This window comes from Prosopis cineraria, unplaced genomic scaffold (assembly GCF_029017545.1).
Source record: "Prosopis cineraria cultivar Desert tree isolate PC_DT_omini unplaced genomic scaffold, ASM2901754v1 PC2, whole genome shotgun sequence".
NCBI classification, from domain to species: Eukaryota; Viridiplantae; Streptophyta; class Magnoliopsida; order Fabales; family Fabaceae; genus Prosopis; species Prosopis cineraria.
This window is the reverse complement of record NW_026555333.1, coordinates 47,647,511-47,782,026: the sequence shown is the minus strand read 5'-3', so window position 1 is coordinate 47,782,026 and position 134,516 is coordinate 47,647,511. Positions and strand designations below refer to the sequence as shown.

The 134,516-nt window shown below is 32.9% G+C and overlaps 10 protein-coding genes and 2 pseudogenes across 29 annotated transcripts; 6 read left to right on the top strand and 6 right to left on the bottom strand.

The window, feature by feature from the left end:
* Nucleotides 1-1,348: 1,348 nt before the first annotated feature.
* LOC129302332 (molybdopterin biosynthesis protein CNX1-like) lies at nucleotides 1,349-13,771 on the top strand. Of its 2 annotated transcripts, none has more exons than XM_054941130.1 (13): nucleotides 1,349-1,803; nucleotides 2,163-2,289; nucleotides 3,553-3,656; nucleotides 5,650-5,751; nucleotides 5,968-6,051; nucleotides 8,821-9,048; nucleotides 9,225-9,403; nucleotides 9,503-9,607; nucleotides 9,846-10,154; nucleotides 11,121-11,278; nucleotides 11,402-11,508; nucleotides 12,692-12,748; nucleotides 13,237-13,771. In XM_054941130.1, the coding sequence occupies exons 1-13, from the start codon at nucleotides 1,651-1,653 to the stop codon at nucleotides 13,453-13,455; spliced, it is 1,932 nt and encodes a 643-aa protein (XP_054797105.1). In that variant the 5' UTR covers nucleotides 1,349-1,650; the 3' UTR covers nucleotides 13,456-13,771. The 2 variants fall into 2 exon arrangements, with proteins under 2 accessions (XP_054797105.1, XP_054797104.1); XM_054941129.1 differs by having other exon boundaries at nucleotides 1,351-1,803; nucleotides 3,526-3,656.
* A 691-nt stretch (nucleotides 13,772-14,462) lies between these two features.
* LOC129304169 (serine carboxypeptidase 1-like) lies at nucleotides 14,463-17,277 on the bottom strand. The gene is made up of 8 exons (XM_054943855.1): nucleotides 16,911-17,277; nucleotides 16,393-16,500; nucleotides 15,986-16,260; nucleotides 15,630-15,881; nucleotides 15,438-15,544; nucleotides 15,245-15,331; nucleotides 14,960-15,065; nucleotides 14,463-14,772 (listed from the first exon to the last, which is right to left on the bottom strand). Exons 1-8 carry the CDS (start codon nucleotides 17,275-17,277, stop codon nucleotides 14,620-14,622), a joined length of 1,455 nt encoding a protein of 484 aa, XP_054799830.1. The 3' UTR covers nucleotides 14,463-14,619.
* Nucleotides 17,278-24,641: 7,364 nt separating this feature from the next.
* Nucleotides 24,642-28,323, bottom strand: LOC129303926 (serine carboxypeptidase 1-like). Its single transcript, XM_054943514.1, has 8 exons — nucleotides 27,942-28,323; nucleotides 26,864-26,971; nucleotides 26,334-26,608; nucleotides 25,967-26,227; nucleotides 25,779-25,885; nucleotides 25,545-25,634; nucleotides 25,000-25,105; nucleotides 24,642-24,876 (listed from the first exon to the last, which is right to left on the bottom strand). Exons 1-8 carry the CDS (start codon nucleotides 28,321-28,323, stop codon nucleotides 24,724-24,726), a joined length of 1,482 nt encoding a protein of 493 aa, XP_054799489.1. The 3' UTR covers nucleotides 24,642-24,723.
* A 15,231-nt stretch (nucleotides 28,324-43,554) lies between these two features.
* Nucleotides 43,555-46,895, bottom strand: LOC129303925 (serine carboxypeptidase 1-like). The gene is made up of 8 exons (XM_054943513.1): nucleotides 46,514-46,895; nucleotides 45,564-45,671; nucleotides 45,188-45,462; nucleotides 44,552-44,806; nucleotides 44,342-44,448; nucleotides 44,055-44,141; nucleotides 43,839-43,944; nucleotides 43,555-43,730 (listed from the first exon to the last, which is right to left on the bottom strand). Exons 1-8 carry the CDS (start codon nucleotides 46,893-46,895, stop codon nucleotides 43,578-43,580), a joined length of 1,473 nt encoding a protein of 490 aa, XP_054799488.1. The 3' UTR covers nucleotides 43,555-43,577.
* Nucleotides 46,896-51,056: 4,161 nt separating this feature from the next.
* LOC129303933 (uncharacterized) lies at nucleotides 51,057-54,027 on the bottom strand. Of its 3 annotated transcripts, none has more exons than XM_054943526.1 (3): nucleotides 53,634-54,027; nucleotides 52,457-53,264; nucleotides 51,057-52,346 (listed from the first exon to the last, which is right to left on the bottom strand). In XM_054943526.1, exons 2-3 carry the CDS (start codon nucleotides 52,490-52,492, stop codon nucleotides 51,237-51,239), a joined length of 1,146 nt encoding a protein of 381 aa, XP_054799501.1. In that variant the 5' UTR covers nucleotides 52,493-53,264; nucleotides 53,634-54,027; the 3' UTR covers nucleotides 51,057-51,236. The 3 variants fall into 3 exon arrangements, with proteins under 3 accessions (XP_054799501.1, XP_054799500.1, XP_054799499.1); XM_054943525.1 differs by having other exon boundaries at nucleotides 51,057-52,791; nucleotides 52,874-53,264; XM_054943524.1 differs by having other exon boundaries at nucleotides 51,057-53,212.
* Nucleotides 54,028-57,377: 3,350 nt separating this feature from the next.
* LOC129302282 (uncharacterized) lies at nucleotides 57,378-61,309 on the bottom strand. Of its 5 annotated transcripts, none has more exons than XR_008591235.1 (3): nucleotides 60,037-61,309; nucleotides 59,777-59,910; nucleotides 57,378-59,080 (listed from the first exon to the last, which is right to left on the bottom strand). XR_008591235.1 is itself a non-coding variant. In XM_054941050.1 (3 exons), the coding sequence occupies exons 1-3, from the start codon at nucleotides 61,034-61,036 to the stop codon at nucleotides 58,070-58,072; spliced, it is 348 nt and encodes a 115-aa protein (XP_054797025.1). In that variant the 5' UTR covers nucleotides 61,037-61,309; the 3' UTR covers nucleotides 57,378-58,069. The 5 variants fall into 5 exon arrangements, 3 of the variants coding, with proteins under 3 accessions (XP_054797025.1, XP_054797026.1, XP_054797027.1); XR_008591236.1 differs by having other exon boundaries at nucleotides 61,016-61,309; XM_054941050.1 differs by lacking the exon at nucleotides 59,777-59,910 and having other exon boundaries at nucleotides 57,378-58,137; nucleotides 58,822-59,080; nucleotides 61,016-61,309.
* A 10,892-nt stretch (nucleotides 61,310-72,201) lies between these two features.
* LOC129303411 (5-methyltetrahydropteroyltriglutamate--homocysteine methyltransferase-like) lies at nucleotides 72,202-78,039 on the top strand. Its single transcript, XM_054942700.1, has 12 exons — nucleotides 72,202-72,357; nucleotides 73,365-73,718; nucleotides 74,144-74,231; nucleotides 74,845-74,972; nucleotides 75,060-75,451; nucleotides 75,528-75,691; nucleotides 75,929-76,009; nucleotides 76,106-76,272; nucleotides 76,367-76,472; nucleotides 76,571-76,821; nucleotides 76,904-77,105; nucleotides 77,414-78,039. The coding sequence occupies exons 1-12, from the start codon at nucleotides 72,245-72,247 to the stop codon at nucleotides 77,780-77,782; spliced, it is 2,415 nt and encodes an 804-aa protein (XP_054798675.1). The 5' UTR covers nucleotides 72,202-72,244; the 3' UTR covers nucleotides 77,783-78,039.
* A 2,831-nt stretch (nucleotides 78,040-80,870) lies between these two features.
* LOC129302401 (lysM domain receptor-like kinase 3) lies at nucleotides 80,871-88,439 on the top strand (annotated as a pseudogene).
* A 4,876-nt stretch (nucleotides 88,440-93,315) lies between these two features.
* Nucleotides 93,316-96,491, top strand: LOC129302837 (uncharacterized; annotated as a pseudogene).
* A 7,677-nt stretch (nucleotides 96,492-104,168) lies between these two features.
* LOC129302361 (uncharacterized) lies at nucleotides 104,169-109,137 on the top strand. The gene is made up of 3 exons (XM_054941182.1): nucleotides 104,169-104,562; nucleotides 105,706-107,007; nucleotides 108,347-109,137. The coding sequence occupies exons 1-3, from the start codon at nucleotides 104,380-104,382 to the stop codon at nucleotides 108,572-108,574; spliced, it is 1,713 nt and encodes a 570-aa protein (XP_054797157.1). The 5' UTR covers nucleotides 104,169-104,379; the 3' UTR covers nucleotides 108,575-109,137.
* Nucleotides 109,138-111,197: 2,060 nt separating this feature from the next.
* Nucleotides 111,198-122,091, top strand: LOC129302188 (CSC1-like protein At3g21620). Of its 3 annotated transcripts, none has more exons than XM_054940887.1 (12): nucleotides 111,199-111,523; nucleotides 112,108-112,435; nucleotides 112,737-112,883; nucleotides 113,246-113,381; nucleotides 115,814-115,915; nucleotides 116,569-116,688; nucleotides 116,833-116,913; nucleotides 117,348-117,688; nucleotides 118,282-118,527; nucleotides 118,877-119,201; nucleotides 120,926-121,159; nucleotides 121,864-122,091. In XM_054940887.1, the coding sequence occupies exons 2-12, from the start codon at nucleotides 112,122-112,124 to the stop codon at nucleotides 122,089-122,091; spliced, it is 2,274 nt and encodes a 757-aa protein (XP_054796862.1). In that variant the 5' UTR covers nucleotides 111,199-111,523; nucleotides 112,108-112,121. The 3 variants fall into 3 exon arrangements, with proteins under 3 accessions (XP_054796863.1, XP_054796862.1, XP_054796861.1); XM_054940886.1 differs by having other exon boundaries at nucleotides 112,087-112,435; XM_054940888.1 differs by lacking the exon at nucleotides 112,737-112,883 and having other exon boundaries at nucleotides 111,198-111,523; nucleotides 112,087-112,435.
* Nucleotides 113,408-128,289, bottom strand: LOC129302189 (ubiquitin C-terminal hydrolase 13-like). 11 transcript variants are annotated; one of them, XR_008591199.1, is made up of 8 exons: nucleotides 128,097-128,289; nucleotides 127,459-127,536; nucleotides 127,281-127,379; nucleotides 127,078-127,186; nucleotides 125,702-125,893; nucleotides 124,163-124,231; nucleotides 120,894-121,137; nucleotides 119,501-120,007 (listed from the first exon to the last, which is right to left on the bottom strand). XR_008591199.1 is itself a non-coding variant. In XM_054940890.1 (6 exons), the coding sequence occupies exons 3-6, from the start codon at nucleotides 127,325-127,327 to the stop codon at nucleotides 113,724-113,726; spliced, it is 339 nt and encodes a 112-aa protein (XP_054796865.1). In that variant the 5' UTR covers nucleotides 127,328-127,379; nucleotides 127,459-127,536; nucleotides 128,097-128,289; the 3' UTR covers nucleotides 113,408-113,723. The 11 variants fall into 11 exon arrangements, 2 of the variants coding, with proteins under 2 accessions (XP_054796865.1, XP_054796864.1); XR_008591200.1 differs by having other exon boundaries at nucleotides 120,894-121,133; XR_008591194.1 differs by having other exon boundaries at nucleotides 120,894-124,231.
* Between the last annotated feature and the right edge of the window lie 6,227 nt (nucleotides 128,290-134,516).

Below are 134,516 nucleotides of genomic sequence, written 5' to 3'. Positions count from 1 at the left end.
AAAATTCATTTCTTAAAAAAAAAATCAGTAAATCTCACATACAGCATACTTATCGCTAATAAACAAAAATGTAAAACATATTACTACCAAATACTTCTTCCGTCAAAATAATTTAATATCTCAAAATATATGATAGCTTAACAACAATAAAATTTTATTAAATATACTTTCCTAATATTTATCTTACCTTCTTTTTATAGTACTCTCTCTTTGAGGTTATTAAATGAAATATATTTTTAAATTTATATTTTTATTTTAAAAAATATTATTGTAACGTGTATTTAATAATTTTTAATGATATACGTAATTTTATTTAAAATTATCTTATAAACTGACAAAAAAGAAATATTAGAATAAATGTGTAAATTAAAAATCTCAATTCAATCGTATACGTGTAAATCTTGATTGCATGTGCATCACAAAAGATTTGTGCTAATTTTATTCTAAATGGGAATGACGCCTGTCTCTTCTCATACCGAGAGGTGACTTGTTTTTTTTTTTTTTTAATGCAAAGTCAAATATGTAAGATGTATTTAAAAATTTTTTGTTACTCTTCTGCGTTATTTTATTTAAAATGCCTGATAAATTGACGGAGGAGTATTAACTTGGAACAATTTCAGTTAAAGATTTTGAAAAAAATTTGAAATTACCGGTTGATTGAAAAAAAATTTCAAATTTCATTTTAATTCAGAAAAAAAGTCAAACTAATTTTAATAATAAAAAAAATTAAAATACTTTTTATTTGTTATATAGAATTATTAATTATTAACTTTCTTATTTCATTTATTAATTTATTAATATTACTTATAAATTATACTCATTTGTTAGACAATCAATAATATTAGTCATTAATTTGCTAACTTAATTTCTTAATTTATTAATATCAATTATAAATTATAAGATCTATAAGTAATTTACAATTAATGTTAATAAATTACAAAATCTGTCAGTAATTTATAAGTAAAGTCAGCAAATTAATAACTGATATTATTATTTATGATTGAATAATTGATGTCAAGTCTTATATAATTATTGATATGTTAACTCATATAATTTATAATTCATATTAAATTAATAAAAAAAATAAAAAAATTAATAATTAGTGATTTTACATAACAAGTAAAAAATATTTTAATGATTTCATCGTTAGAATTAGTTTGATTTTTTTTCTTTTAAAATAAACTAAATTTTTAGAATTTTTTTGAATCCACCAATAATTAAGTCTTTGCTGTGGTGTTTAACTGAAATCCTCCCAAATTAACTATAACTTCTAGTATATGGAGCAAAGATGTAAGCAATTACGCATGGCAAGAGAGTGAAAGGCTGAGAGCGCTAGAAGTAGCAGAAACAAAGGTGAGGATCGCACCGTAACGATATGGAAGGAAAGATATAAAAGGGAGTCAATATCCGTCCCGAAGACACCATCCCGAGGGAGTTTGGATTCGAAAAACTTCGTTTGGTCAATAGCACATTGTTCCAGGATCTGGAGTGACTAGTGTGTGCCAGTTTGATATACGTATATCCAGAAAAAGAAGAAATACGAAAATCCCTCGCCGCAACGGTGATTTTAAAACCCCACCGTTCATTTCTAATCACCAATAGAACAATATCACTATTCACAGTCACTGTCACTTGCCTGTGCCTACGACGATGATCTCGGTGAACGACGCTCGTCAAACAGTTCTAAGTGCAGCTAAGCGTCTTCCTGCGGTCAGTGTACCTCTACTTGACGCCTTGGGCAAGGTTTTGGCCGAGGATGTTCGCGCTCCAGACCCATTGCCTCCTTACCCCGCTTCAGTGAAGGTCAACTTCATTCTTACCTGATTTTTTTCCCAGTTCATCTGATTTTTCAGTTTTCTATTTATTATTTGTTAAATCAGCAATTGGGTACTTGTTATATTATGCCTCCAAGTGTTGCTTTAGAGCTTTCTGATATGATGAATGTATGAACTTTGTTCGTTTTTGTTTCCTCAAGTTGCAACGTTTCTTTAGCAATTGGATGAACTTGAAGTTGGATGCTTTTCATATTTCGGATAAAATGTTTAATTGAGTGCTTTTCGCCTTTTCTTAATTTATTAACGAGAGAATTGTTATGCAATCTGAGAAGGGTTGGTTCCTTGGTTTCATGACTTAATCATGGTCAATAATCAAAACTTCTGCAGGATGGTTATGCAGTTGTTGCTGCTGATGGACCGGGGGAGTATACGGTAATTACTGAATCAAGAGCTGGGAACGATGGAGTTGGTGTTACTGTGACTCCTGGCACTGTGGCTTATGTAACAACTGGAGGTGTGTTGGTGCTAATGTTCATTGTGTTACAGTGCATGCTTCAACCTCTTCACATCACAAATTCCGAATGGGAAAAATATATTAATAATTTTATTCATGGGTAGTATATGATACACAAAACAACCCCTGGTACACTAATGAGTTATAGCGCTGCGGTAGCAATTATTTGATTGTTAGTTTTCTCTTTCCTAGACCAAGATATTATGGTTTTTCTTAATATCAATGTTGGGGTGGATGGAATTTAGTTAATGGCCTTCCAATGCATCATAATTGTAGGCTGCTTATTCTGGTGAGATCAAATAAAATTTTGGGTACTTTCTTTACAATTTTATATGGGGAATATTTTTGAAAGAGAAGCCAGGAAAACTTTTGGGTAACTCAAAGTTGATGGCTGTGTGCGTGTTGTCTTGGAAAAGAGTTTGCTGTTACGTTTTCTAGTCATATATATATTACCGAGGCTGCATATGTAAAACTGAGTTACTTGTGAGGAGAGAAGGGTAGAAGTTAGGGAATTAACACACGATTATGGTTTTTTGATTCAAGTGTGATTCACAACGTGCCTTGAACTTGGAAATAGAAGGTGGACTGATGGATGTAGCGGGAGAGAAGAAATGGGAGAATGTTTTTAAAATTGTCTAAGAAGTGTATATGAGCAATAGAAAACTAATAGAATGCAGATTAACATTCTATCCTGATTTTTATGAGAGTGTGGGTGATTATCCGCTACTGTGTTCCTGGCAAGGGATTGTGTGAATAACCCTTGAATTTTCAAAAACTAAACTATTAAAATGATAAAAAGATAATAGCATGAAGACTAACAAAATTCTAACCTCGCTTGTATGAGAGCGAGGGTAATTATCAACACCCATATCTCTGGCCAGGGATTGTGTAAATTACCTTCCTGAATCTTCTAAAATTAAACTAAAAAAGGATGGACATATATAAACATACATTATCGTAAATTTCCTTATAGAAGTGGTTTTTTCCCCTTGGTACATACATTATTTCGTGAGTGTGTAAGATCCACCAATTATAGAGGAAAGAGCATTGCTGACCTTTATGAGCTGCATATATGCTGTTGATTCATCACTGGGAAATCATTTTCTAGGCTCAAGCTTTAAAATCTGGGTCAGGCCTGGGCTGCTTGTTGGTAGACTATATGATTCTATCTTTCTCTGTTAAGGTGATATCCTTTTGTTTGTTATTATTTTTTTAACGTTTCTTCTCTTGACTCAGGTCCAATACCTGATGGTGCTGATGCAGTTGTTCAGGTTGAGGATACTGAAAAAGTTGAGAATGCTTTTGATGAGCCAAAGCGTGTGAGAATATTGGCAAAAATCACCAGGGGAAATGATATACGTCCAGTGGTATTTGTGGATTGTGAATCCCTTTTTCTTATTGGATTTACTTATCACTTTATGGTCTTACATTCCGGTCATATTAGATGTTTACAACAACAACAACAACAACAACAAGCCTTTATCCCACTAGGTGGGGTCGGCTACATGGATTGCAAGACGCCATTGTGTTCTATCATTTATTAAGCTTTTAGAAATATTATTAATTAAGAGATCATGTTCAACAACTTCCAAGAGTGTTCTCTTAGGCCTTCCTCCACCTCTCTTAATCGGACTTAAAGTTATATGTTCCACTCTTTTCACTGGTGCCTCCCTTGGTCTTCTTTGTACATGCCCAAACCATCTCAACCGATTTTCTACCATTTTTTCCTCAATAGGTGCCACCCTCACTTTTTCACGTATGTGCTCATTTCGAATTTTATCTTTACGTGTATGCGCTAACAATATTAACAGTCTCACGTCCAATTATATTTTTAAAGAAATAATTCTGTCTCCAATTCTGCTAACTTCTACAACGTTCTTCTTCCACTCCTTATCTATAATGATGCCTACTCCATTGCGTGCACTTACTTTTCCTGTATACCAAAGTTTGAAACCTTGAATATCCTTAGCTCCTTCTCCACGCCATTTTGTTTCTTGCAAGCAAAGGATATTGATTTTCCTTTGAATCATAACCCCTACAACCTCTACAGATTTACAATTTAATGTCCCAACATTTCAAGTACCAAATCTAATTTTGCTCTTATGGACTAACTTCTTTAGCCGCGTGCGTCCAGAATGACACGGTAGCCCTTGCTCATTTAACACTACATCCGGGCGCCGATGCAGCGGCTCTAACTCACTTATCACTGTACTCGAGCCATGCAGCGCGTTACTTACGGGCAACGACCTAGCATTAACATTATAACGTCTATTGTCCATGTTCATGATAGATTCAACAAATTTTTACATTGGTTGTTGATGACCTAACACAACCCTCCTCCTTTACCCGGGCTTGGGACCGGCTATAAACATAGGCGGGGTTTCATATTAGATGTTTATTTTTCTCTAATTTAAGCTGAACATCTCAAAAGTTGTTGACTGTCTTGTGGCTCCATTCATGGTCCTGACAATATTCAAAACTCTTCCTGCAAGTCCCAACAGTGAACTTGTAGAGTCACACATTTCATTATTTCTAGTGAAAATATAAGGTATAATTACACTAACCAGCATCATATAAGTACTTTCCCACCAATTGTCTGCAGAAACATAATTGCATACTTGACCGGCAACTTGTTGGTTTTTCCTTTAAAGTGGTTGTTTTATGTTAATGACTTGACATCAAAATGCATAATCTGTTGTTCAGGCTTGATTGGTTGTCTGATTTATTTCATTTCTCATGCTCTTATGAAATTCTGTTTTTTTAGCCAATTTATTGTATATGATGCTTGCCTGAACTAATTGATATAAAGATTTTGATTTTGTTTCTTCACTTTCCATTTGCCTTTATCATAAGGAAAAAAGATATTTAAATTATTTTTGGATAAAGAAATAGCAATATTATTGTGAAGTAAGAGATTTACAGAAGAGGAGAATGGGCGTCCAAACATAAATATTGCTCTCTTTATCCAGAATGGGCTTCCAAAAGAACCTCAAAAATAAAGAATAACTCGAGGAACTAAAACATCTTTATAGCAAAGCTGCTAAATCTATCTAATCTTGTTTTTATTTTCTGTCATCAGCTGTTAGCTTTTTGTTTATGATTTTTTATAAATATGTCTGAGATACATTCTTTGTTGAGTGGGCTGATGTATGCAAATGATTGCTATGTGCATGAAAAATTAACTGTGATTTCTGAAAATGATAAAATCATATTGAGCACGTTGAATGCATAAGTACTAATGTTGTAAAACCCATCCATCGGTTACAATTTTTAAGTTTGTTCTTTTATCATGTTGCGTTATTAGATGATTTATCTTTTAGTTTATTGAATTCTTAAGCCTGTCTAGTAATTTGTTGGCAGGGTGTTGATATTCAGAAAGACACTATGGTCTTAACATCTGGAGAGAGATTAGGTGCTTCTGAGATTGGCCTGCTTGCTACAGTTGGTGTGACAATGGTGAAGGTATCTTAAAACTTCTCTTCAGTTTGGTATTAAGAAACTTGTGATTTTCTTTTGGACAGTTCCTGGATGCTGTAACTAAATAAGCGACTTTTGCATAAATGCATGTAGTTTGGTTTCAATCATTGGCTGGGGATAGTTTGAATTGTCCTGTCATCTGTTCATGTTCTAATACTAGGAACAGATGATGGGATGATAAGTGACAGTGGCTTTTTGCAGGTGTATCCTACTCCAACAGTTGCTGTGCTTTCTACAGGAGATGAGCTTGTAGAGCCAACTACTGGGAATCTGAGCCGTGGTCAGGTACTTTTGTGGAGGAGCAACACTTGCATAATATATGATTTCTTGGCAAAAGATTTAGAATATCTCTCTTAATTTATGCTACATGGACCCCTGAGGAGGCCAATAGTTCTCAAGTATAGGTGACAATGAGGTTCTAAGATTAGTCCTTGTGGCCTTTTCACTTGTGCTATACTAAGGGTAAATACACATTTGACACAAATTTAGCAGATAAGATTACTTTCTTTATGTTTGAAAGGTATCATTTTTAATGTGTGTGCATTTTCTCTTTGAATGTGTAAGTGTGAACAAAACCACTGAATTCAAAGCAAGCTACTTCATGTTCAGACTTTAGTATGCTCTTTCATATGGCGATTTTATTTTATTTGTCGTGCATGCGTGCGCGCACAACAGGGCAAAACACAAGAAAACAACTAGCTGCCTCTCAAGAAAAAAAAAACCATATTTCATATATTCTTCTCTAAACAAAGCCCTACACCATCTGGTATATTGGATAACAAATGATGCAATTAATGTTTTTAATAAAGTGTTAAAGAGCAAAAATGCCCTGGAGCTATTTTCCCCCGGGGGGTATTCTAAACTTTTTTTTTTTTGGGTGCAATGTTGTCCTAAAACTTTAAAAAAGAGTGTAATTTTACTCCATCGTTAAGCGTTCACCCATATCCATATTGACTGTTAAATATTTGTGTTGACCTAGAAATTTACATGTGTCAAGCTGTTCTTCTCCCTGAGTTTTTCTTCCTCAGCATGTTCTGACTTCTTCCCCTCTCTCTCTTCTTCCTCTCCCCCTCCTCTTTCTTGCCCTTTGTAGTCGGCTAGTCACACCTCCACCACCTTTTCGGCCCCTAGCTTCAGCATCACTCTTTTGGCTCCGGTCTCATTTGTTTCTTATTTGAAATCCATCATTGGACTCTACTAGTCTTGATATTTTTCTTTTTTTGTCCTCTGAATTGAGATGGTTTGGACATGTACAAAAAAGACCATGGAAGACACTTGTGAGGGGAGTGGAACAGATGACTTTGAGCCCTGTTAAGAAGGGTAGGGGAAGACTGAAAAGAACACTTTGGAGGTTATTGAGCGAGACCTTTTAATTAACAATATTTCTAAAAATTTAATAAATGATAGAGTACAATGGCGTCATATAATTCATATAGTTGACCCCACCTATTAAGATAAGGCTTCTTGTTGTTGTCATCGTCGTCGTCCTCTGAATTGAGCTTTGTTGTAATTTATTTTCTGTTAGAAGTGGGAATTATGTTGAATAAATGGAAATTTTGGATTCTACTTTGTGATTAGGGTTGATGGCTGGACTTGAAAACAGCTTTGGGTTCTCCTCGGGGAAGATGAGGTTTTCTTTGTTCAATTGTTCACTAACAATGAACTCAAACTCACCCCCAACAAAATTGTTTCAGAAACCCTGTCTTAAACCTGCTCTTGATTGTTCTGGATCTGGAAACAAATTTTACGATTCCATGGAATCAGTGAAGTCTGCAGGAAATTCTCTGAAAGGGAATGTGAAAAAACTTTGTAGTTTCTTTGAATCTAGGAAAGATACATCAAAAACCTACGGTGAAGCTTCTCTTCCATCACCCAGTAAACTAAAGTCCACAAAATCAATTGATTCCGATTCTGGGGTTTCTTCAAGTTTCAGCAATAGCTCTTGTATTAGACTGCTTGGCACCAGTGGAAATGACGTCACTTGGTTTGCAAGGAAGTTGAGAGAAAATCAATGTTTAGGTCGTTAAACATCTGGCAAAGGACTGGAGAATTGGGGAGTTCTTTGCAAATGTGGGTGAACATTCTTCAATGTTTTGGCTCACACACCTTGATTTGTTGTTTCTTTTCTCTTTGTTATTTTCCAGATATATGTATTTCTGTGAAATTAAAATTATTCAAGCAATATATATATATATTGTGAAAAACAACTAGCTAGCTGCTGGGATTTATGGCTTATTTAAATATGGTTTTGTATATTTGTTTTATGGCTGCATCGGACAAAGAAGAGCACTGTTAGAGAAGTTGGTTGACGGAGTTTGAGAATTTGCTGGAGGAGAGAGAAGCGACAAGAGTCAAGGAGAAGATTGGCTTTAGAGGTGACATGTGTAAAGTTGGGTCAAAATGACAGGTTTAATAATCAAACGTTAGTATAAGTTAATGGTGGCCGGCGTAGCAATTTTGCACCTTTTTGAAAAGTTTCAGGGCAACTTTGCTTGAAAAAAAAAAAGTTCAGTATATCAGTCACCCCTCACGAAAAGTTTCAGGACATTTTTGCCCTTTAATCCTTTAATAAGCAATGGCTGAATGCAGAACAAGATACTCCTTGTCCAACATGTGTGCTTCTGTGTGCGTAGAGAATACCTTTGAACCACTCCACATTTAGTAAAGGATTGGGGGCCTTTTAGCTGGATCAGGGACATTTGACGTGCAACTGAACTACTCACAAAACGTTTGATATGTTAGACAATGTTGGTTTAATTATCCATGTACAATTTATAGCAGACTATTAGCAAATACGTGTATTGCATGTCAAAGTTTCTCAAATCATTCCGGGGTGAGTTTTTTGAGGCTAAAATCTGTTCTGTAAGTAGTTTGGCTATTAAACCTCAACACTAATTTATCAATTGAATTTTTTGGTACCCTTTATTATGTCCGTTGGCTAATCACCTTGTTTTTGTTTATCCATTTTTGGGCTCTGTTTGGACTTACAGCATATTTCTGAAAGTTTCTTGGTGATTTTAATGCTGAATGTAAGCTGATATAGAAGTTATGCAGATTAGGGACTCTAATCGTGCCATGTTACTGGCAGCTGCAATACAGCTTCAGTGCAAAGTCCTAGACCTTGGTATTGCTAAGGATGATGAAGAAGGTCTGGAAAGAATCTTGGATGATGCTTTTGCTTCTGGAATTAATATTCTTCTAACTTCAGGAGGTGTGTCCATGGGAGACAAAGATTTTATCAAGCCCTTGCTGGAGAAGCGGGGAAAAGTACATTTCAATAAGGTTGTGTCATGCTTTTATTTGAGGTTATCCATACGAAAGATACTAATGTCACGTAATCTGGGTCATGAATGCAATCCTTATGCAACAGTTGGCAGGAATAACAGAATATTAAGATTTCTCTATCTAATATTTTTGTAATTAAGAGTTTGTAATCTTAGTTTTTATCACACTTTCAGGTGTGTCTTAAACCAGGGAAACCACTGACATTTGCAGAAATTGCCTTTGAGTCAACTGAAAATAAAATTCTAGCTTTTGGGTTACCTGGAAATCCTGTCAGCTCTTTAGTGTGTTTTCATCTCTTTGTGGTCCCTGTAATACGCAACCTTGCAGGGTGGACTAACCCTCATCATCTGAGGTCACATACCCCCAAAACTTCTGTTGGCATTTATGTGTGACATTGGGATAGTGGCCTGTTTCTTTCCTCTCTGATTTATTCAATTTCATTTTTGTACAGTATACAAGCTCGGCTTTGTCAGCCAATAAAGACAGACCCAGCTCGACCAGAATATCATCGAGCTATTGTTTCATGGACTGACAATGATGGGACTGGCAATCCTGGGTAAGTTAGGACTTAGGAGTGAATCTCTTTTCCTCAGTCTGCTACAATCTACATACAGATCATATCTTTCCATTGGGTATGTTGTGGGAGTGGTGTTGTGATGGGGTAGGACAATCACTTGTGTTGGTACCTACAATTTAAGGAAGATGCATGTGATGAAATTTCCTTTATATGATAACAGTGTATAATAAATGCATTAATAAAATATTGAAATGCTCTCTCTGCTCTTGAATTTCAGCTTTGTTGCTGAGAGTACTGGTCATCAGATGAGCAGTCGACTACTAAGTATGAAGTCAGCTAATGCCTTGTTGGAGTTGCCAGCAACAGGCAGTATAATTTCAGCTGGGACCCTTGTATCAGCCATCATAATTTCTGACCTAAAATCTATGGCTCTTGGCGGGAATAATATGCTATCAAATTCAACCTTTGCTTTGTCTGGAAATAAATCACATAAAATTACTGTGGATAGGCCAAGTGATGCTGAATTTAGAGTTGCTATTCTTACAGTAAGTGACACAGTTGCAATGGGGGCTGGACCTGATAGAAGGTACTGTTCGTTTTATTTATATTTTATGCGGGTGTATACAGTGGTACACATAGTAGGAGATCAGGACCAAAGACTTTTTCATAGCCTTCTTCAACATGCTTTGAAAAATAGGCTGAGCAGTTCAATTTATTTTGTCTTTGCGGCTTTGACTTAATGTTCAACTACTCCTTTAGAGTATGGAAGGCATTCTTTCCCCTAATCTTGTCAGATGAAGTGAAGCCTTAATTCTTGTAGATGCCTTGAGTAAACACTCTGCTAACAACACATAAATAGAATTTATTTTTGAAACCGCTATATGATGATAAGGAAAGTTATTTTTAATTTGATTTTGCTGTTGCATACTATCAGCCTTAGTCACCAGAAGTTTATAAAACCGTCCAGAGTCTGAACAGTTTTGTACTTTATTGAACGAAGTGCATTAGAAATGCAGGTATTTACGTTGAGTGCATCTATTGCACTTCGTGAGCCAATTGGAGATTTTTTTTTCCTTTTCCTTTTTTGTTGATATAAAAATAAAGGAGGGATTTATTACGGTTTAACCCAGTGGTCCTCCCACACTAGTTTGAAGCTTGATAGCATCAGGATACACCTCTTTGAATCATTATTTCAAAGAGGTCACGATGTTGATGCCAAAGTGAAGGGCAAACTTGATATTAGCCAATGTCAAAGTGGATGTTGGAAGCACTGAGTGTTTTGCTACAGTGTCAAAGGAAAAATTCCTGAAGTCAAGGAATTCAGTTCAGTTTCTTTCTGTTGTGCAGTTATTTTCTGTCATTAGTTAGATGTTTTTCCTTCTCAGGGCTGGTCTGTGTAAGTTTTAATGCAATGTATTCGATAATATTCATGAGTTCTTTACTGGCTTTTTCAAGATATCACTAAATTTTCAAAGGTGACTGGAGAAGACATATAGAGGCATATTGGTTTTTGTAAACTTCAACGCCTACTAATTCCTATGTATTTATACAGTGGTCCCAGGGCAGTTTCTGTTATTAATTCCTCTTCAGAAAAGTTAGGGGGAGCGAGAGTGGTAGAAACAGCTGTTGTCCCAGATGAAGTGGCAAAAATCCAGAACATTCTGAGGAGATGGAGCGATATTGAACTAATGGATCTCGTAATTACACTTGGTATTGATCTACATTGTTAATCAATGAGTCAGTTTCTTTGATAAATACAGAACACCTAATTTTGTTGAGTTGACTTCCTTCTTCTACTACTTTTTCTTTTTTAATATTTTCTTTCCAATCAAGGTGGTACCGGTTTTACCATGCGAGATGTAACACCAGAAGCTACAAAACTGTTGATTGAGAAAGAAACACCTGGTCTTTTGCATGTAATGATGCAAGAGAGTTTAAAGGTACAACTATGGATATGTTGATTAGAAATTTAATTATTTTTGTTTCTTGTGTGGATCTGTTTTTTCTTTCCTTGTTACTAGAAGGGTCCTAAGTATTTTACAGAATTTGAGCATCTAAAGGGTTGTTTAGTGGGCTGGAATTTTAACATTGGTATGCTAGATTCCTTGGTAACCTGGGTGCCTATGTTTGGCATGCAAATGGTGTAATGCCAGCCAACATTGTTGCTAACCAACCAGCAGAAATGTCCATGACTAGAGTTACTTTATAATCTTACTTAAACCAACCGAGAACTCAAGGTTTCCTAGGTCCCTATTTCATGGAAGGAGGAAATAGCGTTCCATTTGACATACCATAGTTGAGATGGAGGTATTTGTATTCAAATTTTCCTTGAAAATATTCAAGAAAACCCACAAGCCCAATCAGTAAAATTTTAAAATTTGCTTCCTTAATCCAGTATATTCTGAACAGAAACAACCCACAATGAGCAAACTTCATATGTGAAGGGCTGATCTGTTTCAATCATCTAACATGCTTAAGTGATGAATAATCATTATTATTGAATGGAAAGGTGTGGGGGGCACTTAGTTTCAGTTCCATTTACACTGAACTGTAACTTTAATCGTATAGTTATAGTAGTTTTAGTTTCATCAATCAAAGCTACATCAGTGAAGATGCAAATTGCTTCAAAAGTTGTTGATTATTCTTTTTGTATTCATAATTTGAGATTTATTTTCCCCCCTCAAATTTATTGAACCATCTCACTTTGGCCACCAGCCTTATAGCTCAAATACCAGGGAACAGAAGACCTCCTCTTGTTAATTCGACCTGCAGAAATGAGAGAGACATCTATAATTAAAATTCTGGCTCTTAATCCTGTGAAAGACTAGTTACTGAATGATAATATAGTATTAGAGCCTGAATGCATTTCGTCTGTTATCACTCTGAATTGCTGTTTCTCTTTTTCACGTCGGTTCAATTTCAGAGTAGTAGTTTAAGACATGCTTCTGCTTGTTGATTCTATTTGTATTATTGGGCATGCTTCTCAGTTTTCAAAGATTTTGGATCAATATCCAGTTATTTTTCTATTCCCTTTTTGGTTTATGTCACTTGAGTTGTTGCTGATGAAACATAACTGTTAAGTGTTAAGCATCTTTTTTCGTTGGTCGCTTTATTTGTAAATAGGTGACCCCATTTGCAATGCTATCACGCTCTGCGGCTGGAATCAGAGGCTCGACATTGGTAAGAAAAGCAATAAAATTATATTGTGCTTGTTTGCAAAGGATAACAGTGTATGGAAGAAAAGAATCTTGAAGCCCGTGCTGTTATGAACATATTTCCTTTCTCATTTTGATTGTTTCGCTTTAGTGCTTCACAAGTGTTGTTATTTATGTATCATCTTTGCAATGTTTTTTCACCGGATGATGAAGTATTTCATGGCGATTTCATATTGAATAATGTAAATGTCAATTAAACATCTTGCCCCTCTTGCCCTTGCACAATCATCATTGTTCATATTAACATGCTGTTACAATCTCCAGCTATTTATTCCTTGTATATACATGTTCTATTCTCTTAAGTTCTTCCTCATTACTTTTATGTTGTATCTACTTAAGCAATCGGTATAGCATTGAAGTTGAGATATCAGCTTTTCTGATTCAGACATAATTGTCCAGTCTTAAGAAGTTGGTATTTACATGCTAAATTATGGTCCTTGATTTGTAATGCAGATCATTAACATGCCTGGCAATCCAAATGCTGTTGCTGAGTGTATGGAAGCTTTATTGCCAGCACTTAAGCATGCTTTAAAGCAGATTAGGGGAGACAAGAGAGAGAAACATCCTCGTCACCTTCCACATGCTGATGCTGCTCCTAAAGATACTTGGGAACGAAGTTATAACTTGGCCACTGAAGGAGGCTCTGGATCATCCTGTTCCTGCTGTAAATAAAATAAAATCTGTACTGTCTCTTTATCTTCCCTCCCTTTCCTCGTTTCCTTGTATTCTTGTTCCCTCATGGGGTTGGAGATGAATGGGGTTTAAATCTCTTTTGTAACGTGTCGAAATAATCAAGCTTTCTTATGTCGCTGCTGCAGCATTGGCTGTCTTTTCTTCTTATTTTTTGGGCCTTCCCTTGCATACACTTGACTTGAGGACTGTGAAGCAAGTGGCTAATATGGCTGCAGTAAATTTCTACTGTAAACAATTTCTAATTTGGAAATTACCACACAAGAATTTTTATAGGATCCGTGAAAGATGTTAAAGATGTCATGTTTCTCAGTCTGTTACTTTTTACATCGAAGCTATTGTAATATGTTTTGTTTCTAAACTAGGTGTTACATAACCTTATCAGCAACACAAAATTTGGCGCTCTGCTAGAATCACCTTTTGTAAGTCAGAATATATGTGCTAATAATACCAGGTAAATCAGGTTACCCACAAGTAGTATGACAGAAACTAATATAGTCACTTTAAAGTTCTTTAAAAATGCATTTGTTAATCGTAAAATAGGTAGGTCCTCTTGAGTTCAGATTTTTTTTCCCTGGAGGTCGTAGTTATTATTAGCTCTTGAATTTTCATATTCTAGAACGCCAACATGGCTGCCCATTCTCTCGAGAAAAGGAAAAGTACTCACTGAAAAGTGCTTTGATCCTCTAGTTAATGTTTGGTTGTTTTCAATGTTGACTTGGCTTTTGCCTTGTCATGACAGTTAGCACCTGAGATGGCTCAAATCTAGTTATGCTTGAGTGTTTATTCTCTTTATGATATATTAATTCTATAAATTATTAGATCTGGTTAAATTTTCAACTTGATGGGTCTGAGGGGAAAATAAAGTGTTTTCATTTTTTACATCACAAAAGAAACTTGCATAAGGGATCATATGCCAGGTTTCTGACACATTTTTATGACAGCGAACGAAATAAGCTTAACAATTGAGGAATCAGATACCATCAAAATATAAATGGCGCTGCTGCACTATGACCATATGGCAATGAGCATTTGAGCATGATTCTGGGTCAAGATACTTTAGTTTGTAGTCTTTTATTGAGGAAAATAAGAACTAGAAAAGACATGTAGATAAGTTGCGTTAAGCAGACGGAGCTAGAGTTCTGGCTATGGCCATGGTGAAGCCGGAGGCGCAGAGCGCTTGAGGAATGAAGTAATGAGGATGAGGGCCCTTGCTGGTTGCCAACTGGGAACAGTGTGGCCAGCTCCTCTCACTGTCACAATCGTTAATCCTTTGTATTGCTCCACATATCCTCCTACCTGTAAACCAAGATTGTTAACCAAGATCAATGCATCAAAAAAATAGCAAGACCAAATCACAAGTAAACAGAAGGTTCATGCACCTGTTAGAAACAAGTTTCAAAGCATTCTCAAAATTCATTTTAGTGGTGCTAAGGGACTAGACAAAAGGGTTAAGATGATATGAAAAAAAGGTTCATCTCAATACCTCATTTCCTGAGTACCATGGTCGCCATGGAACCTCAACAGGAAAGTTGAGACGGTTGATTGAGTACTTAGACGATGTGACTGGTACCCGTCCATCTGTGTCCCCGCTGCACAGATAATTACAATCATCAGTGTATTTCTGTGTGTAGGATTTCTGATAGCTTTTTTCCCCAAACGTGCAAAGCACAATTTTGTGAGGTTGGATCTTCAGTAATTTCTCTTGATTATTGGGACTTGAACTGATGTAGCATTGCATAATACTTATTGTAATGAAAATGGGACTTGCCTGTAAATCCACACTTTAATGCCAAATCTGATGAGATCCTTGATGGTGGGAAGGATCGTACTTGGGCTGTCTGTCCAGTTATAATCTCTGCAAATTGGCGCATATCAAATTAATACATGCATGCATGCTTGTTCATTTAACTCGTGAAACATAATTTTTTTTAATAAAAAATAATCATATTATATTATTATACTTGCAATGAGTCCAGTTTGTGGGAAGAGCATGGAGAGCTAGCTGGACGTCTGGGTTATTCATATAGGCTTCCACGTAGTAATCAGAGCATGGATCATAATTGTACACCTGAAATTATCAATACATTAATTGAAAAGACAGTCTCATCAGATTGAGAAGATATTGCTAACAAAATGACTGCAAGAAGACTTACAGAACCAGGCGGACCATTTCTGAGTGAAGTGTCACGGCAGAGTGGAGCGTAAATGTTGTACCAATCTATCTTCCCTTTCTCCTGAAGGGCCTTTCTCGTTGCACTGACACACACGTCTGAAACATTATCAGTGGCAAAGTCACAGTACTTATCAATACTTGAATGGGTTTCATCTGAGATTAGAGCATGTGTCCATAAGTAATCGAATATTCCCTCTGAACTTGTTTCATCATCGATCCAAGCATTCCCTATCTGAGATTTCATCACAAATTTGTCAAATTGTATGAAATTTGATAGTAATTAAGTGTGTTGCAGCAAGCAAATTAAAGGGCATTGTTGTTAAAGGATGGACGTACAGCAATGCCTTTGAGGTTGATAATGGTTTGTCCAGAGAAAATATTTTGGACCAAAATGTTGTAAGCAAGTTGAGGCACATAATGACCAGCGTAGCTCTCTCCAGTGATGAAGAAATCTCTGGATTTGTATTGTGGAAATCTCTCAAGCCAATTGATGAGGAACACATAGGCATCTCTTGCTGTAAACTTATCTCCTGCTTGATCATAATCAGACGAAGTGTTTGAGTAGGAAAAGCCCACTCCAGCTGGTGATTCCAAGAACAACACATTTGCCACTGCATGAATTCATCAACACCAGAATATGCATACATGTAATTAATTTGAAGATAATGAAGTATTTGAGTCTTTAAAATGATCAAAAGCATCAACTTAATTACTCTAAAACAAATAATTAACTCATATCTCACCATTGTTCCAAGCATACTCGTTAAGAAATAGACTTTTTCCATTAGAGTTGACTCTGAAGGGTCCCAATTCCTGAAACGCCCCATAGCCAAATGAAGAACATCCTGGCCCTGTGAATTGCAACCATCCAATGAGCACAAAGGCAAGTAAGACTGTATTACACAAAGTATGCTACATGTCTGAAAAATAATGAGCTTTAGTTTAGTGATACCGAAAGCATTTTTGAGAGATGTATTCAAGTTCAAATCAGAACCAAAATGTTAAAATAGCCTTCAATATATAGCAAAATTTAGCAAGCTGCAAAATTTCCAAGCCACGAATAGTATTGCGACTTATTTAAGGCATTGTTTGGAATGTGAAGAAAATAGGGAGGAGAGATAACTATAGGAGAAAGCTGTGCTAGAGGAAAATTTTCACACAATGCCCAGGAAAATGTGTTAAGTGATGATGGTAAATAGATAAAGCCAATAGGCATTGATAACAACTTAAGGCAAATTAATTTTGAAGGAATTCTTATTACCTCCATTGAGCCACAACACTAGTGGTTTGGTAGAAGGATTATATGGAGACTCTACAAAGTAATAGAAAAGGGCTCTTCCAGCATTTGGATCAACTGTAACATAACCAGAGTATTGATTAAAATTGACTCCATAAGGCTGTCCAGGAAATGCACTAATCTTATCACTCTGCATTAGCCCTTCTTGGGATGACACATAATATTGCTGTTTGGACACATCTTTCTCTTCCCAAGAACTTGTCAGAAGCTTGTTCTTTAATCTCTTGGATAGAATCAGCTCTTCCAGTTGATCTTCCTGATTGGCTTTGCTTGTAGCAGAAAGCAAAGCAAACAGGGTCACACAAGCATAAATAACAACTCCGATCTTCATCTTGCTGTGTTTTCTTTCTTCATCTTGCTTTGCTTCTTCTTCTTGTTGCCCCAACTGGTTTATATAAGGCGGGAAATTGCATTTTAAGATCAACTACTTGATGTTTAAAAGTCAACAAACAATTCATGAATTATATTCTTTGAATTCTTTTAACACTGGTCCGTTTCTTTTTATATGACGTCTAAGATTTTTGCAGGGAGATTAAGGAAAGTAATTAATATGTTAATAATCTCACTTAGTTGTCAGATATGCCCCTGTTAATATATGAATGTATTGGAAAGTAGTGGTTAATATTATCTTCAAATTGTAAAATAACACAGATAGAAACAATTTTTTATGATCACATGCTTGTGTAGTTAATTCAAATATTGATGTTTTCAATATATATTGTCCAATTATAATAGGAGTTTGTAACATTTTAAAATTAATGTGTTAATTTTGTTCCTAAAAAGTAAAAACTAATTTCTTTTAAATGTAATACTGAATTAATGTTTGTTATTGATAGAGCTCACTAACATAATATGATCTATGTAGTCGATCTATTTAGTAAAATAAGACTTGTATTATTATTGTTGTTGTCGTCCTTGTTGTACTAGAATGTTAGCAAGCTTTTTTTTTTACTTTGGTTTTATGTAGTTGGAGGGCTCTGAAAAAAACAATTGACACCTTACAATACCAATGATTTTTTTCTTTTGGTTTTTTATGTTTGGAGGGCATTGAAAAAACAAATTGACACCTTACAATACCAATGATGATTCATGACCAGCCGGCTGATTATTTTGCATGTGGTTCATGTCAGAATGGAAGTATGTGTATATATATATATATATAAATCATCAGATCTTTGTAAATTCCAACATAATTAAATATTGTTTAGGACCGAGTCTTTATTCTTATAGTAACTGATTAAGGTCCCTCTAATCTCTATTTATGATTAGTACTAGTGTTATTGAGCATTAAAAGTTTAGTAGATGACAGATAAGAATGCAACATGCTGTGATTGGACAATTGATTAATTGGAACAAGGTTATTTGTTTTGGTGAATTTCTTGATTTGAACACAAACAACTTGCTTTTGACGAAACCAGATGGTTAGATTAATTTACAATGTGCACAATAATTTACCCAAGTGTTTTGTTTTCTTTTTTTATGAAAAATTTTAATTTATAAAAATTGTTACGCTATTCTAGTATAAGTGAACTTGGGCCATTAGATAAAATTAACTTTGATAACTATTAAGTAATATATACTAAATGATAAATACTTATAAATTTTGTCTTTGAGATGTTGAGTTAAGATTTGATGTACTTCTACTATTAAAAATTCTTGTAACTAATTTGATTCAAGCTGTGCCTGAATACATTATCTTTAAAAAATATTTCACCATTACAAGTTGACAACAGCAACTCCACGGAAACAAAAGAACTCAAAAGATGGAAAAGGAATGCTGGAAAATAGTGTATTTTGAACACTCTACAAACATGCCTTATGTAGGTGTAGTTGTACATGAATGTTAGGCACCATAACACTATTAAAACCTTTTATAGTTTCTAAGGATTTGAGTATTGAATCTAAATTAAAAAACTCATCATTAGACATTGTAGATTTTGAAATTTTGATTATTGAACAAGTCAATCATTACTGACAACAAATTTCTAGAAGATAAATCACTAATTTCCATATTGCATTAAAAAATTCTAAGGATTTAAACATTGAATTGGTTCATTTAAAATATTTTTAAAATCTGCAAAATATTTTTGGCAAAAGAGCTCAGTATCACATCTTACTCACGTACAATGTATGTGTACATTTACTTCTATTCTTGATTTATCTCACTTACCCAAATTCTCATGTGAGCATTTATATACTAAAGCTTTCTCAATTTTAGGAAATGTGATGCTTCTTCACACGCACACACTAAATTACGACATCCATGATTAGCTCTAATTATAATAGGATTTGTGTGAGCCGCACTATTTAAAATTCAAAAACTAGAACCAATGTATTTTTTGTCAAATTCCTTTTCTTTTTTAACTAAATATTTTTAATTGCAATATCTCTTTTTTAATTTCATTTTTTTTTCAAATTAAATTTTTAGATATTTCCGCGGTATCTTATTTGTTTTTAAAAGAAGATCCTATGCATAATTCAGCCAAAAAGATGAACTTTCCAATAAATTTTCTTTGGGGTCAAGTCCATTATGGTTTAGAAAGAATATCCCATGCACAATTCACTCAATTATTCATTTTCTGCAAGAAAATATTGAGGTCATTTTCAAACCTAGAATCTTTCACTTACATGCATTGCAATGTTGTTTAATTTCGTCATTTTTCATATATTTTTTATATAAAGTCAAAATATTATTAAAAACAAAAAGATTACAACTATATGAAAATTTAATTAATTAGAGCAATGTAAAAATAAGCTTTTGCCCACTATTATAACAACTTTCATGAATAAGTTTTTCTCAACTTTAATATCTTATTGACTAAATTACGATTTTCAATTATAATATTTTATATTTTTTAAAATACAAATTATAATGTTCAAAAATTAAAATAAATAATAAAAATTCTATTTTTAAAGTATAAATATATAATCTAAAGTTTAAACTTAATTTAAAAATTTAAAATATTTTATTTTTTAGGGGTAAAATATAAAAGGGCCTAAACAGGCTACTCAATTCTGAGCCTCTTTTTTTAAGATTTATGATAGCTGGGTTTCAAAGGTCAATTTTTTTTTAAAAAAACTATTTTTCAAGTCTGAATTCTTATAAAAACAAATTTAAATAGGTAGCTTGTCAAGTTTGACCCTCATTTCTAACTTTAGTTAAAATTTATTGCCAAAAAATCCCTTGCATATTTCAACAAGAAAGAGGAGGCTACTTTTTGTTGGAGAAAATTCTAGTCTAGACCTCTTGACAGAGTTTCTTAAAGCCTAAAATTTCATTGTAGACTAAGGGTAATGAAATAAAATTAAAATGCATACTGAAATTACCTCATTATCCCTAATAGCTTAAGCTTGATACAAGACATTTGCAAATTTTTCATATTAAAGTTGTTCATTTTCTACATTGAAGTGGTTAATTTTTTTATCGGAAATGTTTGTGCACATGGTTAGTTTTGCACTAGAGACAATAAGGTAATTTTAGTTTGCATTTTAATTTTATTTTAGGGTTAAGATCCAACTTTATCTTTATACTTATTTTTTAGGAGCAATAGGCACCTTATATTCTTAAGTAGTGCAATTTTATTCCTGAATTATTTTTCATAAGAAGCAAAAAATCCCTTCTATTAGTCAATATTAATTTTTTCATTTTTTGCTGATGTGGCATGTGCATGAAGCTCACACATAGTGACATACAAGATTATGATAATGTCTTTTGATGTTAATTTGTCCCTAAATTTTTGCTAAAATAAAATTTAATATATATTGTCAAAATATTAAGTATTTTAATATTTAATAATTTTAATATTATTATTTAAAACATTAGACCACCCAATTTAATATTTTAATATTTTTAATAATTTTTAGTTTTGTATTAAAAATAAAGAGAATGAACTTCCAAATTAATAAAGGAATTTTTTCTTTTCATCTCTCCATTGTTCTCTTGCTAAGTAACTTTTTTATAACATATTAATGGAATAAGTAATATCTTTCAAATAAGCACTTTTGTTAGCATATTATTGATCTTGATTTGTTATGTTTCTAATTTTACTCATAATACTATAACGCACAGAAAGTAATAAATTTGAATAGTGCAATATTTTTAAAAAAGATCATTAGTTGATCAAAAAAATTATAGAAAATGACATAAAAATTTTAGGAACTTAAACAAAGACAATGTGTAATGATTTGAGTACTGTAAAAGATCGAATATCGATATATAAAAAAAAGAAATTATTCATAAATTTATAAAATACTAGTTTGAATTGTTAATATTATAAATAATAATAATTTTTAAATGTGAAAATAAATAATAATTTTTGATCAAATTTTTATAAATAATAATTTTTAAATTATTAAATATGAAAATATTTAACATTTAGACAATATTTATTAAGTTTTATTTTAATAAAATTTCAAAACACCTAATACTCTTAGAAAAAGGCTTTAAGATGCCCAGGCAATTAGCACTAAAAGACATAATCAAAATTTTACCTATTATATTGTGCCTTACACATATGCCACATTAGTAAAAAACGGCAAAGTTTATGTCCTCCTAATCGAAGACTGTTTTTGGACCTTGAAAAAATACTTCATGGAGAAAATTACCTCACTTAAAAGTATAAGGCATCCAATGCTCCTAAAGAATAAGTGTATAGGTAAAATTGAGCCTTAATACTTTATTTTACCGCCATTGGTCTATAGTGAAATTTCAAACTTTAAGAGCTCTTTTTTTTATTATTATTATACTTGGTTAAGGGGTTTAGATTAACATTGCTCCCTTTTTTCCCCCCCTGAAAGAGACGAGCCACTTTAAATTAAGGAGAGTGACATAGAAAAACCATAAAAGGAATTTAATCATTTTAAAGGACCAAGAAGTTTTACCATGTTTTTTTTTTGTTTAACATTTTCAAAAATAGACTAACATTAAAATGAAGAAGTAAATAGATAAAAATGTCCTGACACAATTGACGCACAACTCAATTACAAACCTTAGAAAATGAGATGCAAATAACATAAATTTAGTTGTAAAATTTAGAAGACCAATTGCAAATGAATCATAAATTGTGGAATTGTAAATTTTGAAAATTCAGTTACAAATGTTGAAAAAAAATTGCAAATTAGTATGAGTTTTACAAACTCCGAAAGTTTTTATTAAAAAAAATATTAAATTCTACAAGTCAGAAGATTATCAATTGGCTAAATTTTTTAATTGGTTATATTAGATTTAAAATTTACAAATGATTTATAAATATTTTTTAGGGTAAAAAAGAAAATTAAAGCCTAAACTATAGGCGCAAAAATATATGGGATCTTAAACTCATTTTTAATACATTTTTCATCTTTAACTTTTAAAAATAGTATATATGATCCTTACCGTTAATAAAAGTTAACTTAGAACATTAATTGACTAAAAATGAATGAAAAATATTTTTAAAATTATAGAGAAAGATCAAGAAAGATTTATCAGTCATTTCTTTAATTTTTGAGGTCTTTTTTATTATTTTTTAATTAACTAATGATTAAAATTAAATTGTGTTAATGATAAAAGCTAGATTGTGCCTTTTTTATAATTTGAAGAAAAACATTGCATTAAAAATGAATTTAAGATCCTAGAGTCTCAAATATTCCTAAATTTATAATTTAAGAGTCAATTTGCTTTTCTATCCTTTTTTTAATTATTATTTACAATTTTTGGACAAGTTACAACTCATTTGTAGCTGATTTTTTTTTTAAAAAAGCTCACAACTCATTTTGTTGCGATTTGCATTTGAACTGTTAATTGCATAAGATTATCTTTGTCCATCTAATTTTTCAAAACCTGCCCTTCTATGTCATTTAAAAAATTCTTAATCCTTTAGAATGATTAATTTACTTCCATGATTCTTGTGCGTGTCTTTCTCCCATAAACGTAAACACAAATGTAGAAAGCTGGTGCATTACCTTCAAAACGCTTGAATATAACCCTTTTGAATTCTGAAATGCAATAAAATTTTAGATCTCCCTATAATTAACATTCAAGCTGAAGTCCACCTCACAACTTGCAAGAAAAATAAAAGGTTAAAATATGAATTTGACCCCTATATTTTCTCAGAAATACAATTAATATTCTAAAATATTTAAAGGTCACCTCCATATTTTTCAAAATGAAACAATTTTGTCCACGGTTGTTAGGAAGACTTACGTTGACCGTTCTCTTTCAACCTTCGTGTCACATCACTTGTCTCGTAAGACGAGGAAGATAGGGATCCAACAATGGCGGCACTGGAGGAGAGAGGAATTGGGGGGCTAGGAAGATGAGGCTGAGGAAGATGGGGAGAATCATCTGGAAGAGCTTGTGAAGCTCCTTCTTCTGGATTATGGTGCGCTTCTTCTTCCGAGTCTTCTCAAAGTAAAGCTGCATTATGGTGTCTAGGGCTTGCAATGTCATCTCCTTCTGGCAATGGTGGTCGTCGATCGTCATAGTCTTCCATGGAAGAAAGAACGAAGGATCCACAACCGCAAACAAAGCAGAAGAACCTTGGGGATTTTTGGATATAGAGCTGTAAATGAATTAAACAAAAATGGCATACTAGGTTTTGGTTTTGGCCCACAAAAAAAAAAAAGGTATAATAGGACAAGTAGAGGCACTGTATATAATCAGGCTCATTCCGCATCCATAAAATTCTCATGGGATTCCATGAATTTAATCCCCACAAAAGACAAGCATTAGTCATTAATTATATTCCTAATTTAGGATTTAGGATGCATCTTATAGGCAAGTGATGTGGCATGTCAAGGTTGAAGGATACAGTCAAATAGCTAAAGATAATAGTCAATCTATTTTGAAAAACAGTGCAGTATTGTATTTTTAAAGATTTTAAAACATTCATAATTGTGCCTGAGAAAATATATGATAATTTTATATCAAATATTGATTATATTGATTTGATATTTCCATTATGTTCCAAAATCTAGAGTTAATTAGTTCTATACCACTATTTTTAAACAATGTGTTAATATTCCAATTAGTTTTATCTCATAAAAATAAAATATTGTTGCTTTTTATCAGAGTTATTCCTTAAGTTAAAAAATGTAATGCATTTTTTAAGGAGTTGAATATTGAAAAATATAAAATATTTTTAATCTTTGGAGGTGTAATCATTGTATTTTTTTAAAAAGTGCTCCTATTAATAATGACTTTATATTTATTGTAAGGTATTTAATAGAAGTAAATATGAAAAGATATAATTAGTTTGAAAGTAAGAAACTATTTTATCAGAGAGTGAGATTAAATTAAAAATGTCTTATATTTTTTAACAATAGAAGTAAGTGGTTGCTATTTCCCTAGTTTTTCATGCTTGGAATGGAATGATTAGAAAGATTTTTTTTTTTTTGAAAAAAAAAATTCAACATTTCGATCCTTTCCCCACCTAACTAATTTCGGTATAAAATATAATTTCACTGCATAGTTAAGTACCAGTTAGAGGCTCTAACAAAATGATCATATACATGAGATCTAATAATTTTTCTACAAAAGTATTGACAAGGAAATATTTTTGTATTTTACTTAGTTATATATAGAACACACACATATATATATATAATGAATCAGTAATAATTCATATCTCGGTGACATTTGCTGCCTGTATGGCAATGAACATTAATATATAGAGTGAGTTCTGAGGCATAGAAGATACAGGCATGCACAATGTTTTGTTCTAGAAAACAGGTAGAACACTATCCGAATAATCAGGCGGGTCGGTTCTCGGGTTGAGAAGTTGGAGCCGGACGGCCATGCTTATGAGGGCGGAGAAGGAAGAGGGAGGGTGTGGTTGAGGAAAGAAGTGAAGAGAGTGAGAGCCCTTGCAGGTTGCCAACTCGGAACTTCATGCCCTGACCCTCTCACAGTCACAAAGCTCACTCCCTCGTAATGCTCCACATATCCTCCTACCTGTAGTATATATGTATTTAATTTCTCTAATTAACCGTCATTCATATATACATGCATGTTTCATATTGATTAATTAATTTATGATCATTAACAAGACAAGAATGTGCGCGCGCGCGCGCGTACCTCATTTCCGGAATACCATGGACGCCATGAAACCTGGATGGTAAGGTTGAGGCGGTTGATGGAGTACCTAGACGACGTCACTGGCACATTTCCATCTGTGTCCCCACTGTACACTTCAACGCAACATATCATCATGACACACACACACACAACATACGTAACATATAACTCTTTCTAATAATAGGTGCAAACAAACTAAGCAAGTAGACAACAAGAGAAGAGAATTCATCAGTGTGAACTGTTGGTTTTGGCTTTAACTTATGTTGTCATATATGCAAGAAGTGTTTTGATCACAATGTGGTTGTTTAGAATTTTTGAAAGGAAAATATATCTTGATAACTTTCAAATATTGGTAAAATCCAATAGTTATAATTGAGACACTTACTGAGTGTGTGCATTCAGCCGAATCACTAGATTCAAATCTCAACTTTTTGTTACATTCATGCATGCATATGCCTCATATTATGTTGTCCTTATTACATTGCTGTTCTATATATATTTTTCTCACTTGTTCACTTTGCTTAATGAAAAAAACATAGACTTGCCTGTAAATCCAGAATCTAATGCCACTCGCAATGAGATACTTGATTGTGGGCAGGCTGTTACTTGGGCTGTCTGTCCAGTTATAATAATTTCTGCAAGTTCATCAATTGCTACAATTAGTACGTGCATGCTTGTTGATTTTCTGAACATATGTTCATGAAACAGCTAGTGTTTTATACTCACACACAGATAGAGGCGTTAATATTCATTCAGTATTATTAATATATATAACAGACCTGCAATGAGTCCAATTGGTGGGAAGTGCATGGAGAGCTCGCTGGACCTCTGGGTTATTCATGTAGACTTGCACGTAAGTCTCAGAGCATGGATCATAATTATATACCTGAAATAATATAATCATGCGAGATTATTAAACAAATCATAGCTACACACACAGGCAGATGAATTAATGAAGAAGACTTACAGAACCAGGTGAAGCATTATTTCTGATTGAAGTGTCGTGACAGATGGGTGAATAAATGTTATACTGATTTATGTTCCCTAGCTCCTGGTATGCTTTGTTCGTGGAGCTCTCACACTCGTCTGAAACACTTTCAGAAGCAAAATCACAGTACTTACCAATAGCTTCATGGGTTTCGTCTGACATCACAGCATGCGTCCAAAAGTAATCATACACTCCCTTTTCACTCGTTTCATCATCAACCCAGCTCCAAGGATTCCCTATCTGAAATTTTCCAATATTAGTTAAGATATTCTCAAGAATATTTGCGTGAAACAAGAGAAAAGGTTATTTTTTAGTTGTAGTTAAACGAATGAGTTAACTAACTTACAGCAATGCCTTTGAGGTTAATAATGGTTTTGGGATCGTGTTTATTGTGGACCAAAATGGTGTGAGCAAGCTGAGGCACGTAGTGACCAGCATAGCTCTCTCCTGTGATGAAGAAATCTCTTGATTTGTACTGTGGAAACCTCTCAAGCCAGTTGACGAGGAACACATATGCATCTCTTGTTGTAAACTTATCGCCTGCTACATCATAATCAGATGAAGTGTTTGAGTAGGAAAACCCTACTCCGGCTGGTGACTCCAAGAACAACACATTTGCCACTACATGAAAATATATACATGTAATTAATTTGAAGATAATGAAGGAGTCAAATCATAAAAATGATCAAAAGCATTAGGGACTAAAACCAAGACAAGTTAAAAGCTGAGTATAAGGACTAAAAGTTATATTTTTTCAAAGTATTAACTTAATTACTCCCAAGCATGCAATAACAAAACTGTAATGTTGGGGTATATGTGTTACATACACATACATACATACATACATACATACATATATATATATACAAATCTCACCTTTGTTCCACGCATATTCATTAACAAACAATGTTTTTCCGTTAGAATTGACTCTGAAAGGTCCCAATTCCTGCATCGCACCATAGCCCAATGAGGAACAACCTGGTCCTGTGAATTTCAATCATTTCAAAAAGCATGAAACTTGGTGGTATCCTGTGTAAAATGGCATAAGAAAAATGCATTTTTATGATTGATTAATGAATTATTGAGCCTAATAATTTAATAACACTGAAAGATTTTTCTTTTCTGGAACTAAATGTGTTGTTATCTATTTAGACAATAGCTGCAGAGTTATAACAAAATAATGAAACAATTATCAAATGAATGGTAGACAAAATATTTGAAATCAGATCACATCTCAAGATTAATTTAGTTAGTTTAAGAAATAATTGTGATTACCTCCACGAGCCACAAAGCACGTGGTTTAGTGTAGGGTTATATGGAGACTCCACAAAATAATAGAAAAGAGCTCTAGATTCCAGCTTTAGGATCAACAGTGACATGACCTGAGTATTGATCGAAATTCGCCCCATAATAAGGCTGTCCAGGCAATGACCTAATCTTATCAGCCTTCCTTAATCCCTCTTGTTCTGAAACATAGGACTTGTGTTTGGACAAATCTTCATCGTCCCACCAAAACTTTATCAGATAATTAACTTATCAATGAATAAAATATTTCATTGAACCTGTCAAGACACTAATTCAATAGTTTAACTAGTTGGGTTAACCCAGTTTTTAATACTGTGATTCAAATACCAACTGTTTTGCTTTGATTGTTTAATGTGTGAATTCTTTCAACAAAGAGTCACAATTTATTTAGCTGGGTATGATTTGACTAGTGTTGTACAAGTATGTGCGTCAACCTGTTTCAACTTATTTCAATATTATCAGAAAATTACTTGATATTTTTCTTGTAGGTTGAGCCACTTCACGGTAGAATTGAAAAATGACTAAATTTTTGTTGTCTCCTCTATCTAAACAGTTTCAGAGTTATGAAACAATAGTGGAACAAATAAAATGAGATCACATAAAGAGATTTATAGTATAGTTGAAGAGAGAATTTAACAATTCTAAATACCTCCATTGAGCCACAAAACAAGTGGTTTAGTGGAAGGCTTATATGGAGACTCCACAAAATAATAGAAAAGGGCTCTTCCAGCTTTTGGATCAACAGTGACATAACCAGAATATTGATCAAAATTGACCCCATAAGGCTGTCCAGGCAATGACCTGATCTTATCAGCCTTCCTTAATCCCTCTTGTTCTGAAACATAGTACTTTTGTTTGGACAAATCTTCATCGTCCCACCAAGAATTTATCAGATGATCAACTTTATTATTCTTTGACGATCTCTTTGATACAATAAATTGTTGAAGCCTTTCTGCCTGCTGATTCGCTTTGCTTGAAACACAGAGCAAAGCAAACAGACTCACACAAGCATGAAGAGCAAATACCTTCATCATCTTCATCTCTCTCCTTGATTTACTTCTCTCCATCTCAACAAGTACGTACGTTATATGTATATCTATATCCATAAATGTATGGAAAATTACATTTTTCTCCTTCAACTAAAACGCAAATAAAGAACTTTCTTAGAATTACGTTATATGTATATCTATATTCCTAAATGTATGGAAAATTACGTACGATATATGTATATCCATATATGAACTTTCTTAAAACGCAAATAAAGAAATCTTCCCAGCAATTTTGTAAAAGTATGTAGAATGCAAGTGATGACGCGTACAGTTGGAATCGGGTAGTTATTATCGAATTAATGAGTAATAATTTGGTATATTCTGGTTTAATGAAGTTTGACCAGAATTAAAAAGTAATTCCCGATTGAATCTATTTTGGGAAGTTTTATCTCTGCATTAATTTTGAACATTTTATTGTAATTATTCTCTCCATTATTATGAGAAGGATTTATGATGACTGGATTTCCTGTTCAGCCTCCTACATTATAAATAAAAATAGGCTAAAATATATATTTAATATTTTAATTTTATACAAGGTTTCATTTTAGTCCCTTAATTTTATAAATTATCTTTTTAGTCATATAACTCTAATACCATTAGTTTTCTCCCAACAAATTTTTACATTAAACTTTTAAATATGGACAAAAAATTATCAAATATTGATTTATTAAGTTTAATTTTTTCAAAATAATAATGATTGACACACAAAATAATCATTTGAAACTAACAGTATTAGCATTAAAGGATTAAAAATACTTTATAAAATTAAGACATTAAATTAAAACTTTATATAAAATTAGAAGATTAAAAGTATACTTTAGCCATAAAAATAAAAGATAGTTGGCTGGAGATCAGAAAACCACCCCAGAGTAAATATCTTCTCATACCACTCCTCTTTCTTCTTTTTTTCCCTCTCTCTTGAGGTGCATCTATTGTACATCTTAGATAAGATTCTTGTAATCCAATCTTTATATAGATAAACGAGTTGCTGAGCAGTCTGCACCTGGATAACTGGATTTGGCATAACTCTAACCCAAATTTCGTTTATTTTTAGAACATTCATTTATTTGTTTAAATCCTTCATTCATTATATGGGTTGGGAGCCTCTAATGTGCCCATTCTCTAATGCTCATTGTAATATCACAAGTTCCCAATTTTATTTTTTATTTTTTAGATCATTGGATTCTACTTAAAATAAGAGATATTTGGATATCTTGAAGTGCCAAAATGGTGAAGATTTTATTTTTTACAATTTTTTAAAGAATATTAAAATTATACCCTTTTATTTTTTAAAAATCATAAAAAATACAAGTTTTTATCATTTTAAAACTTCAAGATATCCAGATGTCTTTTATTTTAAGTAGAATCCAGTGATTCAAACAAAAATGAAAAAAATTAATTGATAGTTATCCATTTTTAATGCGTTACATATTGAGTTTTAATTTGGTAGTGATTGAATAATATTTCCCCCCTAATTTTGTGATATTTGTCGTTGTGTCATTTTTAGTTAGAGGTTTCAATAAGATCCTATATATGTGTGTGTGTGTGTGTAAATTTTGTTGGGTTCAATATATCAGATATGGTTCTTTTTGGGGGGTGTAAAAAGTTATCTGGTCCAGAGGTATAAAATATAAAGCAATCGCGTTGTGATTATTAAAAATTTAGAAGAAATTAATTGAATCACAAATTGGCACTTTCATCAGCTTCTTGGAAGAGTAGTATTGTAGTTTATTAATTATATCTGTGATCGACTTGATTCAATTCGCTGAATGAAGAGTGATGATTTTCTAATTCCAGGGAAAGGACGCAGAAGTTTAAGTTCAAAAGTTACGTTTGGTTCTCGACCCAAAAAAAAAAAAAAAAAGTTGCGTTTGGTTCATCATGATGCTTGTCTTTAATAAAATATGGATTACGTACATGTATTTATAAATGAAAAGTTATTGTCTTTATATTCATCAAATGAATGAACAACTTGAATAACGGTTCATCAATGAGGAAAGAATTAATTAATTAAAAACACTTTGCAAACAACACGGAGATTTAAGATTCTCCTCTATTAGTATTAAAGGATTAACATATCACGATGGCTTTATGGGGTATGATTAAGATTGATCATATAAATTATTTTCAAACTTTACTGAGTTTAGGGGCTAATTATGAAATTCACAGAAGCTTCACGGAACAAAGTCATAAGAAACTTGGGTAAAATATATTGAGTGGCAAATGGAGAATCTAACTTTGCTATGGAGTTTTATTACACAACAATTTCCTCCGCAAAAGATATTATTTAGAATCCGTTATATTTCAATTCAAGCCTATCTAAAATCATTTCACTTACATTCACTTAAGGGGAAATCATAAATAAAGGAATATCGAAAATAACTAATTAGGACCACAAAATTATGAAATTGAATTTTAGGATCATAATCCTTTTTTGTAGTTTAAAAATCATAATCTGACTAAAATGCCCTTGTCTGTTAGCCAAGTTGCAAATCTAGGAGTAAAAAATTTTATAACTCAAATAAAGTGATTTCATGACCCCCTCAAATAATTTTTTAACCTGATTAAAGTAATTTCAACACGAGCAAATGTTAATTCAGCCAATTGTAAATCTAGAAGTAAGAATGTTTTCAACTTGAATAAAGTGATTTTATAACTCCCTTCAACTAAATTTTCAAATATAATTGATTTCAGCATGAACGAATTTAAAGTTGGCATTTCAAACAGGGACGCTTTAGTCAAAGTATTGTTTTTAAAACTACAAAAAAGAACGATGGTCCTAAAATTTAATTTTTATAATTTCATACTCCTAATTGATTACTTGCGATCATATTCAGAGGACTTTATTTATAATTTTTCTTTTATTTAAAGGCTGTTCTAATATTTATTTTAATCTGCTTTTAGTGAAATTTTCAAGCTTAGGATCTATTCTTCACCTTTAAACATATAAGCATATTGAGAAATTCTTGGATGGACTCAATGCACTATATCATTCATTATCCATCCAATAAAAATATGATATTTAGTTGGTATTAAATATAAATTAATTCTAACATGAATAATATAGAGAGAAAGACAAGAAATTAAATAGGCATTATATTGTAAAAATAATTATACATAAGATTTTATTTAACTGTTTTAGTGAAATTTTGTTGGGTGAACCATGGATGATATGGTAGATCAAGTTAGGTAAGAATTTTTCTAAAGGTATTATTTTTCTCACTTCAACTCAAATCTACTTATACTTGGATATAATAAAATGTAAACAAACAACCTTTAAAAACTTTAGATTAAAATAAAAACATTAAATCTTCCATAAAAATAAACTGCAAGGGACTAGCAAAATGAGATTTTGATACCATGTATAGATTGGCAATAAAGCAGGAAAGTACGCAGAAGTTTATTCAGAAAGTTGCGTTGTTGGTTCATATCTCTTAATTAATAAAACGGATCGCATATATTTGCATTCATAATGAAAAGGTGACTCTATTCATATTCAATTCATCCAACAAACGAACAACTTAAATGGAGGTTCAATGAAGAAAGAATTATTAAGTATACTCTTTAATGTCTGGGATAAACAAAAGATTTAATATATAATAATATTCTCCTCTTGTGGTATAAAAAGTTGGATGACTTTGAGGTTTGATTAAGGATAATGATTTACACCACACAAATTAAGTATTTCCAAACTTTACCGAGCACTATTTCTAATCCAGAAATTCACGGAAGCTTCATTTGGGAATTGAAGATATCGTTATCAATTCATTAATTAGAAACTAACAGCATGCGTGCATGTATTTTATTATTAGCTTATTACAAATTAAAACGACTCGGTCAAAGATAATGACTACTTTGTGCTCATTTTATTTCAAATGGAATCTAATGTTAGTGCGAAAGTCCAAAGAAATTATAGTGGGAAAAACATAATCTTTAACCCCTAAAATTTTATTTTGTTTTATTTTTATTCCCTGTAACTTTTTTTTTAATGTTTTCACTTTTTATAGAGACTAAAACTATTAAAAAAATAAAAATTATAGAGACTTAAAAAACAAAAGCTATTTAATCTTTTTAAAATTGTAGAGACTAAAAATATTAAAAAAAACTACAATAACTAAAAACAAAACTAGATGAAACTATAAATATAAAAAATTATGTTTTTCCATTATATTATATGCTTTAAATTGCATGTGTGTGTGTGTGCGCACGCACCAAACACACTATAGCAAAATATATTTTTTAAACCCACGTATTTAAACCAAGTCAAGCGCAAATAATTTAGAAAAAGAAAGCAGTAGCATTATTGTAAATAAGTGGAAGGTTGAAGTAATCTCTAAACCAACTCTCAAGGGAACCAATTTAGATTATGATATCTAAATTGGTTACACATTATAACCGATTTAGATATTAATTAAATTTTATTATTATTATGAAATAACATATAAACCAGTTATAATGTGTAACTAATTCTAAATATAAATTATAATTTTTGAAGGAAAAAATTTGGCACATCTAAACAGGTTATATTTAATAACCGGTTTAGTTTTTTAAACATATCTAAACCAATTATAATTAATAGTTATTGTTCTGTAATTCATAAAATAGTGTCTCCTTCATTCTTCATTGTATGTTATGTAACTAACAGCATGCGTGCATGTATGTTATTATTAGTTTATTACAAATTGAAACGACTTAGTCATAAAGCAACCGATATATCAGTCAAAGATAATGACTACTTTGTGCTCATTTTATTTCAAATGGAATCTAATGTTAGTGAGAAAGTCCAAAGAAATTGTAGTGGGAAAAACATAATCTTTAACCCCCAAAGTTTTATTTTGTTTTATTTTTAGTCCCTATAACTTTTTTTTAATGTTTTCACTCTTTATAGAGACTAAAACTATTAAAAAAATAAAAATTATAGAGACTTAAAAAACAAAAGCTATTTAATCTTTTTAAAATTGTAGAGACTGAAAATATTAAAAAAAATTACAATAATTAAAAACAAAACTAAATGAAACTATAAATATAAAAAATTGTGTTTTTCCATTATATTATATGTTTTAAATTGCATATGTGTGCGTGCGCGCGCACGCACCAAACACACTATAACAAAATATATTTTTTAAACTCAATTATCTAAACCAGGTCAAGCGCAAACAATTTAGAAAAAGAAAGCAGTATCATTATTGTAAATAAGTGGAAGGTTGAAGTGATCTCTAAACCAACTCTCAAGGGAACCAATTTAGATTATGATATCTAAACTGGTTACACATTATAACCGATTTAGATATTAATTAAATTTTTTTATTATTATGAAATAACATATAAACCAGTTATAATGTGTAACTAATTTAGATATAAATTATAATTTTTGGAGGAAAAAAATTTGGCACATCTAAACAGGTTACATTTAATAATCGGTTTAGTTTTTTTAAACATATCTAAACCGATTATAATTAATAGTTATTGTTCTGTAATTCATAAAATAGAGTCTCCTTCATTCTTCATTGCATGAAGCCTTGAAATTCAAACCCTTGAACCTAGAATCACCCATAATCAAAGTCAAAATCTTGAAACCCAGATTTTTGGATCAAATTTGAACTCTAAATTCTATTCTCGTGCTGTTGAATACTCGTTCTTCTGTGATTTATTCGTCCATTTGGTTTGTGTTCTTCATTCATGGCTTCAATCTGAGTTTCACACAATCACTGAGCTTCTTTACCTTTACTGAACTTCTTGTTTGTTTCTCATACTTCAATCTTTTGCGTTAGGCTATGCTTCAACCTAGGTATGTTATTTAATTCCTATGAAGCATATGAAATTCCAATATCTAAGTTTCATCATATATGTGGCTTTGAGGTTCAATTAGCTAATTAATTTTCACGAGCTTCTATCCATGAATCTGATTATGTGACTATGAGTTTGATATTGGTTTTAAATTGAAGGAAACATAGCTTGATATTAGCTTTTGCTCATTGTGTTTGAGTTGCGTATATGAGGTGTTTGTTGAAATGCCTCTTAAAATTGTTCTTTATTATATCCCTTCATGTTGAACTTGTGGAGTTAAGTTTCTTAGCTTAATTGTATATGAAATGTTGGATGAACTTTTGTTCTACTCTAAACTCAAATTATTAATCTCCATAATTCAATAGTATTATTGCTTTTTTCATGCCAAACAATGTTTTAATTCATAGTTTGAAGCAAATTAAAGGCAAGATATAGTACTTCTAAGCAATAAAAGATATTATTAGCCTCTTACAAAAACAGTGTATGATGTTATTTTTCCTCATACAATTTTTTTTGGCCAAATTCCTCATACAAATTAATACTAAATAAATGTGAATATATGATGTTATTTCTTGTAATGTGGCAAGTCCAACTCTTAGAACATGCTTGATTAATTTTACAATTTTGAAATCCAATTTGGCATTCATTCTTCCTATTTTTTAATATTAAATTATTGTGATTGCATGATTGATTTAGTTTCTATACGTTGGTAGAGTGTTGGTAGAGGAGGGCTGAGGCCTTTAGGCATTGTATGTGACTTTATTTTACTTAAATAGTATTATTTTCTCCTTATACTATTATTGGGAATCTAACTTTAAAGAAAGACTCTGCCTATATTTTTTAAAAAACTTACTATTTGGCCTTAAATTTGTATTTGGATTGTTAGCTTAGTTTAGGTATTCTTGTTGGCTAGAATGTGATTCATTGAAATATGCTATTATATTTTCAATTGTAAGATTATTGGGAAGTCTAACTTTTAGAGAAGATTCTATTGAAATTTTTTTAAAAACTTATTTTTTAGCCCCTTTCTTAATATGAAAAGGGTCAAAAAAATATAGAGTTGGCTTCCCTCCTACCTATTAGATAAGAAGGAAGCCAATAAAGAATAATTTTTTCTAAAGAGCTTGCTTCCTATTTTTTTTAGAACTTGTTATTTGGCTCTATTCCAATGAATTTAGTAATAATCCATGAACTCTTTCGTGTTTTAAGATGTTAAATTAAACATGGATTATAGTTGGATAGATACTAAATGAACAAATACAAAATACGTTAACAGGGTTTAGAGACTTTTGGAATTTGCTCAAAGCAATGTTGAAAATGATAGTAGGAGGTTTTCTTATTCTTGTAGGGATTGTTTGAATGAGAGGTGGCTAAGTACAAATGAGATAGATGAACACTTAATTTGTGAGGGATTTCTCAAAAGTTATAGAGTATGAGTATGGCATGGTGAAAGATTAAACATGATGATGCCAAGTGCATCTCAATCTTGAGATGCTGATGATGATTATGATGATGATGATATGACTGATCGATTAGAGAACATGATTTATGATGTGGGTAAAGAGGCTTTTGAGAAATCTTAAGCATGTAATAATATGTACAGTGATGCAGAGACACCTTTGTACTCAGGTTGTGAAGAATATAGTCTATTGAAAGTAGTGTTGGAATTAGTAAACTTGAAAGCTAAATTCAAGTGGAGTGATAAGAGTTTCATAGAAATGCTCAGTTGTTCAAATTAATGCTTCCAAAAGAAAATGTGTTACCACATCGTAAACTCAATCCGGCGATAAAAAAGTCTTGTGAGTAATGTTCTTGTGAGTAGTGTTGGAATTGGCAATTGATAGTGTTTTCGATGAAGAGCAACTCTATCCTATTTTTATGTTCTCTGCATTGTAAATTCAATCCGACAATGAAGAAGTCCTATGAGCGATAACTGTGTTCCTGTAATACATTATTCTATATAATTAAGTTACTAACTATGTAATGTTGATGATAAAGCTATAAGGATTGGCCAATTAGTCTAGTTGGACAAGGCCCCATATGATGTCAAGGATCCCACATGAATAATGCTAAAGGTAATTAATATATGTCATTGTAATTTTAATTAAAAAACTTTCTTTGAATTTAATTTTGACAATGTAGTGTTTATTACAGAGCCACCGTCAACCCCCTACGAACTTGTGCGACTTTTATATGTTGAGACACATGTACAATATCATAACAGCTAGCTTGACAAAGTTTACTAAAGAGGTAGATCTAATTTTAGTCATCTGATATATCATTTGTTTGCTTGGCATTGCTAAGTTAAATTCCTTGTCCCTAATTTTTTTTAGATGTTTAGTGATTCGTCTCCATTTTTACAATTAGGAATCCAAAAAATTAGAAGACATTAAGGACTATTTATGTTAAAGCTTCACAATAATAATCCACTAAATGAGTGAGTTCAGGATAGGTGTAGTTGAATTAGAAAAATTTATTGAACTCATTTAGATACTAAATATTAAATGAAATCATAAATATGTTTAAATTAATTTTATTGAATTGAACTGTATTTTGACTGGCTGAATGTATATATTGCTTTTAATTTACAGGTTTGTAGCCCATCATAGTTGGATTAAGTGTAAAAATTGAATGATTTTTTTTAATAAAACAAAGTTTTTAAAATGATTATAACCATAACTAATTTAGATATCATTAACATCTAAATTAGTTATGACCACAACCGGTTTAAATGTCTAAACTGGTTGTAATTATAATCAGTTTAGATATTCATTAGATATCAAAATGGGTCTTATTTAAACCTGTTATAAAATCAGTTTAAATGATTAATTTTAACCTATTTAGATAAGAATTTTTACACTAATGATAATGTTAATTAGGTTGCCTTAACGCAGAAGTACAAGGTAATATATTGTTGTGCTTTATTTATTTTTTTCAGTGTTTGTTTATTCTTGAAACGCTTTTGATTCAAATTAACCTCACAGTTTATATACTAGACTAGCCTGTTGGTTTTAAATTTTTTACATTTAAAAAAAATTAGATGAGCTAAATTATGAAAACTCACCAAAATCATAATATCCTTTCAAGTTCAAAAATGTTTATAAAAGTATTACAAATTATTCACCTTTACAAGATCCTCATATCAGAGAGCAGCATGTGTTGGTTTTGACACACACCCGTGCATTGATTATTGGAAGTAATTGAAATTACTTGTATATTCTCTATTGACATGATGCCTTTGTAAGTCAGCTTTGTGATTAACTTTTAAAGCTTTTATTATTAAAATAGTTAGTCCGAGTCTTCATGTTTCAATCTATAATATTTGTGATGCTAGGCTCTGTTTATTTATGAACTTAAAAAAATAGTGATTTTTAGATTATTTAAAAAAGTTATGGTTCTCTTACACATGTGCTGTTCAGCCTAATACTAAAGTAGGCCGAAGTCCAAATGGAGACACGGACCGGCTGAACACATAGATCGAGCCCAAAGCAAAAAAAAAAAAAAAGAAGAACAAAGAAGTCCCACTTTGGCAGGCCTTGTGAAGTGCCCAAGTCACTCAGCCAACACGTCCATTTGTTAATCTTCAAACTAGTTTTTATTATTGAAGTTGTTATTTGAATAAAAATAATGACAATAACAATTGGCCCTCCTCTATGTTTGGACGTTATTGGCCATTATTATTACTCTTGAACAAAATCCCATATAACGACAAAATGCTGATTGGTGGCTTCTAGTTTGATCTGTTTTATAACTAGATGTTGGCTTGGCTTGACATGACGGAGAGCACTTGTGCATTAACCTAATCAAGCTTATGGATAAGTAAACGTTGATTATCCATGAGAATTTGACACCTCAACTTCTCTGTCTCATTGCTCACGTGGCCAACACATTTATATGACATCAAGTGAAATAAGCTTAACTGACAATGATAATTCAGGAATGTAACCGCATGGTCTGGCCGTAACCCATATGTGAAAGAGCATTTGGGTATAATTTTGAGACAAAGAAAGCAACAGGGACTGAAAAAGATATCCAAATAATTAAAAACAAGCCGGGTCGGGTTAAGTCAAGCATGTGGAGCTATGGGTATGGTGAAGCAGGAGGCAAAGAAAGTGAAGTGTGTTTGCTGGTTGCCAACTGGGAACAGAATGCTAGCTCCTCCCATTGCCACAAATGCTACCCCTTTGTATTGCTCCATTTATCATCCTACCTGTAATATTATTTCATAGATTACTGTCCATGCTTTAGAAATTTACCTCTCTGATAAAAATATCAAATTAAGCAAATGCCCCCAGTCCCTCATTTCCATAGTACCATGGTCTGTCATGGAACCTCAACAGGAAGGTTGAGATGATGTGACTGCACGCGCCCATATATGTCCCCGCTGCATGGATAAATGCAAGAAAGAATGACAAGTAAGAATCCCATAAAACATTATTGTTAAATTAAGATATTTCAATACTAACATTTTCAAATTCAATACTCATTTTTTTATGTTTCAATGCCAGAATTCTTACTTTAGTATTAACATTCTTAGAAAGTTTTTACTTTTCATTCTCCCTGAACATAGAGTTAGAAAAACGGGCTCAACCCGTTTAACCTTGATAATTGCTAAGGCCAAACTTGAGCTTTAGAGTTTTAAAATAAAACACGGATTTATAAGGGCTAGCCTTAATGGACTGAGAGCCTAAACAGGCTAGTCCTATAGGGTTGAGGGCCAGTCCGTTTAGGCTCATTTATTTATTTATTTATATGTTAAAATATTATTTATTATGATAATATTATTAATATTCTTGATAATATTTCAAATATTTAGTTGTTATAGTAGTTTTTTTATAATTAAAATTTACATACTACCGTGGATTGTTTAATATTTTTTTGGATAAAATTTGGTTTGTTTAAATTTAGACAATAATTTGTTTGGACAAAAAAGTAATTATTTTATCTATTTTATATTCTAGACAATAATGTGATTCATGTTACATATGTGTTAATATTTCTAAATTATATTTTTTAATAATAGAGTATTTTTAAATTTGTTTAATTTTGTATTGTATGATTTGAATTAGGAATTTATAAATTTTAATGTTTTATTATTTGAAATAAGAAAATTTTTGCATAACCAAGATAATGTTGATATTAAGGATTAAAATGTTGTCTATGAGATTTGATATTGAAGTAAGGTTTTATGTTGTAGTGGAATGAATGAATTATTTTTAATCTTAAAAAAATAAAAAAAGTAAAAGGGTTCGAAGCCCCCAGGGTTGGCCCTAAACCTGTTATACATAGGGTCGGATTTCAGATATAAGTCTCTTAAATAAAACTCAAGTTTAAATGGGCTTGCTCTTTTAAGCTCGAGTTTATTAAAGGATTGAGCCAATTTATTTTTCTAGCTCTACTTAAATATAATGATCCACACACACGCGTTATGAAATTATGGAAAACGGCTTAGCCCTATTCTAATGGGCTAAGCTCTTAGGGGAAGTGCATGAAGAGCTAGCTAGACCTTTAGGTTATTCAAATAGGCTTCCACGTAGTAATTAGAGTATGGATCAAAATTGCACGCCTGAAATCATCAATAGATTTTATATTGGAAACATTTCTCAAGTCTCATCACATTGAGAAGATGATGGTAGCAATCACACCATACATACAATTGCAATACAGAAATCTTAATATGATCGAGGTGAATTAATGTATAGGAAGACTAATAGAACTAGGTGGACCATTTTTGAGTGAAGTGTCATGACAGATAGGACTATAAATGTTATACCAATCAATCCTGCCTTTCTCCTGAAGGGCCTTTTTCATTAAACTGTAACATGTATCTGAAACGTTATCAGTACTAAAGTCACAGTGCTTTCAATAGCTGCATGGGTTTTATCTAAGATTAGTGCATGCATGAGTCCATAAGTAATCAAATATATTCCCTTTCCATCTGTTTCATCATTAATCCAAGCATTCCCTATATAAATCTGACAGCAACTGATGAGTGTGTTATGCAAGAGATTTAGTGGTTAAAGTAGCGAGCAAACAGCAATGCCTTTGAGGTTAATAGTAGATTATCTGTAATATTTGTTTTGGACCAAAATGGTGTGAGCGAGTTGAGGAACATAATGACCAGCATAGCCATCTCCAATGATGAAGTCGTCTCTGGATTTGTATTACGGAAACCTCTCGAGCCAATTCATGAGGAAGGTGTATGTATCTTTTGCTATAAGCTTATCACTTACTTGAACTATGTTTGAAGAAGTGTGAGTAAAAAAACCTTAGTCCAGCATGTGATTCCAAAAACAACACGTTTGCCACTGCATATTCATCAATACACATGTAATTAATGACTTGAAGATAATGTATCCAAGTCTTGAAAATGAATTAAAGCACTATAATTTGTAATGAGTTTATATGTGTGTGTGGAGAGGAGTGTATGTGTATATCTAACCATTGGTTCAAGCATAATTGTGAAGGAATAGAATTTTTTCACTGATTCTAAAGGATACAATTTCCTCGAAGGTCCAGAAGCCCAATAAAAGACAAAGATGGCCCTGTGAATTGCAATCGTGGTAATGCATTAGATTATCGCATAAAATAGTATGCTGAATGTTTGAAAAATAATAAACCTTGGGTTATTGAGGTTGAAAGCGTATGTGAGACGACAAGAAGGATTTGAAATATATTCATCAAGTTCTAATCAGAGCCAAAATTAATTTAATAAATTAAACCTAGCTGTTTTTATGAAGAGACATGAATTATTTTTGTGTTCTCATCATCATGATCCCCATCACCCAGGATCATATCATCATGCTGCTCTTATGTATGCAAACAATAATAGGAACATCCACATATGATTTTTCACGAATAATTTTCAAGTATTAATAAAATCCAATAACTGTAACTGAAACACACATTAAATGAGTGAATTTAGATCACTTGCTGAATTCAAATCTTAAGAACATGGGCTTTGGTAGTTGTAATTTAAATTCAAAGTTAACAATTTTGAGATCGTGACTCCAGTTCGTATATATGGTCCTGTAATTATTTTATTGATTATCTTAGCATAAATTCTGTCACATTTATAACTGAAAATTTGAAAGGTTTGTATATACATTTAGCTTTTCAACTCTCGCGGAGATTATGACGGTCACTATACATTTTATTTTTCATACTATACTTATATCGCTTGCCATTATTATTTACGGGTTTTTTTTATCCATCATATTAGACGTTTTTTAATATTAAATTTTGTAGGTTATCTTTTTTCATACTATAAATTCTTATTATTAATATTATTAATATATTAAAATTCACATATCTTGATTTAATTAGATAAAAGTATATTAAGTATATAAGTCTTGCCCTTTCTCTTGTCTCACATCTCTTTAACTTTCAATTGCTTGCTTGGATAGTTTTATAATCATTGTGTCAATTTTGTAATTAAATTTATATCTGCAAAATATTAAAAGGCATACTACCATTCTTGATTAACGTTTATATTGATATCATTTTTACCGTTACAAACTCATTGTTCAATTGTTATAATCAAATTATACTTAAAATAAGTTAATTTAAAACAACTAAGCAATTTCGTTAATTTTTGAAAAAATGCTAAAGTCATCGTTTTATCAATGCATAACGAAATGTTGTTTGAGGACAATTATATAACTCCTTTAATCTATATTTCCAAAAGATCAACGAGTTGTTAAGACATTTAATTTATTAATTTTTCTTAATTATAAATTTACGCAATGCACAAGACTAAATATACTTTAACTTAAAAAAACGTAATTTATTTTAAATGTAATGCTGCAATGGCAGCGTTTTTTGTCTCTCTGGTTTTATGTGTTTGGAGGGCTTTGAAAACAACAAGGGAGACCTTAAAGATCATCAATATTCATAGAGTTTGGCCAGCCGGCTGATTCGTTATTTGGTTAATTCTTTCGGAAATCAGAATTTTTGTAAGTCCCAATGTTTGATTGAGTAGTTTTGGACTGTATCTAGTGGCTAATACATAAATCTACATAGACACCAAACCTACTAGTGCCTTTTATCCCTATTTAAGACTATTAATTAATAATATTGTTACTTAAAAATTTAATTAGGTCAATTAATTCGAATAATGTCACGTTTTTCTTTTTTCTTTTTTTTTCCCGTGCATTTCTTAATTCTAACACAAAAACAGCTTGCTTTTGACGAAGTCGGAGGGTTAGATTAATTAGAAGGTTTGGATAAATAAGTTGGCACAGGTTGTTCAAGTATCCTTTTTTTTTCTATTTTTTTATTAATAAAAATAGAATTAAAATGAAAAATGGCATGGATTTATTTTAGTTCAATTTTATGGAAAATTTCTTAAATAAAGTTTTCAATTGCCATAGCTCTATTTTTTTCGTATTTTTCCAACGAAGATCCTTTATATACTTTCAAATAAACTTTGCTTGTGGTTAAGTTAATTATGGCTCTATTTGATGTGTAGTGCTTCGTCAGTCCATAATGCATGCCTTCTAATTAAGCAAGCAGCTTATTAAAAATTAAGAAGAAATCATCAAATTGACATTTTAATTATTTAGCCTTTTAATTTGATGATTTTTTTGACTTCATCACATGTTCCAAAAGTACACTGTTGGACTTTGTTACATCTGTGATTGACTCCATTCAATGATTATTCCAACAAAAAAAAAAAACTCACATTTAAGGACCTGTAAAATAAATTATTTATGAACAAAAATCAATAACAAATCATCATTAAAAATAAAAAAAGTTAACATTTTTATTTGAACAACAATCCATTTTATATTGATGTTTATCTCTAAATAACTTTTTTTATAAGTCTTTGGATGTAGTTTTCATGTTTAATACTGTCTAAAGATCATATTCAAAGATATGCCACATGTCAGCATTTTGTAGGCTTCAATTTTCATGTTTAACACTGTCTAAAGATCCCTTATTTGATCATCAGGTTGAACCGTTTTTGAGACATTAGAAGGACAATGCTCCTTTTGACATTTAGAATACTAGATATATATGATCTTAGCAGAGAATATTTCAAGCACAAAAATACCTTTAAACCTTATATATATATATATATATATATATTACATATCTGAAGTGTACTTTCCATGTATACTTTAATCTCACTTGTATTCTTTATTTCGTTTTCCTTAGTTTTTCTTGCTGCCCTTGCCAACAAATTATGACGTAAACCTGAGTAGTGATTCCTAATCTTGTACATAAATTTTGAGACAAGAAGTAAAGTCCTTTACTTAGTTTGTTCAAGAACCAGCAGTAACAAAAATATGTAAATGAGTTGGTATGTTATTGATCAGATTGTGTAAAGTAGACGGAGGTAATTAACATAATCTACCTTTTATTTAAGAACTGACTAGAACTTGCAAAAATTAAAATATCTGAGACAATGCAGGTTAAGCCGAGCAGAAGGGACTAAAAAGTCAGAACTATGAAGATGGAGAATGAGGAGGGAGAGTGTGGTTGAGGAAAGAAGTGAAAAGAGTAAGAGCCCTTGCAGGTTTCCAACTAGGAACTTCATGCCCAGCTCCTCTCACTGTCACAAAGCTTAGTCCCTCGTATTGCTCCACGTATCCTCCTACCTGTAGATATATGTATTTCTCTTACACAATTATATACTTCTCCGATGATAATCTTGAACAAGCATACATATTTATATATATATACGCGCGCGCACAGAGAGTACACACCTCATTTCCAGAGTACCATGGACGCCAAGAAACCTGGACAGGAAGGTTGAGGCGCTTGATAGAGTACCTAGTCGATATGGTTGGCACAATTCCATCTGTGTCTCCACTGTACACTTCAACACAATCATTACTATATATGATTTGGGTTAACTCTTTCTGATAAACCAGATCATTAGAATATAAGACGGGATCACTGTGTGCTGAAAATCAACTTACCTGTAAATCCAGAATCTGATATGACTTGCAATTAGATGCTTGGTGGTGGGTAGGATGCCACTTGGTCTGTCTGTCCACTTGTACTTTCTGCAATCCAATTATACTCTTATTAAAAATGAAGAAAATGATGAGTCACCTAGTTATATGTGCAATGCTTTCTCAAGTAAGGGTAATAAAATGGGAAGATAATTTCAATTTTTTGCTCAATGCCTTATAACAAGGACCGCTTTTTGTATTTGCAGAAAACCTTATAAATAGGACTAGATGGAATATTTTTGCAATGATACCTGCAATGAGTCCAATTTGTGGGAACTGCATGGAGAGCTTGTTGTACCTTTAGGTTATTCAGATAGGCTTTCACGTAGTTCTCAGAGCAGGGATCGAAATTATTTACCTGAACTCAAGATTTTGTTAATTAGCTGATACTGTATTAGAAAGTAAGTGCACACTCTTTTTATCAATACACACAGGTGAATTAAAGCAGGAAGAGTACTTACAGAACCGGGTTGGCCATTTCTGAGTGAAGTGTTGTGACAGATAGGAGCATAAATATTATACTGATCTATGTTGCCTATCTCCTGGTATGCTTTATTTATGGAGTTGACACATTCTTCTGAAATATGGGAACCAAAGTCACAGTGCTTATCAATAGCTTCATGGGTTTCATCTGAGTTCAAGGCATGTGTCCAAAAGTAATCATACACTCCCTTTAAGCTTGTATCATCATCAACCCAACTCCAAGGATTCCCTATCTGAAAATTTCATGAATTTCACATACATACATGCATGTATCAACTTAAGATATACATAACTAAGGCAGAACCAGGATTTAACTATGAAGGGACCAAAATTAAAAAGTATATATACTATAAAACTTTCATAAATTTTGTGATTATCAATCAGCTTATTTTAATATTTTGATTTCGAGTTCTAAGATATGTAATTTCATTAAATAAATATAACAAAGACATCCCCGAGTTATCCATGAGATTATCATTGATGACAGTCCCATATAGTGGGGGTTCGAATTAATATGAGCAGGTAGTGGTAATACTTCCAAGTTTTTCTAAGATACAAGACGAAGGAATAAAAAAAAAGTTTAATTGCAGGGTTAAAGGAGTGAATGAACGTACAGCAATGCCTTTGAGGTTAATAATGGTTTTGGGTTTGTGCTTATTGTGAACTAAAATGGTGTAAGCAAGCTGAGGCACGTAGTGACCAGCATAGCTCTCTCCTGTGATGAAGAAATCTCTGGATTTGTACTGTGGAAACCTCTCAAGCCAATTGATGAGGAACACGTAAGCATCTTTTGCTGTAAACTTGTCGCCTGCTTCATCATAATTGGATGATGTGTTTGAATAGGAAAATCCTACTCCAGCAGGTGATTCCAAAAATAGCATGTTTGCCACTGCATGAATATATGTGAATGTAATTTGAAAATGATCAAAAGCAATAACTTAATTACTTAAAAAACAAGAAATGAAATCAACGAGTGTGTGTATGTCTCACCATTGTTCCAAGAATATTCATTGAGGAATAGTGTTTTTCCATTAGAGTTGACTCGAAAGGGTCCCAATTCTTGCATGGCCCCATAACCCAATGACGAACAACCTGGTCCTGCAAATTTCAACCATTTCAAAAAGCATTTAAATCATTTATATATAAGATAATATAAAATATGCAATTTTTATGTTTATGACCGATGAATTAACTAATTTTAGTTCTGTAAGATACTAAATGCAAATTTTTTGAAACGAGCAATTCGAATAATATCAAGTTTTAACCAAAACCATAAATGGTTGAAAAGGAAAGCAATTTTCTAAACAAATCAACATGCTCTTATATGTATATGCAAAAAAGAAAAAAGAAAAAAGAAAAAGAAAACAATGCATCATATGATGATTTTTTACATGTCTTAATTCAAATTAAGGTATTGAAAATCAAAATTTAATCAGTCAAGATACTAGTTTAAGGATTATTTGTTAAAGTCGTAATCAAAACAGTCATAAACAAAATATTTCGTTAAACTAATCAAAATATTAATTCAAAACAGTTCACTAGTTCAAATTGGATAGGTTGACCCGATTTTCAATATTATGATCCAAATATGAACAGCTTTAATTTGATTGTTTAATGTATAAATTCTTTTAACAAAAATTCAAAATTTAATAATTTGGTATGATTTGACCAGGGTGGTACATAGGTATATGCTTCAACTCGCTTCAACTTATTTCAATATTATCAGAAAAATAATTTATAATTTTTTGTAGGTTGAGCCACTTCAGTGTAGAATTGAAAAATGGCTAAATTTTTGTCATCTTCTCTATCTAAACAATTTCAGAGTTATAAAACAGTAATGGAACAAATAAATGAATCACATCAAGAGATTTATATTATAGTTGAAGAAACAATAGTTGGCAAAAAAAGAGAGAGAAGAAATAATAATTCTAATTAATTACCTCCATTGAGCCACAAGACAAGTGGTTTAGCGGAAGGGTTATATGGAGATTCCACAAAATAATAGAAAAGAGCTCTTCCAGCTTTTGGATTAACAGTGACATAACCTGAGTATTGATCAAAATTGACCCTCTTAGGCTGTCCAGGTAATGACCTAATCTTATCAGCCTTCCTTAATCCCTCTTGTTCTGAAACACAGTACTTTTGTTTGGACAAATCTTCCTCGTCCCACCAAGAATTTATCAGATGATCGACTTCATTATTCTTTGACGATCTCTTTGATACAATCAATTCTTGAAGCCTTTCTGCCTGCTGGTTCGCTTTGCTAGTAACACACAGCAAAGCAAACAGACTCACACAAGCATAAAGAGCAAATACCTTCATCTTCTTCATATCTTTTCTTGAACTATGGTCTAATTACAATAAAATAAGTACATGAACCTTTTTTGTTGGCCATGGTATATAGATATACATGCTATAAAATGCAATACCAAACAAATATCTTAACTTAGGAGAAAAAGAAAACATTAAATGTATTATCTATATATAAAAACAACCTGCAAAAGCTAAGCATTCCTCCCAGCAATTACTGTGAAAATATAAGTAGAATGGGACTAACACGTTTTAAAGGTGGTGGATAATATAAGGAGGATTATTGTTTGTACTCAAACTTTTGTAACCCCTTTGAATTGTTTTGATTAACATAATGGTTAGTATTACATTCATATATGCATGTGTGTTATTTAATTTCTTCATAAAGCATTGGTCTTGAGAATATATTTATAGAAGAACTAGAAAGAATCTGATGTCACATTATGTAACATCCTGATTTTTATATAAAAAAATTGTGGAATTTAGGTTTTGAGGAAAAAAATGATAATAATGGGAATTTATATTATTTGAGGTTATTTAGAAATAATATTATGATTAGGTATTTAATTATGAATTTAAAAATTTAAATTTAAAACCACATAAGCAATATTTAGTTAAGATATAATACATAAATAATTTTTTTTATGTGTGTTAAAAAAAAAGAGAGAGAAGGTAGAAAGAACAAATAAAAGGGGGGTGGAAGGTTATTGTTTCTAAATCCCACATTGGTTAGATGAAGGAAGAGAAGAGGTGCCTTCATGTATAAAAAGGAGGGGGTGTGTGCATTAGGAAGTATGAGAGGCTAAGATGCAATTTAGAAAAAATTGTAACTTTTGGCCCAAAGGTTTGAATAATTAAATTCAAACCTACAGTTTTTTTTTAATATAATTTTGGGACTCACAATCCCATTTTTATATTATTTTTCTCTCTTCCTCTCACGTTGCTCGGCGTTTTCTCGCAAGGGGGGATTATTTTATTTTTCTTCAGGTATGTTCTAACTTTCCTGTTTAGATTAGCATTTTAAAAATTTATTTAATTACAAAATTAATTTTATAGTTATTTTCTAAATAATATTAGCTTTCTAGTGATATGATTATTTTGTAGGATAGAGTAAATATTTTAATTAGGATTTTTCTATAGGGTAGTTAATCTGATGATATGATGGATTAAAAATATAGGTTAAAACTCTTAGGGATATAATAAATATTATAGAATATTTTCTTGAGGTTGAAACTCATGTTTAAGAATTTTTGAGTTAAAATCTAAATCTATATGGTTGAATTTATGTGGAATCTAAGATGTAGAGATAAACCTATGATTATTAAATATTTATTTAAGTATGAATAGGTATTTTTGAGGTTATAGAAAGGTGATTTGAGGCTTCAGGATAATTTTAAAATTTAATTTATTTTTGAACGAATTTTTAGAATATAGAAGGATGAAATTGTGATACTAGAAGTGATTTGAGGATAAAAAAAATAGTTTATTAGGGTACGAGAATTTTAGAAAAGAATTTGGGAAGTTAAATGAGGTATAAATCTTAAATTAGTGTTAATATGGATTATAGATCTAAGACTTTCTAACTATTTAAATTAGAGTTATTTATTTTAATGTAAAATTAATATATAGTATTATGAAATAATTATGTAGATTATATTGACAAAGATAGTGGTGAAAAAGGAGTTGTGAAGGGGAACTTGTTATTCAAGACACAAGGTAACCATTATTAATGTGTTGTGATGGGTGTGTTTGTGAATGATTATGTGTTGTTTTATTGTTTGGAAAAATTATGAATTATTGAAAATAAATACTGTATATACTTGTTTGAAATTATTGCCAAGTGGGTCAAAAATTTATTTTTATTTATCATGATGAGATATTATTATTCGGATATATTCCTGTTTGAATATTTGAATGATGCATGACTTGTCAGGGTATTTTAATGTATGGTGTTAATGAGAATTTCTGTTCGGTTAATTATTACCACGTGGTAAGCCCTTCATCGCATGGACCCAATTTAAACTCTTTTAAGTCTCATTCCCCTTTTACAGGAGCGAGTTCGGCTGAGAAAGCACCAGAGGTGTAACTATGGTGTATGAAACACCATCTTTTACGTTGCCTCTTATTTTGGATTATACAATGTATCTTGTGCCAACTTAGGACATATCTTCTTTGTGAAGTATGTAAACTCTAATCCTTTTTATTAAAAGTATTTATTTGACCAAGAGGATTATGTTTGTCTCTCTTGATTCATGACCTAATTTAAATATCATGCCATGGGGATCCTGACTGTCCCTCATGGTTCTAATTGCTTTTTTAAAATATTTTAAGACCTGTGGTATATTGTCTTGGATGTATCATGGTAAGAAAATTTTCTACCATGATAATGGTTTTAATAATTTGTGAAAAATTGGTTTATATTTTTGAGGGTGTTACACATTAAACCATGCAACAAACAGTAGATTACTTCATGTCAGAAATAGTCTATTGTTTGCGGCACCGCTGCCCCTGCAGCGGTCCTTATTATTCCAAAAAAAAAACATTTAAGTCTCACTCAAAAATTGAGGGTGCGAGAGGCTAGCTAGTGAGATTTTGATACAACGTATAGATTGCCAAAGAAGGCGAAACTACGAGTAAGTTTATCTTCAAAAATTTGTTAAGGTGGTTCCTCATTTAATAAAATGGATTACATTCATATACATGTATTTATAAATATATGGTGGTTATATTTATATCCATCGAATGAGCGAACAAACTTGAATCGCGGTTCATGCATCAATGAAAGAATTAAATACACTTTCATGTCTGCAATAAACAAAAGATATATTCAAGACTCTGCTCTATTATCATCATGCTTTTATGAGGCTATATATGATTGAGAATGGTGATTTATACAAACATATAAAATGTAAATTTCCAAACTTTACTGAAGTTTAGAGGCTAATATAATCAAGAAATTCATATAAGCTTCACTGTATATATTGGGAAAAAATTGTTGCCTATTCATTTTTATTATTTTTCTCCAATATCTCATATCTTTGACCTTTTAAAAATTTAAATTCAAGATCTCTAATTAAATTAAATCAATCCGTAGTCAATTGATCCAAACACCCGGTCACTAACTAGAAACTAAGCGCAGGGATGTGAGTGTGTGTGTATCTAACGAAATGAGCTGGCAAACAATGCATACACACACACATATTTCGTCATGAAATGCCTAGTAATACTGCTGCACTTTTCCCAGTGTTTGTTTACTCTTGGAAGGCTAGCTATTGAAAGAAAACTGGTCATTCTTATACACCGGCCAGCTGGTTTTCAATTTAATTATATAGCTCATCATTGATCATTACTTTAGAAGGAATTGAAATGGCTTATATATATTCTCTATTGATGGATTAATACCTTCATAAGCCAGCTTTCTGATTAATTACTTTCAAAGGCTTATTTATTTATTTATTTATTAAAAGGAATACGTGAATTTAATTTTCAGCATACTTCTTAATTTATGGCAATTGATAGAGAGATGATAAACCCAAAAAAAAAAAATTAATAATAACACGTTATAATTCACTATCTAAAGTAACTTATGTCTAAAAGTTAAAGATGACATTGTTAAAAGTAACTGATGTCTAAAAGTAAGATAACATTGTTATGCACTTTAGCCGTAAACCAATGAGCATTTGAGTATAATTGAGGCAAGAGCGTCTCGTGCTTAGCTTCTCTACAAAACAAATTTTTGCACATTAGAGAGTGTAGGGGGAAAGTGACATTCAAATTGTAAACCTACAGTAAAAGAACTCTTCATTTATATTTAAAAGCTATGGTCCCTGCTAAGGACAAGGATTTTTTACTCCGCCAATTAAACAAGCCACCCTAATAAATCCTAAACAACAGAGAAGATAGCAGATACCAGATATAGACTTTTTTCCCCGGGGGGGGTCCTTAATGGGTAGAGATCAGATTGTGAAATAACTAAGGCAGAAAATGGAGGGATTTGTTTCAGAGCAACCATAATCACAGATGAAAACTTCAGTAGCATAATTCAAAGCTTGGAGCTCATCAAGCATGATGAACTGCGCGCAAAATTCAATTGTTGCGTCAGCCTCGTTAACTTCAACAATTAACATCTATATATATGTGACATGCCAAAGAGGAAAAAGATAAATCAATTCCTGAAAGCAAAGTTGCTGCATAACTTTCTATTCAATTTTACAAGAATCCGGATTTGTCATTGTTTGATTCCCACATACTTCTGCATCATTTTGACTCCATGAGTTTGATTAAGTAAACAATTAGAGAAACTCAGACGGCTATGGGAAAAGTATACAGGAAGCCGCCTGCTAGAAATACCTACTATGCACTAAACAATAACCTTCCTAGGCCTTTTTTTAGTACAGGGGAAAGTGTAGAACACTTGGTCAAAACATCAATTGAGTGAATCACGCCTTTGTGGACAAGTGCCTGCAAAGCTGATGACACGCCTTTAATTATAATATCTCTATGTTCCACATCATAATTGTCCACAAGATGTAACAAGAATTCAACAAGAGTGTGAGTCATGTCAATGTATTTGGGAATAGAGTGCACTATCAATAACATTGCAGGTTCTATGTTCATGATGTTATCCACACTTTCATTGAAAAAGAGCCAATCATAGAACAAGGCCAGTTTTACATTGGCCTCAACATAGCTTTTCCTGCAAGATTTCAGAAGCCAACCAATAACAGCCCATCTTGGAACAATATCTGACTGAATGATCTCATTTGGTGGATGGTGTGCACAACATATAAATCGAACTAAATCAACTATAACAGTCTCTCTACTTGGCTCATTGAGAAACTTCCTTGTAAACCACATCTGGTGGCGCTTTTGCTGTCCCAACTTCACATGCGTTAGCAGAAACCGTAGATAGGACTCCATTTCAGGAGTGATCCGAAGTAAAAAATACCTACTTGAAGTCCTTATGAAGTAAAGCTGTGAAATATCTGTAAATGCTGGTGTCTTGAACTCAGATGGATTCATTACCAAATCCTTCCATATAGCTCTAAACTCAGGGACATGGAACAAACTTTGTAGTAACCAGACGATATCCCTCCCAATCTTCAAACATAAACAGAATTCTTCCCTCACAATTTTGACGCATAAATCAATCTCTAATCGCTTTAGACTCTCTAACTTTTCATTATTTGTTGACCTATAATGATCAGCTAATAGGCGAAGATACACATACAAAGCACTTGACAAAAGTAGTGGTTCTTCATCTAATATGCAATTCCACTTATCAAGAAAGAAGCTGGCAAGCTCAAAACACAACCACAAATTTCCATCACTAAAATCTCCTTCAACAATTTGCCTCAAAAGGGACACCAACAAACAATCAAAACCTACTGCCAGCACATCAAACATTTCCTTGGTAACCCAAATCAACTGATTTTTCACTGACACAAGAAGCTTTGGGTACAACTGGTGAACAATTTTGACAAGCAAATCAACAAAAAATGCGTACCCATCAGAAACAATAGCATGCAAGTGCTTGATATGGATTTTGGCAAAATGGGGTTCGCACAAAATACCGCAGAGGATTGCCCGATTAAGCTCCAAGTATTCATCAGTATTCGGGATTGTTAAGGAGAATGGGGGCCTTAACTTTGGCTCAAGACATTCAAACGCTTGTCTAAGGGAAAGCTCAATATGATTTTCGGCTTCATGAGATGCCCCCCGTGTGAACCTTGAAACCATGACAGATTCCTCCGACAAAAGGAGAGAAAAATCGCAGATTGTCAGCCAAGAAACTGAAAAGAACAATAGTGGGAATTGTCACCTGCTTCACCAAATTTTTATCCAAAGGAGATCTCGATTAATGGCTTTGTCTTTCTTTGCCATGCATGAGAGGTGGTGGTGGCTAATTCTGAGGATCCATAAGGATGTACTAGTGAGGGTTAAGTTAAACTGACAGAAAGACGGAATAGTCAATAGTCAATAGTCACCACCGACATATCGATGAGAGCGGAGGTACAAACGACAGCAAATTGCAAGAAGCCTGCGACGACGAGATGGTCGGCAAGCAACGCAGAAGCCAATACCCCTGCACGTCCACTTCAACAAAACGATGCTGTTTGGTATAAATCTGAGCACAATAAGACCATCCACATTTGAACAACGAAAAGTTAAAGCAGACGGAGAACTACAACACTGAAAACCAATGAATACTAAAACTTAAATCAAATCAAAGTCTAATAAGCAGTTCATTTGCCTTATTAGGAGATCGGGTAACTCAGGACTTGGATTCCTCCTCCCTCCTTTCCCTCCTCTTGCCCTCTTGCCTGGCACTGAAAATCCGGTCACGGTCAATGTAGTGGTTTAAGGGGTAGAGGTTCTGGTCTGCAGTCGGCAATAATATAATTTAATTAAAATGTATAAAATTAATCTTATTTGACTATGAAAAAAGAAATATTTGCGCAAAATAAAATAATTTCAAGTTTCAAGACAAATCAAGCATACAAAAGCATTTTGTAAGGTCCTAAAGCTAATATATCTATGTTCAAACATAAAATTGCAGGGAATAAAATTTTTATAACAGCTAAGAGCCAGCTTACAGACAGAAATTCAACAATATAATGGAATTACTAGTATCGAAATAGCAATCAGGCAGAGTAAAATTATTATCATCGAAGAGTAATTTGCAGCAGAAATGATCAGCAAAATGTGGGAGAGCGAGTGGGTGGGGGGGTGGGGAGGGAGAGAGCAAACCAGATGAAGTTGAGCTCTAAAAGAATCTTGAAGAGCACGAAGGAGCTAAACTCTGAAGATGAAGCTTGAAGCCAATGAACGAGGGACTTGGCCGAGAACAAGAACGACAATGAAGGTTGTGGATTCCAGCGAGGAGACAAGAACGACACCACCTGCAGCAGCGAAGACAAGAGATTTTGGCCAATAACAACAACGAACTTGAAGCTTGAAGCCACGACAACGAAGCAGCAAACACCCACAATGACGACGGACACAAGAGAAGAACAGGATTCCGGCAAGGTCACACTCACGACACAGACACGAGCAGAGGCGAATGAAAGAATTTGCGGGTTCTAGGGCAGAAACACAGGAAAAACCAGAGCGGCGTCTAGTCGAGAGTCTTGCAAAGTTTTTTTTTTTTTTTAAATCCAATTCTTAAAGAATTCGAAAAACTCCCCATGCCACAGATACACCCGTTAAACTCTGAAAATTTACTTCAAATTAGAGTTACTAAAGTAAAATTAAAATACAAAGTAAAATTATACTATGGCCCCTCATCCCCATTGATTTTCTATTAAAATTATTCATTTATTTATATAAAATTATTTATTAACTTATAAGAGTTATTTGTACTGTTTATAATCTTAATTTTATTTTAAATGTTTTAATTATGGTAAAAAAAGAGTTGTGTATTTTTCTACATGAAATTATCCATTAATCTACATGAAGTTATTTATTAACCTATAAAAATTATTTATATCATTATTAAATCTTGACTTTATTTCAAATATTATAACTATAGTAAAATAAATTATTCATTAATTTATAAGAGTTGTTTGCATCATTATTAAACAACTTTATAGAGTGAAGTAAACAATTTTACGTAAGTCAATGAACAACTTCAGTAAAGAATTAAAAGGGATGAGGAACAATAAGATAATTTTACTCTATATTTTAATTTTCCTTCAATGCCTTTAGTTTGAAGTGAATTTTTAAAATTTAACAAGCCTTTTTTTTCAATAAATATTATTACAACAACAACAACAATAAGCCTTTATCCCATTAGGTGGGGTCTAATAAATATTATTAAAGGGTTTTAAATAAATTTTTTTCAAAAGAATTTGGGTGTCTTAAGTTTTAACATGTAATATTTGATAGTTTTAAGAAATTGATAGTTTTAGACTTATAATTTTTTTAAAAAAAATAATTTGTAATTGATTTTAGTATATAACAGAGTTGTTTGGATATAGTTTTGCAAAATTATGATTTTATCTAATTTTCAATTATTTTTAGTTATATTTAAAATTAATTCCTATATGATCAATTTTTAATGAGAAAACACAATTATTAACCCCTATATTTTTATTCAGTTTTTTTATAATTTTTATAATTTATTTTCAATATTTTCAGTCATTATAATCTCTACAATCTAGTATCATTATTCATTAAGGACTTAAGAAATAAACATTACATGATCTTGTTGAAACTATAAAAATTAAAAATATTGAAAAAAATTATATAGACTAAAAGTAAAACTCAATAAATTATAAGAACCAATTATTATTTTTTCTCTTTTTTAATCATGTAAAATTGTGTCATTTTTTTGCCAAGTGTTAAACAAAAAAATAACTATAAAGATCTTCCACCCAATTCTTGGAATTAATAGAGCTTTCACCTAATAGAATTTTAAATTTTAACCCAGCTTAATTAAATTAGTTTGAGCTTTTTTATAGTCCTTGTAGTTACTATAGGTAAAAAATTAGCATGGGCAAAAACCATATATAATACCATCACCAAAACACGCACAAAAACATGAGAGAAACGGAAAACCTTTCTTTGAAAGGTTACATGGAATTGCTTGCTGGTATAATTTACCAATACTAATGGCTTCTGTATTTGATTAAAGGACATGTTGAAGCTGCAACTCTTCCAAGTCCTCTCAACATATTCTTTTGGACTATTTTCAAGTCTCAATAAGTCTAAATTAGATTTGTTAAGTATTCCAAACTACACTTTTTTCTCATAACGTTGAGAGTGAAGTGGGAAAAAGAAGTGGGAAATTCTAGAACCTGGGGCATCTTTTGGCAAAAACTTTTGGCTCATATTCTTTTGAAACATGTGCACTAGTTTATGCAAAAAAATAAAGAGGTTTTTTTTCAGTAGAGAAAGAGATCTTGCTTCACGATCGAGTACCTAAAACACTATAAGTGATCTCAACATTAGAGCCAAGATAAATATATTATCTTCAAGATAAAAGGACTTGCATTCTAATTGGAATCCCCAAGTTGACTAGGTGAAATTAAATGCTGATAGTGCAATAAGATTAAATGTGTGTTTAGTTTTCAATTTGTTAAAAATTCATTTACTCAAAATTTATTTGACAAAAATCAATTTAATGAAAATCAATTGTTATAATAAAATTTTTATTTGAATAAATATTTTTAAAAATCAGTTTGTTAAATTGAAAGTTAGTTAGATTAATGATAATTTGGGCTTTTGAATATGCAATAATCAAAAAGAACATTAATTTATGATAATTTACCATTTTTATACAAATTTAATATATTAAAAATGTTTAAAAATGTAAAAAAAATTAACATAACACAAAATTTAATATGTTAAATAATAAAAATAAAAAATATAAAGTTTAGTACCAAAAAAATTTATGTAATAAATAATTCAACATTCATTAATATTAAATAATAAGGATAAAAAATGTAAAGTTTGACGAATTGAACAAAAATTATATAAATAATTCAATAATATTAATATTAAAACTTGACATGATTAATGATGTCTTGTTACAATATTTTTAAAAAAAAAATTGTTGGAAACCAAACTTTTATTAATTTGATATATCAAAAAATTACATACAATTTGTTTTTATGTAAAAGTTATGGGCCTTACAGTCATATAAAAAAATAAGGAGAGGCCATATTTTAAAAACACATCTCAAAAGCTTCCCTACATTAAGTTGAGAAAAAGAATTTTCAAGAGTTTTTTAAAAGGAATTTAAAAAAATTTAAAAAACTAGACAACTTTAACTAACTTCTTAAAGTTTTCAAAAATCTTTCTCAAATATAAAAAGTTAAATATCCAATCCTTACATATGAGAACTGGATTAAAGGTGTCAACAAATATTTTGATTTTCATCCAAACATTGTTGTTGAGCTCCTGGTCATTTTAGAACACCTTACTCTCTATCAAAAAGCAAAAGTTTTCTAAAATTAATGTTTATCTAAACTTGTTGGAAGTAAATTCTCAACCTTATTCAAAATGAATATTCTTAATCCTACACCACTCTCCAACTACAATAGAAAAACTAGAAATTTGATTATGAAAAATTGAAGTGTTACTCGTGATCAAGCTTATAGAAAAACAAACAAGTGCACGATTATGCAATCCTAAATGTGCACCTTGGAGACTTTGATATAAAGATTCTCAACTATCCACCTACTGAGAGAAAGATGAAAACAAAAATCATTACCCGGAATGTAATTTTCAAGTCAAGTATTTTATCTTTTATTTTAAAATCTCAAACAAAATACACTTTATTGCAATCCACGTCTTGATTTATTGCAATCCACGTCTTGTTTCCATCACTTCATATATTTTATCTTTTTAGCTGTTACATAAGTTCCTCATCTTTGAATCTGCAAATATTATAGTATTTTTTTTTCATATACTTTTCTTCTTGCCAATAAATATAGAGAACCCTTTATCTTAATTTTTTCTTCCAAATTCTGATATATCCATCTGACTACATATTATAATTATTATTTTTATTTTTTTACCAAAGAGAAGATTCATTCATCAAGAATCAAAGCAAGAGTTTGACTATGGACGAAAACAAAGCGAAAAAGCATAAAAGTCATAAGCCAAAAGCATGGCAAAGACCTAAACAAAACAAACTAAAAGAAAGACAATCAGCCAATGCCTTCCCTGTCCAGATTGCTGAATTTCCTCACCATATGCCACAGAATCTCGTTGCAGGATATTAATTAGAGGGAGTGGGGGATGGAGAAGCCAACCGCCTGAGATCACACCCTTTAGAGAGGAGCCAGCCATTCAGTTGGCTGTAGTGTTTCCATCTTGTTTCAGAAACGAGAGAGAGAGAGAGGAGGCTGAGATCCTAAGGCAACAAAAAGATCAGAAAGTATCCCATGATAAGGCCAAGCACAACTTGAAGCATTGTGACTAATAAGGGCAATAAACAATTCTAGACAATCCAATTCCACCATAACATGATGGTCAGGAAAATTATTAGCAATATTTATAGCCTTGGCACATGCTAGTAATTCAGCCATGAAGCTTGAGTCAACTTGAACTTGTTCATTCTAACCTTTAAGATAATCCCCAGAGTGGGATCTATAGACGATGCCAATTGCAACTTTACCTGAGGCTGAAGAGAAAGCTTTATCACAATTAATTTTCATGATATCTTGTGCAAGTGGCGACTATCTAGTATTAGATACAACAGGAGTAGGGCACTTTCTGGAATCTTTTAGCTTGAGGCCCAAAATTCCTGAATTGCAGCATAAGTAGTTTGTAGAACCTTATAAGAATCAATTGCACCAGCATTGAAAACAGAGGCAGAACTGGTTTTCCAAATATTCCAGCAGAGGCAAGCTATATTAACTTTGTCATAGTCCTTTATAAGAGGCTCATCCAATAAAAATTTTGTACACCAAATCTCAAAAGATGAAATTGGATAGGGGTTTATAATGATTGTCAGAGCCGAACCATACCATACTTTTTTGGCTCATTCACACAACAATAGCATGTGCTGTATAGTTTCAGGTGCAACCCTTCAAATAGGACAAAGGGGGTTAGAGGCACATTTTCTGGAGTAAAGAGCATCTTTAGTGGCAAAAGAACGAGTAAGGGCATGCCACAGGAAATGTTTTATTTTAGGATGAATATGAAGATGCCAAATAGATTTCCAAAGGGCATTAGGGAAAGTAATAAAGGTGGATGGATTTGTGATGGGAGGAGTGTGGGCTCTTAAGTACTCCAATCTGTAACCAAGCTTAGGGAAATATTTCCCAATTTTAGAACAGGTCCAGAACCCAATAAAAGTTTGCTACTAAACTATTCAACTCCATACAAGTTCATTTGGGGAACTTAAAGTAAGTCATGGGAAAAATAGTGATGGCATTAATAACAGACTTAATTATAATTTCATACCCAGTAAAGGTGAGAAACTTACTTTTCCACCTATATACATTTTGTCCAATTCTATCTTGGATATAAGTAAGAGCAGCCACTTTTGATCTTCCCCATAGAATCAGGAGACCAAGATAAGGTCCTGGGTTCTCTACTGCAGTCACATGTAGGAAAGAGTACACCTCCTCTTTGATCATTGAGGGGGAATTAGTTGAGAAAAAGAGAGATAACTTGTCGTAATTGATTCTTTGGCCAAAAGCATTGCAATAGGATTGAAGGAGCTCTTTGATGACACTACAATTCTTTCGATTAGCATGCAGGAAAAGAATTGCATCATCAGTGAATAAGCAATGAGTAAGCATAGGGCATTCATCAATAATTTTAATACCAGTAGGATCACCCAAATCAGCATGCTTACCTATCATTAGAGATAATAGTTCACTAACAATAATAAATAAGTAAAGGGAAAAGAGGTCTCCTTGCCTAACACCCCTTTCAGGCACAAATTTGGCAATAGGTTTACCAGAGATCAAAATATTAAAGGCTAAGCATTTGACGCATTTCATAATCCAATAAACCCAAGTTGCACAAAAGCCCATTTTTACGAGGACAACTTCTATAAGATGCCACTCAAGTCTATCAAAAGCCTTATTCGCATCCATTTTAAAGGCAAAGTAGTAATCATCACCAGTCTTCTTGAGTTTCAAAAAGTAGAAAATTTCATAAACTAGGATAATATTGTCATGTATAAGACGGCCTGGAACAAAAGCTCTTTGATGGGCAGAAACACAATGGTCCAAAATACTCTTGAAATGATTAGCCAGAATCTTAGAAATTACTTTAAGAGCAAAGTTGCATAGGCTTATTGGGTGGAATTGAGAACCTCTTTCAGGTCTTTCAATTTTTGGGATCAGCACAAGATTTTATTCATTTAAAATACCCAGGTCTTCACTCTTAAACAGAAAGTTATTGACTAGTTTGAGTAGTGAATTGCTGACCTCATCCCAAGCAGATTGATAAAAATGCCCATTAAAACCATCTGGCCCTCGTGCCTTTGAAGCACCTAACTGGAAAGTGGCTTGTTTTAGTTTTTCCTTTGTGATTGGGGACGTAAGCCAGACATTTTGAGAATCTGAAACACAAGGATTCACATAGGTAAAGACCAAGTCAAGATCTTTGGTATTGCTACTAGAGAATAATTCTTCATAAAAACCATAGATTAAATGGACGATATCAGCTTCAGATTCGATCCACTGACCTGAGTCATCTTTGAGTTTTACAACTTGGTTCTGTTACCTTCTAGTGAGAGTGGAAGTATGAAAGAACCAAGTGTTGAGGTCACCTCTAGAAATCCAGTTAACTCTAGAATGTTTCCACCAGTAGGTTTCCTCCAACTTTCATGGTCGCTCCAGTTTATTAGTAAAGTGCTGTACCATAATTCTGCTTTCCTCATTAAAATACTCTTCTTTGACTTTTCCTATTTGGAGGAGAATATGATCTATTTCTTTCTTATTATTTGGAAAAGCTTTCCTGCTTCAGGCCATAAGCTCCGTACTACATCTCTTTGTGCAACTTATAAATTGGGGTGCAATTAATTCGGCTTAAGGCTCCTTAAGGAACTATGATTTTTTGACAACCTTCTTGAAGTTTGGACGTGTAGCCCAGTTGATTTCATACTTGAAAGTGCAAGGAGTTTTCTAGTCTTGATAGCAAAGGCACACCAATAAGAAGTGATGATCAGAAGCTACAGAGTCAGTGTGAACAGAGAGAGCCTTAGGGAAATTTTCACGAAAAGCTGGGTCAGCCATTGCCTGATCTATTTGCTCTTTGACTCTTTCCTCTTCCAACCTTTGGTTACACCACATAAATCTTGAGCCTTTAGATTCTAGATCAACTAATTCACAAGATGCAGCAAACATTTGAAAGTTCAAAATTCTACTAACAGCTTGGGGGTTACCACCATATTTCTTAAGGAGTGAGAGAAAATCATTGAAATCTCCTAGACATAGCCATGGAACAATTATACTACGCATCCAGTTGCTAATGTCAGGCCATATTATTTTCCTATCTGCTTCCACAGGGGACTACATATAAACTTAATCAATTCAGGAACTTCCCAAGAGGATGAAGTAACACAAGTATGAATATAGTTCTTACAAGAGAATAAAATTTGGATCATGATATCATTACTCCACCAGAGAGCTAATCCCCTAGAAAGACCATTAGAGGAAACATACCAAGTTGAGGTCAAACTGCATTGCCGTCGAACCCTTTCAAGTTTATCTGCTCGTTGTTCAGTTCCATAAGAAAAACTATCACAGGCTTATTTTCGAAAACAACCTCCTTGAGGTTTTTGACTGTCAGGGGTGTTCCAATTCCTTGGCAGTTCCAAGAAAGTAGACTCACGGCTCTTAGGTAGCTAATTAAGGCCAGCCACTAGAGCCCTCAGTGGAAGAAGAGATATCAATACTTGTCATCTTAGACCCAGAACGAAACCAGTCTTTAGGGAAATCAATTTCAGCAGAAATAGGAACGTTGATAAGATCACCATCACTAATTGGAGAAGGATTAGTATAAGAAATAGTAGAACGATGCTTGACTACATATTATAATTATAATTATAAGAATAAAAGATTGATATAAAATATAATACTCTTATTTAAAAGCACAACTTTTGATTTTTTTTTTTTCCTGCCTAGAGTAGTTGATTCGAGGGAAAATAACTTGATTACACTTACCTTTACTTGAAAATATATAATTATGACTGATAATGACTAATGAATACTAAATAATTGTATTAAAAAAATCTCTTTATTTTTTTGTCCAAGTAGATGAAATCAAAACCAAACTATAACGACTGATTCAATCAGCTCAACCTGAATTGAATAGTTTGTTTGAGACATATACCAAAATTGAATAAAAATTAAAGCATAAGCATGAGAGAAGAAGGAAAAGCTAGCATGTTTAGAAAAATTTATCCACTTCTAAATGTATTTAATTAGTAATCCTTTATGTTCTTCTGAAAAGCAGTGAGATCTCTGACTAAAAGAAAGAAAGCAAATGAGATCCAACCTGCATCATTTTACAAGTACGGAGAACTTGGCACTAGCGTGTTTACAGGATTAGAAAACAGAGAAAATATAATCTTTAAACTTTATAATTTTATCAAATTTTACTTTAATTTTTATAATTTTTTTTAATATTTTCAGTCCTCGATAAAAAATATAATAATTTAAAAAATAAAAGCCACCTAATATTTTGAAAACTGTTTGGAATGAAAATACTGAAAAAATTATAAGGGTTAAAAATAAAATCTGATATAAAGACTAAAAATTATATTTTTTCTTAAAACAGAGAGAGAGAGATATCACAATACAAACTTCCTAATCATGGGTCAAGAAGGTAAATTTACGACAGAAAATAAAGGACAGTATGGGAAATTTAAAAAAAAAGAATTGAAGAAAACAATTGTTGGCAGCAGTGATGGAACATGCCATTGGAATCGTATCCAAGAACACTATTTTTAATAAAGAGCTATTTCACCACATCATAAATTGCGGCAGCTCCTTAAAGTTAAATGATTTCTTCCTGTACAGAGAACAAGGACAAGAGAACAGAGATAATTTTATTTCTATCCCTCAGCTTTATCAAGAAAGTCACTAAAAATCCTTAAATTAATTATAAATTAATTTTATTTTTTAATTTTATTTTTTTTATTACCATAACATTAAAAACACTTAATATATTTGTTTGTCATTGGTAGATCTCATTTTTTAATATTTTTTATAAAATTAAAAGTTATTTTTGTTCTTCAACTTTTATTCAAGGAGTCAGTAAATACTCCCAATCCAAAAATTTTGTAATAAAAAAATATTTAAAGATGTAATGTGAGATTTATTAATAATTAACTAGTATAAGAAAATAACAAGATGATAAAAAAAAACTTTTAAAATTAAAAAATAAAATTAATTTATAATTAAGTTTAAGGCTCGTAATCCTTACTTCTAAAAAGAATAAACTCAAACAACATGGGCACATGGCATCACGGGAGTAAAGGAAAATAGTGGCTCGATAGCTCAGTAACTAGGCACTAAGCATACTGGACACCAGCACGAATCCATGATTGCAATAATCACTAAAGCACACAAAGTGCATGATTAGCTGATCACAGAAGTTAACAATAACATCATCGGTGAGAAGACCTTCTTCCTATCACGTGTCAATGATGCGCTTAGCGAGCTGCACTTCCCCACATTGTAAACGTAAATTTCAAAGACAAAATAATAATCTGTTACCACTTCCCACGAGAAGATAAGAACGTGATTGCTTACGTATTAAGTACCCTCTTTGAAAATGCCATATTTTATATTCTACATATTGTTGTATTCTAAACATTTATATATATATATATAATCATATATTCGCTTTGATAATATGTATTATCTTTTTATTATATTATCTATTGTCTCTAATTTTAATTTTTATAATATTTTATTACTAATGTTTATTTTTTAATTAAAAGAATTTGACGTAAAATTATAATATATTAATTTAATTATGACTTGTCAAATTATAAGTTTAATGTTTAGTTCAATTCTAAAAAATATTTTTAAATCCTATCTTAGTACACTTGAAATTTGAATTATAAACATAGATTATATATATATATATAAATGTATACTTTAAATTTTTTTATAAGTCACTTCTAACTAACTTATTAAAACTAAAGTGAAATAGTTAAAATAATAAAATTATTTTAAAAAATAAATTATTTTTTAATTTTATCGTTATATTTAAAAAGAGTAATTTGATGTGTGAAAAGATTTTTTTAGAAATTGAAATCTTACATTTTCTTTTAGAATTTGTTGGATTATATTTTTGGAATTGTATAAAAAATTATTTATATAAAAAAAAATTAGAATATGACTTACGAAAAGGATAAGAGAAAATATTATACACGTCCAACGCCAAAAATTTTAAGCTGACACCAGATGGCGAGGTTGGTGGGCACCTACAATGACTATAAAGCCAAACTTACCATTTCGAACCACCATATTACTGTAATGTAGAAAAAATAAAAAATGAAAATAGATTAGACTAACACTTTTTAAATATTTATATCTAATAGAGTAGCATAGCATGCTCGCTTTGACATGGAGAATCCGAATTAAACGTAGCATGCATTCAAGGGTTTTCGGCAGGATTTTTAGGTTATGGTCCAATTTCAAGTGACAATCTTTCAATTATAATTTACTTAGTAACAACAAATGTTTAGGGTGTGTTTGGTTCAAGATGAGGGGAGGGGAGGTGATAGTTTTAATATTATTTTATTTAATTTTGTTGGAGTGGGGAGGAGTTTTTAATGATCCTTTATTTGATTTAGGAGGGAAGGTAATAACTAATTTACTATTATATCTTTAAATATTAGTTTAAAATTTTTTTTAATTGTTTCTTGTAAAAAATTATTTTACATCTTAATTTAAATTACATGATTTCTTAAAAATTCACTCTCATCCTATTACATTGTCAATATGTGAATAAAAAAATTAAACAAATAATTATAATAATACCAATTTTTTATAAAAATAAATAACTCCCTTAAATATATAATAAAATATGATAAATTAAAATTTAAAAAAAAAATTCAATGAGGTCAATCAAGGTCTAGGAGCGAAGAACAATTTGATATGAAGGAGAGGTTTTTTTTTTTTTAAGCTATGGATACACATAAAATGTTAAAAAATAGATAAGGACAAAATAGTTAAAAAAATTAGCTCCCCTTCAAAATTTTTTAATCAAATGAGAGGAATCCTTTCCGTCTCTCCAAAACTCCTTAACCAAATACACCCTAAGAAATGTTTAAGTAGGTCTAATATATCATGTCATGAAAATTTTTTACAATGACGTGATGCATCCTTCATCCATATCTAATTAATAAAAAATATATTATATCATATAATTATAAATATAAATTTATTTTTTCATTGATAATAATAGAGAAAGAAAAGAAAAGAAATTAAAAGAGAGAAAGGAAAAACTTAAAAAATACACTCTATTTTTAAAATAAAGTTATTAAAAATAATGATGCCTAATATTTTACCTGATTGAATTGGAGCAACATGATATATTTTTATTAAATAGAGTATAGATGTCATGATGTTCCAAGTCCATATAAAAATTTCTTTTATATCATATGTACACTGGCCAATTTAAATATAACAACTCATTTTATTTTAATCCCAGCTAGCTGTTTTGATTTTATATTATTTATTTTAGACATGTAATTTTCAAATTAAAAATTTTTTTAATCAATTTATTAATCATTAATTCTCTCATCTCTTCTGCATCCAAATATTTTAAAATAACACAACATAAATTAAGGAATTGTCAACTATGATTAAAATAACAAATTGTGATATTTTAATTAGATAGGCTATAAATAAGTGGTGTTTTTGATACAGATAAGAATTTTTGGCTTAATTATTTGGTTTTATTTGTTAATGCCACTTTTCAAGTAGAGCCAGTGTGGGCTCAACCTGCAAAAAATCGGCAAGTTAGGTTGGAAAAAATAGATTTAATTAAATGTAAGGTGATTTTGGCCCACTCCTCATAAATTAAATTTAAATTCAACAAGTAGGTTGATAGGTTAGCCTATTTATATTGAAAAAGGAAGACAAAAAATAAACAAATAAGATTAAATTTAAAGTGAAGCATTCAGAATAAACATGCATAGAATTATAGTTTAAATACTTGACATTTTATATTTATTTAATTCAAGTTTAAATTATGATAGAAAATAATAAAAACATACCGCTCATATATTTAAGTGGTGATATAATATAATCCGAATGTGATTAAGATAAGATTGAATAAATTTTTTTATTATCCTTTGTTTCATTCATATAATAGCTTATTCAGATTATTTTATTCACAAAATAGTACTATATAAGCTAGCAAATAAAAAAGTTTAGTTATCATTTTCATTTAAAAAATTAAATATATTTGTGAAGTGCTAAATATATATTATACTATTATCTTAATTTGAACATAAAAGGGTAAAAAATAGATATAGAGATCGAAAAGTTTATGTGATATAAACTGAATGTATTATAATTGGTAACTTAATGGTAAGAATTAAATCATCATGATTTTTTTAAAAAATAATTGTTATTTTAAACAAGGGCATCAATTTTCTATCAAAAATGTCAAAATAGGATGAAAAGAAAAAAGGAATAGATAAATCATTTTTATTAATTCATATATGTATAATACTGGTCAATCATGTAAAAGATTAGAGAACGAAATGATTATAAAATTAAATTAATTTATATTTAATTGGTAATATAAATATGGCTTAATTAGAATGACTTTTATTGTTATTTGAATAATTAATTTTTAGTGGGAATATATAATTTTTTTACTGTAAAAAATTTATAAAAAAAGATAAATTTATAGTCTTTTAAAATTTAAAGAAGTATAAAAATATTTTTTTTTATTGGTGGGTTGGCCCACTAACCACCAACCCACTGTGAACTATGCAAGTTGACAAAATTATAATTTGTGCAGGATTCAAGTTATGCCAACTAGTCATGCCAAATCTATAACTTGTTGCAAGCCACAAGTTGATCCATGGTATTAGATTTATTTTTGAGAGAATTATATTAAAATTTCATATAAAAAAATAATTACTATAAGGTTCATTAATCATTGAATTAAAATACATTGACAACACAACCAACTGTTGATGTAATTTAGTTTAGTTGTTAATGAACATTACAATAATTAACTTTTCTATGTGAGACTTAGTTGTAATTCTCCCTTTATTTTTAAACAATGCAATTTTACTATTCATGTTTAATTATTTGAGTTGTTATGTGATTTAACACTAAATTATTTAAACTTGAATAGGATAATAAAATTTATTCTATAACTATGTTATTGGATGTAACCAAAAAGAAAAAAGAAAAAAGAACCTGAACCTCTATCAATTAGGAAAATTTAAATTCTAAAACTATTATTTATTCCATATATTGTGCCGAAAACAAGGATATCCAGGTTTATATAAAAAAATAAAGAACCCTTTATTTGATGTGAAGTTTGCGCAAGCTGAAATTACCTCTGTTTTGATATATTTTTGCATTTGCAAGTTGTTGGACATAAAATTTGTAGATGATTATCCTTTAAAAAAAAAAAGAATAAGCATGTTTTATCGATATAATATTATATTTTTTATATACTATCTATTATTTATTAATAGGAATTCTGTAAGAAGCGTAAATTATATGGTTTGATTTGTGAATAGTACTTTCTAGCAAATAGCAATGTAGTTTTGTTTTGTTTTTTTTTTGGTCTAATTATTTGAGTAATTATGTGATTTAATTCAAAATTATTGGATGTTAAGCTTAAATAGGATAATAAAATTAATTCTATAACTATATTATTGTATCGCAATTTTATATATTAATAATAATATAATATTTCTTTCGTCCTAAATTATAAGATACTTCTAGATAAATTCTTACATACCAATAAAACTCATTAAATACACTTTATAAATTTACTTTTTGAAGATAAAAATATAAATTTTTAAAAATGCCCTTCATTTAATACTCCATTGATAAAATAATATTGAAGAGAGATAATGTATGAAAAAAATAATATTAAAAAAGTATCATTAATAAAACTTTATTTTTATCAAAATATCTTATATTTTGAGAAGTTAAATATTATTTAAAAGTATTTTATAATTTAAAATGAAGAAAGTATAATTTATTTTATAAGTTTTAGTCAATCCTTCCTTCCAGCCAAGTCACAAACTTTTTGAATCCTATATTTTCGTAATTGTAGTTTAACAATTTTTTAATTAAAAGTTTGACTGAATTAAAGGCTTGCCTTGCTATCGATTAAATTATTAAATAACAATTCTAAATTACTATTTAAAATCATATTATTCAATCCCTTATAATTATAATTAAAAATCGATTTATCAAAAGGAATTTATTACCATTATTATATTTAATATATTATTATATTTGTATTTTTTGCCAATTATTATTAATTTTTGATAAGCCGCGGAAACTAAAGAACAAAACAATATGGGGGGAAAAAAACCAAGAACAAGACGAGGACAAGAAATTTTGACGAGCTTTTAGGAACCAATCCTTTACGTTTGACAATGATGAAACTACACGTCGAAATCATACCACGCCTCCCCCTTCATCTCGCAATCGGTTGAATGGACCATTCGTACGAAAATGGTTAAACAATGACAGCCGATTCAATGTCAGATCATTATCCAATGAAATTGCCTAAATAGTTTTGCTTTGCCTGAACAGTAGTGCTTTTCCAAGACCAATTCAAAACACTGCGCGCTTGCGCGCGTGCCTGCGTGCTTTTAATTTTTTTTGACAACAAGGAAAAATGTTCATTCAAACTGGCACCAAAAAACCAGAAACAGTAATAGAGTAGCAGCAAGCCACCAACAACAACCAAAAGAACAACCAACATCCAAATGAAAAGAAAACTAAAAGGAGAAAAAAAAAAAACAGGGACAGCAAGTCAGCTATATAGAGGACAAAATAATTGTTAGGATTTTAATCAAAGGAGAATGAGGTTGTAATCATTATTTTGAAAACCGAACCGGATTCGGACGGTCGAACTGGTCGGACCGTCGATCGGTCTGGTTTCCGGTCTGGTTCAAAAGAAAAAACCGTTTTAAGAGTTGAGTCAATTTGAGTCGTTTCAAATTGGCGGTCGGATCAGGAATCGAAATTAAGTCGGGAACCAGATCTGGTTTTAAAAAACCAGAATGTTTAAAAATTTTTTATCAAATTTTTTTAAAAAAATGACTAATTTTTTTAAGTGAAATAGCAATTTCATATGTATTTCATATATTTAAATTATTATATACATATATAATGTTTTTAATTTAATTATTACGTCACTGGTTGAATCATTGGTCCAATCGGTTGAACCATACGAACCGTGAACTGTTGACTTTTTTGATTTAATGTCTGGTCTAATTCTGAAAATATTAGTTGTAATATCCAATCTTTCATGCACTTTTCCCCAAGAATAGCTTGAACACATCAAACAACAGCTGCTCTATGATGTCTCGGAATCTACTCATAACAAGAGCCAAGAACTTTGCCGAGATTAATAGAATCTACTGGAGTTAAGGAAGTCCCTTCTAAACAAAAAATAGCACTGAACATAGCAAGCACCAGTCGAGGAACAAACCTTCCAAATTTGGTAGAACTCTTTTTAAAAAAAAAAACAAAAATATGCAGCTAATATGTAGGTGGAGCCCACCTCAAGTCATCATTAATTTTTCCACCAATATAATTAAGTGGATTAGCCAAACTACAACTGCGAAGGAGCTAGACCAGATTATTAGTATTTCCCCTATCTAAAAAAGCAACCGCAGATACACCGCCACGTAAGAACAAAGGGCTCCAATAGTAGGGATCAAAAGCTATTACATACCAAGCAAATAAGGGTAAACCAAGAAAGCCATTTCCAACAGCCCACCTCCAAAATGAAACCAACAAACACACCAAGCAACCAAAAGCCATCTACCAATAATCCATATCAATAGTACAATTCCAAATTAGGTTCACAAAGAATACAAAGTAAATGGAAACTAAGAAATTATACCACCAGGGAATGAGATCATGGCTTTGAGTGAATGGATACACTGATCTTAATGAAGTGATTCCTAAATACTCCATTCCAAAACAACCCTAGTCTCATCCCCTGCCACACATAGATCATCTTCATCATGCCTAGCGAGGAATCCGATTTCATCATTTAATTAAACCCGAGACCAGTCTACTGTACCTGAAATCCAACCTTCTGAACCCTTACTCCACCTAAAGATCCATTATTCTAGAGCCTCAATATAGATTTAGTCAATATTACATTTGGCGCACCCATCAAAGATCGTTTTTCCTTCCAGAGCACTTAAGGAACCTCCACATTCTCCCCGCATTAAGTCCGCTGAGATCATCATTCGATTTGCATATCCTGATTTCTTGATCCAGTCCTAATTCATCACCATATCATCCTGATTTCCTCCACACACACCCCCTAACCAACACCCACACCAAACCACATCATTGAGCCCACCACCCGCACGCACTTGTCATGGGTCGAAGGAACACGACTTACTGAATGTGAGAAGAGCCCTCCGAGATGAGGGAAGGGGGAAACCCACTGTCAGAGCAAACTCAACAAGGCCTCCATCGACCTGCTCACACAAGGGAATGGAAACGCTAGGAGAGAAATCAAATAACACTAATTGTGTGTTTGAATTCATGAGATTTAGATTTAAACTAGATAGATTTCTCATTTTAATACATAAAAATTTATGACAAAATTCATTCTTAATATTATTCCTTTGTAATTTTAAATTATCTCTACATCCTAATCATTTAAAATTTTAGGCATTTCAAATTTTTCATTTTCTTTATATTTTTATTGTTGATGCTTCTATAACTTTCATATCTTTTTTCATATCTCCTTCTTATCTATGGCAATTAAAAAATAAAAATAAACTCATCATACATTAATTAAAACTAAAGATGAAAAAGGAAAATAATATATATATATATATATATATATTTTTCATGAAAATAAAGATTTTATGAAAAATTGCTAGTAAGTCCTTCATTGGGACGGAAACTATGCTGGAGGACGAGAGAAACAAGGTGCAAGCAGATAAACTAAGGCTGTAAGTATATAGTGATGAGAAGAAAAAGAAAAAAAATAATTAAACATAATGCAAATTTGAAAAGATTGAAAGATTAAAAATATTTTATTATAATATTTTATTAATTAAAAATATTTTTTTAATTGTTGTAATATTTAAAGTATTGTTATCTTTTAGTATTTTTTATTATCTTTTTATTTAATTTCAAAATTTCCAAAATCTTTATGCATTTAATTATAGGATTAGGTTGAGGTCTAATACTTCAACTCATTTGATTTGTATGTAATTTTGATTGAATAAGAATTATTATTATTTTGTATTTCTTTTAAATTTTTCTCTCCTTTATATATTCCCTCCACTCCTTCTCTCTTTTTTCTACATTCTCTTCTTCCTTTTTCCCTTTTCGTTCTACATTATATAGTTAGAAATTTCAAACCTATCTGCTTTCACTCTAATGTCCCATTTGGTATAATGTAAATGATTAATAAAAAAAACTACACACAAAACACACTCCTGCCTCCACCATCAACGGCAACCACCCCATCGGTGATAGCAACCAAACTATTCAACAGAACAAAGCAAATCTAAAAAATGACACAATTAGAAAATGGATCTAAAACAAGGTAGAGAAGATGAAGAAGAATCAAATATCTAGAGAAATTAAAGTTGGAATCTCGAGATCTGAAGAAGAAATCGTGAAGAAGAGGTGGTGAAACAAAGGCGAAGATGGCAATGGTTGTTAGGGAAGGGAAGAAGACAAAGCACCTTGTCATTGATGAGGTCGCCATCATTTCATTGCCGTTGCTGAGGAGGTTGCTGTCATCTCTCATTGTCGACACTAAGGAGATTGCCATTGTCTTTCATCATCATGGCCGAGGAGGTTATCGTCGCTTTCGCCATTAATGGAGTTCACTATCTCCTATTCAAGCGCCTCGAAACTAAAATACCCTTAAAACAAAAAAAAAACCCATCCATGTGCAAAATCGAACAAAAATCAACCTAGGAAGAACAAAAATATGTAGGGAAGAAATCAACTAAAATCAAATCAAAGAGGTTGTTGCTGTCGAGATGCTAAATGCCATCATCACCATTGTCGTTGCTGTCTTCTCTAGTTCATTTCACTATGAAGAGTGAAGGCATAGGGATCGAGACAGAGAAGTGGAAATCTGGATGAGTGATAGTGAGAAGAGGACGGAGATCGACTAGCTAACTAGTCAAGGTTGAAGGTCTTCTCACTGGCCTTCTCTTTGTCACCTATATTGGCTCTTCTTAGGCCGCAATGGACTCTCGAAGTGGAGGGGCACAATGGTCAAGGAATTGGAGATATAGATGGGGATGAAAGATAGAATTGTAAAACTGATGTTTAATTATCGAAATCAAATCCATCATTTTTTATGGAAATGATTTTCACATAAAATTAGCTTTCATTGTATCAAACAAACTAAAAAAATCACCAATTCCATTTCCATCTCCCTTAATTCAACAGTACACCTTAAGTTTATTTGCTTGCATCTTTTTTTTTTTGTTCATTTAGTACAATTTTGATTAAAGAAGAAATTTACTAACAATTCTTTTAAAATTTTATTAGCATATAAATTATTGTGAAAAGTATTTATATTTTAAATCGATGGAATATATATTAATTTTTTTTTTTTCCCGAAAGGCGAAGACGAGAAGGTCGCGTAATCTCATTGTTATTATATTTTTTTTATAGAGATATTGCTCGACAGGGTCACGAAAGAGGATAGCAGTATAAATGAACGTTGTCCTCGTTCAGACATTTGCGCCGTTCACGCTATCACTACGGTCACAGTCTTTTGCTGCCAATCGTTGCTCATTTCTTCGCTTCACTGTTCGTGCTACTTCGAGGTATCTTCTCTTTCCGTTAACTTCTTGTGTCACATTTCAATTTTTGTGATTTTATTTTTCTGCTTTCCAGATTGAAATCTTTGTACTCAAACTCGATCTGTACCATTGAGTGGCTTTTTGCGTACTCGATTTGTTTTTGCTGTTTGCTATTGCAAATTTGATCGTTCATGCTTTCTGAAAATTGTTTGATGCTTTGAGTTGCTAATACTTTCCTTGTCTCGCGTCTGAAAATTACCTGAAGAGTTGCTCTACTAGGCAATCTTCTCTTTAGACAGGTAAGCTTTTCACAGGTTCGATCTTCTGAGGTAGGTCTGGATTGATATTCAGGCTTGTCTGTCCTACCCATTTCTGTTCAGGTTGTTGAATTCCCCCTTTCTTTGAACTTATACCCACAGCTCAGAAAATAAGTTTCTGCACTCATCCTCGGAGCTGCAAAGTATCTCTTTGAGGCCCACTGTCCTTGAATGTATTCTAAGATATATGACTATTTTTTTTGCCCTGTTGTCGTAGTTGGAATCCACATATGCATGTGGAATTCTTCTGAATTCGGCAAGCATGCAATGATTGGCAAATCTGAAACGAAGTTGTGACTTTGTAGGTTGCAATCCTGGGTTTTTTTGGTGTTACCTTATTCTTTGTTGTCTGTTTAACTATTCTGAATTTTACCTTTTGTAATTATAACTTGCTGATAGCAGAAAGTTGAGATAACCTTTAGTGAAGGATATTTTATTTAGATTACAAACATCACATCTGCCTCTGTATTACGTATTCTTGAATGTTGACGTCAAAATCCAACTTAAATAAACATTATAAAAGGAAAAAAAAATTATTTAACCGATAAATCTTCTCCTTGCATTTATCGGACATGTATTTTTAAGAGAAGGAAACTAGAAAAGGCTTATTATTCCCCCTTGTTTTCTGATTAATTGGACTTGTAAAAGATGCCATTCTTAAACATATTTGAGTTGACTGAATGATGCATTCAAATGGTTCATTTTCCGTTACAGAGCAATGGCTTCTCACATTGTTGGTTATCCCCGCATGGGACCCAAGAGAGAACTTAAGTTTGCCTTGGAATCATTCTGGGATGGAAAGAGTAGTGCTGAGGAACTGCAAAAAGTTGCCACAGACCTTAGGGTAGCCATCTGGAAGCAGATGGCTGATGTGGGAATCAAGTATATTCCAAGCAACACTTTCTCGTACTATGATCAAGTATTGGACACCACTGCCATGCTTGGGGCTGTTCCTCCTAGATATAATTGGAATGGTGGTGAGATTGGCTTTGATATTTATTTCTCCATGGCACGAGGGAATGCCATTGTACCTGCTATGGAAATGACCAAGTGGTTTGACACCAACTAGTAAGTGCATTTTCCTCCCTATTCATTATCATTGATATTGATCATAGGTGGTGTTTTTGGGCTTCCAATTTTGGTGCCTGTATTCCTTTTCTTTCCCTTAATGTGGATAAAATGAAATTGAAAAGGTTATATGTTTGTTGTTATTGAAATTTGAAATATCTTGGAGATTTAGATGCAGAATTAAACTAATTATTGTGGACGTTTTAAACAACTATAGAATGATATATAATATAAATTTATGACGATTTTCACATATGAATTTTATCACCTTTTCTTGTGTCAAGTGTAGAGGATGCGACTTGAATGCTTTCAGATCCACTTATCTTATACTTGAATGATTTATCTAATTATCATTACCCATAATAAATGTTGAAATGCTTTTTTCTGTGAGAATTGTAATGTAACTATAACTACTTATGGTGCAGCCACTACATTGTCCCTGAATTGGGTCCAGATGTTACATTCTCCTATGCTTCACACAAGGCAGTGAACGAATACAAAGAGGCTAAAGCTGTGAGTTTACTTATTCTTTACTTCCAGTGATCTATTTGTTTTGTTTGTGATAAAATTAATAGTCAAGCTTATAGTAATTAGCAATTAAATTTTTTAAAATTATTTTCTTTTATGAATGGGTTGCATAAAGCAAGGTATTTATTAGAGTTATTTAAATTAATGGATTTATTGTATTCGTAGTCATAAATGATCAAATTGGGTGATGTAATATATTTTTAATGTAAGATAATGGTACTATAGAGAGAAAAAATGAAGACTCCTTTTAAATTTGTCTTGTATTCATAATCCTATAAATAATCTGTCAATAATTGAGTATTATTATTAATCTTAGTAATAATATCAAATGAGTACTTGCTTGACATTTAATTGCTGTTAATTTTAATGCTCCTGGTGCATTGCATGGGGGAGTAAAATAGCTAAGGATAAAACAAGTTTAAGATGATAGAGCTGGTTTTTATGCTAAAGAAATCTGCACCCTCGAATTTTTTCCCCTTCCATCACCTGATTATGCTAACTTATCAGAAAAAATGGTTTTAAGTTGTAAGAAGAAGAAAATGATCATTTTTGAATCATTTTTTTTCATTCATTGATGTTTGTACTTCCTACCTTGCAGCTAGGAATTGATACCATACCAGTGCTAGTTGGACCTGTGTCCTTTCTGTTGCTGTCAAAACCAGCAAAGGGTGTTGATAAATCGTTTTCTCTTATTTCCCTTATCGACAAGATCATTCCAGTCTACAAGTATGACTTTAGCTCTTTATTAATTTTAATGACAATTGACTTGTTACATATGGCAATTGCCCAATTTTACTTTTGTAATTATTGAAGGGAGGTTGTGGCTGAACTGAAGGCAGCTGGTGCTACGTGGATCCAGTTTGATGAACCCACCCTTGTGAAGGATCTTGATACTCACCACCTACAAGCATTTACTCATGCCTTTGCAGAGTTGGAATCATCTTTATCTGGTCTAAATGTCCTAATAGAAACATACTTTGCTGATCTTACTGCTGAAGCATACAGAACACTAACCTCTTTGAAGGGCGTTACTGCATATGGGTTTGACCTTGTTCGTGGAGCAAAGACCCTAAATTTGATCAAGGAAGGATTCCCTACTGGAAAATTTCTTTTTGCTGGTGTAGTTGATGGAAGGAATATATGGGCCAATAACCTTGCATCTTCTCTGAGTTCCTTGCAAGCTATTGAGGGCATTGTTGGAAAGGGTATATATTATTGATTACATTAGTTGTTGATTACTATGACACTTGAATCTAAAATGTGCGCTGTCATTTTCTGCAGACCGCATAGTGGTCTCTACATCTTGTTCTCTTCTTCACACTGCGGTTGATCTGGTGAATGAGACGAAGATGGACCAAGAGATCAAGTCTTGGCTTGCATTTGCAGCACAAAAAGTAGTTGAAGTAAATGCCTTGGCCAAGGCTTTGTCTGGACAAAAGGATGAGGTACAATTTCTTTGCCAGAATTATGTTCCTTTGCATAATTAAATGTTTGATGACAATAAACTACCGTTGAACTCAAAAATCTGACATTCCTACAAGGTTTTGGCTTCTACTTGGAATTTTTTCTCTCTATCTAAAGTTCCTGCATTTTTGCAACCAGAAAAGGAGAAAACGTTCCTGCAATTTGAAATAAAGTCTTTTTGTTCAATGGGATGTATGATATTTTTCGTAATTTTGCAGGCTTTCTTCTCTGCTAATGCTGCTGCTTTGGCTTCAAGGAAGTCCTCCCCAAGGGTGACAAATGAGGCTGTCCAAAAGGCTGTAAGCCTTCTCGAGGATCATGAATTTTGTATTACTGTTTTTCATGACCCGTATCTTGTAAATGTATTCCTAAATTGTTATTTTTTCTTTGCTTAGGCTGCTGCTTTGAAGGGTTCTGATCACCGGAGGGCCACAAGTGTGATTGCAAGGTTGGATGCTCAACAGAAGAAACTGAATCTTCCTATTCTTCCAACTACCACTATTGGTTCTTTCCCTCAGCATGCAGATCTCAGAAGGATCCGTCGTGAGTTTAAGGCCAGCAAGTGAGCTTTCTGGCTTTTTGTCTCCTTTTGCCTTCTGAATTTGAGGATTTTTGCTATTAGATCTTACAACCTGGTAAACCATTTTTTCTATTAGGATATCTGAGGAAGAATATGTCAATTTTATTAAGGAGGAAATCAACAAAGTCGTCAAACTGCAGGAAGAACTGGATATTGATGTCTTGGTGCATGGAGAGCCGGAGGTGAGGAGCAGAATTGTGTCATCTTTTGAATTTTAATGAAGACATTTTAGTGTGAAATCTAGTACAAATGATAACTTATTAAAGTGTTTGCCATTTAGAGGAATGATATGGTTGAGTACTTTGGAGAACAATTATCTGGTTTTGCTTTCACTGCTAATGGATGGGTGCAATCCTATGGATCTCGCTGTGTCAAGCCACCCATCATCTATGGTGACGTGAGCCGTCCCAAGCCTATGACTGTCTTCTGGTCTTCAATGGCTCAAAGTATGACTAAACGGCCTATGAAGGGAATGCTTACTGGCCCTGTTACAATTCTGAACTGGTCTTTTGTTAGAGATGACCAACCCAGGTATGAAGATATGCCCTTCAAATTTGAAGAAATCATTCCATAGGATATTCAGTCACGTTTGACTTATTCCTATTGTTATTAGACATGAGACCTGCTACCAAATTGCTTTGGCCATGAAGGATGAGGTCGAAGACCTTGAGAAAGCTGGTATTACTGTCATCCAGATTGATGAGGCTGCTCTCAGAGAAGGCTTGCCTCTAAGGAAGTCTGAGGAGGCATTCTATCTAAACTGGGCCGTTCACTCATTTAGGATTACAAACGTTGGTGTTAAGGACACTACCCAGGTTCAGTTTTCTTTCTCTTGCCCTTGTCGTTACAAATTTACACCTTTAAAACCAGTTTTACACTAGCCTTTTCTTTTACAGGTAATTAGATGTGGTTCCGTGTAAGTCCCACTATTAATGACTTATGAATAGTGTGGTTTCTTATAAATTTTGTTATATAATGGTGATATATTGATTTTCAGTCAAAAGAATGCTAGAAATGAATCCTAATTAGGTTAGGATGGTTCCAGTATAAAAGTGTAAAGTTTTTTCATTGATAATGCTAGAAGATGGGGATTTTTTTAAAAATATATTCTGATGTTGGCCAGGTACACACTCACATGTGCTACTCAAACTTCAATGACATCATCCACTCTATCATAGACATGGATGCTGATGTGATCACCATTGAGAACTCCAGATCAGATGAGAAACTACTCTCTGTGTTCCGAGAGGGAGTTAAATACGGTGCTGGCATTGGTCCTGGAGTTTATGATATTCACTCTCCGAGGATCCCGCCCATGGAGGAGATCGCTGACCGAATCACTAAGATGCTTGCTGTCCTTGAGAGCCACATTCTGTGGGTCAACCCAGATTGTGGCCTTAAGACACGCAAATACACAGAGGTTAAGCCTGCTCTTACTCATATGGTTACTGCTGCCAAACTAATTCGCACCCAGTTAGCCAAGTCCACCTGAGTGGGAGAACGAGCAGGGAAGATCACTATTCTGATATCTTGTGCTTGAGATGAGTAACAAAAGTATTCCTATACACTATCTAATTTCCAATAACGTGTAGTGTAAGTTTTGCCGTTTTCTCTTGCCTTTTCCGTCCCTGCTTCTCCTTTTTACTATGGCCATCTGAACTCTGATAATTTGTTCCAGTTGAGAAACAGAAGTATCCCATCTAATTTCCATTAACGTGCAAGGTTGTGTTCTTTGCACTTTTCCTTTTCCCGTGCTTTCCCTCCTTTGTTATTGGTGTTTGTGTTGAGCATATGGATAAGCTATTATGCTTGCATATTTCTGAAAATTTTTGGGTAATTTATTTTTTCTTGCTGAATTTTCAAGTCTTTAAACTGGTACTCATTTGCTGACATTTTCATGCACCGGGGCGATTCCAGCTGAAGTGATATGTACGGGGCTGTTTGGATAACTTTCAAAAGCACATTCAAATTATATTTGGGATGTATTTTGGCCAAATTCAACAAGTAGTTAGATTCTCCAAATGTGTTTTTGTTAGATTTAATTTGAGAACCAAACACACATATGGTCTTGACAAAGGCTAAACTAAAATTCAATTTTTTTTTCATATTTTTATTATTAAATTTCCTAAGTAAAACATGACAGTGGTATATTTTTTGTTGTATCATAAAAAAAGGTATGAAATTGAAAATCAAGTCCTATAAAAATTGATTTAATGACATTTATGTTTCAATATTTTTAAAAAAATGGGTTGCAAATTAATTTTAGCATTTATCTGGAAAATTTTGGGGAGCTAATTTTTAAGATTTATACTTTTTAATTTTACCCAAATAGCCTATGAATATTTTAAACTTAATTATGGTTCAATTTTATTTTTCTATATGAAATTTTGCTTCCTCTTGCTCCTAATGTTATTTTCTTGTTACGTGCCCTTACATGTAAATTTTTTAATATATTTTATTATATAATATTAAATAATAGGTCCCACATTTTTATAATTTTATATAATATAAAAGTACTCTCTCTCATCTATCTACCGATCTCATTCCTCCTTAGCTCTCTCTCTCCCCCTCCCCACTCTCCTCTTCTTCTTCTCCCTACTCTCTCTCCCCTCGTATGGGTCATGGACTCTCACTTGCCCAAATCCTTCTCCACCCTTCTTCAACCTTGCCTTCATCTTATGCCTCTTCTGGCTTTGCGCTTACATGGGTGGGAAAATGGTGGACAGCTTTATTTCTTCGGTGATGACCAAAAGACTGGCAAGGAGGGAGAGGTGATGCCAAAATAAGCAATCTGATATATTATGAAATCAAATAAATAATGAAATGGATGGATGTGATCGAATATTGAGTGATGTATTAAGAGAGGGTATGGAGAAGATCCAGATCCCTATATATATAGAGATCAAAGACGACCATGCATGGGTAAAAGGAGCTGCATGGGAAGGATCTGGTGCGAAGTGGGAAGAATGAAGGAGTTGCAAAATCTCTCTCTCTCTCTCTCTCTCTCTCTCTCTCAGAAGTAGTTGTAAATGCGTTAGGGTGTGACGTTGAGAGATGTGGTTCAAAGTGGACGCATGATTGTCTCCGTTCTCTCCTGTTTTTCTTGCTAGAAATAGAGATATCAGAAATGAACCACAAGCTCTTGTGGACATATGAGCGATAGTGAAAGAAGACAGAGTGGTCGGGGTAGTGATGAACTAGGCATTAGTGTCGATGAGCCACGACACACAGTCATGCATGGACACGAACGTGATGGAGGTGAAGGTGGTGGTGAGCTCTTGCGGACACAACGGGCCGTTCAGAGCCACCGGAGTGAAGAGATTGAAGAGCATCGGGGTGATCGACAGCGTTCCAAGGATGAAGGTGCTTGATTTGAGTGCTGTAAAAGATGCGACTGTGAGGCTGACGAGGGTGGTAGTGCCTGGCATAATCATCACTAGCATGGAAGCGGTAGAAATTGAAAGCGTGATGGGGTGGAGACGGAGAGGCGAAAAGCAAGGTGAGTTGTGAGGCGCAGAGAGAGAGAGAGAGAGGAGAAAAAGTGGGGAGGAGAGGGGAGAGAGTGAGAGAAAGATTAGTGGAGAGAATAATAAAATCCATTATTCAATATTTTATATTAAAATATATTAAAAAATTCAAAATGTGAGACTCATACAGTGGGGGAATAATATCAGGGGCAGCAAGAAAGTGAATTTTTAATATTGAGAGATATAATTAATTTATAATTAAGTTTAGAATTTTTACAGATTTTTTAAGTAAAAATGATTTTAATCTTATTTTTTTCCTTAAAAGATGTGATTTCATCTTTTTTTTCTTAAAAAAAAGGAAATAAAATAATTCTAATTAATATGCGTGGGTGCACGCAAACATTTTTTAATCTCATTTCAAAAAACAATCTCTAATTACCTAGAGTCATCCGAATTCTTTATTGGGAGGGAGCATGGTACATTCGAGAGATTCAGATTGTGAGGGTCATTTGCATCCATCATCTACAACTGCGGAGTGCTTGCCTCTTTTGTTTTGGTTGGTCTTCTTTTCATTATTATTCATAAATCATAAGTTGACTTGGCTTGCCTTCTTGTTCAACTCATCAATTCCAACATTCAACTGTTAAACGTAACATAAATATTTAAATATTAGCTATCAATGAGATTGAGTTTAAAAAATGAAGTAGTCTCTCATTGCATAACAAATTAAAATTAAAATTAAAATTAAAATTTTTATTAAAAGAGATGTTGATATTTAGCATTTAAGGACACCTATTCACCAAAAAAAAACCAATACACACACTTAACAAGATGAATCACCAGCATTTAGGTTATTATTTTTAAAGTCACATTAATTTAAAATTTAAATATTTTTAAATATTACTTTTCAGATTTTTATGTGGTCCTATTTATTTTTTATTTTTTATTTGTTTTCGTACTCTCCTTCAAAAAATCTCATAGGTCCCTTTTTGATCAAAAGTTGTTAAAAAGGTTCGCCATCGATGAAATTCGAGTCCCGAATTAAAATAAAAAGACTTGCAGTCACTACCACCCGACATTGACGTAAAAACCGCGGGAATCTACTGTGAGAGGCTGAGAGCTTAAACATGCGACAAATTGTACATCCTGTTCTGACCATTTGAGCTTGTGAATCAATCAATGATTAGACCCCGATATTGCTTTTTAAATTTTTCATTCCATTCTCAAAATGCGGCGGACTAGTTCAACCAGAGAGCCTCCGGAAATCTACACTTTTAAATTTTCTCTTTTGAAGATCAGATTTTTACCAGGTCAACGGGAGACCAGAACTGAACCCCCATTCAAACTTTCTCCTCGAGCTCCTGTTTGGATCTTCAGCTCGCCCTTTCGAACAAACAAATTATGCCTCTCTTTGCTTTTCGCTCCTTCGAATAGGCGTTTTTGTTTTTCCGGATATTTTGGTTCAATCCAATGGAACCCAGATTTGCGTTTCTTTTCTTCTTCTCTGTCTTCAAGTTGGCTTCAATTTTTCTCAGTGCCAAATCACAGTGCAGCGAGACTTGTGACTTGGCTCTTGGTTCGTACTATGTTCAGAATGGTACGAACCTCACTTACATTTCGAAGGTTATGAAATCCCAGCTTGTTTCATCCCCGGACGATATCGTCAGCTACAACAAAGACAAAGTACCCAACAAAGACAGCCTTTCAGCATTCATAAGGATCAACGTTCCCTTCCCATGTGGGTGCATCAATGGTGAATTTTTAGGTCATATGTTTCAATACGATGTTGAGACAGGGGACACCTACGATAAAGTTGCCACGACAAACTATGCCAATTTGACCACTGTTGACTGGTTGCAAAAGTTCAATAGCTACCCAGCCGACAATATTCCTGACACCGGAACCTTAAATGTCACAATAAACTGTTCCTGCGGGAATAGCGATGTTTCTAATGATTTTGGGTTGTTCATCACGTACCCACTTCGGCCTGGGGAGACCTTGCGGTCAGTGGCAAACGAGGTGGGTCTTGACTCCGGACTACTTCAGAGGTACAACCCATCTGTGAATTTCAACCAAGGAAGTGGTCTGGTTTATATTCCGGGCAAAGGTAAGATTGGTGTTGAATTTTGGATGATGATAACAAGAAGGACAGAATTTGATTATTTAGGAAAAAAAAAGGAGACCAGCATCCTCTCCTTTTGAGCTAGGTTATCAAATTGAAATTTTCGTGAATTAGCATACCAAAGGTGCATTTAAGATTTTTTTTTTAAATGTGATATATTTTTTGGTGGGAGTAAGAACTCACAAGCATGTTGTACATGGTACTATCTCGGTTCTTCAGTTTATAAAGGGAGTTGATGGCTGAAGCTTTATTTTGTAGGAGTTGCATATAGAAGTTTAAAGTTGCTATGGATGCCTCATTTAGCAATCTCCTCAGTTATGGTCATAGGTTCTCCTGGGATGTAGCTAAATTTTGTTGTTGGAAGGGATGATGATCTGGTGTCATGCTCATGCATTGTAATTTTTACGAAGAATAGAACAGAAAATTATACAATTTGGTTCCTGAAAACTAGGCCTCCTTGCAATTTACTCATCTTAGTATGCAACTCACAACATATTTCCTTTAATAATTTTCATTGGAGCATTATCAATATATAGCTTATATATATCATATAAGAATCTAACTGTAGGGATGGTTTGGGAGAAAAATAATAAATATGGGAGATAGAGGAGATTGAGATCTTACATTTAGGACCAAAGCAAACCACCAAACTAGCTCCTACATTTAGGATTGGAGGGAGTGTCATTCGAGGAAAGGACCAAAATGTATTTTAACTGGTATAGCTCAAAAACTGGTCTTGAATGCTGATCATAGCTCCCACCCCACCCCCACTGAAAAAGAAATCCAATTTAATAGAGGTTTTGGCAACGGCTGTGGTGGTTTTATGTGTCAGCTCCTTGGGAGCATCTTCCTGTACAGAAATCTGTTTCTTCTCTATGTATTTTCGGCTTTAAAAGGAATTTGAGTATTTTGACTATTAGCAAGCTTCATGCATAACTATATCTAATTTTTTTTCCTTATGTATTCTAATATCTATATAATTGTTTCACTTTTTACTATCACTTTCCAGATCAAAATGGTACCTATGTTGCACTTCAATCAAGGTAAATTTTTATTAATTTTACCTTACATGCTGTCTGGTATCTGCATTTATGGTTTTATCATCTGGTTCACTCTCTAATACATTGACAAATGTTAATGGCTATCCTTTTCTTTTCCACAGAAAGGCTGGAGGTTTGACTTTGGCTCTACTCACAAATCTGGTTATATGATGATTATCTTCTCTGTAATTTGACATTTATCTTGTGCAAAGGGTCAGAATATGCTTAAAAAGCCAATCCTACTTTGAGTTCATAAATTCCCTTTATATGAACAGGTCTTTCCATTGGGGCTATAGTTGGAATATCCATTGGAGCTGTAGCAGGGCTTCTGCTATTGGCAGTGGGTATATATATTGCCTATTTTAAAAAGAAGAAGATAGATGAGGTGAAATTACTCTCCCAAGAGTCCAAAGGTCTCTCTTCTCAGGATAGGAGGGGTAAAGTTCACTCTAGTTATATTTCTTCCAATTCTCCATTTCTCTCTCCCCTTCCTTTGCTCTTTAGATGTGAGCGAATAAATACAGTGCTGTGGGGTCTACCTGGCCTAACAGCTCTCCATCAATATCTTTCATAAGTAATATCTAACTCAAATGATCTCAAGCAACCTGCTCAGAATTCAATCAATCTCATTCATTCCTTAGTTACTTCGTCTCCTCATTCTTGCTGGCATCAACAATATTTCTTCTTTTTCCTCGAAACTACAATTTGATACCGTGAGAATGTGAGATTATAGAAAATAATGTTCATCTCAGTTAACCAACTGATGACTATCCTATACGACTTACTTGGTATGTTGGTTTGTACGGCACATCTTTTTTTAACACACTTCATAACAAACCATTATGATCTACTTTTAGCTTTTTATGAAATTGTTATAAATTTGATTATCGTAAAAAATGACACTTTGGTGAATCCTGTTTCAGATACAACCTCTGGTAATGATGAAAATGGAACTTCAGGATCTGGTGGTCCTGTTGCTCCTATTGATGGCATTGCTGCCATTACAGTGGACAAATCAGTGGAGTTTTCATATGAAGAGCTAGCTACTGCCACAAACAACTTCAGTATGGCTAACATGATTGGTCAAGGAGGTTTTGGTGCAGTCTACTATGCAGAGCTGAGAGGCGAGGTTTGTGAACATGCATGAAGTTTTGTTTTTATCACAATCATTCCTGCAAGAAAGTTTAATCCATAATTGATCGATATTGAAGTCTCAGTATGTTTATCTAGACTGTAGAAGAGGATTGACGCTTTATGATATGAAGAGTGGATAAGCTCAGAGCTTTGACATGCTAGATGTCAATATTGTTAACTAATTTTTTCTTTATGTTGGAAATGACTAGTTATTGTTATCATAAAGCTAAAAAAGATTAGAGAGAAAGGATTAAGTGGTTATTCAAAATGATTGTGCAATGCTGTTTGAGTAGACATTAGCAGCGAAATTCAGTGAAATAAATTGAACACTAGATATGTAAAATATAAAATGAATTCCTTTTTGTGAGTTGTTACTCTCTCTGAGAGATGAGATGACTTCTTAATAATTACTTCCTTTGATGCTTTGAATATGGCATAATGCAGATTTGTTGTTAATCGGACAGTTATTGTAGTATGATACTTGACAATGCTCTTCTGAGTTTTGATGATTTATCAAGTGCTTTTTATTTACTGTAGTTCAGTTTTGTTCTTTTAATATTGATTTTTTTCATTTCCTTGAACAATGTTACCGTTCAGAAAGCAGCAATCAAGAAGATGGATATGCAAGCAACAAGGGAATTTCTGGCCGAATTGAAAGTCCTGACAAATGTTCATCACCTTAATTTGGTACTATATCCCAAATATTAATTATTTGTTATCATCTCTTTGATGTATTGAAACGTTTGCCATGTAAGTGGGGATCTTAACATACATTCATTAATTAATTTAAAATTGCAATCTAGCATTTTCTTGGGTCAAGCCTTTGGGTATCAACTTGGTTATTTTCAGATAAAATATTGATAGGAATTTATGACTTGTGAAATAGGTTGGTTATGGTGCCAATAATAAGCTCTCTTTTTTCTCTATTAAGTTTCTTTTTCATAACTTGTAAAAAATACTTGTGTACTTGATGGAGACTTGGTAATATGGGATACCAAATCCCACGTTAAGTAGTATGAGATGCTCAATGGAGTATATAAGTAGGTTGGTTTTCCCACCTCAACAACTAGCTTTTAGTGTAAGGTTTCCCATCTCATTTGGGTATCCATCAGTACTTAATCAAAGTTTCTGTAGGTGTTTCTGTTGATAATCCGAACTATCTGCTGCTGCCTATTCTCTTTTACTTCACCCTTTCTTGTATTCCTCTTTTCTCTAACTTCTGCTTTCGCACCAATTTCATATCCAAGTGCATCTCACCATCAAATACGTTATTCATTCTTGTTGGATAAATATAATATTTTTGCATCCAGCATTATGCTACCGTCAGCAGTCCATAGTTCTATACTTCCAGTTCCATATTATCCACTCTCTCCTGGAAGAACACTAATAAAACCTTGTCACGTGCATATTGTGTATTTATTATCCATAGTTAATGCCGTTATCATGGATGAGGTATCAAGGGGTTGGCATGTGAATCTGAAAAGAGTGCTTAAATCTTGTTTTTGTAAGATGTTGTCAACAATTCAGTATGCTTTAAGATTTTCCGTTGTTGCCTTCAAAAGAGTTTGTTTTATATGATCAGATTGTGACATATTTTGGGGAGAAATTTTTTGGGTCACTGCCTCTGTTATTCCTCTTGTAAGTTGTGTATGATTTCGTCGATGTGAAGGAATTCATATCTATATATATTATTTTTAAAAGAGAAAATTTCACTTTTCGTCCCTGGAAGATTCAAAGTGTAAGCTTCTTTCATCTTTCCAATTATTTCTCTTTGTTAAACTGTCATGAATTTGAATAAATGATCTAGCTTAATAAAATACTTATGCAACTGTTAAATAATTACTGGCCATGCTTAGCAACTAGAAAAGTAAAAAAAAAAAAATGAAGCATTACAGTCACCAAATTTATGGACTTCCTACAGCATCTGTCCGGCTAGTATGACCTCTGTTTTTTATTTGTCTTAATCAATAACTTGTACAAATCAAATTGGTTAACAAATTGATGGACTATAGTAATTTTGGTGGGGCCATTTTGAGAGGTTTTTACTCAGGACAGTCGAGTTGGGAACTTCATAATCATCAAATGAAGAGTAATGTGACTTAGAAATTAATATTATAAAGCCTGATGTTCTATCATTCTTTTTAATAACCATGTAGGTGCGTTTGATTGGCTATTGTGTTGAGGGTTCTCTTTTCGTTGTCTATGAGTACATTGAGAATGGAAACTTAAGTCAGCATCTCCGAAGTTCAGGTTAGGTTAGCATGTTGTTGATCTTGTTTGGTGACATGTATAGTAATTGTTATAACTTAAAAGTAGAGTCGTATTTTGCCAGGAAGAGATCCACTGCCTTGGTCTACCAGGGGTTCAAATTGCTCTGGATTCAGCAAGAGGTCTTGAATATATTCATGAGCATACAGTGCCAGTATATATCCATCGAGACATAAAGTCGGCTAATATATTGATAGACAAAAACTTCCGTGGCAAGGTTGCTTGTGTTTTAAAAGCTTATATTTAATTTTGGGATTAGATAATTAGTGCAAAATCCTCTCTGATAATATTCATGTATACAGGTTGCAGATTTTGGATTGACAAAACTGACTGAAGTTGGCAGCTCGACACTTCCCACCGGTCGTCTTGTGGGAACATTTGGATACATGCCACCGGAGTATGATAATTTTGGTTATTTCTTTTCTGTAAAAGCATTTCCATTAATGATAGAGCCTTTTTAAATTTATATTCTGAGTTATTGAGTAAATTATACATTATGTCCTTGTGGTACTTTCTGTTAATGTAGTATGTATCATTCAACTCCTTATTTATTTGTCTTGGCATCACTTAATAACCTTGTGATATTTTTTATGTAAAGAAATAATGGTGAGTGTTAGAATTTTCTTTGTAGAAAACTGATTCCTCTTGCATTCTTAAGTCTCGGAATGCTATTAAGTTGTTTCAAAAGGTTCAAGTAAAACATACTTAAACAATAGTGATGAACATTCACATGATTATTTCTTTTAATTAGTTACTGAACAAATCCCAAAGGTTGAATGACACAATTTGAAAGACTAAGGCAATTCACCAATACTAAAAGTAATAATGGCAACAAACGACTGGGAGCAAATTGATTTTGGGTTTAACCATAGGAGATCACACTAAATTTACTCTCTCAGAGAATGTAACCATTACTGTTCCGTGGTGTGGATTTGCTGCTAATTTTCTTTACACATGCAGTTTGAGACATTATTCTGTAAAAGTTTCCTGGATAACTAATGAATAACAGTTCTTTTGGATTTTGGTGCATATCATGCTGTTGCTGATTGGTTCACTCGGATATTAGATTATACATTCTAGTGATTGCACTCGTTTTGTTTTAGTGTTCATTTTGGAGAGAAGCTTCCTTTTGTGTTACTGGATTGGGCTAATGATCAACATGCTCCTATCTGCAGATATGCTCAATATGGGGATGTTTCTCCTAAAATAGATGTTTATGCTTTTGGAGTAGTTCTCTATGAACTTATTTCTGCTAAGGAAGCTATCATCAAGATAAATGAATCAATCACAGATTCAAAGGGCCTTGTATCTCTGGTCAATCTTTATCTCTAAAACTGAAATCCTTGTATTATTATAATCATTTTCAAATCAACCAAATTATGCTCTTATACATCAAAATAAATTAGAGGCCTCATAAATTCATTTGTTCTTTTACCTTCTACCAATGCAGTTTGAAGGAGTTCTTAATCAGCCCGATCCAACTGAAGATCTTCGCAAATTGGTGGACCCAAGGCTCGGGGATGACTACCCAATTGATTCAGTTCGCAAGGTGAGTGCGTTTCTTTAGAGTAGATAAACTCATAAACACTTTGAATATCGAATCTGATCTTTTGAAGTTGGGTGGCGCTGAAGTTTCTCTGTAGTTAGGCACAAGTTTATACCATTTCAGAGGATTCATTTGAATATCTGTTTATACGACGCCAGCATAGTGTTTTATCAATTTAGTCCTTGAAGTTTGGTGATTGGACTGATTTTAGTCCCTCATTATTTGATTTGAATCCTGAGATTATGAAATGATTGAGAAGGGAAAGGTTATGCTGAAATGATTATAATATTTGGCTTGCAGATGGCCCAACTAGCCAAAGCATGCACGCAGGACAATCCCCAACTGCGTCCAAGCATGAGATCTATTGTTGTTGCTCTTATGACACTTTCTTCTGCAACTGAGGATTGGGATATTGGCTCCTTTTATGATAATCCAGCTCTTCTGAATCTCATGTCTGGAAGATAAGATGCTGAAGCAACTAATATCTTTGTCTGTAAATAGATGTAATGTAAAAGAATCCAGGTAAATTATTGTTTTGGTTACCAAAATAAGCAAGCTTTCTCAATTTGATATTTTCTTCTCTCTCACTCAGTTCAGTGCCTCTTTCAAATTTTTGTTCGGTTTAGTTCCCATGGTGACTAGATACGTGCTCTCTGCCAAATTGCTGTGGGAGAATTTCAGTGAAGCACCACTGTAGAACGTTTATTTCAAATCAGGACCAAATAATTTTGAAATCACATTACAGAACGAAGGAATTAATCAGTAGCTCTAAGGTTGAGTGCATGTATCTAGTTATCATCTGCTTGTCATACATGTTAATATAGATATCGAGGGAAGTGGGATCATCAATTGAAGAGGTCTATGTAATCATATGAACAACTAAAAGCCTCAGGTTACCAAAATATTTACAAAATTGTCACCACGAGAAAAATATACGTGATTTGTCGGGAAATACATGTAAGTAATTTTTACCACGCAAGCTTCATTTGAGTTGACAAAAGCATGGAAGTAATAAAAATGTAAAATTTATAAAAAAAGTTCACGTTTTTCTAAATTATAGGCAGTGCAAAGACAAGATGGTAAAATGTTAGGTTGAGACGTTGAGTAGCATTTGGTTTTCACCGAGCTTAAGGGGAGATAAAATGAAATTACTATAACTTGTCTTGGACTATTTGTAAGCCAATGAACAATGTAACTAACTTGAAATTTAGCAGATTAAATTTAATCCAATTGTTTAGATTTTAATGATAAAAATATTAAATATAAATAATTTAGATTAAATTTAACGGATTACTCTTTGTCTCGCTTGAATTCCAAAAAAAAAAGGACTCTTTTGAATGAGGAAAATAGAGGAAGTTCAAATTTTTAGGGGTAAAATATAAATTTAAAGAAAATAAGATTTCATAAATTAAAAAAAAAAAAGACTTTTAATGTAGGATCCGTTTGTATCAGATTTCATATCAAAAATATTTTTTTATTATAGATTGAAAAGTATATTTGAAAGTATAAATTATTTTAATTTAAATAATTTTTAATTTTCAAACATAAAAAATTTGGGACATAATTTTTATAATTTAACTTTTAATGCTATCAATTTTTTTCATGATTTTAACAAGTATTTTTCTAATTAAAAATGCAATTTCAAGTTCTTTTGATAAATAGATATAGAATGCAATTCAATTAAAACAAAACATTATTAGATCAAAAACTTTATATATCTATAGTAACATATTAAATTTTATAAGGTTTTTCTTTAAATATTTTTAATATATTATATTTGTAAAAAAAAATTATAAATTATGAATCAATATCCTTTTTAATTTTATATTCAAAAAAAAAATAAAATTATTTTTTTATTTTTAATTTATCAAATAACTTTTAAAAAAATTTATCAAACATATTATTAAAATTAACTTTTAAGAATCAATTAAATAAAAAATAATTTTCTTAATTAAACCCAAACATACACTAAGCTTTCCTAGTTATTTTGATTTGACTTAACTAGATTATGGGTTATGCTTTGCCTAAGTTTAAAACAAAAAAAGCATTATTAATGGTTCAAAAACAGTGTAATATATCTGAAAAATAGTAGATCGGTACGTATGGTGAGTATTTTAGTCATAGAGAGATCTCTGTTCTGTGATGTATTTTTATCATTCATACCTTGAAAGCATTTGGAATAAATCAAAAGTTTAAGCCTTTCAGAGGCCACAGATATGACATTACAAGGAGCTATGTTGCGTGTTGGAGCAGTGTTTCTACGTTAAAAAAAAAAATAAAAGATTTTTCTTAGTTGCCTTCTTGCTGTCAAATAAGGTGGGTGCACAAGTTGATCACAAGCATATTCCCCACAAAATTAAGAGAGAATCACATATAAGGCCCACTAAAAAATATCTATATTATAAATTCAATAGATTCTGATGTTTTTCCACCGTTCAAAGACTTCAAGCGCAATTATTTTTAAAAATAAAATATTTGAACCTAAAACATTGGGACCTGTAGAAAAATATCAAAATCTATGGGACGTATGGTGCGAATATATTCTTTCAGTGGGCCTCATGTGCGATTGTTCCCAAAATCAATTATTTTTTTTTTCAAGGGAAAAATTAGAGAACGCTAAAATATTTTACAAATATCTTTGTAAGAGATTTTTCCGTCAAGTGCCGTCTAAACCTTGACAATTCTAATATAAAATATTCAAGGCTCGTGATGTTTTAGAGGCTGATTCAGGATAGCAAGAGGAAGATAACAGCTTGAGCTTTAATTTAATGACCTGAAAATTTGGAAAATTACATTAGCCAACATCTTGGCTTTACATTTATATTTCTTCCTTCATTTGCTCTTTTTGTTTATTGCTGGCAGTGGCAAAACTGTTACCTTTTTATTCCTACCGACATCTCGCCCGAGAAACATCATCTTTCATGGATAACACGTCAACAGACATGGGAAGCCCGTGCTTTGCAACATCCCCCCCCCCCTTTTTTCTTTTAACAACTTTATTTTAAATCAATCAAAACAATTTAAAAATTAAATGAAAATTATATTTTGCGAGAAAATGACTAAAATACTTTTCAATTAATTTTAAAAAAATTCTTTAAAGGTGACCAAAAATATTCAATACTCCTTCATTCAAAAATATAAAGTAAATATACAATTTGAATCCTAAAAAAATAAAGTTAATATACAATTTAAATTATAAACTATAAGTTTAGGAGTAATTTAAATTTTAAACTTTTAAAAGGTACATTTTAAATTGTAAATAATTAAAGCTGAGACAATTTCACCCATCATTAAATTTAAACAAACATTTTCAGTTTTTAAAAAAGGATATAATATGTGATTTTTATTAAATTTCACTTTTCTTCTTTCTCCTACTATCATTTGAGGAAAATATACATTAGGCTTCATTTTTTAAAAAATTAAAGGATGTTTGTTTAAATTTAATGGTGAGGTAAAATTACTCTAACTTCAATTGTTTAGAGTTTAGAATATAGTACCTTTAAAAATTTAAGGTTCAAATCATCCCTAGACCCATAGTTTGGAGTTCAAATTGCAAACTAACAAAATATGCTCCTTTTGTTCAAAAATATAAGACATTTTTTGAGAACTTAAATGTTAAAAAATGTAAGACATTTTTAGTCTTTTGAGGTGTAATCATTACCTTTTTTAAAAAATATCTTATTAATAATTAAAGCCGTCAATTAAGGTCGAACCCGTAGGGCCGGCCCTCTTAGGCCCGAAAAATTGAGGGCCAGGCTTCTATTTTATCTTTAAAAAAGTAAATCGGGCCTAAAAGGGTGGCCCTTTTAGACCCTTTTATTGTTTTTTTAAAAATTATAATATAAAAAAATAAAAGATTAATACATAACTCAAAGAATGAACATATTAAATGCATTCTCCATCTCTCATTTATTTATTAAAATTTAGCTAATAATATTAGCTAAGTTTAATTTTTATTGATATTCACTTTGATATTGCTATTTGATATTAGATCTAAATGTTTTAGTTTTCTTTATTGTTGTGGTGTAAATTGATTTAAATTTATTTTCTTGAACTTAATTTTATGAATAATAACTTTTTTATGATTATAAATATATTTTTTATAATTTTTAATTGAAAAAAATTTTAAAAAAATAGGGTCGAGGCCCTAAGGGCTAGAGTCGGGCCTTATAAAATGAAACCCTAATATGTAATAGGACTTATTAGGCCAGCCCGTTTAGGCCCTGGCCCTTCAAGGGCCAACCCTTTAGGGCCGGGCTGGCCCTAATTGACAGCTCTATAATAATGACTTTATATTTATTGTAGTTGTTTAATAGGAGTAAATATGAAAAGATAGATTAGTAAAAAGTAGATAACTACTTTATTGAGGGGTGATATTTAATTAAAAATGTCTTATATTTTTAAATAAAGTGAGTATATATATATATAGCGAACAAATTATTGTCACTTTTCAATTACATATTGAAAAAACTTACACACACACACACACACACAAGCTTGTTAACAATACAAGTAATTTAACAATTAATATTATTAAATAATAAGTTAAGTTATAGTTTTACAAGCTCATTTCAAATTGTTACAAATAATATGAATATACAAATTACATTCAATAACAAGTTCCTTTATTGAATTGATAATAACATTAAAATAATAATAAATTAAGTTATAATTTTAATAAATACATTTCATATCAAAATCATAACTTAATTTATTATTTTAGTCGTATTACTTGTTAATTCAATAAAGAAATTTTTATAGTACACATTTTTCATTTTTAATATTATTTTGTAACAACTAGAAGTAGGCTTGTTAAAATCATAATTTAACCTTTTATTGTTTAATATTATTTGTTAATTCAATAAAGGAACTTGTTACAGTATATATTTCAGATATTTAAAATTATTTTATAACCATATCAAGCTGATTTGTTGAAATTACAACTTAATTTAATTTAATAATATTACTCATCAAATTACTTGTATTGTTAACAAGTTAATTTACTTTTTATATATAAGTTTTTGTATTATATAATTAAAAGGCATCAATAGCTAATAGTTAGTGGTTATATATATTATATATATATATATATTATATTTGATGAACTAAAGAACTATAAAATTGATGGTGGTATGGCTGCTGGCGCTTGGCGATGATGGGTGCTTTTGTTTTTTAAACAAAAATAATTAAAAGATATTTTGATTATTTTATTATAAAAATATAATTTACGATTTTGACTAAAAGTATTAATTAAATTTTCTGCAAACTTTAAAAATATTTTTTACAAAATTAATAATTTATTATTAATTTTATTTTTAAGGAATTAATCTATATAAACAAAATTATAAATATTTAATTAAAGTAATAATTATCAAAAATTTAATTTAAAATTAAATGAAATTATAAGGTCATGTAAATATATATATATTTTTTATAAACTTTACAGGAATGAAAGCAGACGTCTTTTTCAAGGAACGTGACATGATGATAGAGTTTAGTGGAAGAAAGCTCCGCGCATGTCCTCCAAACGTATTAAAAGTCGAAACAACGATTGCTGTGTGTGCTGCTGCGCGGATAGTCCAGAGAGAGATTAACGCCAAAACAAGCAAAAGTTACTGAATTGTTGCAGATTACAGGATGCATAATAGCAAGCAGTTTACGAGGCGAGCAGTTGTGTTACTGATTTGCATCTTGTGTTTGGTTCTGGAGGTGAAGGTTTGTTGCCGATTACATCCCGCCGGCGAGATTGGATGGCTTCGTTTACCGGAATCAAGCATCTCCCCGACTCCATTTTAATCGAAGCGTTTTACGACCCGGTGTGTAGTGATAGCAGGGACTCATGGCCACCGCTCAAAAAGCTCTCACTCACTACGGCTCTCGCGTTTCTCTCGTCGTTCATCTTCTCCCTCTACCGTTAGTCACCACTTCTCTCTTCTGTTTTTGAGTCTTTTATCATGCTCTAATTCTGTATGAACAGTGAGAACATTGAGTTAGTGGACTTCGAACACCCCTAGCTGACTTCAAAACTTACAGTCTCCCTGAAGCCTGAACGATTAAATTTATATTGATTATTCTTGAAGTCGCAACTTTTTTTCCCCCAGCGTTACGAGAATATTTGAGTATAGATGGTAGTGCTGTGAAGCAGCTGTGATAACTTAAAAAGGGGTAACCTTAGATTCCACAAAAATAAAATACAGTCTTCCTCCTTCACCATATATCTTTTTTTTCCTGACAGTAATACACACTGCAGGTGGAGAATTTGAGCAGGTAGCGGGGATCGGATAGAATCTTAAGATTAGTTTATATTGAGCTGCAATTGGAGGATCGGGCATGGTCCTTCTCCTGCTCTTTCTACTCGTTCTTTTGAACTTTTGGGGAAAGAAGCTTATGGGTTTTTGTCTCCTGATCATATCATTTAAGCAAAGTCTTAGTACGAGTCTTTTTATATTGATAATTGATTGATCAATTCTATTTATTGCGCAATATTTTTCAAACTTCTCTCGGTGAATGATATGCTAACTAATAAATCATCTGATGTGTACTTGAAATGCAATTAATGGCCAAGTAGTGGTGCTGAAGCCTTGTTGCTGCATTTATCTCCTGTAGTCGATTCACTTGCCATTCTGAATATAAGTGGTGAATCATTGCCCTTGGAATAATGTATCTTTTATTCTCATAATGCAGTTACCATGACAATGCATGGTAGCGGTGGATCGGATAGAATCTTAAGATTATTTTATATTGAGCGCAATTGGAGGATCGGGCATGGTCCTTCTCCTGCTCTTCTACTCGTTCTTTTGAACTTTTGGGGAAAGAAGCTTATGGGTTTTTGTCTCCTTGATCATATCATTTAAGCAAAGTCTTAGTACGAGTCTTTGTTATATTGATAATTGATTGATCAATTCTATTTTATTGCGCAATATTTTTCAAACTTCTCTCGGTGAATGATATGCTTACTAATAAATCATCTGATGTGTACTTGAAATGCAATTAATGGCCAAGTAAGTAGTGGTGCTGAAGCCTTGTTGCTGCATTTATCTCCTGTAGTCGATTCACTTGCCATTCTGAATATAAGTGGTGAATCATTTGCCCTTGGAATAATGTATCTTTTATTCTCATAATTGCAGTTACCATGACAATGCATTTGCTGCATCTCGTGCTTTACACATTGTAAATGCATTGAATAGATCTGCAACATTTTCCATGTTGGAGGGGTTCTTCGAGCACCAGGTCTGGTCTGCATAAGTACTTTGTGATTTTCTTTTCAGTAATGATTTATCATGTTCCACTTTGAAAACTCTGCCTCATGAACTTTGGTTTATTTCTTTCCTTTCATTTTGGGTTCTTCCATACCACAATAATAGAAAATGACATTCTCTGTTCTTATTCCCCGGTTTGTCTACATAGAATAAAATATGAGAAACTAACTTTTGTGTTTGATAATATACGTGCCCTCTTATCCTAAAACTTTTAGATACATGAGCATGTTAACCTTTCTATTCCAACCCCCACTGCCACAAAAAAAAAAAAAAAAGAATTCTTCCTAGATCTATTCCTATCTTATTTAGTTATTTTGCCAATCATATGGATATTGGGTTCTTCTTTTGTTTCTTGCTAAGCTATGAACGCGTTGGAAAGTTTCTATGCTAACCAGGAATACATGTCTAGGAACTAGCGTATGTTTTTGAGTGAAAAAAATTGCTGGCGTGGTTTTAATGATTTTCCTCCTCTTTTCAGCAGCAACTTTTTGTTAATATATAACGAATTGAAAAAAGAGCCACAGGAACCTGTTTTTTTTATTTGAAATAATTGCTCATGTTGATGTTAAATGATTTATATCCTCTCTAGTGTCCTTAAGATAAAGTGAATTTATTATATCTAGAGTAGAACTGAATTGTATACAACATTATTCCAGTTTCCTGCTGACAAGATTTGGTGCATACCATTTAACAGGAGAAATTTAATAGTGCCCAACGAAGAATTTCTTCAAGGGCTTCCATTGAGGATGAGATAGTGAAGTCTGTGACAAAAGTAATTGGGAGCTCCCATTATAATTCCATCAAGCAGGGCTTCAATGACAGGAAAACTGATCTCCAAACCAGGGTGTCCTTTAAGGTGAGATAAAATAAATTTATCTTTTAGGTTCCATTTAGAGAAATCAATTTTGTCTAGTATATTTGCATTTAATGTTTCTATATACAAAGTATATTTATTTTCTGTCTTGATTCTACGATTTCAAACTTGAAAAACCACATAGATGATCCAATACTAATTGACTGTAAATCTTTTGCTAACTAGCAATAAGTTTGCCGTGAATATGCAGTATGCTGCTTCAAGGGGGGTGTCTGGAACACCTTATTTCTATGTCAATGGATTCTTGTTGCCTGATGCTGGGTCTGCTCTTGACTACAAGGCTTGGAGGAAGGTCATTGACCCACTGATTGGTGCAAAGAGTGTAAAAAGTGAACAATCCCTCCATTTCTTCTTGTGAAGGTTGTAACAAAATCAGACGTGGTTCTGTTTCTCTGTGTATTGTTGGGTCAAAATGATTCTGGTAATGGATCACCTTTGTATGTGCTGCTGGGTTCCAGCAAAGCCAATAAATAAAAATAAACATTTGAATATGTCTTTTATATATATATATATATATATATGCTTGTGTGGGGAAACCAGAACTACATTTACATTACTCTAGCCAAATCGAAGCTTATAAAGTAGTTCCAAAACCAGAAGTATTCTATGGCCAGCTTCATGGGAGAGTGCAGGGAGTTTAACATCTGCAGGAACTCAGCATTTGATCCACACATTTCTCCACTGTCCATGGTTCTGATTGAAACTTGTAACCCGTGGCTAACAAACGAGTCTGCTTCTTCACGAAGACAAATCATGATCTCGCATATTCCCAAGGCCCTGAAGAGGAAGTAATCCACCCTAAGATATTTCTGATCTCTTCAAGAACATTTAGTTCTTGAAATCTCTTATGACTGATAATGTTCTTGATATTGACAAGGCTTAGATTGAACAAGACTGCACATCTGCAACTGAGATTGGTCAAGTGTCTTGGAAAACTTTTCCCCACTCAATGATGACTGTCCATTCTCGACTATTTTTCCCTTTTGATATGCTTATTTGCTTCAATGATGATAGTCCTGAGAGGCAAATACAGCCGGAAAGATAAAGGGATTCAAAGCCTTAATAGAAAACCCTGCTCTCATCTACGGGCAGCCTAAAATATGCTTGGGAAGAAGCTGAGGTAGATACCAAGTGGAAGCTGGGAAATGGCCAAGATATCCATTTTTGGGATGATAATTATGTTGGATATCTTGACCAGTCAAAGAACTTATCCTTCACATCCATACATGATGCTGATTTGGCCAAATCGGCATCAAATTTTGTTAAAGATATGCTTCCAGCTAATGTTCTACAAGATATCGCTGCTGCTGCTACTCCTGTTGATTCTTCTGCAGAGGGACGTTGCGCTTGGGCCTACACCAAAAATGGAATCTGCTCTATTGCCCCTGCTTATGATTTGGTTGTGGCTGACTATTGGAATGATGCTAATCCTAAAGGGGAACTAATTTGGAAATGACTAAGGCCTCAGAGAGTAAGAGTTCTTCTTCGGCTTAGTCTTAAAGATAAGTTGCTCACAAACAAAGAGAGCCGGGAGAGATATGTTGCAAGATGATACTTGTGCTCTATGCAAACAAAGAACTGAAGATCTATTGCATGCAAGCTAAGTAAGATTCGATATTGATGGCTTAGCCACTAATTATAGTGTTGTAGCATGTGGTGGCCTCACCCAGGGTGATAAAGGTACTTGGATAAAATGTAATGTCCTAAAAATTAATTCCTTGTCTAATTAAACTAATTGGAGGTTATTAAGCAAATTAAGTATGTATTACACATGTAAATGGCTAGAAAGCACTAATAGGCTTATTTAGGTTGTGGTTGCAACCTAAAGATTGGGTTCAGAATGAAGTTAGGCCACCTAGACTCAAAAAGAGAGAGAGAAAAATAGAAGGTATACATTTGTACCACTCACCATTGCGCGTGTAGTGTCCACTACAACTCATGGTTCACAAAAATGCCAAGGATATTATATGTGTCACATGTCGTTGTGCATGTGACATGCATTATGGAATATGGTCGAGATCTTGCAGAAATAAGGATGTGTATTTGTTGAAAAATAGAAAAAAGAGAAAGGAAGAAAATGAAGAGGAACTCGAGAGCTTTACTAGGACACGACTTAGACATTATTTAAGAGCAATTTGGGCCTAGCAAACATCAAGAGTAAGTTTCTTAAGCCCCCTTCTTCCTTCCTCTTCCATATTCTCAAGTTGTTGAAGTTAGGATTTGCTTGGGAAGTGATTTTAGGACCTTTAGGGGCTATGGGTTTGAACCCATTAACTTAAATAGAGTTAATAAGAGTTGTTTAGATTATTTAAAATTAGAATTTATGGTTTAATCATTTTTGGTAGTGAGGGAATAGGAATGGAAAATGGCATTTATGAGGATAGTTGGAAGTGCTAAAATAGAATTAATGATGAGTCAAGGATTTAGAGATATTAGTTGGAGCTATGGGGAGTTAATAAACCTAATGAATATGCTTAAATCCAAGAGGATGAGATTTTGAGTGTTTTAAGTGTTTGATTGGTGAGTTAAAATTGTGTTAATGGTGATATTAATGATTATGGATATGATTAATTGCAAATTATTTATTTTGGCACCATTCAAGCTTGATAAAGCTTTGGAAGTACTTGTATCAAAAGGTAAACCTTAGGTTTGAGGGGAAAATTTTGGCGTATACATTTATAGGTTAAACACTTATAAATGATTACAACTTATTTTGTATATGTGAGCATACTTTTAAACATGTGCAAAAATTAATTGTGGCTTGAAGTTAATTATTTAAATGATCTTGATGATAATAACTGTGATTGTGAAATGGTGAACATGATGATAATGGCATGTGGTATGTAACGATGTATGGAGACAAGTGTTCAATTATGATATGAGAGTATGAACAGGTGACATGATAATGTTGTGGTGTGGGTACATGATGATGATGTGAGAATTACATGTTATGAATATGATGGTTGACAATTTTGCATGCAAGAACATGATGGTTGAGACTTGAGTATGTGAAGTGTCAAGCATATATTACATTGCATGATCAAGTGAGGCAGGAGTTCGTCTAGGAAGAGGAGTAGAGATTCTAAATCCATGTGATATGGCTGTCATTCAGAGCTTGATGGCTTGCCTCTTTATATATATATATATTATCTCACTTATTTTATGAGAGACTCAAACTTAACTAGTTTTTACTTATTCAATGAAAAAGTTAGTTTAGGAGTATGATATCTCATAATATGAGATTTGAAAAAAACTGTTATCTATAAGTGAGTGTAGTGGCCTTGACGGGGCAACTTCTCACAATTGGAAGACTTGGGTAGTCTAAGCATATGGATGGACCTTGTTGAGTTAAATAGCTCACGATTTTAAGTTTGAGATATCAAGAGAGTACAAAGATAGGACTGGTCATGCATATCATTTCATGGCCACATGGTTGTTATTATTATAGCCTTGCATATCATTATTAAGGGCACATGATTGTTAATATTATGACCCTTACATAATATATTGTTAAAGTCAAGAATTATTAATATCGTGGTAGGATGATTTGAGTTATTGCAAACATGTGAAAATATGATACTTGTATATAAAGCCAATAATTTGGGTAGATCGAGCTTATTCGAATCGAACTTAAAGTACCCTATCCTCTTAAAAAAGCTCATATGGGTAAGTTTGGTTCTAACTTTTTTGATCAAGTTCAGGCTGGCCCATCAGCTTGGCCAAAATTGCCAACTCTATATACATATAGAGCTGAAAATTTTAGCGGTCGAGTTTATTTGAATTTGACTTAAAGTATCACACCTTCTTGAAAAATATATATAACCAAGTTTGGCCCTAACTTTTTTCAGGAGGATTCGGGTTAGCCCGTCGGGCTTGACTCGAATTACCAGCTCTAATTATATATGCCATTTGCATTACCAAGAGTAATTGAAATGCATTTGTATTAGCTAGATTAACTTTGATTACTAAGTGGTTGCACTCACCTTTCTTTTCTCAATATTTTTAGGAGTTAGATCGACTCAGGACAAAAGGAAATCAATGGAAGCCTATGAATTTGGTTTCCTAACTGTAGGCCTATATTTTTTTTATTATGTGTATTTAAAAATTAATATTGTCAACTAAGAGTATATATATTTTTTAATTTACTTGCACTAATTGTCAATGATGTTGAACAATTGTATTTTGGGCTCTAAGTTATAAGTGTTTTGTATGTATGCACTTGAAAATGATGAAAAAATTAGTGCAAGTAAAGAAATGTGTAAATGCATGACCATGATAAATTATGGGATCATTAATGTGAAATTGTCTCCTTTTTTTTTTAGATTAAGGGGGTTAAGAGTTAAAAATATAATGTATGAGTAATTTATATGTTGTGGTGTATTGCACAGGTCATAATGAGTCTATTGAGTATGGTTTAAGAGTGATTGTAAGCTTTTGGCACTTTGTAGTGAAATGAGACATCTTAGTTATGAATTAATTGTTAAAAGCAGTGAATTTGAAAACAGGTGTCCAACTTTTAATTGAGAAGTAATTTGAGAGTGAAATTAGTGCCATTAACTAAAGTTTTAGAAGAGCTTTTCATAAATATCTAGATCACTTCAATTGGATTTCGGACGAAGAAATTAGGCATGACAAAAGTTCACCCATGTTGCTGTCAAATTGATAGCGATAAGGTTGTTGTTTTATGTAATGTGCTATGACACATGGTGCTTGCATCGCTGCACATAGTATGGAGAGGAGATGTTGTAATACATGGGTGATATGATGCAATGCATCCTCTTGATTGTGAGCTGCAATGCCATTTTCAATTGCAATGCGAATGTTTTGAACATATATTAGTATCTCATGTTTCTGTACTTGTTTCTACTTTGACTTTGATTCATGAAAATTATAATTTAGTGGTTTTAAACTTATAAAACTTAAGATCTCATCTCTACCACTTTTAATATTTTTGAAAATTACAATGATTTTTTAATGAGGTAATCCGTTTGGGTTAATCCTATAATTACTAATAAGGTAATTTGTTTGGGTTAATCCTATTATTACCAATAAGGTTGCCCTTACTAAGTGTTGGCTTAGTAAGGGAAACCTTACATAAAAAAGTTTCTCCAAATATTTTGATTATTATCCCAGTATAGCTGCGAAACTCATGGGTACCCTTAAAGCTTAAAGATCTCAACATCTACTAGGATGACAAGTTTGTCCAAATGAATGTTTACTCTTACTCCCTAAGAGCTCGCACACTCATTTGGCACAAGTTTTCTAACAATCATTCACTTGCCTAAGTCTTAAAGAAAATTATAGAACTTGTCATGAGGGACTAGATGATCACTCTAGATCATATGTATAGAGAAGTAAACAATTGTGTTGACTAGTTGGTGTACCAAACTTCTAACATCAATTTAGATATTAAGATTTTTGATGTTTCATCACTTGGATGTGAAAACCTTCCTACATATATTTTTCCATGGCCCTCTGTTTTGAAGATCTATTACATATTTTGTGATTGTTCTCTCACTCAAAAGTGATATTGGCTGTTGATTTTTATTTATGAGTTAACTTATGACTTCTACAACCTCCCTTTGGAGCAATGGTTATCCTCCAATTTAAATCCTAGTTGTAAAAACCATCTTGTGATTATTCTTTTTAGTTTATTGTACTAGAAATTATAGAAAGCAACGAACAAGAGGCTTTTTGCTAATACATTCTTCACAAAGGGTTAAAGACTTGTGAAGGAAGTCTATTGAAGCTTTTTATGTTTTTTTCTTTCTTGTGCAGTTTTTGATCTATTTAAAGGCTGGTATTGTTTTGTAAACTAGTGGCTGCTTCTATACAATTTTTTTTAGGTTAACGTGCAAATTTACTCTCGAAGTATCATGTGAGAGGCATCAGGTATTCTAAACTAACAAAAAGGGCAATGTCACCTCATTTTAATAGACACCAACAGTTGATCTAACTCTATTTGTGTGAAATCCACTTCACCTTTTTCATTAAAACTATGCTTAGGTGTTATATTTTTCATTTGATAAAAGCTTGTGGCACTCTTTTTTCCCCTTTTAAAACAAAAATTAATAACATTAAAAAAATTATTTCCTCTAATCAAAACCTGCTAATCTAATCAAACCATCTTCTCTTTCTTTAAGTCTGGAACAATCTCCATTATCATCAAATCCTACATCCATCACACCCTTTACCATATCTCATACACAATGAAGATGGAAGGTCAAGTGAAGGATGAACAAAGACAAATCTCTAGCAACTTGGTGCTCATCGCTGCCATAACCCATAACCTTTACCCTACCCTTTCCCACCTTCTCATCTTCAACCCCCTACACCGAGATTTGAACGTTAGCCCCACACTCTTAATCCTTGTTGGTGGTGTGCCTTGGGTGCGACTCACGACTCAATCTATGTAGCCAATAGATTTGGTGTAGAAGATTTAAACCGGTTTGAAGGGTGGAATACTCTTCATCAACGTTTCTCAATCACTCAAGAAATGAGATTTAAATAAGAAATTAGTGAGGTTTGGGGAGAAAATGGGCTTGAAGGATAGGAGATTTAGTAGAGATGCAATCAATGCGGTGGGGTGGAAGGGGAAGAAGAATTTCATAGAAGCTATTTTTGTTGATTTTCTAAATTCATATATAATATTTTTTGTTAAATATGTTTGTTTTCATCTTAGTTGCAATCCTTATCTAATTGAAATTATTTGAATTTGTTCTCTATTAGGAAAGTCATGGGGGTGGATGAAAATCCCTTCTTGGTTTAGGCATAGTTGCAGATGGAAGAATTTTCCTCCTGATTGAACTTGTGGCTTGCTACAAATGTGTTACAATTCCACAATCTTCTCTCTGATTCTTGTTCAAATTTGATGATCAATGCTAATAAGGAAGAAGAAGAATTAGTTTCAAATCTGACATAGATTTGGGATTTTGTTGTTATGGATCTAGTATGTTGTCATTGGCCGATCACCATTTTTTTTTTTGATTTAGGATGTTGTTGATTTGGGTTGATTTTGTTGTTCATGTTGTTGAATGTTGATTGATGCTAGTTCAAGGAATTTTTTCTTATTAATATATGTTTTAACAAAAAAAGTGGGAAAATGATGTGGCATCTAGCTAAGTTTTATTAAATTAAAATAATCTCCCTAATAGTCAACTAATGGTCAACAGTTGATGTTTGTTAAATTTAGGTGACATTGCCCTATTTTTAAAAGATTAATAGCAACATTATTGTTTTTGTTAGTTTAGAATACCTGAAATCCCTTGTGCAATACCTTGAGGGAAAATTTGCAACTAATCCTGTTTTTTTATTATGAATTATACTTCTTTCACTAAAAAATGGGAACTTTGCTTTTGTTTTTTGGGCAGGGTTATATTACACCATTTTTTTGTTTAAATAGATTCTCTTTTTGATACATTATTGGTGTTTCAATATGCCTGAACAGGATTTTTTGTGGAGGGTTTATTATGAAGTAAAAAATTGTTAATAAATACTTTGAAAATAATAATAATATTGTTTATTCATATTTTTCATTAGATGCCTCCATATATAACCACAAGGATAAATTTGTCCGTTGGCCAAAAAAAAAATTTTGCCCATAAAATATAAGCTAAATTTATTAAAATTTGAGAGTGTGGGTGGTTTATATTGATGTTAAAAAATTTATAAAAAGTTTATTATTAATATGTAATGGTCTATCATTTATAAATATAATAAACTGCTCATAATGTAAAATATAATAAATGTTGAGTTGTTTACTTAATTTTTTTTTTGCAAAGGCCCCTATCTATAATTATATAAAGGGAGAAATATATTTGCAACTCACATTTTTCTTCAATTTTGAATTGAGTCCTTATAATTTATTTTATAATAGATTAACATATTTAATGGATCAAACTAAAAAGAATTGATTAAAATAAAATGAACTTCATGAACTTAATTTAAAATTAAGAAAAATTATAAATACTTGTGGATTATTTTTTTCTTATATAGATGTATAAATGATGCCAAAATATAATCCCAATCCTAATTAATTGTTTTTAACAGCCTCTTCCAAATTCCTAATTAATAGGACAGGCCGTGGGCTTAAAGAAACACACTAACAATGGATGATCCAGAAAAGGCCAACACTTTCGACATTACATATAGCCGACCAATCGAGACCCAAATTTCTTTTGAGGAACAACGAAGACCCAAATTGTTGTTATTTTTTATTTAATGAGTGAATGAAGCTATAAATAAAGACGCAGTTCTCTCACCAAACAAAAATAGAGGAGAGTTCGCAAACTTCTTTTTCTTCATCTACACGAAGCACCAATCCGTTAACGCGTTGATCCTGAAAGGCGAAGGCGAGCAAAGAGGGACAGAGAAGGAGTGATGGATTATGAACTGCGAAGAGCGAGAGAGAAGCTAGAGAGAGAACAGAAGGAGAGGAAGGAGAAGGCCCGGTTGAAATTGGAGAGGGAAAGGAAGGCTAAACGAGAGGCTAGGAATCAAAGGGAAGCCATTGAAGCTGCTCAGAGATCTCGCCGTATTGATGCAGCCGAGGCTCAACAAAAGGTCCCCCCTTTCTTGCCCAACTCATCCTTCTCGAACACCCTTCATTTTCCTTTTCTTTTCGTCGATTTCACTTTTCTTTATTGTTCTTCAATTCTTTTTTCTCCTCTCATCCTTCAAATTTCTGTTTGAGGTTTCATTAGGACTATATCAATTGAAATTGATTATGCTGTCTCGTAATTTATCTGCTATATAAATTTTTTGAAACACTTATCGGTGAATTCTAAAGATAACTTTGTCAAGTGATCACCAGGGTTTTGGGACGAACTTTTTTGCTTTATGGCATAAATTGTTGTTAATATATCAGTACTCTGGGGATGCAACGTGCTGCTTTGCTCTCTACTCGAAGTCTGCGATTGCAGAAAATTTTATTCTGAAATTTTTAGTTGTAAACTTAGGCAATCTGAAACATTGAAATAGATGGCAAGTCTCACATCCCTTTCATCCCCATGCCCCAGTTTTCTGGGCCTCGTCTTGTCGTGTGAAAGACTATATTTGGACTTCCGACGATAAATGAATGTCTCTTGGCCAAGTCTTAGGCCAATTGAATTGACCGGGCTTCTAATGTACTTTTGTAACGCTCACATTGCAATCCTAGGATTCCCTGTAGAATTTTCCTTAAGAGTAAACATGACGGAATACACCTTCAGAGCGATATTAAAATTAACAATAATCTGGCGGAGTGTAGGTCTAGTCAGAGAACTATAAAGGAAATAGCAGAATACACACGCCAGACTAGCTTTGGAGAGGCCAGGTCTCTCCCAAACAACACTCACATATTCCTTGATCTCTTCCTCCACCCACGAGTTCACTACCTTCTATACATATATAGATATACACATTTGCGCGTTCTATTGGAATCATCAACAGTATCCCAGCAATTGTACTTAATCTTTTTGGGCTTGAATTGCGGACAGATTACAGGCCCAAAATTACATTTCGCTGAAATATAGTTTAATTGATGCGAGACAGTGGACATCAAGGTTATTGTTGAATCCTTTGTTTAATCCCACCATTGGGTAAAAAAAATCTTGCCAATTTACGGGTAACACATGTAAAACATGTAGTAGTGTGTGAGATTTTGTGGCTATTGAACTTTTGGTGTGAATAAATTATAATAATCTTCTTTTACCTTCTCTTCTTCAGGCTGAGGAACAGATGCAAGAAAGCTTACTTGCTGGAAGAGGAGTCGTGTTTTACCGTCTATTAGGTGCTGTACCTTGTCAAGGTAATGGTGATAAGATCAAACTGCCACCTTCATGCTTCACAGAATTGTCTGATCAGGGTGCCCTTGATAAGGGACCCATGTACTTTCGATTGTCAATAGTTCATGAGGAGGGTTCTTCGGGCATGAGAGCTACTGATGAAGATAATCAAGGGGCCACCCATTCAGGAGTTTTAGAATTCACTGCTGATGAAAGTTCAGTAGGTCTTCCTCCTCATGTGTGGAATAATTTGTTTGCGGATGTTAGTCCTAAGTCTCCATTAGTAGAGGTCCGCTATGTTGGGCTTTCAAAGGGGACTTATGCAAAACTTCAACCTGAAAGGGTAGGATTTTCTGATTTGCCAAATCATAAGGCCGTCCTTGAAACAAGTCTTCGGCAACATGCAACTCTTTCTCAAGGTGATATTTTGACTGTCAACTATGGGGAACTTGCATATAAATTGAGGGTGCTTGAATTGAAACCTTCCTCAAGTGTATCTGTCTTAGAAACAGATATTGAAGTTGACATTGTTGATCCTGATACAAGCTCAGAAAAGAGAGATCAGCATGTTTTACTCCCACTTGAATTCGGGGTGTCAAAATCTGGAATGGTGGATGAAGAAAATTTTGTATACTACAAATTCTCAATAGACAATGGCATCTGGGAGAAAATCATTGCTGACAATTCCAATGTTGAGGTAAAATTGGAAGGTGAGACAGGTAGTGGAGACACTGATCTTTTTATATCTAGACACCCTCTGATATTTCCTACTCGACACCAGCATGAGTGGTCATCGCATGATGTTGGCTCAAAGGCTTTGATTCTTAGCTCTGAGGATAAAAACTTTGGGGCTGGGACGTACAGCATTGGAGTATTTGGATTTAAGAGAACAACCAAATTCAAAATATCAGTGGCAATACAGGAAATTTTCCATCAAAAAATAGGTCGACAAGCATCATCGTCCATGTCATATACAGAGACAGACACTGAACAGTGCCGGAATTGCAAGCATTACATACCTAGTAGGACTATAGCATTGCATGAAGCTTACTGTAGCAGACATAATGTTATATGTCAACATGCTGGTTGTGGAATTGTTCTTAGGATTGAGGAGTCCAAGAACCACATTCACTGTGACAGGTGTGGTAAAGCTTTTCAGCAGGGAGAATTGGAAAAGCACGTGAAGGTTTTCCATGAGCCTCTTCACTGTCCTTGTGGTGTAGTCCTTGAGAAAGAACAAATGGTGAGTAAAGTATCCTTGCTTCTTTCATTAAGCATTGTGTGACCTTTTCTTAAACCTTCTTTTCATGTTATCTACCCTGAGTTATTATCTTGTGATTGGTTTGTGGCTGCCCATTTAGCTCAAGCTATTCTTGCTGAAGTCTGGGTTAGATTTGAAATATCAATTGCAAATGCTTGATTCTTACCTGAAGTTTGTTACCAAACACATGGAAATTTTAATTATTCAATTTTTAGTTTTAATTCTAGAAAGTATAACCTTTAGTCATTTAAGAAATGGGATAATTACCACCCTCTATTAGGGTGGATGAAGAAAGTGGTTAAGATCTCTCTTATTCTGCTTGGTATGGTTGGAAGTTTTTCACTGGGAAACTTTTCCTAGATTTTAGAGAATAATTGGAAGGGTGATTTTTTTCTTTTCTTTTGTTTTTTTTCCCCTGCGGTTGACGAATAGAGATGATGATTTCTTTTTAAAGTTGGAAGTGTAACATGGAGTGTAAAGCTTTTCCAAGTCAGCCACCAAATACATTCAATGAACATTGTTTTGTGGACTGCACCTTCCTTGTATGAAAACTTCGTTTTACTTTTTCTTAGCATATTTCTTTTTGGATGTTTTACGCTTAGCCTCAGTTTGCCATGGTATTTCATCTCATGCCAATATGCACAAGTTAGAAGCTCAAAGAGATATGAAAAGAAATGGTAAATAAAAGAAACATTGAGAAAGATTCTTGGAAACAATTAGGATTATAAAAAGACTTATTTAGCTATATAGGAGGCTAGAATAGAATCCTTCCTATCAACAAAGTCGTCTTTTTTTTTTTAATTCAAAATTTTCCCTGTGTTCTCTTGGCATATTTGAAAAATCCAAACATTTAGAGTCAGATGAAGTTATAGAAATTGGGGTTATTTTTCTAAATTAAGGCATGCAAAAGGTCTTTAAAAACTTAGAAGTTGACGTTCACATTATTGTTGTTTGATTAATACTTCTGGTCAATATTCAATTTATGCTTTGATATTTGATGCATCCTTGGACAATTAATTTCCTACAAGGAAAAACTTGTAAATAATTCCCTATTTTTGTGTGGTGCACTTATCATGGTTTTATTAGAAAATCATTTATCAATATAATATTTATCGTCTACAACAACTTGCATTATTGAAAAGTCATTATCATACTCATTTTTCAAGCATCGTGCAATGCATGGGACTGATATTTTGCTTGTTATATTTTAGCTAGAAGGTCTTTTAGTAAAATTGACAAGAAACTGCATCTAAATCTAGTTCTTACTTTGAAAGGCGGAATAAATTGATATGACTTGCCATTATTTTTCATTTCATGTTAGGTTGAACACCAAGCTTCAGAGTGTCCCATGCGTTTAATTGCATGCCGCTTTTGTGGTGACATGGTTCAAGCTGGAAGTTCTGCTGTTGACATCCGTGACAAGATCAGAGGGTTAACTGAACATGAGAGTGTTTGTGGATCTAGGACAGCCCCATGTGATTCTTGTGGGCGTTCAGTGATGTTGAAGGACATGGACATTCACCGGATTGCTGTTCATCAGCATGGCTAACTTTGATGATGTACAAAACCCTTGCTTCTTTACCTGAGGAGGAAAGGCTCTTGATTGCTGAACGAAAAAAAAAAAAAAAAAAAAGGGGGGGGGGGATATTGGTAGGCAGAATCTGGAGCTGAATCTTTTGTGTCTTGTTACCTGGGTACATAAAATAAGTTTGGGGGGGGGGGGGGAGATATTGGAAGGCAGAATCTGGAGCTGAATCTTTTGCCTCTTGTTATCTGGGTAGCTGATTGGATTGATATACTGTCAGATTTTCATGTGATAAAACAAAGTTTTGCACTGTGGTCTGGGAGATGTGTGTACTTGTTTATCCTGCGCTTTGAACTTTTGAAACTTGGGGGCTTGATTCATTCCGGCGCTGTCTTTCTGTTGCCTGAAATTATTCCAAGCGCCTCCCTGCAATGGTTTCAACATGATTACCAATTGATGGCGTTGTGTCGCCAACTTGTATTTGCGATAAAAGATTTAGAGCTTTGTGTGGTTTCCCACTTCACACCTCATATTGGACATCAATTTTTTCATTAATTAAGGAAAAATGGTAGACCCTGTTGATAATAGAGACTAATCTCATAGAACACGGAGAATGAATTCTTCCCACGTTTGATACGGAATTGGTGAGGTAATGTATTTTTTAAATTTTTGTGACTTTTCAAAAAGTAACAAAATATGAAGAAAAGACAGCCCGCATGAAATGAAAGTAGTGAAGTTAAACTTGAAACCTCAGAAGGATCAGCAACTCGATGAAAAACTAAGGTTTTAAAAATTGGATTGGACTGGCTGGTTCAATTGATTGAAATAGAAATCGATTCTTGGTCTAGTTCGATTGACCCTTAAAATCAGTCAGTAGTGAACTGGTTAAAAATCAGTAAAATCGGACAAAAACAAGACTGGTTCTCATGAAAAAACCGGAGAAAATTTAAAAAATAAAAAAATAAATTAAAATTAAAATTAAAATACATCTTTCTTGATATTTAAATGAAAAGCTTCACTTATAATTAATATTAATTATGTATTTATCAATAATAAAATATATTACCAAGCATCTATAACATATTTTTGAAAAAAATGCATATTTAAATGTATTTCTTATTTAATTATTATACATAAATTAAAAATATACTAATTTAATGTCAACTGATTCGACCCCGGTTAGACCATGATTCGACCAATGAACCGTGAACCAGTGTCTCGTCCGGTTCAATGACCCATCCGATTTTTTAAACCTTGTGAAAAACACTACAATGTTCTGTGATAGTATTTGATCAAAAATTTAATGAACACTCCTTTGTAATCTGTTAATCTTGAACTTACGTTATGATGGGGCCGTTTCCACTTATTGATGGGATCTTATTAATTATTACTCAATTTGAATTGATAAGATAATGCCAATTATAGTACTGTTATGAAAAATTTGAATGTTGTGACATGCTCCTGATTCTATTTGTTCTTATTAAATACGTTAAATAAAAATATCAATAACAAAATTTAAAAATATTTATTCAAGTTTAAAGTTTTTTTAGTTTTAATAAAATATACTGAAAATAATTTATAAAAAACATAAAAGAATATATTTTCCTTCATCCTTTTTCTTTAGGGGCAAAGTATGAGTCGATATGAAGCAATAAATCAAAAAGCTGTGTGAAACAAAATAATTATAACTGTGTGTCTATTCTCTATTTCTCTTCCAAACAGATGGACAGGTGACACGCATGTTAGAAAAAGATTGTTGCTGAACTTTTAGTTGTTTAAAATGTTCCTAAAAAGCTAAGTCTATCATATCATCGCTTTCCTTTGAATATGCATCTTCAATCATTCATCTTACAGTCACTAAGAGTTCAGCTAGGGTCATTGCATTAATTTTTTCAAAAAAATTATAATATTATAATTTCAAGAGCAAAAATTTTAACTACAGAACATTTGTTTTTTTGTTTACCAAATAATGAACAGTTCTACTTTTATAGTTTTATACGTTCAAAAGAGTAACAAAGCAAGCGTAATGAATGGTTAAGATCTGCCATTAAAGCAAAGGATCCACTTTTGATATGAAAAAATAATATTCCTTTTCTTTTAAACTATAGGACGCTTTTAAAGGAATTTTTCTGTCTTAAAATATAAGATACTGTGAGTAGATTAATATTTTATTAAATACACTAATTTTAATATTATGTTTTCTCTCTCTATAATTAATTTTTATTTATTCTCTTTTCAATATATTAAATGAGAGGTAATTTTAAAAGTTTACAATTTTATTTTAAAAAAATAAACTTATTAAATGTATTTAATGATATTTATTGACATGTAAAATTTTATTTAAAAGTATTTTATAATTTAAGATGGAGAGAGTAATAAATAGCTGAGGTTAAAAAAATAAAAAATAAAATAAATAGCCGTTATATGAAGGAAAGAGACAGGTTGCCAACATAACTTCCCTCGTCTCCTCCCAGCGGCTTCACTTCACTGCACATGCCGACAACTAAACACTACTGGTCCTTTGCGATTTTAAAACTGCATCCTCTCAATTAATTATTCTTTATTGCCTTTTCGGTTTGGACACACATTCATTTTTCAGTTTTTTTTTAATTTTTTTCCAACGGAAGAAGAAAAGAAACTATTGCTTTCCTATTGACACCTCATTTCACTCTTACTTCATGCATGCCTGTGCCCTTTCTTACCTATTTTTCAAACGTTTCTGTCGCTTTCTTTCTCTTTCTATCGCCATTTATGCATGGATAGACGACTGGAAAGGGCCTAGAGCCTCTCTGTTCATATGTAAGTGGAAATCGGATTTTGTGTCGAGAAGGCAAAGGCAAAAAGTCATCAACTTTTGGTGATTGCTGACTTTTTGGCTTCTGGCTTTACTTGCGACTGGTTGAACTAACAGGGTGATCGTCTCAATTGGATAGACGGGGGAGGACTTTACTGGCGTTATGTTTCGTATCTGAGGTAATGTTCGTGTTGGTCGTGAACTCTTATATTTGATTTATGTTGATCTTGAAAACTCATTATCACATCTTTTTCATGTACTGAAATTCCCAATCAAGAGCTTTTTTCTGTGTGTTTATTGTGTTTAGTTTATCAATTATTATGATTATTATATTTAAGTTTTGTAGAAGTTTATTTTTATCTCATTGGCGGTCAAGATGGCAGGGAAAACAGAACTATTATGATTTTTGTCACTTTTTCTTTCTTTATTCGCTTAAATCTGGAAATGTTGGACTTGGATTTTATTTCGGGTTTGAACTAACTGGTGAGAAATAGAAAATAATTCCACTTGGTGCATTTAAAAAGCTGGTTTTGGTCTGGCCTCTGAGAAGACGATGGGAGAAAGAGTGCTCCGTATAAGTTCAACAACTATAAAATTTTTCGTTATCATGTTACGTTCTTTTTTCCCCTTCCGTGGTTCTAACTACACTATCACTTTATTCTTCATACTAAAGGGGAATGTAACCTTATAGCTGGAAGCGTAACACTCTATATTTTCGTCATGTTCTTCATTTATTTTACAGGAGATAGCCTGTTATTTGTAGGTTGAGGTGTGGATATGGCAACGCTTGGAGATATAGGACTTGCAGCAGCTATAAACATCCTTAGTGCATTTGTTTTTTTCCTGGCATTCACCATACTTCGAATTCAGCCTATAAATGATAGGGTGTACTTTCCAAAATGGTATCTGCGGGGTTTAAGGAGCAGTCCATTGAGTGCAGGAGCTTTTGTGAGCAAGTTTGTGAATGTGGACTTCCGGTCATACATAAAGTTTCTGAAGTGGATGCCTGCGGCATTGGAAATGCCAGAACCTGAATTAATTGACCATGCTGGGTTGGATTCTGCTGTTTACCTGCGGATCTATTTGCTAGGGTATGCTCTGCTAAGTATTCAGCATTTGATGTTGGCTATTAACATAAGCTAAGTTATTGTTGATATCTAATCTCAAGATAGTTGACATTTAACCTTTACCCCAACAGAATGTATTTATCAATTATTGTAAAGCTGTGACTATTTTTTAGCTGAAGCTTGTGGAATAATTAAGAATGTGAAGAATTTCATTACTACAGACCTCTTGTACATACGCTTCATGCTCATATTTAAACTTATTTGTTGATTATTTCATGATGCCTATAATTTTTGAATAATTGATCCCTTTTGAATTGAAGCGCAGCCTAAAAATTTTTGTCCCTATCGCATTCCTAGCATTTGCGGTCATGGTGCCAGTCAATTGGACCAGTGGAAGCTTGCAGGGTTCAAATTTGACTTACAGTGACATAGATAAGCTTTCCATTTCAAACATTCCACTTAAATCAGATAGGCATGCAATCTTCTTTCCCAGTTGTCAGATTTTTTGTTTATTTTTACTTCTCTTTTTGTCTTCTTATATATTCTATCATTTGATATGTATTTTTTATTAATAGAAATTCTGGGTATCATTATTTGAAAGAATTAAAAATTCAAATTACATGCACATGATATTTGTCATGGTGTTGCTAGAATTACTATTCAATTGTTACTTTCAATGTTTACCGTTCTACTCTTTGCTAGTCCAAAACAATGTATTACAGCTTTCCGGTCGTATAAATTGTTGCTTATCTCCTTGATGTGCTTTCCATTGCACTTTATTTCCATCAATAACAGCATATTTTTCTTTTAATCATTATGTTACATGATTTGCAGATTTTGGACCCATTTGGTAATGGCTTATGCTTTTACCTTTTGGACGTGCTATATTTTAAAAAGGGAGTATCAAATAATCGCTTCCATGAGATTACATTTTGTTGCATCAGAACTGCGCTGTCCTGACCAATTCACTGTAAGAATTAAGTTTTATCACGCCAGCAAAGTGCTAGGATCTTGCTACAGACAGGGCTGTTTTGTAGAATTATTAAATTCCTTTTAACAAACAAAGGGAAAACTATGTAGATATGGAACAAAAGTGATGAGAAAAGCAAATTCTTGGCCTCTGCCTTAGACCAATGTATAACTGGGAGAAGAAAAGGTAGAGAAGGCAAAAACCAACGGGTAATTGGAAGTATCAGATAGTTGCTTCCATGAAAATGCATTTTCTTTCATCAGAACATTGTTGTTCTGTAATGGGCTTGTGAATTGTTGGATTGTTAAATTCCTTCTAACAAACAAGGTTTAACCCATGTGGTCAAAGAAATAAGTGTAAGAATATGTTTGGTAATGTTAGCACACTGGTGTGTTCATGTGATGGCGCTGTATATTGTAGGATTTTTACATTCCATTTAGCAAACAGAGGTGCAACCTGGTCAAAGAAAGCAAGTGATTAAAATAAAGGGTACTTGGCTCACTCCTTACCACAAATGAACAACTTAAAGAATAAAGGTAGATATGCCCAAAAAATAAAAATCAATGTTCCTGTCATTTCTTTTAGGGTAGATGGGGCAGAATACTTGAATAAAACTTTTGGTAATTTTCTCAAAGCCTATGGAATTATACACAAAAGCACATGTACTTACCATCCTCACCAAATTGGGATTGCAGAAAGGAAAAATAAACACAAACTTGAAGCTACTCGAGCTATTATATTTACCAATAATGTGCCAAAATTCTTTTAGGGTGATGTGGTTTCGTTAGCTACCTATCTTATCAATAAGGTGCCCAATCAAACCCTCTCTTTCAGAACCCCTCTTGAAGTGCTTAAACATAGTAATCCTACCACCGACTTTGGAAATAAATCTTCTATTTGAAGTCCTCGGATGCTCAGCATATGGTCACATTCATCATAATAGTAAACTTGATTGAGCTATGAAATGCATATTTCTAGGCTACTTTGCTAATGTAAGAGGAGGATGAATGAGAAAACTACAAACAAGAAGGATCTTAATGTTTTCACCAGAAAAAAGAACCCAAGTAACAAGTTGAAGGCGCTCGATATACTATCTGAATTAGAACTAATGACAAATCCTGATGAAGTGGAGCAAGATGCCATTGATGAGTCTAGTCCTAATGTGGAAGAATTGCTTGACCCTAATGCCTTAGATTATGTAAGTGAAGTTGATGATCTTGATCTTCCATTTGCAGTTAGAAAGAAACATTGCTCTTGTACCTTACAAGCCACTTGCACCTTGTTATTATGCTTTCACCATTGATCATGATAGAACTAAAATGATTGAATATTGAGGAGGCCTTTTTATGCACATGAATGGAGGAAAGCAGTTGTGCAGGAGATAGAGGTTCCAAAGGAAAATGGGTGGGATTTGGGAGGAAAGAAATTTGTAGTTGCAAGTGGGTATTTACAATGAAGTATGGATCAGATGGTAGTATAGAAAGATACAAGGCTAGATTAGTGGCTAAAAGGTTCACTGAAGCCTATGGAATGGATCACAAAGTCACATAGAGACATTTCCACTGGTTGCTAAGTTAAGCATCAATACCATCATAATTTTCCTAACCCTAGCTACAAATCTGGATTGGCCTTGTGCATATCTTGTCCCACATGAAGAGACTAAGCATGTAGAAGTTGATAGACACTTCATCAAGGATAAAATTAAAGAGGGAATTGTAAGCACTACCTAACAAAGGGACTACATCTTAATCCAAAATATTAAGGCAATGAGTTCATGGGTCCTTTCAGTTATATACTTCTTGTTCAGCTCTACTTTATCCGTTGTGGTACTTCTCCCCACACTAAGTCGAAGTCAAGTTTTTACTCACGCCAAACTTCCCAATAATTTCTTCCTCAAGTGCGAGTTTACTATTGATAAAATAAAATTATTCTCCATATTTGCCTGCATTTTGCATACATTAGCCCTTTTTAAATGGTGCATTGATTGATGTGTGGTGTATTCCCTTTAGTTTGGGCTTTCATCATCTTCACACAAATCCTTGTTGTAACTAAGGTTTTGTTACAATTTGTTAGGCCTGGGGAGTATTGTGAGAGTGGGAGGATCCAATTGAGCTAGAAGTAATGAGAAGATGCGCATAAATAGGCTTGACATGTTGTAACGCCAAACCTTAAGGCATTGAATTTATTGACCCTTTTATTTATATACCTTTTTTTCAACCAAACTCTATCTGATGTAAGACTTCTACGCATAACAAGTCCAAGTCTTGTCTACTCATACTTGACCTCCCAACAACAATAATTCAAAGCTATCAACTATTGCCAAGATTCATTTTGTTGCATGTGGATATATGCCCAGATTATATGATAGTTTCAATGCTCTTAAATGACTCTTTGGACCTTATGTTCCTTTATGAAATCAATTTATCTTGTAGGTGCTTGTTAGGAATGTGCCACCAGACCCTGACGAAGCAATTAGTGAGCTTGTGGAACATTTTTTTCTGGTCAACCATCCAGATCATTATCTGACTCATCAGGTTTGATCTTTTTGGTTACAACCTCATGTATATGTTGTATTGTTTTAGATATCGTAACAAGTTTCCATGAATTGTGAACTACTTTGTTATGCTTCCAAGTTTTAATCCGCAAAACTATAAAATCCGAAGGGAATAGCATTGTTGGTGAGAGATGTAGGGGAGTGTAGCTTAATATCACCTTAGAAGGGCATTTAGCGAAACAAGGTTCAAGTATATCCTAACTATATTACCAAATGAAAAGGAAACCAATGAAGCATGCTTGCCTGACTCTCTCATTTATGTTAGTTCTTGGTTGTGTTTTAATGAATACTCCATGCTTGATCAAGGGTAAGAAAATTTTGATCAAGTGGCTAGACATATGATGATATTACTATAGTTGTCCTAGGATATATGTTCATCACATTGATGAAAGCGATTTTATAAAGAAATATCTTAAGCTGTTTAATTCAAAAGGAAACCTAAATGGAATTCTCCCTTATTTTTTTTTTCATTGGGCCATACTAATAAAAACATCTGATATTGTTACAGTAATTCTGGGGAATCAACTTTATTGCATTTGTTTAGCTTTCTATCCCATGCCATCGATTTTATTAGATAATGATGATTTAAAATTGTTTTATAGTTTCTATGCTCACTTAATTTTTTTTTTCCAGGTTGTTTACAATGCAAAAAACCTTTCTAGCCTAGTATCTCAGAAGAAAAGGAAACAGAATTGGCTTGACTACTATAATCTTAAATATTCTAGAAATCAAACCAAAAGGCCGGCAAAGAAGGTATTCCGTTTTCAAATAGTCTGATTCATATTATTATTCATTTTGAAGTTGGGTTGCAGCATTAGCTTTGTCGTGCCATTTTTTTAAGAAGTATTCCTTCATGTGCACCATTCAAATTTGTCGTAGCTAAGATTATATTAGCAGACTGGTTTTCTAGGTCTTTGGGGCAGTAAAGTGGATGCTATTGACTTTTATACATCCGAAGTTGCACGATTATCAGAAGAAGTAAGTAGAGATCCCTTTTCTTTTATAACCTTTAATTGCCGTTGCCTATGCTTCCTTTTTCCTACATAAAATGCTCTGGGGGATATGTAAATTTCCCTAAACCTCAAGAGAATCTAGTATAATTGTTTTGCATTTGAGGGCCTGTTTTTTCTACTGTAATTGGAGGGAAATACTAAAACAGAGTTCCAATGAAGAGTAAGACAACTTGTCTAGCAATGTTGTCTTGTCTATGATTGCGGTGTATAGAATTTTGTTGTCGTATTTAACATTCAGATCTATGCTTATGGCATGCCATCACGATACATATTTCTTTAATGGTCTTTTGAACATAAAGCAAAACGAAATCTTTGTTTAGAGAGTGTTTTCTATTATTTCTGGGGACAGAAATTTATTTACTCCAAGGACTATTCATTTAGTTTGATGTTAACTTTCAGATAGCCTTGGAGAAAGACAAGATTACAAAAGATTCAAGATATATAATGCCGGCAGCATTTGTTTCCTTCCGAACTCGATGGGGTGCGGCAGTTTGTGCACAAACACAACAGTCTAGAAATCCAACCGTATGGTTGACAGAGTGGGCTCCAGAACCTCGTGATGTGTACTGGGATAGCATGGCAGTACCATATGTTTCACTCTCAATAAGGAGGCTTATAATTGCTGTTGCTTTCTTCTTTCTTACTTTCTTCTTCATGATTCCCATTGCATTTGTGCAATCACTGGCTAACATTGAAGGCATTGAAAAAGCAGTCCCTTTCTTGAAGCCCATCATAGAAGTGTATGCATTGTTCTTTTTCTCGTTTCTCCTCCTATGCCATCTACCTTTTCCATCCTGTTTTACATTGTCACATATTTTACTTTTAGTTGTCCATAAAAACAATCCAAAGAATTTTCAATTGTGTCTCAAAAATAGATGTATTTTCAATTTGGTTTTCCACAAATCATTTCTTTGAACTTAGTCCCTCAATCCCTAAAATGCCTACCATGTTGTCCTTCCATCCCATTTCTGTCCAAAATTTAAAGCCAACTAGCAGCTGACCTCAGATATGGCATCTAAGTGAACAAATTGTGAGATTTGGTGTTTAATTTTGGTAGAGATTAGAAGAAAGGGCAATATTGCAAAAGTTTTGGTGACTGAGGGGACTACAGGGAAATAATATTTGAAAGTCCAAATTGAATCTTTCAAGGATCAAAATTGCATTTTCTTCCGCTTGTAGTTGTCTTTGTTAATTAAATTTATTGACACTTATTGCAACGTAGAATGATAACGATACAATAAATGCTAAGTTTTATATCTTTCCGAAAAACCTTATGTCCAAACCTTACATGGCCCATGGTAGAAATTAATCTTCTCCCTTATTTCCTATTCAGAAAAGTAATTAAATCTTTCATACAAGGGTTCCTTCCTGGGATTGCTTTGAAGATATTTCTCATTTTTCTACCCTCAATATTGATGTTAATGTCCAAGTTTGAAGGATTTATAAGCCTGTCTTCTCTGGAAAGGAGATCAGCCACAAGATATTACATTTTCCAATTCATTAACGTATTTCTTGGGAGCATTATTACTGGGACTGCATTCCAACAACTGGATAAATTTATCCATCAGTCTGCAGATGAGTAAGTCCTCCTCATCAGTGCATCATTTTTAATTATAACAGAGCAACTTTTCTTTGACCATCAAAATGCTGCATTTTACTACATTTAGAGTTTTAGACCCAGTTAGAAAGAGTGCTTATGCAACATTTTGATGGCAACATAAGCAATTAAAAGTCACATTACCATTGTGTTAAGTCGCTTGACATGTCTTAGTAACGTTTTTTTAGTGGGCTTCTACGTAAATCATTTTCAAACAGAAATGTTCTTTGAATGACTAAAATGAGCCTATTAATATTTGGAGGGCTGCATTGAAACAAGGTGCATCTTTGGAGGACCAAAACTCAGTATACTCTATTTTCTGTGTTTGCAGAATCCCAAAGACAATTGGTGTCTCAATTCCAATGAAAGCTACTTTCTTCATAACTTACATAATGGTTGATGGGTGGGCTGGATGTGCAGCTGAGATTCTTAGGTTGAAGCCTTTGATATTCTATCACTTAAAAAATTTCTTTCTGGTAAAGACAGAAAAGGATCGAATAGAAGCAATGGATCCGGGCACAATTGGCTTCAATACCGGTGAACCTCAAATACAACTTTATTTCTTGCTTGGCCTTGTTTACGCTGTGGTCACGCCAATTCTGCTTCCATTCATTATAGTGTTCTACGGCTTGGCATATGTTGTCTATCGCCATCAGGTAAAAAACGGGCTAAGGTTTTTTATTTTGATGCTCCTGGTCACCATTTCCATACTTACTGCCATAGATTATAAGAAGAATTTGGGGAAATTTTCTTTTTTCAGTCATTGAAAAAAGTATGCCTTAATTATTTGATTCTCAAATCTTACCTCTACAATAGTCTTGTATGTATGATGCACGTCTACTGCGTTGCATTGTGTTACTGCAATGCTTAGGCCCTGTTTGGTACGCAAGAATGAATTTTGAAGGATTGGGATTGGAATTGGTGTTAGGATTGGGAGTAGGAATGGGACTAGGAATGAAATTTAAAACCATGTTTGGCATAACACCTACATAATGTGGGAATGAAAAAAAAAAAAGTAACACTCAAATAAACAAAAAATTAGTTAAAAGACCAAATTATCCTATATCTTCTTCCTTGTTGCCGACAAAAGCCATGGAAGAAGCTAAACCAGATATGGCTTATAAAGCTTTTTGTTCATAGCTTTCAAGAACCTCAGCCATCTCGTCCTCTTCACCAAAGCCTCATGCACTGCCACCCATTCCAGAACCTAAAACCTTTTATTGCCTAAATGCTCAGGTATAGTAGATCTGAGATGCGAGGGTAATGATTGAAGATGGCAACTGCAGATTTGAGACACAAAGGACATGAGCTGAGCGAGGGAGACTGCAGCGCCGTGGGTGGAAGACGGTGATTGTAGATCTGAGATGCAAGACTAAGTCGCCGACACTGTGTTGTTGATCAGGGGCACAATGTCACCTTCGAATACCAGGGGCACAGTGTCACCTTTGAAGGGCAATTTGGTCTGCAAAATTTTAGTCCTGAGATTAATTTTCCAATACCAAAGGGGAGGGTGGTACTGGTTATTCCCACCTAAATGGGATTAGACTTGAAAATAAATTTGTCATTCCCACCTACCAAACATAAAAACTTGGTATTATCTAATTCCAAACCCAATCCACTTACCCAGTCCTGCGTACCAAACGTTGCCTTAGTGTAAAGAAAAGCAGATCTTATATTATTGAATAATATTTTATGGTTCCAAACAACGGCTTGCCTTTATTATTCAATATATATATATATATATATATAATGGAAAATATCAATTATCGGATTAAAGATGAACTTATTTTTTGATATGCTAAGGATGAACTCTTGGACTGACAACATACAGGAAGCCATTGAATGTTTCTTGTTCAGCATACACTGTTATGTAAAGAATCATGACTGGCTTTATTATATAATATTCTAAACTGCAAATATAGACTCTGCAAACAGTGATTAGTGAATCTACTTTCCAAAATTCAGCTTTAATAGCACTCTTGCTTCTGCTTAATAAATTCTTATTGACTAAGCCAGCTAAAAATTCCCTACCTATCTTGCAGTTTGAGAACTATATTGTAAAGTGTTGATAGTGTTGGTTTTTTCTCAAAAGATATTGAAAAGGGAACTAATATGAACTTTCTAAAATTTTCAAGAAAACCCATTTTGGTCCCCAATCTATAGGTGGATTTTTAACATGCAGGAAACATTACCCTTCCTATAGGACTGAGTTCAACTATAGGCTTACAAGTTAAACCTCAAAGACTGAGTTCTAATTAAGTTGAAATTATAAAGACTAAATGATTGTTTTTCATATAGGCTTACATTAAATTAAATTTTGAATGAAATCGAATATCAAGAGGTTTTACCATATGCATGAAGTTGAACTCGTGTATTGCAGATTATAAATGTGTACAACCAAGAGTATGAAAGTGCTGCATCATTCTGGCCTGATGTTCATGGGCGTATAGTGGTCGCATTAGTTGTGTCACAGCTGCTGTTAATGGGATTGTTGAGCACAAAGGAAGCTGCTCATTCAACTCCTTTTCTCATCGCACTCCCAGTTCTGACCATATGGTTTCATAGGTTCTGCAAGGACCGTTATGAACCTGCCTTCAAAATATATCCATTACAGGTTTGTCAGATATTGCCACTGGCATACTGATTTTTTTCTTCTCAATAAGTTAGCGGGCCTAGTCTCAATTTCATTGAACCTTAGGGCAAGCGCAAATAATTCTCTAAATTTTGAAGTTTGAGAACCAACTCCTGTGAATTTTTAATCTTTGTACAAACATTTGTTTTATACTAACAGATTACAACACATTAAGAACCAAAACCCCCAAAAAAATAAATAAATAAATTTCTTTTCTTGAGCAAATAATCTCCATAAACTTGGAATCTTGTAAGGTGTGCTATTAATGCACCTGACTTGTCAGATCCTGCTAATGGAATAAGCTAAAAGCTGGGAAATATCAGCCTAAATTTGAAAGCTTAGGAGAATTCATTATCAAGTTTTGAAGGTTGATATTATTTGTTCATGATCTATAGCTGAGGAGGGTTATGTGCAATTCAACCCCATACAAATTTCCCTTGGCCCCTCTGCTTCAAATGATACAATAGTTTTAGTCTTCTGATTTAGATGCTAAATTGGCATAAACTTTAGATGCTATGTAACGAGGCAAAATTACATTACATTGCTTTAAAAAGCTAACTTCAAATATTCACTACTGCATTAGCCAAATAAAAGAAGAAAACAATTCAGTCGTCCTTTGCCTTCATATTTAAACCTTTTTAACCAGTGTTTATCCTTGTGATTGTCGACTCATCATTGCATTTCAGGAAGCAGTGATGAAAGATACATTGGAGAAAGCAAGAGAGCCAAACGTGAACTTGAAAGAGTTCCTCCAGAATGCTTACATCCACCCAGTTTTTAATGATAGTGACAGAGATGAAATGATGGAAGAATGGGTGCAGGAGCCTGTGCTGGTCCAAACAAAGCGTCGATCTCGGCGAAACACACCACTAGCCAGCAAACAAAGCTGTTCCTCGTCGTCATCTGGGGACTAATTTGTAGGTCAACTTTGGGGGCATAGCGAGCAATAAAGGTTTTTGGTTGCATTAGATTAGAGAGATTTATAGAGTTTTGATGTTTTTCCAAAGGTTGTTCTAGGTACATGCTGATGTATGTACAGAACAAGAAGGACAAGAAAGAAAAGCCCAGCAGATTAACATTACTTGGTAGAATACATGTGAATATGCAAGCGCTATGAATGCTTATTTAGTAATCAAGTAATGTTCCTGAGGTTCTCATGATTTCCCAACTATTGTCCCATACAAGCCAAAATGAATTTTTTTCCCCCTTGGATAGATAAAGAAATGGTCTACAAAAGGGAACAAGAACAACTAGCCATTTGCAACATGAGGAACTGGGCTTATTACAGAATCAACATTAATTCAAGAGGAGTAACGATCCAAGACTAAAAGCAGTACAGAGATCAACCAGTCACGATCCAACAGTTGGCCATAATTTCTTTCAAGAGGTGGCAGAAAAAACCAACTTGCTTGATAGCTTAACTAAAACTAACTACACCGATTCTATCAATCATAATTGCCAATCGAACCTTCCTCCCACGTTTGATAAAGAAGCCACGTAAAACTTTTGGGTTTAATAGGGGCTCAACTCAACCCTATACGCATGGGATTAGGTATATAATGGCAAACTCGATCCTTTTTCATTTTCAAATTCAATAATCTACATATATATCTTCATGCTTCCTCCAGTTTAAAATATAAAAAATTTAAAAAAAAATCACATATCAATAAAGTTATCATTTTCATAAAAATATATATTATTTTTTTGTTTTTTACTTATAAACCCAATTACCAAAACATTCAATGATAAGTAAGAGGTATACTTACACAAATATCTAGGTTGATAAATACAATGGCTAAAATGGAAAAAAAAAATTTATATGTACTAAGTTGCTTATATTTTGAACTAAAATTAGCTGAGGAAAAACTCTTATATTTTGGACCAGAGAGATTATGAAGAATAGCATGCATGTACAATATTTATTTACTAACCAAAAGAGTACGCATAATTCATTTTTATAACTATAAAAGATATCAATGTACATTTTCTTTTTGATTGAATAGGGTTGCACAAAGATAGACTAGGGGGGAAAAAAAGGTTTGACTAACTTATAACCTGACTCGAAGACACCTTAAGATCTTTTTATTTTTGGAATGACAAAGGTTATGTGCCACTCGAAGATACCTTGAGATCTTTTTATTTTTGCAATGACAAAGGTTATTTGCAATAGCCCTAAAAGGATGCTTAGAATGCTTTTGGTGATCATTGCATAAGATAAACTTAGGAAGAGACAGGAAGGGAAGAGGAAATGTATGAAAACAAATGAGCAAATAGTTCATGCGAGAAGTGCATCTACTCATTGCTTAAAATATATATCCTAGGCAAGGCATGAAAGTTCATATTAATAATTGTATATGTAGAAATAAACCGTAGCGGTCAAGTGTAAAAGCACATATAGATACGGAAGTAAAAAATCCTAGAAGCTGCGTTTGACAGTGTCAGGATAATGTCACTGCATGGACAGAATTTCATGACCACGAAACACCAATAAAATCCTATGTTTGCGTTCCTCACCACCTACATTCAATCTGGCTTCTCAAAATGTGTAGACGGCAGCGATTCAGCAAAACAAAAGCCATGCATAATTTCAAATGGGGAAACTAAACTAGGCATCAACCCAAAATTAGCAACTAGTTGCACCAGCAGTAATACCAAACAACTATGACCATAATGTACACAAGGATTATTCATAAAACCAACCCAGCCAGCCACACACAGGCAAAAGATGAGATGAAAGTAAAAACGGAGCAGATAAAATAACTGTAGAAATATGGGGAGGTTTTCTGTGCACCAAATATAAACACACAAATTGCTTGAATTGAACACCACAAAAAGATACGTAACGATTGCGCAAATAAATTAAATAGGAAGGCACATCTAGATGGTGGAGTGCTTTTTGAAAGCAAATGATATCTCCATCTTCTAGCTGCAATATGGAAATCACATCAGCAACGCAGAGTATCAAGTGGGAAGAAATGTATTTACTTGGCTTTCTTTATAGGAGCGTTCCTTGTCAATAGGATCACACATGACATGTGGTTCAAACCTAATTTCCTGCACAAAACACAAATACAGGAAATGTCAATTCCCAGATGCAACCAAAGGGGGGAAAAGCAAGAAAGAAAGAAAAGAAGAGCCACTCATCCATAACCATGTCAAACATCATCAAATCTAAAGATCTCTCCTCTTAAATGAACTGCACAAGAAATATTATACAATTTCTTTGTCATGAACCACTAGCGAGTTTAGCTGCTAAGAATCTGAACCAGGACTGCTGATTCTTCAACATTAGTCAGTTCGGACCTCCACTTAGTTTTACCCAAGCTTCATCCTGGTCATAAATAGATCCCCCAGGTTCGGGTCCATAAGTAGTGACAATTGACCTGTGAAGAGTCACTTTTGATATGGCAATGGTGGGTTCCCTTAACCAAGCCACTGCCTATGAGTCGCTAGCTCATTCTTCAATAGGCACACAGTCAGTGGCCCAAGCTCCCCTGACTACTTGGGAGCTTATGGTTTCATGTTCTATTTCACTCCCTAATGGAGGTTCTTTTCACCCTTCCCTCTTGGTACTACTTCACTAACGGTCACCCATGCTCCATCCGGTCACATGTACTGAAAATTTATGTGGTTTTTGACATCATTTTTTTCTTGGATTAATTTATACAAAGAGAAAAAAAAAAACTACGAGAAGTTCAAGCTTGCCTAGCATACAATTTCAAAATTAATAATTGCAAATGGCCGCACAAGTCGATCTGAAAGCATTTGTAAGAGGGAAAAAAAACAAGCACAACTCATTGCTGCTTAAAAGAAGGGCCACAAAGCAATAATCATATGTTCTAGGGGCACAAAGGGTAGGATGGGTTCCACGTCAGGTGGGGCATATCAAGCATCCTACCTTCATTTGGATGCGAAGATTTTATGGCTGAATAGGCGAGAAAAGCATACAGAACAAGGCTCCGTATTTTATTCGATAACATACAAAGGTATAAATAAGAATATGGGTGAAAAAAAAAAAAATAGCCCAGATTCCCTACAAGATAGGACACATATATTCTGGCCAAATATCACCACTTGAGACAGCAAGAAAGGAAAGATAAAATACAACGAAGATAGAAAGAAAATACAGACATAATTGCGATAAATAATAAAGAAATAAAGAACTAAGAGAGGACAGATCCTGATTATACAGGATTAGGAAAGTATCAGTTTAGCGGCAATCAACAGGGTAGGCACGTCATTAATGACATGATTGAGCCAGCTCAAACCCTAGAGGATGTATAACACTGGTTGCAAGTTTGATGACGGTTCCTATAACTGATACAAGCAAGCTGATGCAAAAGCTGTGCGCTCTAAATAATCTTGAGACTTGTATAATTGACAGATTGATAGATAGTTGAGTTATGGTCAAGCTTAATTTATTGCATTAGGCAAGGAAACAAACTTCCTTGAATTCTGGTGGTTTGGTATTGAATCTTTTTTTAAGATTATAACTCCATGTGAACGTGAATAATGAAAACATACCCTGCCTCAGATTTCAGCTTCTCTTTTCTGTTTTGTTTCCTCACTTATGATCTTTTATTGAAGAAATAGGTGACCGGAAGCTTCAGGGAGTTTTTCATTCCCTCTTTATTCGTTTAATTCAATCTCCAGAACAATATTCACGTAGGCATCGGTGAAGATGAAGCCACAATCTATCAGGGATCTATATCAGATCTGTATTCAAGATGAATATCGGATTTTAATTCTAACTTACTGAAAGATACAGCAAAAAATAAAATAAACAACAGATTAAATAAAATTAAAGAAACAATGCCGTCTCTTAACATTCATGTGCTATAAGATCCTACAAATTTGCATGTTATGAGTTATGACCCATTCCAAGCCACCCCCATGCCCATTTTCCCAAGCCTCCATATTCAGGAATTTATAATGGGTTAGGATACATTGCTATTTCATTTCCTCTTTCAGCCCTCTCCAGTTTCCTCGTCTATCATGTTTTCCATTTAGGAAATTTCACCATGTAGACCCACCCCACCCCCGTTAATTCCAACTTATGGGAAGAGAATTACCTTCCATTTTTTAATCAAATTTCCAAACAATGGGGTGGTTTGTGTCGCCCAACCCATTCCACCCTATTAAAGCCAAACCTACCCCACCTCTTCAAATCGTGACACACAATAAATACTTTTTCTCTCTTCTTCTTCTTGTTTTTTTTTTTTTTTTGAACAATTTTTTCTCTCCTTTGTTAATCCAACCGCAGGAACTCACTTCTTTGCCTCCAAATAGTAATAATATTTTAAATTAAACTAAGCTGTACTTAATTTATTCATGCACAAAGAAATGAGTTGCCAGCTAGTTTATAGTTTACAGAGCTTCAAGAATAGAATTATTTTGTTGATTGCTCTTTTCTGAAATCATCCAGAGGCAAGAGACGCCTAGAATATATTGCCAAAAGTTAGCCTAAGACTATGAGAATAACCTCTTAACCAGACACAGACAAAAATAGAGCATGAAATCATGGCAAAATAAATTACATACTGGCTATCTGACTGGCAATAAAATGATGGACTAATGCCGTATTATGTTCGGTCAGAGGATCATGCCTGAAGTGGAAGTAATAACTAGATCTGGCTCCTACTAGTTACAAGACTCCATAGCAAGAATGACGCAGATGAAGATTAAGCTCTCCATCAACAACCAAATAGACATGGAAATGACCTAATAGACATGCCCAAACTCCCACCCTTGATAGAACAAGACCTTCATTGTTATTTTATTGGATTAAATTGGTCAAACGGACAGAAATGGTTTTGAACAGACCTAGCCCAGCAAACAAGGATAAAAACCACAGTACACAACTTGCATTAAGCTACAGCTGAAAAAATGAGGGCACCAACCTCATAAAGTAAAATCTCTTCTTCATGACAGTAACCAGCCATTTCACTTAACTTAATTAATATCTCCAATGGCTTACCAAAACTCTTCACAAAGAGCCTTCCCATATAACTGCCACCATAGAAATATAGATTTAACTAAAACAGTAGACCTTGCAACACATCCAGATAAATGGAAACTGGAAAGTCACAAAATTACTCAATACCGTAGTTCCTCTTTCACAGGATCATATAGCTTGAAGAAAAGTAACATATCATCCTTTGTCTTTTCAGGTGGTGTCAGGTGGTGCAATGGGACGTAAATCCTAAATAATAATGCAGAATATCAACAATAAAATGTTTGATGAATCAAATAGAAAGCAGCTTCCGTAATAAAAATATTACCAGCCCGAGCTCCACTTCCAAAAACAAATTTAGCTGTGCATTGTGAACTTGTTTTGAAACTTCTCTCAATTGCCCAAGCTGCAACATGATGAAGATGTTCAAGTGAAAAAACCATTCAAATGGTAGAGATGCTGACGCACGGCAAAGCACGATAACAGACAGACAATAATTCATAGATATTAACTGCACTTCCAGAACCCCCAAAAAAAAATTTACCTAGTATCCAAAATAATATAAATAACATTAAATGGTTTTTTTTATAAAAAAAATGTTAAGAATTAAATAACAGCCAGCAAAAGATGGGGGGCGTAAAATGGATTAATAATATGTGAAAAGCACCATTAGGTAAACAGATGATGAGTTCAGCCTCATATATGGCAGAGGCTTTTGGCCAAAATCAGTGAGTAGCTTGTGACACTGATTTGGATTTTCCCTTCCATTTATTGCTGCTATTGTTGTTCTGGTGCTGTTATTTCAGTTCATCAGCAAGGTTCCATTATAAAAATATGTCGCTTAAATAAAGAAAGCCAGCAGCAATTAAAGAAAGACATAGATATGAATCTTGTTATAGCTGAGACCAAAATAAAGAAAAGGGATGAAGGCCAAATAACAACAAAAGATCAGTTAGAAATTTTTACACATTGGGTTTCCTCAAGGGGTGTCAATAGCCGATTAGGACGGTAGGTATTGTTAGCACGCCTCGCCCAAAGCCAAAAGCGCAGAAATTGCACTGGTATGCCAAACTCTTGCAACCTCTTCCAGCAATTTAGATATCAACAAAGAAATATAACCATGTATAGAAAAGAACTTGTAGGCTTTTGGATCAGAATTATCGAGTATCTCGTTACAATATGTATAATATATACAGTGTACATGTATCAGCTATAAAGGTGAAAAATAAAAACAGGTCAAATCCCTTATTTACCCCCATATTTTTAGCTAATCACATTCTAATAAATTAGGGGTAATAAATAATAATTAATCTTTAATTTATCCTATTTCACACTTGGATCATAAATGTTAATAATATTCGACTTGCTCATACAATTCTCAAACAATAGTTCATGTAACCCCTTTCTCAACATACATGCTGCTTGAAGGTTTGTTGGTAGGAAGGTGAAACAAATGATCCCATCTTCTACCTTCTTATTAATAAAATGTCTGTCAATCTTTACATGTTTTGATATCTCATGTTGTATTGAATTTAAAGCCATACTTATGACAGTCTTGTTGTCACAATACAATTTCAGTGATAGCTCTAATCTAACATGAATTTCTTCTAGTACCCTTTGTAACTATATTTCTTCCATTATAACTTGAGCTAAAGCCCTTAACTCAGATTTAGCACTAGTTTTGAAGACAACCCTTTGCTTCTAACTCTTCCAAGTAACTAGATTTCCCTACACAAATGAACAATAACTAGAAGAAGATCTTCTATCTGAGTAATGTCCACCCCAATCAGCATCAATGTATACTTCTATGGTTCTCCATTCGTATTTTTAGAACAATAAGCCCTGCCCTTTAAGTACTTGAGGATCTTGTATGCCATGCCCATGTGTTTTCCTTTGGCTCACACATATATTGACTAATTAAACTCACTACGAAGGCTATGTCAGGTCGTGTGTGGGAGAGCTGGATAAGTTTTCCTACCAACCTCTGGTGTCTCTCTTTATCAATTGGTTTCTCTTTCTCCTCATCTTCTTTAACTAGTTCAGTTTTTTCATCAGAGTTTTCTTTTATTGTTTTAGATGCTTCCCTCTTATTTGGAACAATAATAGGTGTTTTAACAGGTTTACACCCCAACATTCCTGTCTCCTTTAAGAGATCAAGTGTGTATTTTCTTTAAGATACATATATACCCTTCTTCGATCTTGCAACTTTCATTCCCAAGAAGTATTTTAACTTTTTAAGGTCCTTGACCTTGAATTCTTAACTTAGTGCAATCTTAATTTTCATGATTTCCTCATTGTAATTACTAAAGGTAATTATCTTATCGACATATACAATAAGAATACATCTCATACCTCTCTCCAAGTTGACAAAATGGTGTGATCTAATAGTCCTTGTTTGTAGCCTTAAAACTTTAGGATTTGTGAGAACTTATCAAACCATGCTCTAGGTGACTATTTTAACCCATACAAGGATTTCTTTAGCCTACATCACCTTTTCCTTTATCAAAGCTTGGAGGCAAGGTCATATAAACTTCCTCTTTCAAATCTCCATTTGAGAAAGCATTCTTAATATCCAGCTAGTGTAATGGCCAGTCAAGATTTGCTGCTATAGATTACAGTACCCTAATGGTATTTAGCTTGGCCATAAATGCAAAGGTTTTTTGATAGTCGATACCATAAGTTTGTGTGAATCCCCTAGTCACCAATTGAGCCAACCTTTTTAAGAGGAACAGTAACCGATAAACACACATTTTATAGCCTTAGGTTTAAGTTTGGATGTGGATTTAAGATGAACAAAGGTTGAGCACCCAAATATTCATAATGGCAGATTAGTTTCAAGGTGTTGAAGTGAATGTGTCTCATAAAGGCAATCAAGAGGGGTTACATAGGACATTACTTTGCTTGGCATATAGTTGATAAGATAGGCGGCAGCTGGAATAACATCAACCCAAAAGAACTTTGGCATGTGAGTGGTAAATATAAGGGCACATGCAACTTCAAGTAAGTATTTATTTTTTCGCTCAGCAATACCATTTTGTTGAAGGCTATTTGCACAAGATGTTTTATGAACTATGCCTCTTGCTTTCAAAAACTCACTCATGTTTTTGTTTAGGTATTCGATGCCATTATTGGATTGAAGAATTTGTATTGAAGTATGAAATTGGTTAAAAATCATGGTGTAGAATTCAATGAATATAGAGGTTACTTTAGATTTCTCTTTAAGTAAATATACCCAACAAACATGATTATGATCATCTATGAAGGTAACGAACTATTTGGCTTAACTTAGCACTGCCAATTGTCATACCAGTTGATAGATCTTGAAATACACAATGTGATGGGAGAAATTTAGCAAACAATTCAAGTGCTTAGTCAATTGACTCACCAAAATCAAATTACAGTCAAGTTTGGGCACATAAAGAACTGATTCTAAAACTATAAAATCTAAGATATGTATACTCCCTTTTCCGACAGCTAAAGTTAAAGAACCATATGCAATTTTCACCTAAGCATTCCCAACACATGGGACATAAGTGGTGAAAAATGGATGACAACTGATCATATGATTAGAAGCTCCAGAGTCAACAATCCACATTTTTAAATCTTAGGATGTCTTTAATACTTGAAGAAAAGTCCCCCATTTTGCCACAAATGCAAGAGGTATAGATCTAGTCATAATTGGTTTGATGCTTAGGAATGCCTACAATATCAACTTCAATCAAGAAAAATCTCTCATAATAAAGAGACATTAGATGTCCTAATATCATACTTAGAAAGCTATAGCATAAGACAAGGTGAACAAAACATGGGAGTTTCAAAAGAAGACTTTTTAAATGTATTACATGCTGGAATCTGATTGGAAACCTCATGTTGTCACCGAAGGAAAAGCCCGCCATCCACCTAAGGGCTTCATGTGCTCCCACATGCCACCATAGGGATGAGAGTGTATAAGCTTTAGGGGGCACATGTGATCAACATGTGCCATCTCTAGCTTAGATTTTTCAGGTGATAGCTAATTGGAGCCTTCTAAATTCCCCTTAGGATGTTAGTGAGAGCCAACACACTCTCTATTATCACTATACAATCAGCTAAAGGTAATCAAGGAGAGCCCACATACGATCCATTACCTAAAAATAAAACTTAAATATGCTTAGGCTCTGATACCATGTGGAAATTTAGGAGAGAAAATGTGTATTATTATTTACTTGATTCATTCATATAGATTTTTAAGGAATTTATACAAAGAGGTTAATAATTTACAATAAATGCAATCAAATAAATGTAATAAAAATAATGGAAACTGATGCAGTCAAGCCCTAATTTTCCTATATTTGATGTAATTAATTCAAATTTTTCACAATTATCCTCCTCATTTATGCATCATTTGTAAATTATTGAATCTAGATATTTGTTTGCAAGTTGTGTGCTTATATGCTTTGTGTTCTTCTCTAGATAGAAGTTTGACTTATCAAAGGAGTGATCACCTTTTGTGACATCCTTTATAGTTAAAACTTTAAGAGGTATGGTTCTCTTAGGGTTCTAACTTATCCTTGTATTTTAGGATTCATATCTATACTTCCCAGATTGTCTATGGTAGATTATCTAATGGGTCCATACCACATCTTAAAAACTTGTATCTCATGTTAACTTATAAATTTCTCTCTTCACATGTTTCCTTTTATGCCCTATTACTAAATGGACTAAAAACCATCAATTTATATGTCAATCAAGAATCATGCCAGTTTAGATCAAGTGAATGACATCATAACACTAGAGGCTAATTTTGATTAATAGGAAATATTCCCTACATTCTTAGTGCTTTCATATTGAATTGATAGGAATCTCTAGTTCACTATCAAGATAAAATGAAAGAAAATATCCTTGCTCAAAAGAGATGAGGCCCTCATGCATGCCAAAACCACTAAAGCTTTTAGCCACCCTCACAGAATATGTTGCATTCTTATGAACCTTTAGCTTAACTAACAACTCGAATTCTTTCTCACAAGTCTTGAAATGTCCCTCCACCTACCCCCACCCTTACAAAAAAGCTATTTTCATGCAGGATATGATGCTACAGTGTAGCCTTCCCTGATTGGAGGTGTAATAAAGACTAATGGCATGTCAATTCTAGGTTTACATTACTACCTTTAGAGACTTGGTTGAAGTAAAAGACATAAACATAGTTTATATAATATATTGCAAGTTATTTCTTCTTTTTCTTTTCTAAATCTTACAATTTAAAATTTGTGTTGCAAGTTGATAGATATGCAGAATACTAACATTTTTCTTAATTCAATTTTCTTTAAGGAAAAATAGTCTAGGAAAAATATATAACTATGTGAGACCAAACTAAGCTAACTATGTTAGAGAAAAGACCAAACAAGCTAAAACACACTGTACTAAGTTAGACAATTCTTGCAAAAGAGTAAAAGGATTGTTTATTATTATACCTTGAAAGGGTTAAAAAGCATCAACTTCTGGACGTGAAAACACTTTACTTTATCAAAATATATATCTCTTCCAATCTGATATGTAAGATCTTCATCTCATACTCCCTAAAAAGAATTATACACAATTGGTAACACAAATACAATTGATTTAGAAACTCCAAGAATTCTTGTAAAGTAAAAGAAATAGTTGGTGATAAGGAAACCAAGATAAGAAGACTAATAACCTTCATAATAATGTAAAGATGATCCTCTTCTTTCTTCAATCTCTCCTACAATAAACCCCTGCATAAAATAAGCTCAAATTTTTCAAAGTATTACAGCAAAAATAGTCAAAACTCAAAAGCATAGGAGAGCTAAAAACTAGGATTAATTTTAAGTCCAACAGTCTACAAGGCACTTGTTATAAAATGAGACTTTAAAGTCTATTGTTTTATTGATAGCCCAGGCAAAGAGGAGGCAGAAAGATAATTCAAAGACATTGACAACAATCAGCAAACTGATTGTATAAGTTATCAATAACTTTAACTAATTTTCTTGATTATAGGAATATTATGGGAATAATTAAATAGATATATATAGATATTAGAGGGTTTCATTCCGTAATTAAAGAAATTTGATAGGATAGGGCCATTATAGTTAATATTTATTTTTTTATTTCCTTTTATAGAAGATTCTTAAACGTGTATATATGCTATCTTTTCCCTGAATAAAATCATTAAGATCTCTAGCTCGTTATCACCATATGGTATCAGAGCTCGCAAATGCCAACCTCAACTACTAAGACAGAGATGATAAAACTAAGCGAGAATCAGACTCACATGCTCGACCCTCTACGTTCATGGGTTCTAGTATAGAGACAGACTTAAAAACTACCCTAAGTAGTAGAACTACTTTTAGGTTGAGTTCTATTAAGGGGATGTGTAACATCCTGAATTTTAATTCCCTGATTAATTGAGCTTAATTAAGATAATTAAGTAAATTATAGTCGTGCGTGGTTAGAGAGGTTTAATAATCATATTCGATTTTGTTTCAGCACCTAATTATGGTCCAATAACAAGTTAGGGCACCCGTGCATCGAAAGGAGAAGAAAATAAAGATTTAGTGTTGCTGTACCATACACTACGGCATGGAGTGCATCCGTCATGGTGCACAGGTGTAATTGAAACAATAAGATGACCTCTTTGTGCCATGCATTACGCGAGATAGAAATAGAGAGAAAAAAGAAGAGAATGAGAACTAGTGGCTAAGTTCTACTAGGGTTCATATTAAGAGAGTATTTAGGATATTTTAGAAGTTATAAACACCCAAGGTAAGCATCATGTTCATTAATCTCCCTATCTCTTCCACATTTATGAGTTTATAATTAGAGTTTGATAGTAAAAGATAATTCTCAGTCTATATAAGTTATAGGTCCCAATCTATTGATTCAAATAGAGTTAATAGGAGTAGATTAGAGTATCTAAACTTAGATATATTGAGCTTTAACACTTTTAGCAGTTGGGTCCCATTATTATGCGAAAATAACATTAATGGGGGTTGTTGCAAGAGTATGATGTCAATAATAGGAGTTTAATAGCTCATTAATGTTAATGAAAATTATAGAGAGTTAATAAACCCAATAGATGAGCTCAAATTTATATAATGTGGGCATTTGAAAGTCTAAAAAGGGGAGAAAAGAGTGGAAAAATGTGTATTTGACCATATTGATGAATCCAACAATTTATGGATTGTAAATTAAACTCTTGGATACCAATTTGGCTTGAGAATTTAAGCTTGGAGGCTATAAATATTGAGAGATAAACCTATGACCTCTCAAAAGTTTGAGGTAATCAAGGAAACCCTGCTTTGGGTAGTTATTTATTAATTGTAATATGAGGTGAATTATATATTTAACATGTAAATTGTGCCTTGTGAATGGTATAGCATGCATTTAAAC

Excerpts from the sequence above, each read along its gene's own strand:
- LOC129302332 (XM_054941129.1), top strand. The coding sequence starts at position 1,651 with ATGATCTCGGTGAACGACGCTCGTCAAACAGTTCTAAGTGCAGCTAAG. Across the intron at positions 11,509-12,691 it reads TGATGCAAGAGAGTTTAAAG|GTGACCCCATTTGCAATGCT; the intron begins GTACAACTATGG and ends ATTTGTAAATAG. Across the intron at positions 12,749-13,236 it reads GAATCAGAGGCTCGACATTG|ATCATTAACATGCCTGGCAA; the intron begins GTAAGAAAAGCA and ends TTTGTAATGCAG.
- LOC129304169 (XM_054943855.1), bottom strand. The coding sequence starts at position 17,277 with ATGAAGATCGGAGTTGTTATTTATGCTTGTGTGACCCTGTTTGCTTTG. Across the intron at positions 16,261-16,392 it reads CGAGTATGCTTGGAACAATG|TGGCAAATGTGTTGTTCTTG; the intron begins GTGAGATATGAG and ends GAATTCATGCAG. Across the intron at positions 15,332-15,437 it reads ACAAACTGGACTCATTGCAA|AGATTATAACTGGACAGACA; the intron begins GTATAATAATAT and ends GCCAATTTGCAG.
- LOC129303926 (XM_054943514.1), bottom strand. The coding sequence starts at position 28,323 with ATGAAGGTATTTGCTCTTCATGCTTGTGTGAGTCTGTTTGCTTTGCTC. Across the intron at positions 25,886-25,966 it reads ATAATGCTTCACCTGGTTCT|GTATATAATTATGATCCATG; the intron begins GTAAGTCTTCTT and ends ATATTATTTCAG. Across the intron at positions 25,635-25,778 it reads ACCAATTGGACTCATTGCAG|AAATTATTATAACTGGACAG; the intron begins GTCTGTTATATA and ends ATGAACTTGCAG.
- LOC129303925 (XM_054943513.1), bottom strand. The coding sequence starts at position 46,895 with ATGAAGGTATTTGCTCTTTATGCTTGTGTGAGTCTGTTTGCTTTGCTG. Across the intron at positions 45,463-45,563 it reads TGAATATTCTTGGAACAATG|TGGCAAACATGCTATTTTTG; the intron begins GTGAGACATACA and ends ATATTCATGCAG. Across the intron at positions 44,449-44,551 it reads GAAATGGCCAACCCGGTTCT|GTAAATAATTTCGATCCCTG; the intron begins GTAAGTACTCTT and ends TCTTGAGTTCAG.
- LOC129303933 (XM_054943525.1), bottom strand. The coding sequence starts at position 52,622 with ATGGTTTCAAGGTTCACACGGGGGGCATCTCATGAAGCCGAAAATCAT.
- LOC129302282 (XM_054941050.1), bottom strand. The coding sequence starts at position 61,036 with ATGCAGTTTGACCTCAACTTG. Across the intron at positions 59,081-61,015 it reads TGCAGTTTGACCTCAACTTG|AATTGTAGTGTCATCAAAGA; the intron begins GTATGTTTCCTC and ends GCTAATCGAAAG. Across the intron at positions 58,138-58,821 it reads AAATGTATATAGGTGGAAAA|GAATTTTGGGCCTCAAGCTA; the intron begins GTAAGTTTCTCA and ends GCTGCAATTCAG.
- LOC129303411 (XM_054942700.1), top strand. The coding sequence starts at position 72,245 with ATGAACGTTGTCCTCGTTCAGACATTTGCGCCGTTCACGCTATCACTA. Across the intron at positions 75,692-75,928 it reads TGTCTGGACAAAAGGATGAG|GCTTTCTTCTCTGCTAATGC; the intron begins GTACAATTTCTT and ends GTAATTTTGCAG. Across the intron at positions 76,010-76,105 it reads ATGAGGCTGTCCAAAAGGCT|GCTGCTGCTTTGAAGGGTTC; the intron begins GTAAGCCTTCTC and ends TTCTTTGCTTAG.
- LOC129302361 (XM_054941182.1), top strand. The coding sequence starts at position 104,380 with ATGGATTATGAACTGCGAAGAGCGAGAGAGAAGCTAGAGAGAGAACAG. Across the intron at positions 104,563-105,705 it reads CAGCCGAGGCTCAACAAAAG|GCTGAGGAACAGATGCAAGA; the intron begins GTCCCCCCTTTC and ends TCTCTTCTTCAG. Across the intron at positions 107,008-108,346 it reads TCCTTGAGAAAGAACAAATG|GTTGAACACCAAGCTTCAGA; the intron begins GTGAGTAAAGTA and ends ATTTCATGTTAG.
- LOC129302188 (XM_054940887.1), top strand. The coding sequence starts at position 112,122 with ATGGCAACGCTTGGAGATATAGGACTTGCAGCAGCTATAAACATCCTT. Across the intron at positions 116,689-116,832 it reads CCAAAAGGCCGGCAAAGAAG|ACTGGTTTTCTAGGTCTTTG; the intron begins GTATTCCGTTTT and ends TTATATTAGCAG. Across the intron at positions 118,528-118,876 it reads ATCCATCAGTCTGCAGATGA|AATCCCAAAGACAATTGGTG; the intron begins GTAAGTCCTCCT and ends CTGTGTTTGCAG.
- LOC129302189 (XM_054940889.1), bottom strand. The coding sequence starts at position 127,327 with ATGTTACTTTTCTTCAAGCTATATGATCCTGTGAAAGAGGAACTACG. Across the intron at positions 124,232-127,077 it reads AAGAGATTTTACTTTATGAG|GAAATTAGGTTTGAACCACA; the intron begins GTTGGTGCCCTC and ends TGTTTTGTGCAG. Across the intron at positions 124,104-124,162 it reads GCTCCTATAAAGAAAGCCAA|CTAGAAGATGGAGATATCAT; the intron begins GTAAATACATTT and ends TCCATATTGCAG.